The 124,381-nt window shown below is 47.1% G+C and overlaps 1 protein-coding gene and 1 long non-coding RNA gene across 2 annotated transcripts; one reads left to right on the forward strand and one right to left on the reverse strand.

The window, feature by feature from the left end:
* Positions 1-10,591: 10,591 nt before the first annotated feature.
* On the reverse strand, positions 10,592-26,663 carry LOC144141288 (uncharacterized). Its single transcript, XR_013316513.1, has 5 exons — positions 26,324-26,663; positions 25,089-25,206; positions 24,430-24,518; positions 22,818-22,876; positions 10,592-12,458 (listed from the first exon to the last, which is right to left on the reverse strand). It is a non-coding gene; the product is annotated as an uncharacterized LOC144141288 (long non-coding RNA).
* Positions 26,664-31,223: 4,560 nt separating this feature from the next.
* On the forward strand, positions 31,224-120,770 carry LOC144141289 (putative phospholipase B-like 2). Its single transcript, XM_077672866.1, has 12 exons — positions 31,224-31,330; positions 32,278-32,493; positions 38,229-38,475; positions 42,010-42,116; positions 44,360-44,571; positions 47,095-47,186; positions 49,640-49,800; positions 80,432-80,527; positions 93,102-93,173; positions 94,298-94,450; positions 117,904-118,066; positions 120,542-120,770. Exons 2-12 carry the CDS (start codon positions 32,309-32,311, stop codon positions 120,704-120,706), a joined length of 1,653 nt encoding a protein of 550 aa, XP_077528992.1. The 5' UTR covers positions 31,224-31,330; positions 32,278-32,308; the 3' UTR covers positions 120,707-120,770.
* The last annotated feature ends 3,611 nt before the right edge of the window (positions 120,771-124,381 follow it).

The raw sequence follows: 124,381 nt of genomic DNA on the forward strand, positions 1-124,381 counted from the left end.
TCTCGAAAACAGCCTTAATCAAATCATACACATGATCAGGCGAGTTGCCACCAAGAAGCAAGGCCTAAAGAAACCTTTCGATGATTCCAAGCTTTTGTCCTCTCGAGAGTCACTTACGTCAACCCCCTGTCTTCTTCCCGACAAGGAGGACTTAGCGATGCTTTATATAATTATTAGAAGGCGGTCGGGCAGGCGATTGGTCTTCTTATGAGTGCGTCCACCCAGAGGCTGCTTAGCACGGGGCTCCACAACATAGTGGAAGAGCTGATAGAAGGTGTCGCGAAATTCATGTCCCTCCTTGACGGGTTTTCTTGCCGCTCGCCATTTCTTGCCGTTCGTCGAGAGGAGCCGTACCGCAAAGCGAAGGAATGTTCTCGCCGCCATTGTCGCACCCGGGTCGGCTGGCCATGTGTTTCGGGGAGAGAGGTGGGCGAGAGTGCCGCGGCCTACTGAAGGCTGCGCCCCGGGAATTCTCGGAAGACGCGCGGCCCGGTGGACTGTGTGCGTGGTGCAGCGCGGGGTTTCCGGGGAGAATGGGCTGAGAACTGGTGGTGGCCGGACGTACGGCCGGGACGCGGCGTCGTACTTGAGGGCTGTGCTGGGGAGGCCGAGCGACGACGGCGGTGAACTTCGGGCCCCCGAAGATTCCTCAAGGAGGCGACAGTGCGCGGCCGGAGTTCACCCAAATTGCGTCGCTGATCAGCGGTGCCCCACCACAGACGACCGACAGCCTCCGTCACCCCGGCGAGACCATCAGCCGGACCGCAGCTAAGATGTTCTCCCCTTCTCCATCTTTCTTCGGACTCTTCCTATTCATCTTCTGTGTTGTATTTCCCTAAGCGGACTGCACGGGCTTATCCGCCTCCTTCAGTGCACCACGCCGTATGTGTTTCTAGCGGGCCTATTGTTAGTAGTTGGGGAAGCCTCCAACCCCGCCTATTGTACACTCTACTGTCCCTTTCATTCACTGTCGCCTCCTCCTCGGGCTCGTAACGGCGTGTACCTTTTCTTTCATTGTGATTAATGTACTTCGTGTCGGTGTCTTGGCAGCTCTGACCCCAACGGGGTGTCAACTGCAGTGTGTATTAACTCGTAAACCCTCCTGTCTGTCTGTTTCGAATTTCCTGTGAATGTGAAGTAAATGTCCGTTGTTTTGAAACTGTTTTCTTGTGCCCCGTCTCGTGCCTCACGCCAGCGGCCAATCAGGCGTGGACCTATCGCCGGTTAGCAGGTCCGAACCACATTCTCGAATTCACACGTAAGGGGGAGTTGTTTGTCGGTCCTCCCGTCCGAGACATCGGCCACTAAATTATTACCTCGCTCAATTCTGTGACAGAAGGCCATCTTTCTAACCAGAAGATCCGACTCAGAACTGCGGTGGGTAACCGCATGCTTCCCGAGATTGGCTGGGCAGCCCAGAATGTCACTCTGCTTGACGTACTCCCAGACTCTTCTTGGCGACTAAAACTAAAGATGCTCCCTTTGCTTAGAAATATGAGCCCCTCACATGACGAGGGTCACCGAAAAGCACGGGCTCAAGAGCTAAACACCACCCTGGGTGGGGATCATGCTGTTATCTACACAGACGCCTCCAAACATCGAGGGCAGCAATACACCATCATCGTGGCTACCTCCAGAACCAACCTCCTTGCGTGTACGTCGCTTAGGACCCAAGAAGTGACGGCAGCAGAAGATGCGGCCATCACGTTGGCTCTCACACAACCAGGGGTTCGGAGAATAGTCACCGTTTCCTAGCAAGCCTACTGGAATTACCAGTCGGTTTGCGTGTCCTGCCCTGCACTGCTCGTGCTAAAAAAACACTCCCCAAATGGTTCCTTTCAGCTCATATGGACACCCCCTCACGCTTCAATGGAGCGCAACGAATACGCCCACCCAACAAACCTGCGCTTTTACCTCCCGTGCTATGGAGCTGTACGAGGACAGTCACCCTCTTGTCACGTTCAGGGAGGTAACCCAGCATTATCGCCTTCTGAGACAGACCATACCTTCGCCTTACCCTGACCTTTCCTGAGGACAACACCCTACCCTACGGCTCATACAATCCGGTCTCATTCCCACAGCCTACGCGTCTGTACTTTATGAATCCGAATCGCTACGACGGTGAATGTTAATTTTGCTCAGAAGTAGGAACACTCCGCCTCGTAATCGTGGTGTGCGACTTTAGCCCTGAGCACCCTCCTCTCTTTCCGTCAACTACCCAACAAGAACAATGGGAGATGCTGCTGTCCAGGCTCTCTCTACCTACCCAGCTTCAGCGGGTGGACAGAACACAGGCCGCGCGGACTGCTTATGGGCCCCACAGAAGAAGGAATCACTCCCCTGGGCTGCACTCTGGGCCGTTCAGAAATCTGAACAAAAATATTTCTCCCTCCTTCATTTCCTCCTCCTTCTCTTTCTCCTCCTCCGTCTCTGCCGCAAATCTCGTCGGCTCTGTCCGCGGCGCAGAGACGGAGAAGTCAAATCGTCTAACACTGGGTTGGATCTTACTTTAATTTTGTAAAAAAAAGGTTTCCACTCTTGTGCTACACCAACACAACTCAATTCCACCCACCGTTCATACATCATGCATTGATTTAACCTTACTAAGAATATCTCTTTGAAGTAATAAATGGTGGGTTTAAGTGCGTTTCACTTCTCTGTCGTTTTACTATTTGTAGAGCGATGTGAGTGAATTTAAGTGACGTAGCATGGGTAATCGTTGCGGGTGCCGTTTACAGCTTTGCTTTCCAACCACATTCACGGGGTGGATTGGCGCGCTTTTTTTTCCCGTAATGCCAAGTTGATCGCTGAAATAGATAGGACGCATCGGCGATGAGCTGGTGACCACGTCGCAAAATAATCGGGAGCGTCGAGTTCATTTTGCTTCTGTCAGCACGGGATCATATGGGACCCGCGCAGCTTTGTACTACCCGGAAGTACTGCCCGGAAGCCGCTTGCGCAGCGCCCCCTGGGCAGCGCAGGAGGCCTATCGGCTTCGCTGTCGGGGCGTCGCCCCGTGCAACAAATTTTTGCCGGGCTTCTGGCACAACAGCACACCCGCCGCCAGACAATGCGTTAGGAAGACGCGCTACCTTCGCTTTGCTCGGATGACCGGCGTGCTCGTTCGCCACTCTCATCCTGGTTCACCTCCAGTGCTCCCGGAAAAGGGCGGCTCCATCACGCTCGTTTCCACGAACAGTTACCACCTGCCAGGTATGGATCACAGCTACACCGTCGTGCTGCCCAGGTGTCTCGAACAATTTCGCCTGGCTCTTCCGATCTCATTTCTCGGCACCGGTCGCTCATCGTTCTCAGCTTGCTAGGAACTGACCGACAACAGGCAACACCCCGCGCAAGCAAGCACCCCCTGTCCTCTGTCAGGACAGCAGACTCCCAGACATAATAATCTCACCTATCTAAGTGTCTATCTCGAATTCGACCATCTACACCAAGGGCCCATTCGGGAAGCAAGTTTCCTAAAATTAGAACTCCAACTATGCTTTCACCGTAACACACGACATCGTTGAATATTTGAAATCACCCGGTTCGCAAATAATCAACTGAGGCAACAAATGAGGGCAATAATTTTGCGCCCATATATATGCTAAGCTAAAACCTGTTCACGAAGAGGGGTGGACGAAGGTAGCATTGCATAGTACGCACAGCTTAGTGCATCTGCATAAGCGTAAAAGTTTCCTTTCTTGTAATCAACTACAGGATTGTGCTTCTTGAGTATCATACTCCACCTAAGCAAACGACCGCTTTTAAGTGACATCTTATTTAGCCAGGTTAGTGAACAACGATCAGTTTGCACAACAAACAGACGGCTACGTACCATGCCAACATCTGCACTGCCCAAACGACGCAGCGACATTCCTTTTCGGATGTACTGTATACGCCTCTTCTCTCCAAGTTAGCTTGCCGCTTAAGTACAAAAATGGTCGTTCCCGGCCGTTCTCATTCTCTTGGCATAGTGCAGTTCCCATGCCACGATCGCTCGAATCGCACTGAATCACAAAGCCCATCGAAAAGTCAGGAGCAATGAGAACTGGCTCATCGCTCAGGGCTTGTCCCATTGTTTGAAGTTCGCCCTCCTTCTTTGCGTCCCATTCCACCTTTACTGGCTCCGTCTTTCTGAGAGTGTCAGGTAAAGAAATAGCCAGTGTGTAGTAATCTCTGACATAATGCTGGTTATATTTAGTCGCACCTAAATAAGCCGTTATCTCAGAATTAGTGGTTGCTCGGCGATAGTTCACGATGATTTTCGACGGCCGGCCTTGCGCCCGCTTCTTTGAGCCTGCTCGCCACGACTCTGTGCTCTAGATGCTCCTACCATAGACGAGATCGTAGACGTAAGCGATCGCGTACTATACAGGCCACGAAACACATGATTCATTATTTTCGAGAGTCAATATGGCGCGTTTTTGAGACCTAAGCTCAACATGGCGGCTCGGATTGTTCCTTACGGGGAAACAAACGCGGCGTTAGAGCAAGCCCTTTGCCCCCGACTTGACTCGTCGTTGGAACGCGTTCTCTTTCCACAGCCATATACAAGCTTCGCAGGGCTGACGCCTGTAATCTCGTGCGGGGCCACCTTCAAGGCCAACACAGCTGCCGGCAATCGTGCCTCCCAACCGCGTTTTTGCTCAAAGCACAGAGCTATCAACTTTCGCACCGGCTGCCGGCGTTCTCCTGGGTTACAATGCGGATGAAAGTGCCCCACCGTGATTTCGTGCCAGCGACTGGGGACAACGAAGAGGTCACCTCGCATGATGCGACCGGCTGATTTTCCGCGCCGATGGGGATGACGTAACCCGCTTCGGGCGTGGGCGGCTCGTCTAAGTTATTGCCAGAGCTTTCGGTCCGCTCGCCGCTCGGCCTTCGTGGCTCGAGTGTCTTTCGTGTCCCGCTCACCGGTTTCCCACAACATCGCCAGAGTTTGTGCCCGCAACCGAAGGAACACCTTCCCTTTCCGGGGCCCCTGCGACTTCGCCTGGATAGCCTCACAGTTCACACTCCGCGCGAAACCTGGTTATTTCTTGAACCATGCGTGCTCCGGTCGGAAGCCACCTCTAAGACCTGCGCCGATTGTGAGCATTCTGCAGAGACTGCTAAACCCGATGCCGCCACATGAACCCAATCAGTGGACTCGTACGGCCCTCTATCGGAATTCTCAGTTAATACGTTACCTCGTGCGTGGCCTCCGCGATCGGCTACCGGCGGCGCGCCGTTGTTCCGGCCGTTCCAATCGCCCGGAGAGAGCGTAATTGCGAAGAGGCTGTTTCGCCGTTTTCCGCCGCACCGCGGCACGCTTAGCCTAAGGTCGTTTTCCCTGGCGCAGGCGGGTGCTGAGGACGAAAACTCGGCCTTCGCACCCTGTGTGCGACGTTTAATAAAAAAGTTTCCGCACACCAATGCAGGTGAAAGGTAGAAGTAGTTACTGGTGCCATTAGGGTAGTTACTGGTGCTTTGAATTTTAAATGCAGAGCATTTCAGTAACTCACGATGTCACCCGCGTTGGCGTCCGTAGTCCGCGTCCGCATTGCTCCCCCTACACTATATAAAAACATAATACTTGCCGGCGCCAGGTTTCGATTCTACGACTCTGCGGGCTACGCAAGGTGCACGGTACTCTACCAACTGAGCCACAAAGCCGACACAGAACGGAAGGTTACGAACGTGCCTTATATCCTTGACTCATTCAACCGTCGGCCAGAGGTGCGCCCTCTCCCCCGCGTCCTCCTCGCCTTCTCTCCGCTCGCAACGCCCTCTCTCGCCGCAATCGGTTCGGGCGCACAACAGGTGGGGACCTGCGCAACACCCTCTCTCGCCGTGTTAGGTTCGCGCGCAAGAACAGGTGGGGCGCTCGCATCGCGCTCTCTCGCCGCGGTCGGTTCGCGCTTAAACCACATATGTCGTTCGCGCGCGCTGCGGTCGCTAACATCTGTGGCGTGATCGTGACGTCAGCATCACGCGTCCGCGTGGTGGTGATTTCGGCGCTATAACACTCTCTCGCGAGGGGCATTGGATTGGATTCGATTGGATTGGCTTGGATTGGCTTGGATTTGGATTGGATTGGATTAAAGTGGATTGTGTTGGATTGTGTTGCGTCATAGCCGCGCCACGTTGCGTCATAGCAGCTCCACGTTGCGTCATAGCCGCGGCAGGGGGTTCACGGCACGTTTCACCATCGACTTCATCGACAATGTCTACGCTGGAAGACAACAATTACAACAACAACCAATACGTAATCCATACGACTTGCAGGCGCGCCCCCCCGCAGAAATGCTCTGCATTTGATCGTGCCCCTCGCGAGGGGGATGTTTTTTTTTGACGTAGACTATGCCCGGGGTGATGCATAGGTGAATCCATTGCACAGCAGTATTTCTTTTGTAGTTACGCATGGTTCCAAAACACAACACGTTTTCCGGTTTTGTTTCAAAAATCATGTTGTTTGGAACGCACGGAACGCATATTCCGTGCGTTCCAAGCAAGAAACAAATTATGGGAATTCAACCGACCGAAATCCAACACGAAAATACCCCCTATGTCGTTTCCTTTGCTCTTCTTTAAACGCGCTGTCTTTGACAGATAAAGTAGATGACCTGGCAACACTACTTGAAACGTTTGGCGTAACTTCTACCGCGATACTGTTAGCAGAGACGTCGTATACTTCAGCATCTGAAGTGTATACTGTCCAAATGGCTATCGGTATTTCTTCCGTAATAGGCAGGGTACACGTGCTGGTGCCGTTTATTGGCATGCATGCTTGCATATACAACCGTACAGAGAGACTTCCAGTCTACCATAAATGAACGTGGTCTAAGTAATGTAATAAAAATCTTTACCCCAGTTAGTATAGTTCTCCACTTGATGTGTTTGTTCACTAATATCCCGAACAACTTACTTACAGCCGATGTTGTGCATACAGATATTAGTGATCAGCTGAACTGCTCACCGAAAAAAATAATGCCCTTAATATGTCATGACAACAAATTAGCAAATCTAGAAATTCAGAAACAGTCATTCGAAAAAATACATATTTAGAGTCGATAGCGACATGAAAGACATCGCGGAATATCTTGACTTTTTCACTCACGGCAAATAATTTGATAGCGTGATTGCAGTAGGTACTTGAAACCCCTAAGCATATTAAATAAAACGCAAAAATATGATTGATTCGTACCCGTGGAAACCTAACAGATTATTTGACTATCGCAGTCGCCTGCTTTTAAACAATACACGAGAGCTTATCGGTATTACGCTGTTTTCGTGCGCGCACTCACGCACGCACGCACAACACACACACACACACACACACACACACAACGGATACCCATAGCGTTCGAAACAACTTAAAAGGCAAAAAAAGCATATTTTCGCGCAGCGATATCGCGCGAAAATGATGTAGCAGCGAAAAAAGAATTCAGCACGCTGGCATTCACTCTGCCCGAGATGACATAACCCTTCTCGGCATTCGCCTTCCAAGCAAACGACCACTAAAGCTGCGTGCAAAGACAATCGTGAGTGTTAAACAACGTACGTTAAACAACTTTGTACTTGTAGGATCGAGTCAAAATACATAGACTATATATTCAAGTTTTCTATCCCAAAGACGCGACAACGAAGGCTGATTTACAACTCATTGCGCAGGCAGCGTCGGCCAGACGAGCCTCGCTTCAACCTTAGGCTAACGGCGCCGCCTCGCGGCGTGTGTCGGAGTTAGCGAAATTACACCGCTTCCCTTGCTTCCGCGCCGAATGGGACGGCCGGAGCAACGGCGCGCCGCCGGCAGCAAATCGCGGAGGCCACGCCTCGTGTAGATACCCCTTTGCCCACCGAGATGGCGGTACTGTCTCTGGTAGGCGCCATTCGCTACGAGCTCACTGGATTTCTCTTCCGGTAGCGCTTCGACCTTGAACTCGTTTTCGCGCAACAGCTAATCGGAGACCGCTGCCAGCGTACCAGGCCTCTCAAGCTTGGACGTTCCCTGGATTCCCTATAGACGGCGTAAAAATCGACGCCCCATGTGACCAACCTACAGCGCAGTTTTCGACCATCGAGTCCACCAGACGGCGCAAGCGAAAGGTTACCTTTGGTATAGAATACAAAACATTCATTCCGTGACTCAAAGAGCCCACACAGTTCGCTTACAATGTGTTAATTAAAAATATTATCACCAAGTTCCGCATCAAACATCCGTCGTGCAAAAATGTACGCAACGTTTTACGAACAGCCGACTGGTGCACCACCTCGTTTCTGAATTCGCAACCACAAAGTCGCCAATTCAAATTGAAACCGCTGCGACGGCCCACCGTTTCTATGTGCCCGGAGCACTGGTTTCGTGACTGTTATTGCTGTTATGTGCTTTTTCGTCCATCAGTTGTTAATTGATTGATTGTAGGGTTTAACGCGCCGACGCAACGCAGGCGATGAGGCGCGCCGTAGTGGAGGGCTCCGGATTAATTTTGACCACCTGGGGATTTTTATCGTGCGCCGAAATCTCGTACACACGGGCGTTTTTGCTTTTCGCCTCCATCGAAAAGCGGCCGCCGCGGCCGGGAATCGAACCCGCGACCTTGTGCCCATCAGTTGTTAAGAGGACTGCCTAAACATGGGAGTTGAGTGCTTGTGGAGTGACAAATGTGGGAAATTCCGCATCGCAAGACAGCTGTCGAGGCCAGAATATTTGATTCTTCCAACAGAAGGTGAGTGTTATACACTCCGCTACAAAGACGGTGCAAACGAAACCGTTGTCGCCATCAATACCTCATTTGTGCCCTTCGTTCGAAATCTTAGCGCAAGTGAACGAGTTGTTATGGCAAAAAAATGTTGTCACGAAAGCGACGTACAATTGCAGTGATCGAAATGAAATGATGTCCTGGCCTCTGTAAACTTGCGAATGTCAATAAACGATTGGTTCTCACTTGCTGCTGACTGTGGCCTGTGCCAGTCGAGGCCATCTGGTCACCTGGCGTAACATCACTTCACTAGCGCGGCGCAAGTAAACACGCGGCCAGCGTGCCAGCCAGGAACCAGCAGGAGCATCCAGGGCCGGACTCGACGCTCCTTTCGCGCGCGGGAGGAGAGTCGAGTCCGGCCGTGGAGCAGCGAGAGGCCGGCCGCCGTGCTAGGGCAGCCATGTTATTAAGGAGCTCAAACGGCCTGTGCAAAAAGCATCCACCATGTTTACAAAGCCGTGTTTACAGCGCCATCAAGCGGGCGTCCTCGGTAGTTCACGACGCCGCCACTACGCTTTTTCTGGCACTACAGGCAAAGCTAGACCAGAGCCTTCTATTTACAAGAGTTCGGTCAGGGGGAGGAGCCTGTCATGCTGTGACGTAACGATTACGAAGTACATCACGAAAAATTGTTGTCCCACCGCCATATTTACGCACAACGTCATTAAAAATCGTTGGTTCCGCCATATTTACGCCGCGCCCATAGAGAAAGCATGGGAGTCGCCGGCCGAAGGCCTCAGGGGAGGGTTCCGCGGTGGAGGGCAGCGTAAACATGGCGGCGCCCGGGTGTGTGAGGAAGCTCGATCGGTCATGTAAGAAAACAAGGCAGCGGAAAGCTATTTTCACGCCGATAATCAGTCCCTGTCGTTAATAGTCAACGCTTAGGCTACTGGCGTATGCGTGCAGAGTGTTACCGGCCACTGTAAATGGTATTTAGTTTTAGGGCGAGCTCATTATCGGTCGAAGTGTTCCGTAGGCTTAATTTACGCGTCGACAGACTGGGGCTGCCGTTGAAAATGTTTTGTCGGCTGTCTTGGAGCAGGTTATTAAATTGGGGAGTTGCGAAGAAAAAAATCATAAAATCATTTGCATGTGGACATGGGCATGTCGAAGTAACAGCATGTATCGGCGCGACCGGCTTTGAAAATCGGGCGACCGCACCAGCTTTGCGGCGGTCAGCTGTTACTGCAAGAAAGGCGCCTGGTTTGTGCCAAAGAAGTTGCTGTTACTCGGTAACGTAGCGGTGTTGTTCAGCATTTTTCCCCAGCGTTTAACAAGTGCTCAGGGTCACGTAGCTTATTTAGCCCCTCATAAGGCTTGTTCAACGCGCACGGAACATTTGGGCTGTGTTGATAATGATCGCAACAACACTTAACGAAGTTTGTCGCTTAACCTGTCGATTTTCTCGTCGTGAAATTGCATGCCCAAGCGTCCGTTCACTTGTTAGATAAGGAATGAATAGTTTGAGGAACAGGTTTTCATGCTACCTTTTGTTATAAACCGTGACCCAGTAAAAGCGCCTTGTCAAATAGGCGAACTTGAATACCAAGTTTTTACGTTTGGCGAGCCTTGATCGTCGCCGGCGGCACGCATGCATGTGCACGAATATTTTGACCGTTTATGACTAATAGCGGGGTTAATTTTTTTTCCCTTTTCATATTCAGTTTTGGAAGTTGTGGATATTGTTTTGCATGCATTAAAATGTTGTGCAAGCTGATTGAAGAGCGTTCTTGTTTTTTTTTATCTTCACGGAAATAAATAGAAGTTACTGTACCAGTGCTTTATTTCGAGATATAACCACACTACAGCCTGTATATCTCCGTAAGTGCAGTGAAATATTGCATTACTCACCCTACAAAAATAGTTCCCTTTCTGAATTGTCTGAAAATAATTCAGACGTTCCACCTTGGTTTTACAGACTAAATGGGGAAGGCTGTATTCATCAGTCTTGCAAGGGTAACAGAAGAGCTTAAACATTCTCTACACAAAGCACAACCGTTCAAAAATTGTCAAGTTATACTCCCCTGAACTGGAGCTCACCAAAATTTTTCTGTCAGTCGTGTGCTTCTTCAGTGATTGCGTAGGTGTTAGGTCATGCATTTTTTGATATGCCACCTCTCACAATGTGCAACATGCTTGCAGATGTATCACTAGACAGCATGACATTTAATAAAGCAATTGTCTGAAAAAAGCCTCATAAGAAATCTTTTGAGGTGTTTTATAGTCCTTACCGCAGCATACATGTATCTGCTTTTGAAGTAAGTGTCGCCTATGGTGAAGCCAGTTTGTTGTTCAAAAGGCCTCGTTATAGTGGTGGTATACTGTAAATAAATTAATTTGGCTGTCAGCTTGTAATAACAGCTTTCAATGAAAAACATGCCTTGCAATGGTGACCGTAAAGATGTTTCAATTCAAACTTTAACCGAGGAAGTCAATTTTTATTCAAGTAGATTTTGAATTAAAAGGTAAATTTACTTTTTTGAAGCAGGGAAGCAACCGTAAACAATGATGACACACTGTTTTCATTGGCATAGTCTACCTAAATTTCCCAGCGGTAATTCACTTATCACTAACTTTAGACATTACTTTTTTTGTAAACAGAGTACATATGTCATAAGTTATTTCCCTTTTCCCTGACTACTCTTCTCACATGGATTAGCAATGTCAGCCACAGATACAGAGAAACTTTATCAGTCACAGGATAGCAGAAACAGATCAGAGGCCTAAGTCGAGGCAGCCGCTGAAAGCTTTCATGGTGTGGGTTGCCAGTTCCAGTTGTTGTTTGAGATTTGCCGCAACAGCCAGCCACTCGTGTATTTGTGTGGTTGTGTAGTCTTGTCCAATATCAATGGTCCATGAAAAACAATGTTTATGACAAAAAATGGTTCATTCAAATTGGCAACTTTTGCTGAGCAGTATGGAATAAAGCCAGAACAGAACACAAAAACGCCTTTAGGGGCACTATGTACTGCAGACAGAGTTACATTGAATTTTCATAACCTCCCTACTGAGCAGGTGCATGTCAGAAAGGCAGTGGAAACAGTTGACTGCTTTTGATGCACAATATGAGCAGCACACAAACTTTTCTCGAGAGAGGGGAGCAGTATCATTTACAACATTTTAAAGTGCAGTCAAACAAAAGTCAATCTCCCTGAGATCTTGAACACGCAAGAAACAGTTATTCTTGTTTAAAAAACGTGTTAAAGACGTGTGTTAAACAACTTTGCTTTCCTTACAAGTTGAGTTGAGGGCTTCTTTATTTTTTAATTATACACAAATGCTGGGAAGTCATAAGTAAGGCACGACCAGACCAGGCAAGAATTGTGTAAGCTGTTTTGCAGATGTTACCAGCCTTCTTGTTGGGAGGCGGGCAAAATCTTGGGGAATTAATCACAACGGCCTCTGCACAAAGTTAATCAATTCATTGTAACAGCTTGAGACTTGTGCCGTTGTAGGACATCAAATAGGCCACAGTGATTTTACATTTCTTTTTTCAGTTTCAACAAAGGCTGCAGTGTACACAAACTTCTTTTCAGTCTGTACCGTCCTAGATTCTCATGCAATGTCAAATGACACCGTTTCTGAGGACAAGTTCATGCCGTAGCTTGCAGCTCCTATGTCTGTGTGAGGGCCACATTGCATCTAGGCCAACTGCACGGGAGGGTTGCAAAATCCCTGCGACACATTTTCTGACATCTTGCCCACTGAAGGAATAGCCTGGAAAGAAAAACAAAAAGAAACCTGTAATTGCTCAGTTTATTGCACATTATAGTACAGCTGCTTCTTAGTATGGTAACTTTTAGCTCACCACTTTGCCTAATCAAATTAAGAGGTCCCATCCAGAAACTCTGCGTTGTAGTTTGCCAATAGTTATTCTATTTTCCGCTTAGCTCGACCACCTTTTAGTGGTCCTACAGGAGTGTAATTGATGAGCGTCGAGTGTACGTGTTGCAGACTGAACATGTTCAAGTTTATCGGCTTTTCCATCAATCTTTATAAGCATTTGGACTGTCACACCATGCTTGTAAGGAATGAGGGCGTATTTCTGTTTTCTCTTGTCTTCTTTCTGTTGCCGTACACGGATACCCTCCTTACATCCTTTCAGAATGTCACGCGCACAACTGTTATCAAGAGATGCTCGGGAACCGGGCTTAGGTCAGTTAAGTCCAGGCTTTCTGCCGTGTTGCGGGGACAAGATTTCCTGGGGCTGTTTAGAATACACAAGTTAGCGACACCCCGCTTTACAATCTTCGAGTGTCCAGACGAGAAAGGAAGTAACGGTTGGCATGCTCGAGGCTCGTACTGCCAACACGGACAGCCATCATAGAATCGTTGTTTTAGGTCTATGAATTTTATTGTCTTGTCCGGGAGAAGTTCACGGGTTAAACTGAGCGGCTGCAAATGCTGAGGGAAAGCACTGAGTGTGGCAGAACAACTTGGTTGATAGGCAACAGCACCTCTAAACACAAGGTAGTCGTGCACAAAGCGAACAAACGTAACTTTGTTCTAGCTTTGCTGTAGCGGTTCAAATAGCCTGTTAGTCTGTCAAAACCTCCGAAGAATACCTCTATGAGAACTGGAGCCACACAGGACCCAATGCACATTTTGCTTGCTGGCAGATAAATGCTGTCACACGAATCCATGAAAGTTGACTTTAAATAAAGTGAAAACAGTTCGATAAACCCCTCCACTGTCAAACCAACAAAATTTTGAAACTTGAGCATCCCATAAATGTCGATGTTCTATAAACTCCAACAGTCGCCCATAAGGTAAGCTGTAATACAAGTCTTTAATGTCGACCAAAAACACTGTGAACGTCTGCTCGTGGCTGTCCTTAAAGAACGTGGCCAGCTCCTCTGATCCCTTAATTGTAAACAGGCCATTCAAATTGACCATTACTAGCTTCTTTCGAAGAAGCTGGTGAGGTTGTAAATCTACAAACTATCCTAAGCTTGTGCAACAAAGATATTCTGTACTGAGCAGTCACTCGCACAGACGGCGACTGTGTGTGCAAGCTGCCTGAACACTCTGGAACACAAGCGGCTTCCCCAAGAGCCAGAAACAATAATTGGCCGCAGCATTTATTGACACCCAGTAATAACGGTTATAGAAAATGCATCACACACATACAGCTACATAAGTGCTAGGCTGAATGGCGATAAGGATGTGCAGGTAAACATGGAAACAAAGCAGCTCTTTTTGCACATTTGTACGACGCCTGCATTACACAGAGGTGTAATATTTATGCAATATTTGGCAAATGTGAACGCACTAACAACTGGAAAGACGAAATCGCAATGTTTGGAACCTGTAATGTTGCCCGAACGAAGTTTCTCGCTTTTTTCATCGCAGCAAGTGAAACAAATACCACGACTTAGAAAGAGGCGTAACCATACCGCTAGATGTGGAAATGAACCCCACAGCAAGGTGTACGAAAAAGTAGTAGTTTGTTGGCTGGCTCTCAGACGAGGGCATATACCTATGTAGAAGATCGGCAAAGAAGCTGCCTACCGAATAGTCTAACTGCATGCGGGATCCCTTTCTTTTCTTTGGCAATGTGTTAATAAACACCTTCTGTTGAATGGTGCAGCTGATGGTTGCTGGGTTCTTGTCTTTTCACAAAAGTTGTTGCTGAAAACTTGGGAATGACGTGACAAATCATCTCCTCAAAGCCACTGAAGAAGCAGCCTTTGCAATTGAACCAAAGCCTGGTGCTACTACAATATGTCCAGTTCAGACCCAATGCTTTCCAGCTGCCAACAAGCTTTAGGCTGTCCGAACCTGAATGCACTGGTGTGCCATGCCATTCGTGAATGAACTCAGTTGATCCCATGCCCAAGCCCTCACAAGAATGGATTGACACAAGCGCTAGCAGGCCACCCTTTGAGTCGGTGTACCCACAATGAACTTTGGAAACTCAACAAACAGACTGAAGAACTTGCATATGATTACAACTCTGAGCTCGAGTGGAAAGCTGTGGAAGCATGGCATGTTTTCATATGTGTGGCCACAGCTAAACTCTCATGTCGGAGCGAAGAAAATCAATACCCACAAATGGCAAAAGCCCCGATAAATAATGCAAGGTCACTGAGTGCACAAGGAACGTTCGATGGAGCGATTCAAGGCTAGCGCTCCTTTTGGAATGAGTATGAAGACACCTAACTACAGCACACAGCAGTCAACTATTGACAAGTTCAAATAACTTACCAAATACCTTGTTGGGAAGGCACACGACAAGATCAGCAGCCTTTCCCTTTCTGACAGCAACTACCAAATAGCGGACAATCTACTGGAGGAACACTGTAGAAGGAAGGACCTTGCGATTAACCACAACTCACTTCCTACAGCTGCAGACTGTTGATTCAGCTAAGAGACATTTGCTGCGACGTCTCTAGGACCAAGTGGTTAAAAACGTTAGTAAGTACAGTGCTTGCTCAGTGGATATCAAGAAGCGGCTACCTCACTACTGTGAGCAGAAGCTGATGCAGCTCAGTCCACTGACACATTTTCGGTGCTCCTGGACCTCTTTTTAAAAAGAAGTCCAGAGGCACGGAAGCAGTAGAAGTCCGTAGCAGTGAAGAGGCTTTGAAACCGTATTGGGTGAGTTTACTCGCCAGAAAAAGCCCTTACATGCACTTACCACCATTTCCAGAAATAACAAAGCTGCCAGTTCTGCAATGCAAAAAACCAACCTTTACTAGGTGTGACAAAATTTAACCCTCGAGCAAAATTACCTACTCGAATGAAGCAGCCGTTGCTGCAAGAAACTTCACTGCGCCAAGGACTATCGAAAAGCATGATTCCTGAGTTGGCAAATCTGTCACTGCCGACACTAAAAAATTCTTGTGTGACCTTAAAGATACCAGTTGTTTGGCAACAGACACCCAGGAGCAGTTAGTCTGTCACAAAAGGAGTCCAAGTGAACAGCACTCTGACACGGGGTGCGGACAGTTTATCGAACAGCGTTTTATCGAATGCCGTTTCATCGAAGTCGTTTTATCGAACGCCGTTTTATTGACGGGCGTTCTATCGAAGCCGTTTTATCGAAAATGTTTTTCTCACCTTCTCATTTGAGCCTTCTGCTGTATATTATTTTCGTTTCCTCTATGCTACTTAATTCAAAAAGATTGTCTCCACAGCGGTTTCCTATTATTTACCAAAATTTGTAGTATTTAAAGTAGACGCATTTTATTTCTTACATGCCTTTAATGCTTTGGGGATGTGCAAGGGATTCTCTCCGTCAATTTCTTATTCGGTTCATTGGGCAGGCGGATCTTTTATAACGACTCTCCGTCTCTGTATATTCCCCCATCTGATCCACAGCATACACGCCATTGTAGCGTATACGCTATAATGCCCTGATATGCGTCTCAGTTTTTCATAGTCCGGATTTGTATCGCCACATCATTACTTTCCCCGCGTGTGTTTATGTAACTCATTTCTTGGCACTTGAGCAACCCCGTCGTGTTGGCTCAATAAGGCGGTGTTAATGACTCTACGCTGTGGTGCTAAGCCCAAGGTCATGGGTTGTATACCGGCCGCGGTGGGCGTTTTTTGGGTGAAGGCGAAAAGCGAAAACCCCTGTGTGTCAAGATTTTGGCGCGCATAAAAAATTTCTAAGTGGTCAAAATTAATCCGGAGCCTTCAACTATGGCGCGCCTAGTTGCTGAGGTCTTTCTTGGACGCGTTAAACCCCAAAATCAATCAAATCAGCGCTTGTGCGTCCAGTGTCAAAACTTTCAACTGGACTGCTAGTAAAAGCCTGCTCCGACATATGTGTTTCTAGCTCTTTTGATGAGTTCACATATGACGAGTTGGCTGTGACGGGTTCACTTGTGACGAGTTCTCCCAGACTCCACCACCTCTGTTGGGGCCTTACTTTCATTGTCGTCCCCCCCCCCTCCTTCCCGTGTTCCATTCATATAGCACTAATCTTTCAGAAGTTCTTGGCACGAGATTTCTCCAGATGCAGACAATGCGACCACATGGTCCACGTGGGAGTTACGTGCAAACCCCGTGACTAGAAAAATTGGGGGAGGACAAGAGTTTTTACCACGTAATGATGAACCATGGCGGAAGGATTATTTGGCAACACCAACCTAAATACACATCCAAAGTATATTGCTCACGCGGTTAGGTTTGTTATTACAGTATAGTGTTGAATTCTGTCATATAAACAAGAGGGACGTACATGCTTGAGTGCAATAAATGAAGACGCAAAAAAATTTAAAAATCTAATGAAACAAAGGTGATCGAAAACACGAGAGAGATGCTCCAACAAATATAAGCAGGTTTTTGTATGTAATGCACGACAGAGACAATGTAGATTGAAGCTAACTGCAGGTTAGGTTAATGCGATGGCTAGTTAAACAAAATAAACCCCGAAAATTACAATGAAAGCCGCCGAACCACACTTTCCATAAAACGGACGTAGGTGGTTAGATAAACGGCATTCGATGAAACGGCGTTCGATAAAACGGGCATTTGTTCGATAAACTGTCTGGGAACCCTCTGACACATGTGACGGATACCGTTTTGCTGCAAACAGCGACAGTTTGGGCAAGTGGTTCCGCTAGGCTGCAACTTCTTCATTGCCTTCTCGGCGGTAGTAGCCAGTGGACATTGGTCATGGACAGCATAGCGAAAAACCTTCATTGTAAAGTCATCGGAAAAGAGTGTCCGAAATTACAAACATAGGCAAAATGCCCTCTCGCAAGAAAACCCCAAGATGCATGGAGCTGCTTATTCCAAGCCAGCACAACAAGTTTGTCTTAGTCGAAGCCCTCGAGGTACCCTTGACATTCAGTGCAAATTCGTTCAGGGTTTTTACTTTTTACATGGGGGATCAGTGACCTTTACCTCGCCGATGATGCTGTCGCATCAGATGGCACCATAAAAACACTGATAGGAGTAGGGTACTGGAAAGTCGCAAGTGGCAAGACTCGAAGGCTTAAAAACGGGTTAATGGTAGTGAGACGTCTTTAGGGTGGATGCCACAAGGCCCATTAAAGAGCACCCAGGAAGACCTCATTGCAGTAGCTAAGGACGTACAATGGTGGACAAATGAAATGTGAACAAGCAAATGTGAACCAAAACATGCAAAACTGAAATACTGTTTGTGGACGGCCAATACGCCTCGAGCGCGGCCTGTAGGGGCGCCACTGAAATCCCCCTAGCGGCCCGCTTCGAAAGCAGGCGCGGGAGTCCCCAGCCCGTTCCTCACTGTCGCCGTAGCTTTTGGGGCTCGTTCAAGACAGCGATTTACCGTTTGTCCGCGTTCGAAATACCGAATAACGTGGAGCAGGCACTCTGTTTGGAAGCGTGGTATGTTCACGAGAGTATAAACGTTTATGAGGCGATCTTAGTGAGATCTATATGAGCGCCGGGCGTGTGTCACAGGCCGGCGTCCCGAAGCCAGAATTTGCATGCAGCTGATTGCAATTCCGCTGCCTTGAAATTTCGTGACTGTGTCTTCGTAAGCAGTGTTTCCTCCGATGGTCATGTAGCGGCCATACACACTATGATGTGAATCGACTTTGTGCACTTAGAAAATCTAGCGGAGCACTCATACCTGACAGCACGCAAGTTACGCCTGCCAATATCACATATCAGATATTGATCAGTACCATCAACAAGCCAATGCGGCATAAATTTCACAAACATTGTACCAAAGAAGTACGATGGATAATGCAAAATTACACTCCGGAGTCAGCACACGACGACAAATTTAATGCTGGGTCGTCTTGTCCCGAGGTGAGCGCTCGCAAATATTCATCTGTTACATTTATCCTCCACGAGAAGCGCGAAGATGGGCTTATAGAGTAATCCGCGTCCGTAACCAAACTCTTCTTCGAAACACCGTCATATGAGTCATGACACAGGGAGACTGCAGAATCTAGCATAAACCGAAATCAGAGACCCTTATCAGATACGACACTCTTCCAACGAGCCCGTGTGTACGAGATTTCGGCGCGCGTTAAGGCTCTAGGTGGTCAAAATTAATCCGGAGCCTCCACTACGGCGTGCCTTATCGTCTCCGTTGCGTCGGCGCGTTAAACCCTGCAATCAATCAACCAACTCTTCCAACGACACCTCGTATCGCTTGTGAACTGCCTACCCTGTATTCTTCAAAAAATGAGTCCGCCGAGTGATCAGCCGTTTTTCAAGGCGAAAAACAAACTAAAAGGGAACACGCAGCTTGTGTGTGTGATTACTGAAACGTTCATTCGTTGATTTCGCTCCGCATTTGTAAACAACGATAGTTGAGCGTCCTCCTCCTAATCCCCCCCCCCCCCCCCCATGTCTAGCGAAATATCAGTGCATTTCGTATCTAGTTGGTCTGGTGAATACTACCTTGCTCAAACAAACGTCTTTAGCATTTCAGAAGCTGCACTCGTTTTTTTTTTAATTCCCGTACGACTATTCTATTTATTCCTTTCTGCAGACCATTCATTTTCCCGTGGTTTCATTAACATATACCTTGGCTCTTACTATAAGGCATGAGTGGGCACATATCTGACTTAAGATTTTATTTTCTGTATTTAACATTTTCGCGTGGCTTATATTCCCATAAAAGGCACAAGTTTTTGTCAGCTATTGGGTTATCACGTCCCCGAAACATATTTTTCTACGACGTACATATTCGAAGCAAAGCCGCATTTGTTGTCTGCGCTGCAAAACGAACCAACCTCTTACAGTGCCAATATGGCAGAAATAATCATCACAGACAGCCAACAAGCCTGTAGAACCTTCTCCAGCGGTTTCATATCCCGACCTGCCCGAAAAATTCTACTCGAGCATCCTCCTCGACATCCCGTACGGATTATTTGGGCTCCAGCCCACTCCGCCGTGTCTGGCAACGAAGCTGCCCATCAGCATGCCCGAGAGTTGACCCACCGGGCAAGCCAGGAGTTCGGCGAGCAGTGGCAGGTCTCCCCTCTCTTGTCGTTCCACGAAGTCACTCAGCATTACCGTCTGGAACGAATGCTATATCCTCCTGCGCACAAAAGCCTCACCAAAGAACAAGAGCGCCACCTCCGAGGCATTCAGACAAACACATTTCCCCACCCAACTAGAGCCCACATTCTGGCCCCCACCCTGTACTCCTCGCAATGCCGCTTCTGCGAGGCTCCGGGCACCCTCTACCATATCATTTGGGGCTGTGATAAGAACCCCCACCTACCCCCCCCTGCCTTTCCCCTCCCCTGAGCACTGGGAGAGAGCACTGTCCAGCTCGGACCCTGACGACCAGCTTTGGCTGGTGCAGCGAGCCCAAGAAGCCGGACGGACTCAAGGGGTCCTGGAATGAGGACTCTTCCCCAGGGCTGACAGCTTCAGATACACGTTTATTCCTCCTCCTCCTCAGGTCTAAACGAGGCGACAATAACTAGAATTCACTTGTGCTGACGTGTTCGAAGGTGACAGCGGTGATATGCTGCTGCCGTCGCCGACGCCCGCAAGAGCGGCCAAGAAGCGCGCAGAACCGCCTCCCCGGGTAGCTCTTGTTGGCGTTAGAGCGCTCTACCAAGACGCAGCTGTTTTTTTAAGTGCCCTAAACGTGCAGTTAGCTTACAGACGTCACCATAACAAGTTGTTTAGAGCGCGGAAAGGCAAAGAGAAGCGAAAGAAAACCAAAACACTGCATGACCACATATCAGCCACGCAGCGCTAATCCCGCAAACGCCGCGGAGAAGCGGCGGCAGGCGGCGCAGCGATCGCGAATCTCGAGGCGTATACTGGGTCGCTGTTGCTATAACTGCAAAACCACGTTTCCCAACTTTGTTACCAGAATTAAGCCACGCCTCAAAAAAAAATTGGACTTGAATAGGAAGAAATTGCCCTACTGTGTGTACTGGTTCATATTTTCATGATCACTTGTTCATGACTATGTGAGGACTTGAAGAAAGGCGATGTACGGCTGGATGACATTACAGCAACGTTAGCACGCACATCTCAAGAACCGAAGCCTTATCCAAGGCAAAGAAGAAAAACGACTGTACACAAGGGCAATGTACGCAATGACAGCACCTCATCAAGCAACACAGTTTTGGCATAGCTTGAAAGACAAACGTGATTTGACGGTGGCCAAAGCAAAGAGCAGGAGCTGTCGAATGCTAAACAGAGATAGCTGTTCTGCACTGTAACAAGCTCAAGCAAACCAACCCCTTGTCAATGTTTCCAGCCCTCGACAGAGCTTCAGTTTTGGTATAGAGGTACATGAAGAGCACAAGGACACCCCGCCTATCAACGAGAAATCAGTTTAAGCGGCTCTCCTAACAACACACTCTCACAAGTGCCCTCCGCCACAGCAGCAACTACATGGAGAGGCCTCTTTGTGTGAAAAGCAGACAGGCTGTGCATCCGTGGGCACTGGTTCCCTTTTCCAAGCCTACAGAGAAACAGTGCACGCAACCCGTTGAATACAAAGACTGTCCCACTGCTTGACGACCAACTGTTATTTCGACGTCCTGCAAGAATTTTGATGAAGCGAGCAACATAAACTCATCACCTTTTGATTGGCCACTGGGCAACAAAAGCTGCTTTGTAGACAATGCTGTTCTTGAAGTAGGACACGCAGAAGCACTGTTGGAAAGTTCACCTAGGAAATTCGTACTCAACTGTTAAACATGTAGTTGAAGCCAAGGAGCGCAACAAAAACATAAGTGTCGCAAGCAGTGAGGATTCACAAAAGACGAACAGCGAAGGCACTGCAATAATGCAGGACCCTATTTCTATGGTTGTTAAGCCCAGGGATTTGCAGCTGCCTCTGAAGAAGTGGAACAAGCTGCACCTCTTGGAGAATAGGACCCTGGCCATGCGTAAGACGGGTCAGAAGAATCGAGGCAAACAAGTCTAAGTGAGCTGTCGAAGAATGCAAAGAAGGCATGGCTACTAAGGACGGCGAACTCAGGAAAGCAGAGAGCAGTGAAGAAGCCATTGCAGACAAAGTTTCAACCTTTCAGAGGCCTGAGTTAGCGAACATCTTGAGAAAGACAATGAAAGGAGTTTAGCAACAAGGAATATATTACACGTAGAGGGATATAAGGAATATATTACACGTAGAGTGATGCGACAATTTCACTAGTTCACAAATTGACCTACTTTGTTCTTGAGTCTTAGGACAGCACAACTTGAAATAGTGTAAATGCTGTCACAGGTGGGAGGACATTGGGAAAAGTAGTAGTTAGTTGGCTGCCCCTCGGACAAGGGCACATACGCGCACACAAGATTGGCCCAGATGCTACCCTGCAAATGGGCTGACTGCAAGAATGGTGTTCTACTTTTGCCTTTGGTTATGTGTTAATAAACGTCTTCTGTTCGATGGTGCACCCGAAAGGTGCTGGACTCTGGTCTTTTCGCTAAACAGGGTGTGAACAAATCACCGAGTCCCATGTGCATTTATTGGCTATGTTTGTTTGCCATGCCACGCCTTACTCTGGCAAAAGTGGGTGCATGGCAGCTCTGGAACTTGCACACACCAGAAACTAAAAAAGACCCACAAGTTCAAAGATCAAGATGCTATCATACCAAACTGAAAACCACTACTTCAACATCCCGTGGTAATTTCAGAATTGGTGGGGAGGGTGCCTGATGCTGAACGCCAGAAATAGACTGAGGTTTTACTTGCACTATAAATAAAACAACTAATTTCCCTTGGAGAAGTGCAGAATTCCCACATACGTAAGGGCTCCAGAAATTCACTTCCAGGTAATTTTACGAGCTGCCGGTGTTCCTGCATTCAACAAGAAACTTCCACAGCTCAGATGCCAAAGCACTATGCAGGAAGACGATATTGGAGTGGGTTTGGAATGCAGATTGTGTTCACTAGTAGTTATGGGCCGAAAGTCGTCTTCCACTCTACTATTTGTGCATGTCATTCTATTTTATCAGTTGATAGGTCTAAGGGACAGGCCTTAAAGTATTTACAACGCAATAATATCAGAAAGAAGGAATTAAAAGCAACAGTTCAATGTCGCATCACATCTTGCTTGAGGGAAAAAAGCAAGCTAATATTTATGCTCTCAGCTGTACTGCTATATTATTCACAAGGTGTAATAAGACATCGTAAAAGCATACCATTCTGGGTCTGGTGCAGGTTCCTGTACCTTGGGGTCTGGCCAAAGTAGTGCTGCACCCTGCAGCAGAGAATTTCTTAAGCACAAAGATTTGCAAGGAGTAGGCACAAAGTGCACGCACAGAATGCATTTACATATACTTGTTCACTGTTAAGCCCAGTTGGAGGTTACCATATTAACCAAGCTTCTTCACACTCCCCCTCCCAATTTGACAAACAAGAGGTTGTCTAAATCAACAGGGCTTTCGATTTGAAAATTCTGGGAACCTATACGGCTTTTCAGAACACAATTCAATCACTACTTGTGGTGTCTATGTATTATTTTTACTCAACCATTGCTAAATTTTGAAATCAAGCTTGCGAGATTATTAAAAAATTACTCTCACAAGGGTCCCAGGCTTTCAATGCCACCACCCCTCACTGCACAGCTTGCTGTTTTGTTTGCTTGTAATTGTTTATAAGATTAACCCAGCAACTAAAGTGCTTTAAGAAAATTTAATGAAAAAGACAATATCAGATAATAAAATACAAATAAACATTCAAGTTAACCTGAAAAGTAAAAAAATAATGCATTTTAGCCACCAGTGTTGCTTCCTAAGGGGCCTGTTGCAGTTCACGTAGAAAAAAAAGGAAGGAAGGTTCCTTATTGGTGCTGGTGCACAAGGCATTAGAAATTTTGTGATGTCAATAGTTTATTGGAATTTTCTTCATTCTCTTCGAATCGATTTTTCTTGTGGGCTCCGAGTCATCCAAAAAATGTGATTCCACCATACAGCGTGAGCTCTTTACAAGAAACATGAAAGGTGCAAGTTGAACTGTATGTATGAGGTGGTTAATTTTGCAATATTTTATTGTGTTACTGACACGACCTACTTTCAAATAAAAAAGACATACAGAGCTCTAATGGTAGTTTGGTTAGGTCATTCGAGCTAAGTCATTGGCAACATTCTACTGCCTGCCATTTTTTAATTTACTTGGGTACTTGTCCCAAAATCTGTGCCTGTGTGAACCCAGCCTGGTAGGTAATGTCCCACCACTCATTCACGCTCTGCACTCCAGACATTCCACAACCAATCCTCACCAGTGCAACCATCATGCTTGCTCTTTGCAGTCTATTTTAAGTGAGGATTGAATGGCATCACAGCCTCAGATGAGGACACTCCCCACTTCTGTGAGGATATGACTAGCATTCCTAATAAGGAACCTGGTACAGTTCACACAGTTTTTCATGTCAGTGAGCAGCATCATCCCACCTTTTTTTAATATTTCATCATTTTGCCACAGGGCGTCAAAAACACGGGGAACCTATCTTCACAACAATATCGGTTCTCATTTTAACCTTTACGCCAGCATGTATAAGGGTGAAAAAGTAGTTACTGCGCTCTTTCTAGTGGTAAGGCGCACAGGATGCCCTAGCACCAAAGGGTCACAGAAATGGCTGTGTGATGCTTCCATCACTGTGCAGCCCCACTGTTCAGCAGGATGGAACAACCTGACAACTGCCTACGCAAAGGCAAGTTCCGCATCTCTGTGCTTACTTCTTGCCCCATCCATTTAGGAGGTTACTCAGACATGGCACAATGCTTAGTGAGGTTCCATAGAAAGTGTGCATACCACATCTACGTTGGAGGAGGCTTGTCCGTGACTTGCGGCTTGTCCGTGACTTGCGGCTTGACCACAGGGGCGCTTGCAGGCGTGTGAGGCTGCGGCAGAGTAAAAAATGGCTTAGAGAATGTGCGGTTACAAACCAGCTTAAGACCATTTGAGACATTTTCTAAACCCACTCTCAAGACGGTTGCTTAAGACAGCCGCGCACTATCGGCTCCTTTACACTGCAAATTACTGTGGCTTATAAAAACAACATAGAAACTTTCTTTCTGTATATCAAGGTAGAGCTTGTGCGTGTGCTTAGAGCTAGCAAAGTGGTCATAATGGCTACAGCAAGCCTCAAAGCCTGGAAAAGAGCGATGCCTCAGAAACTCAAGTGGCACAGAAGATGAAGAAGGCAGAGGAGGGAGGTCAAAAGACAAAGAAAGGAACACGGGGAAAGGGAAGGAAACACGAAGTAGGAATAAAAGTCTTCAACAAGTAACGAAACATATGCATTCAAAGGACATCAGCACACAAGTGCCTCAATTAATTTGTTGCAACATGTCTGTTTGCCAATGGACAGATGAACCAAGCTAGTCACGCCGATGGGCTTTGTAGACAGCTCAAAATTCTGCTGGACTTGTGCAGACTCCTCAAAAATGTAATGACAACTTTGTGCTTACCATTACAGACATTCTAACCGTGAAAAAAGGTTGATGGTGCCCTTTTTGCGCTGGTACTTGACGCTAACCAAGGCCATAGGAATGTAGGCTGCAGTGGAGAGTCGGTTTGCTGATCAAACTGTAAGATAAAAAGGACATTAATAGCTTATGTCACCCAGTCTGCAACAGTGCATTTGCAGCAACCCAGAGGTCTGTACTACAGGCCATATCACTGCAAGCATAAAACAAAGCAAACAGCAATACAGACAAAACAAACACGATGGAGCATCCCACGAAACCGGTGGCACCGCTGTTAGTGAATTCAACTACAAACATTGTGGCCCCAACTGCTGGTTGCAACAAGGGCCTCTCAGTCTGGCCACAAGTCTCGATTTAGTTGTGACACCAAAAGCATGAGTATCCAACCTCATGAATGCTGCTGAGCCAAGGAACAGGTGAAACAAAACGTTGCAAGAGGGGCTCATTACTGTCTGAATTACATGTTTGGCTAGAAATGCATAGTTCAGATAGACGCATATTTATTTACGTCCACGTAAAGATGTTCGCGCTGTTTCGGGCTGTGTAATATTTGTTTCCTTGAGTTTGCGCCCGAATACTGCTCGAACACGTGCCTTAGTTTCCTTCAGCCGTCCGCAATGTGTTATGTATTGCTTATGCACAGGGAGCGGAGACAAGGCTTTTGCGATTGATCTGGAAAGCGTTGCTCGCGAGAGGCTTGAGGCAAGCAATTATCCCACACTTATCACACTTTTTAAAAGTCCAATAGGTCCACTGACATCCCCGAGAACTTTCTAGACATCTCCGTGAGCGCCCAGCGATACATGCATGCACGTAAAAAAAGGAGCCTCGACGGTTTCGACTACCGAGCGCCATTTCGTATTTCGGTTAGTGCGCTTTTAACTTTCGGCATGGTGCTTCCATAACGGCCAAGAAGCGCACAAATGTGCACCACAAAGTTTTTTGTTGTTTTAAATTTCGGTGACAGCGCGGTGGCGGTCCCCTAAGATTCATATCAACGGAATCTTACGAACGAGCCTGCTTGATTTGAATTGCGTCTTTGTTATTAACTCGCGAAAGGCGTATTTTACAACGTTCAGTTTGTTTCGACCCTAATTATGCGGTGCAAAGTTCGCATATTAACAATTCGACGTAGGCGCGCGTGGTTACCATGTCATACGTATCACCAAGCAGTGGAGAAACACGCAAGAAACATAATTTTCTAACTGCGCACTTACCTCGCATAGCTCCGCACGTTTCCAGGCGTCCAGTCGTTACGGTGATGCTCTGTAACCATCGCGCCGCTTCTCTGGGTCTTTTGAGAGCCTAAATAGGCGAGGTATCGTAAGCGCTGCGGTTGCTGCCCCAACACAGCAGCCACCGATCGCAAGTAAACACGGCGTCGTCGGAGTGGTCGCAGCTCGGCTGGCTTGGCGGTGGTTTGGCGTCTCCGAAGTACTACCCACTCGGCTCACTCTCCGCGCACTGCGAAACGCTGATAAATCCCCCACGCTGATAAGACGTACTGTATCTTTTGGCCGGCGTGTAGCAAGCCTCGTTGTCGGCGCCGTTGCCGGGGCCGGACGCGCGCGGGTGACGGTTCTGGCGGGTTTCTATGAGAGACGTCACGTTTTGTAAGCATGACGTCACCACTATTCGTGCTGAGCGTCCGCTCGCAGAAATGCATTGATGGCCGAACTCTTGTAGTATAGAAGGCTCTGAGCTAGACCTTCGCTTCTCTAAAATCCTCCCTGTTCAGTGAGCGTACTCTTCGTGTCGCCCAGCTGCGTCTGCTGCGTTTCTCCACCGAATGGTTGCACGCAACCCGCTTTAGCCGCTGGCGGGGTGACTACGCCACCACGAGAGTTTTCCGTCGTCTCGTAGTTCGGGCTACGCTGTTTGGCATATTGTCGTGTGTCTTTCGCTGGAGAAGAGTGAAGTTTCTGCTAAATGTTCCCTCTTGCGAACACGCCAGTGTCATACACTGGCCGCTACACGTGGACTGTGTGCGCGTTTCGAAATCTTTCTTTCCGCGCAGCCCCTCTTCCTCTGCGCCCTTCTCGTTTTTCTGGCTCGTGTCTCTGTCCAAGAGTGGGCATGGAGGCACGACAGGAATGACCAACAATTCACAACTCGTCTTCTTTGTGCAGATCCTAGGCCTCCTTGCGTGGTCGGTACGGTGCAATGCAACAAGCTTCAACGATGCGCCCAACCTGCCGACGGATGACCTGCTATTAGTGCCTACCTGCGTAGCACCGCTGTGCTATCTGAACACTACCGAGCCTGCGCACCTGTTCTCCATTTTCTGCCATGCAACCGTAGTTACATCGGCGATCCTTCCATCCCAATATTTGAAAGCTGGTTTCGCGTGCTCGCTCATCAGTGGGCATGGAGGCATGACTGGAATTGCCAACAATACACGTCTCGTCTTCTTTGCATAGGTTGGTCAACCATTTGTGATTATTCACTGTTTCAAGTCAGACAATCGGTTTATAGTCGCACTTCCATGCCCTAGAACGTAATTTGACCCTTTCGTGACCTGTTGTTGGTTAATGTGCGGTGACATTGAGAAAAATTCGGGACCTTGAGATGGAACCATGGCTGAAATCTTTAAACATCAAAAAGAAACAAACTAGCGTTCAATCCGCATTGAGGAGTACCACACGCACACGTCACAGTCTATCACTGAACTGAAAGATGCACAAGAATCCTTTTCACCTGAATATCTGATATTACCAAGCGATTACAAGCCCTTGAAAGTCAAACCCCCGCCCACGATACCTGGAAGCTTGACACAGACGAAACAGATCAAGCCCTACAGCGTATGGAAAAAGGAAACGCATGTGCATGGCGAAGTGAACCAAACACCAACGCTGGCCATGTGCGTCCCTTTCGTTATCCAGGCAATCCTGTTTGGTGGCGTCTTCTTCCAGCCAGCCTGTCACGTCGAGCCTGTCATCTTACCTACACCTGCCCTGTCACCAACTACAGCACTGCCCCACGAGCCAGAACGAAGACACGTGTTGTACTGTCAGCCTCCCGTCGACCACCCCGTGGCGTACTCTTCTGTGACGTCATCGTCGGCGCAGAGTATGAACAGCGGCCCGAAACGGTTCCACTTCAGATGGCGTGGAGAAGTGAACCAACCAGCAACGCTGACCATCTCCGTCCCTTTCGTTATCCAGGTTAGTAAAGAATGTAGCTCGGTACGATCACGTAATACGTTTCTTCTTGTTGTGCCATGCCCACACACTTGCATATGCATTATGTATGACTGTTTCCATGTCAGTAAACTCATTCTTTGCGGAGACGTTGAAACAAACCCCGGTCACGATGTAGAAGAAATGCTCGTCAAAGTGTTGGAGCAACAGGATGTAATCTTGAAAAATCTAATTTAGTTGAAGAGCGAACATGCGTCCTAAAAGAATTCTCTTACTTTTATATCCGGTAAAATTTCTGACCTAGAAAATCTTGTCACAGTAATGACCCAATCATCTAGCAAAATCGATCAGGTTGATTCAAATACAAACCAACAAAAATCTTCCGCAGCTGACACGTCAGGAAAGCTAGTCTATATCGCAGACCGTAGCCGCCGTTCCAATGTAGTCATATATGGCCTCGCGGAAAATGTAAATGAAACAGAAGAGGACTTAAAGAATGAGGTAGTGAACGAACTGTTTCACAAGAAACTTAAATTTAAGTGCACTTCAATAGGCCGCATACGTAGACTTGGACGAAAAGCTGGCAACCGTCCCGTAATGTTGTACCTCAAGGATTGCAATGAGAAGCAAGAAATACAAAAGAACGCGAAGAAGCTTAAAGGTTCCGATGTCTTCATTCAAAACGATTACTCTCGCTGCACGCTCCGTGGGTGTAAGCTGTTGTGGGACAGTGCCATGATAGATAAAGCGAATAGAAAGAAACTCTAAATCCTGCATGATAAGCTGCGGATCGATGACAACACGTATATGTGGGACGACATCAGTAACAGGCGAGTAAAGTTTCAAACTATCACTCCTCCTGATTTAGCAACTACATTGAAGCCCGCAGAGACATCTTGACCAAATACTTGCCTGCTCAATAAAACCTTGCGAGTTATTAATATCAACGCCCGAAGTATTCTTAACTAAACAATTGAACTTGAAAATAGACTGTTAACATACTGTTCCCACATCACCGTAGTAACGGAAACTTGGCTTTACGAAGGAATCGATGATACAGAAATTGTTCCTCAAAATTTTACAATATATAGGAGAGATAGGCCGACATGTGGAGGAGGCGTCACTGTCATTTTTAGCGTCAGCGTAACCCTTACCCCTTAACAACAAATAGAAGACCACGAAGGTTTATGTCTTAAAATAAACATCTTTGGAAATTCCTCCATTTTAGTTGCCGTTTACCGCCCTCCTTCTTCTGATGGCGATTTCCTGAGCAAATTTTACAACTTTTTTTGAAAAGCTGTCTTATAATTGCTGGGAATTTTAATCTACCGAAAATTAATTCGTCCAAATTAAGTTCCTCATCTTCAAGGGATGAGATTATCTTTGATATGATGTTAGCGTGTGATCTGGACCAAGCAGTGAGCGTACCAACACGCATACAGGAGCAGACAGCATCGATTCTTAACCCTCGAGGTGAACCCTGTCGGCCCTTGCGTCGTCATTTACCACACAACACACAATATCCTGTAGTGCCTTAAGAACAAAACGAAACCTGCTACTATTTTTGGTGAGGGATGTTCAGGGGTGCCTCTTACGGTCGACATTCCGATTGTTCAGTTTTCGCGGGGCTGGAATAAATGAAACAGAAGAAGCTGCAGTGGACACAGCATAAGACGACAGGGCGGGTAAGGAAACGGAAATTCCGGTTTGTCAAAATGTCTATAAATCTGTAAATACTTGGATTACCAGCTTTAAATTTTTCTGTAAGATCATGGTGTCATAGGTTTTAAGAAAAACAAAAAAATATGTTTTTACAAAATGAAAAACTGTAATTGCCCAATGAGCTAATAATTGCCGTGCCTGTAAATTAGTAAATACTGCCACTATTAGCATAACTTTTCATTTCTGCGCTGCTGAGGCCCAAAGCTGTACGAAAACACGAAGAAAAACAATTTCCGCTTGAAACGAAAAATTCAGGGCTGGACAGGTTTTAAATGCCCGTTAGCATCCAACTTATCCGTCCTAACGCAAGTAAAGGCCACATTACCATCTCCCGGTCATGCTGTTTGCCGGCGGCTTCTGTCTGGGGCCGTCAGTCGCGTAAACAAGATTCTGTGACGTCATAGCGAAATCGCTGGAAAGTGAGTTGGAAATCACCGCTGTCTAATGTGTTTTTTTTTTAATATCCGGTTGATTTGTTTGAAATGGGCGGTAAAATAGGCATTGTTGTTATCGGTACAAAACAGCCTTCTTAATAAACGGGATTTTTATGTTATCTTTATGGGTCCTTTAATTAGGGGGATCGTTCACACTTTTCTGAAGCACGAGCTCAGCAAGAATTTCCGCGAACACTCATGCTACACTTACACACGCATGCGTTCATTTTTTTTTTTCAAGAAATGCTCGTATAGCCTGCCCCAAACTATATTCACCATTCACGCATCGCGACCATGCACGAGGCTCTTTGTTTAGTCCCGAGCTCCTCAGGGGTTCCTGCACTCGTTCGAATTTGGTGCTTTGCGACACCATGAACCCGAGACGTCTGGTTTGGACCTACTCAAGATCTCAATTCACAGTGCGGGAAGGCTAAGCGGTGGCGGTACCTTTATTCACGCTTTTGGCATTTTATGCGTCATAAAAAAACTGCAGTGGTATACATTTACACTAACGGCACTGTTCTCTTCCGATAGCAATCAACTTGCTGCTAAACTTAAGTGCCCGTTTAAACTAACGCTATTATCAAACATTCTTCATCTATTAAATCAGGTGCTGTTCTACTTTTAGCTCATAAGAAATTCCCGCAATCGGCTCAGGACACCCAGATCTGCGCGGTGCATGTTTTCCCAAAACGAGGATACGATTACCCGATATTACTCTTCCACAGGACGCGGAACTTATCTGCAGGGAGGAATGTGTTGATAATCTATCTCCTCCGAGCGATATACGCTAACAATGGGAACAGATACAACATTCCATAATTGCGCTGCAGCCAGTAGAGAGAAAACTCGGTCCACTTTCATCGCTGAAGCTCTTCGATCAAACACCGCTGCTACCGCAGATAGATGCGCTCCCCGGTGTACGGAGGTAAGTTGTCGCACGACGTAGCTGCTGCTGGAAATGTTGCATGCATTATACCGCACCGTGCGATTCGCTGAAGGGGGTATGAAAATGACCACTTTTTCGGGACATTGTCCCATCAATGCTTCCACAGAGGCTTATTCAAAGACGCTTGAAACACCAGCGCAGTTTTTGCGGTTCATTTTTATGGCACTTATTCATTTGAGGTAGTGCGTAATTGTCTGCGCAGATGAGTTTCTCAAGGTACAAATGACCATTTGTAGCAGTGCTCTCTTTTGATCGTAAAACTAAGCTCTTTCGAATGCGTTCAATCTAGTTCGTAAGATGAAAAAGGCTTTAGAAGCATTCCATTAACTTCATGTAGAAAGAAGGCCGAAGCAGGCCAAGCGTTCAAAAAACGAATATAATAAGTGCATGTTTTGAGCACTATTATCCTGTTTTACCTGCACATTTTAAGAGTAATAATTTACTCCCAGCTTTTGTACACAAGATCCAGAAATTTTTAAACGGGACGTTGCCGCACACATGCTCCCAAGAAAGAAAGTGACCAAAAATAAACTTTATTCAAACAGTCGCTCATATTTTTTGGGTTCCAAAAACAGTGAAGATGTAAGTGTCGCATTCTCGAGCTTGGAGGCACTCTTACGTAGTCTGCGAATGATTGCTCGAGCCGCGTGTTATTTAAGCGAGTTTGTGTTTGGTCGGTCTGCATGCGGAGTCAGGTGAACCTACTGTCATGCAGTGTGTTGAACCGTACCAAAGGGCGCCACGAGAAACGAAGCTTCTGCCAAACTCGACTCACAATCGCAAGCTAGGCGCGACAGATAGACAGCATTGTCTTTTTCAATAGAGGCTCATATTCCTGTCTCATCGTTCTTTGACACACTTTTTCTTGTCGAACCTCAAGAAAACTGAACCTCAACAAAACTGGGTTTGTTGGATATGCCACGCAGGAATGTGCACGGATAGCAGCTCGGGGACCAGATGAACTTGCTCGTCCAGTTGGGTCTATGTGCGGCCTTGGCGACGGTCGTGTTGGCAGCCGGCATAACACGAACCGTGGTGGTGTCATGGGACGCCAGACGAAACATGCTACGAGCTCACAACGACACAGCCGCCAAGGACATCATTGCTGTGTGCGTTCTACAGGACGCCCGCATGGACTTTGGGTGAGTTAACTGTTATTTATCGGATAGTGAACGACAGCAGTGGTGAGCCTCACTAGCCGTACGGTCACCTTGCGCAATTGCAAACAGGTTCAACAGCTCGATTCTGGAGCTTGAATGCAAGCTTGGGTCACGTGGTTTAAAATTTAAAAAAAATGCTGTAATGTTCAAAATTCAAACATACGTTCATTTCTATTTTAAAGGGACGCTACAACAGATTTTTGTTTCAAAATTTTAAATCAAAGCCAACCAACACACCCAGTTCTTCGAATAGGAAGTCGCAAAGTACCTCAGCCAAAAATTACTGCTCTGTGCCCATAAGATGTCTTACAAACTTGCTGAGAAGATTTTTCTCTGTTTCCCTGTCTTGTCGTTCTTCTACTGCAAGAATTACGTCATTACAGTGGTGTAGCGACTATTGGCCGGCTTCCCTTCAATTGAAGCAAGCAACGCGTTCACTGGCCACTTTCAAAAGAAAGCCACAAGGGCGAAACACAAACGGAAGGCGTATCAGCTTCGATGAGCAAATCATGCAGTGCCGCTCTGTGCTGGTGACAAGTATATTTTTCGCAGTGCTTCCAGACACCAAGGAAAGAGTGAAAGCGTTTATCTGAAATGTTGCAGAGTCCCTTAAGGAACTGCATGGCAAAGTAAAGTGGATGGTACAGTGCAAAAGACGAACGGGCACCAGAATGAGATTACATGCTCCATTTAAAAGTTGGGTGAGTTGGTGATGCATTCCGGGAATGACCACGAAAAAGCGACGACACATAAAAAAAACGCAAGACGGCGCCCTGCCATGTGTTCTGTTCAAAACAATTCGTCGCTTTTCGCGCTTATTCGCAGAATTGGCTGCCCCATTGATTGCGCCCTCATGCTAGCCAAACTGCGCCTTGCCTTTCTTTTTCTCTTCTTTTCTCAAAATATCTTCGTACCTACCCATAAAATCGAGTTCTGTGGTTACCATTATGCTGTGTGGAGGCATGAGTCATTGTTTTGTTTTTTGTGCACTGTACCAAGATGGTAATAAAGAAAAAGAAAATAGTTGTCATTCCAGACTATATAGTTTCAAATTCTTAAATGCGATGTGTACGTGTGCGTGGGATCTTGCGCGAAGTGGTGGATGTTTTTAGGATTTTAAGGGTTAGGTTTTCCTCGGAGTATTTGAGTAGTGTATCGCGGAAACGTTTGTACAAAGATATGATTGATGTGTGTCTGCCTGTTCCGGTTTATCGTCAGTTATATGCAGTGGGTTCAGGAAAAGATGTTCTAAAAAGAGTGAAACGAATGCCAGTACGTTCATCTGTTAAATCTTTCTTCTTTAAACTTCATAGCGGCACGCTTCCGGTAAAACCCTGGCTGCAGGAAAAAGGACTATATGTACACCCATGGACACTTACTGTAGATTACGCCAAAAGCTGGAAACAATTCAGAACATCTTTCTGGACTGTTGGAATGCGGTGTTTCACTGGGACATCCTCCAACGAACTCTGAAAAAAGACTTACCATTAACGCCTTATGGCATTCGCTTTTTTCCCGTAAACAATGATGGAGGCGTGCCCTATGATATGTTCATGGCACTTAGTCTGCATTCTATGTGGAAAACTCGCATGGCGGTTCAAAATGCTGAAGAGGATGCTCGCACAGTGCGAGAGTACTTCATTGAAAGCGTTGCTTATATATGAGAAGTTTATCGAGTCATGCCGGAAGAGCCTGATTGGTTACCCATTCTGGATGTTCTAGCGCAGTTTAAGATGTTTTAAGCCACTCCCTTCAGCCGATTGGTGGCTGGAGCTAGTAATTTGTGTACTGAACAGTGCGTGTTGTGTTGTCGCCAAGCAGGCAATAAAGAAAAAAAAGAATCGAGTCACAGACAGACAGACAGACAGACAGACAGACAGACATACAGACAGACCGAAATGTCTGGGTTTAAGTAGCCCAAGAAATACTATCGTCTTTAAAAACCGCAATTATCCAGCATAGACCTCAGATTCGTCCAGCAATTCCAGTAGCTCTACCCGAATGACGTTTCAGTTACGTTCGGGGATTTTAACGCTCACCATGTGGCCTGGAGTTATGAGAAGACCAGTGCTCTGTGCAAGCGCATCATGGCAGACGCGACGGCATGCGGCCTGACATTGCTCAACCCACCGCAGAGGTACACTCGATAAGGCAACACAAAAAGCAAGCTGACACGACACCTATTCTCTCATGGGTGTCGCATCTAAAGCTGGCGCTGTGGAAAATCTACAAGGACACGTTAGGAAGTGACCACCTGCCGATAATAAATCTCAGCACTGGCTAACCACGTCCACATCGAGCTAGCGCTGGGTCCCACGTCAAGACGGCGTACATTTCGCACTGAGACAAGTATCGGTGCATTTTAATGGAACAGCCACGAGCCGCCTGAATTCCAAATCTCACCGACCAGTTGCGCATGGCTTACGAATATTCTACCAAGAAATTGCGCGCCCCTCCAGATCACCCAGAGCAGACAGACACTTGGTGGCGCTGTGGAACCGCCGTTTGCGAATGTTTGGTCATTATAAAAAGTGTGGTCGGGCGCCATATCTCAAGAAAGATTTCCTCGAGGTGCAGAAGAAAGTCGAGTCACACTAAAGCACTAGCCACCGAGCGTTGAATGGATGTGTGCGAGACCATTAATGGGCGCACACACACACTTCCAAAGTCACGGCTTTTATGCGATCCCTCCTAGGAGAGCACAAAACAATTAACGGTGCTGCACGGGTCGCACTTCCCATAGGTTTCAGCCTACACGAGCTCGCCAAAGAGACTGCCACCACATTTTTGCCTCAGACGACTCACCTTTCTGCAATTACCTACAAATGGAACGGTATGTCTGCCGATGAGGAGGCTACAGCGTACCTTTCATAATGACTGAAATGAACCACGCCCTGGAACAAGCGAACACTACCAGCACGCCAGGGCCGGACAAAGTATGCGTTGCCCACTTGCGAAACCTGCCGGAAAGCCACAAGCCAGCACTTCATGATGAAATAAACCACATCTAGGACAGTGGCGAGCTACCTAAAACATGTAAAATCTCAATAGTAAAACCCATCCCGATGCTACGCCAGTCGCCTCTTTCTCCGTCCAACCATCGACCAATCCCCTTGACATCGTGCGTGTGTAAAATTATGGACAGCATGGTAATACACAATTAATATGGTATGTGGGGAGTACCAGCTGTTGCCACCAACGCACTATGGCTTCGTATCTGGACTGTCTACTCAAGACATGCTACTTCGTCTTCGAGAAGACGTGCTTTACAAGTACCCAACCAGCCTCGTGCCGTGGTCGGTATTGATATTAGGACGGCTTTTGATTCAATTCCGCAAGACACTGTTCTGACCAAGACCCGAGAGCTCCATATATGCGGGAAGTTTTATAACTTCATCGCAGCCTTCTCGCTTGACCGCACCTATCATGTACACATAGGCCAGGCGACCAGTGCTATACATCACACCAACGTCGGAGTGCCTCAAGGATCAGTTATTGCGCCTACCCTCTTCAACAATGCCATGCACGGGCTTCAGTGGAGTCGGAAGCGGTAGCCGACTATGTCACCACGCCGACTATGTCAGATGCCGACTATGTCACCATTTGGTCGCCCCAGGGTTTCATAGGTGCCCAAGAGGCCATGCTCCAACAGGCGCTGGACATCATACACGATTACACATGCCGTGTTGGCCTCCCTTTTGCCCCAGATGAGGCCGCATTCGTGGTCATTCACGGGGGCAGGCGTTCAACGGCGAAACAAGCGGAGAAGGAAGCATGCAGATGGCGGATTGCAAGCCAAGAGATTTCAAGAAAACTGTCCATCAGAATTCTGGGCATGTATCTAGACGAGAATTGTACCGCCTCTACCTGGTTCCATGAAACTAAAGACGTCTGTTAAATTCGCGCATCGTACTTATTTATTTATTACCTCCCAGCAGCTAGTTGTTGTTCGTTTCGTATAGTGTTTACTTTCGTGGTGTTTGCTTTTACGCTGACCGAGCTGACTTTAGAGCGACGGGCGTAAGGAGAAACCGTGGAAGCTCGTTTGTTATTCGCCGCACTTTTGTGTTCACCCGACGCGCGGGCACGGAGACGACGCCTAAAACGCGTCGGTCACTCCATGATAGCTGAAAGGGATGTAGCGTTCAAGGGGGAATTTCGTTGCGTTCGTTTGAGAAGCTGGCGGAGGATGACCATTGACATTTTAACGACCCCGATTACCGCCACGAGAACCCTGAACCGGACAGGAGCTCGAGGTCGGTCAACGAGTGAAGTCTTGGCTCAAACATAGGAAAAGGTCATCAGACGTTCTGTCTGTGATAGTTGCACTGCTCAAAGTTACTGGGCAAAATTTGCAGTTCGTCACACGTCTAAACCTGGCGACTCCGCGGCTAGGATGCGTCAATAGGTAGGCGACCAGGCTTTGGTAGGCGCTCCACGTGTCTAGAAAGGACAGAAATTTTGGCTGCGCGGAGCACAACAGAGCCGATTCCCGTCGTTAGGTCTGCTTTTAGTGGAAGGTTTCGTTTCTGTTCTGTTAAAGACCTTTGAGTTTCTGTATGAGAGTTAGAGAGGTGAGTCACGCGGCTATTTTAGACGTACCTAGCTTTGTTTGTCACGGTGGCCAAACAGTGGCCTAGTGTGGGCTAATCAACGAGCCATCCTCCCTCTCATGTTGTGACGTCTATTTTGGGGGAGGATTTTGTTGGTAAAACTGACGAGTTTGATATTTTCGAGGAAAAGACAAAATAGAGTCAGGAGAGGACCTTTTGTATGCAATCATGAGCCGTCAGTGCTGTAAATACGTAATGCAAATAAAGGATGCATATTCTACATTTTGAGTTTTCTCGGAGTAACCCGTCGTCAGCTATCTGTCTTCGGCCAACGAGCCAGCAATCGTCGTTTCATCGGATCATCTCTTCGAGCATCCACGTCGGCAACCAATCCACTCGGAATTGAGAAAGTGCATCGACTATCACGTGCGCGTTTACTCACTCTCCGCGCTATCTCGTATCCCTTCCGTAGTCGCTACGGCTTGCCCGTCTCTGGAGAATTGGTTGCACGAATCTTTAAAAAACAAAAAAATAACAAAAGCATAGGCAAAATTATGGGAAAGTGCGAACCATACAGTAACGCCCTGAGTTTCCAAAAAAAATGCAGAATTCGCTACAGTTTCATTTGTAATCGAGGCCAACACGGCATGTGTAATCGTGTATGATGTCCAGCGCCTGTTGGAGCATGGCCTCTTGGGCACCTATGAAACCCCGGGAAGTTATAATTTTGAAACCCCGCCAAAACAGGCAAAATGTATAAACATATTGAAAATGGTGAACTGTGTAACGCCCTGAATTTCCACAATAACGTAGATTTCGCGAACACTCCACCTTTACGTTATAGTAGCGTAAATGGCGATAACTGGCCGGACCGGATTTACGAAAACGATAAAATCTGGCTATAAAGACCTCACACTCAAGGCAAGTGGTATAACAATGCTACGCATTAGCGGACAATTCTCTGAAATTTCGAAGAATTTCTTATATACTGCGGATCCTATCAGGATTATTTCTAGGAATAATGTAAGTGTCACACGGTTTCCACTACAGCCTACACTTTAACAGTAATATACTTCTCATAGTTCATTACGATATCCAAAACAGAACAGAGAGCAGAAGAGCCCCACCGCTTTCGCCCTTGTGATCAGTTCTCTTTTGCTCCAGGTGGGCGTCCGTGTACGTGAAGACCGACTCCCGCTACAGAGATTCGGAACAGGCGTACGCGGCAGGTTTCGCAGAGGGCGCTGCCACGAGCAGCATGACGGACGAGCAGTTCGCCAACGTCTACGCACACTACTGCGACCCGGACCCGGCCTTCTGCGAGAGGCTCTTCGCCTTCTACCGCGCCAACCTGCGCTCCATGTTCGACAATGCCGTACGGTACAGCGACCACGACCCCTTCTGGCATCAGGCGAGTGGAACAACTCACTCATTTGATGGTCAGTTATTCTTCACCCTATACAGTTTGAATGTCTGTGAGTATTCTGTTGAGCAAGCAGGAATCTCGGCCAACGTGAACTGTTTAAAATCACGACCGCAAATTTCCTATAGGTGGTATTCATTGAAGCGTTTACCCGTCAATTTCGTCACTTGCCCACACTGGAAACGTATTCCGACATGGCCTAAGCTCCCCCGACCTGGCGTCGCTTGTGCCACTCCGCCGGCACGCCGAACAAAAAAAAAAGAGCGCCGTGCGTCGCCTGCTCCGTTTTAAACCGATTCTCAACGCTGTTGTCCACAGAGATGTTATTAATCGCGTTCTTACATTTGACTCCCGGCATTACTTTGCGTTCTGTGGGGTAGAGTTTGGAACATCCAGCACAAGTCATATGCTTAGCATGGACAAGTACCGCCATCGCGGGGAACCAGAGGCAACCAGTAACAGCGCACTCGCATGATTACCGCATGCGTGCCTCACCAATGAATACAAGCTATAGTTTTTCAATCCACGGGCCATGAACGTTCTTGAGTCACAAAAGATAGCTTCTGGTAACGGGCACAGCTTCACCTCCGCTACAAAAGACACCTTCTTGACCTGAAAACGCTACAAATATTAAACACTTTGAGACCTTTCACTACAGTGACGTAATATAAGCCAGCACTCAAAACATAGGTATTAGTGTGGTACTGCGCATGAGCATTTAGGTGGTGCCAACAAACGGAACCAGATGCCCGACTACCATCGTCCAGTCTTGTTACTGCTTGGTAGCTGCCCTCGGCGGCCGCGAAACGCACAAACAAGATTCTGTGAGGAGTTGGAGACCTCAGGGTAGCTGGGAAGTGGCAACAGCTCAGGCTCTTTCAACAGCGGAGCGGTTGTAGCTGGCCGTACTGTGGGGCGTGTAACGTGTTAAAAATGCAAAAAAAAATGTCGCGCGCTTGTGAGCGCGTGCCTCGTAGCGAAAGCCCAATCTCTCCAGCTCGCGCAGAGGACGTGGCAAAAAAAACTGCGGAAACCCTGAGGAGCGCCTCCATTTGCATAGTAACTGACAACGCCAGATCTGGAGAAACACTTGCTCCACGGAACCTCGACGCGACTCCAGGAACACCGCACATGCGTCGTGCATGCACGCAAATGTAACGCTTGGCATGACGAACATGACGATACCGACGCATGTGTCGGTGACTACTACTAGCACAGGCGGCTAGCGATGACAGAACATGTAAACAAACAAGTTGCAACTTGTACAGATGCGTTGTGATGTGTACTTCAGTGCTCACGTAGAAAGAAATTCTGCATATTGGCTATGGCTCACGCCTTCCGCGACCAAATGCAAGCTTCGCCAGTTCCTTTTGAAATATAATAGGTGTCATTGTTCTCTGGACGAAGCAGTCGCTTTAATGTACCAAACGTACTTTGTCTAGCCCCTTTAAGCATTTCTATGCAGATGCACACCCGGCGTGGGAACCAGCCATCACGACTGTAACGATTGTGTGTCATAAGTTTGCTGCATACATTCCGATAATAAAAATGTCTGTCCACCAGTCTACCTGTGCAAGGAAGTGAAGCGAACTTTAAAGAAAGTTTGTGTGTAGCGCTCTGTGGTAATACATGGGATCGCGGAGAGCTCTCTAATAATAGACGATCATGCCTTCGTACAATGATATAAAACTGATTCTTTTGCAGCTAAAAATGTCTTACCGACAATGCATTGAAATATTCAAGCCAAGCTGACTTGAGATAGACTCGATGTATAGCTTCAAGTAAAAAAGCGCTAAAGACTACAACAGAAAATGGTAACAACGAGACAAATGCACTATAAACAACTGGTTTTGTTAGTTTTTAGTAGCGCATCTGTCCAATCCTTCTTTGATTTTTCTGTTGTGTCGTTTAAAACTTTTTTTCTAGAAGAAATATGCACCAACAAGCCTAAATGCATATTTTATCTATGTATAGCGTAATGGCAGACGCAATTACCTGATAGCTTTTACTTGGAAATTTCTGAAATTTTATTTCTTTCCTTGTTTTACTTTTCAGGTCCTATCTCTGTTGGCAGCTCAAAAGCATTTCCTTTTGTTTCAACGATCATTCGATGTACAGTGGAACCCCATAATACGACTTTCATGGGACCGCCAGAAAGCGTCGTATGACCGGGGTGTCGTACGACCGGTGTGCGGCTAAATAACGGCCAATTAGACGGTCTCGCGCGACAGGTGGGCTAAGAACCTATTTACACTACATTTTTAATACGTTCTTGCGTGATTTGTGCACCATCAGCTGTAATCCCAACTTAAAAAAAGCAATGCCCATACTGTGACCTCCCTCCCCTCCATAGCGTCGACTAGTCCGCCAGCCAAGCTCCGCGCCCGGCGCTCTTTATAGACCGGCAGGCCCGCACCTTGCGGGCGCTAGATAAGGCCTACGTGGTCGATCAAATTCAGGGGGGAAGAGTGAGTGTGAAACTGCCAAGGCCATTCGAAACGAACGATAGTACAAGGAGGAGCTGAAAAAAGCGTCATTGCATACATGGTGGAGACTACCTTTCAATGGTCCCGTGCCGTCGCTATTGGGTCAAAGAGCTCAACACAGATGTTTTTGTTTCCCACTAGAGCCAGTATCTCGAAAAAAAACAGGCTTGTTCAAACTGATCGAGTAAACCGTCTGGCGGCGAAAATTTTACCTTGGTCTTACCTAAGTCATTTACCTTGGTGACTTACAGCGGCGGCCAGCGAGCGAACCAGAATGGCGGTGCAAATGGGTACGTGTCTCCACCTTTGCTGCAGACACCCGTGAATTGAGTCATTCTACCAAAGGAAGCTCCGGAGTAACAACACGGCTTTGAAAGATATTGATAAGCAGAGGGCTGAGATATAGGGAGATAGCCTTATGGAAGGAAGGAACTTCGATGGAGCGGGCGTAGAGAGCGGCTGTTCGGTCATCGCTGTGGGGTTGCGTCGTATGTGTTTTCGCGTTCGTTAGCGTCTCGACGAGAGCTTCGAATTCATGGTCCACCTGCCACCTGAACGTCGACATCTTGCTGTTGGCGCGCTAACGCACTGCTGCTGCGTGGGGCCATCGCAGAATATTTCCAGCCAACGCCTGCTTGCTAGCGTCTGTTCAGCAAGTGGTCCGACCCACCAGCAGACCTATGCACACTAAGCGACGACAAACGGGGATTAAGAATAAGGAACGTCAGGACTAGGTGCCGAAGCGGAGAAAAACATCATAAAAACACCGGTTTATCCGTGCCAGCGTCCGTCGTATGAAGCGGACCGCGTACATCCGAGCGCCATATCATCGGTGTTTTTATAGCATTGTTTCTAAGGCGAGTTTCCCAGGATCACGGTGATCCGTCATAAGAAGCGGGTCGTCGTAAATCCGGGGGACGTATTTGTGGGGTTCCACTGTATAATCTTCTGAAACCTCTTGCATATATTGCTAACTGCTTCCGTGAACATTCTTAAACCATACACACAAGACACACAAATGACTCCTAATTCGCAGGTAGAATTGGCTCTGCTTCAAATATCCGGGATGCAGCGTGGCCTCAGTCGAGCAACCACCATCCCGTACGAGCCTTACAAGCTTCCTCCAGACATTGAACGACTGATGTGAGTACGCACTTGTGTGGATATCCTTTTTTCGAATGCGGAGGCAGGTTCATATTTTGGGTGTGGTGTAAAACGTTTACTGGAGCGGGGTCAGTATCTCAGAAACCGTAATTATGTGGCAGGTAATTTTCCAATGATAGAAACTCTAACAATGACCAACAGCCACCAGAGTACTGACACGAGGAACTGTCGTGTAAACGTTTTTTTATAAGTTGTTGCTGAAAATGAAATCCTTTTTTAAGCGTTGCAGGCGTAAACCATGGTTTAGCAACCTTTTTGTCATCCATATGTTTTTACCTATGTGATCTCTTTTGCCTCTTTTTTGGCGTTACGGAGGTGAAGGCAATTATTAGGCTATAAGCAGAACAGCCAGCGCGGTATGCATACTACTTCCGCCATTAACAGTGCTATGAATGGTTCTGGTGTTGGGTGTTGGAATAGGGAGAAAAAATAACCTTGATAGATAAGCCGCGTCAACTGCGGTAATATTGTGGGAAAGCTCGTTTCTGGGATCAAAGTTGCAATTTCTGTGCTACAAGTTAGGCACTACTTGGTTCTTGTTTCCCCTATTGCGAATCAAATGTTGTCAACTCTCAATGTCTCTGAAGTGTGAGCTTTTACCGTGGCATACATGCGTTCCAATGAACTTGTGAGTGACATATTTTTGTTTATTAGTGTCATCCGTTTGGCCTAATTGCTGATTTTTCAGAACGGTGATCAGTGGTGAGTGTGTTGAGGAATAGGAGACCTAACGGCAAACGTTTAACATCCCAATCTCCTTGCTCAAAATGTCTCCAGCTCCAAGCGCAAATTACGTAAAACGCGCAAGGACCAGTCGCATTAACGAGCGACAGTTGCTTCGCCGCCCGAGCCCTCGGGCGCGGCACGGGTAGGCCAGCCGTATCTGGTCTAACTTCTCGGGGGCGCAGCCGGCCCCCTACAGTAGCCTTACCGGCACCACGGGGCGCGATACTAGGACGCTCGTGTTATCTAGTGGAATACAAAATTTCCACCGGGGAAATCGGCAAGAAGGCATCAAGAGTATCCCCCATAAAACCGGAAGGAGAGGCAATGCAGCTTCGCTTTAGAACACATGTTATGGCTGGTCCCGACCGAAGCCTATGCATGCATGACACAAGCAGACGAGGGATGTGCTAACAATGCCAAAGTAACTGGCCGGGAACACATGACCTTACTGGTCATGCTGGGACACGCCAGTAAGCGGACCATCCACATGAGCACGTCGGCATTTTCCTTTTCGCCATAAAATGCCCATTGGAAAATGTACCATGTAAAATGTACTTGAAAAATTATCCTCATTATATCTCCATCGGTAAAGCGGTCTCTACAGGTTGCATCAGATTCAGGTGGCTGCCTTCGAAGGCTTTCTGCTGCCAGAGTCACAAGCCTTCATGACTGCATAAACGCTATGACACCTTTGTGGGTACCGTGTAAAAGTGCGATATTGTCACATGGTCAAGGACAACGCGGGGTTGTTGAGGGAATAGTCGTTATTGCAGGGAACTTAGGCCTTGCGAAGAACTTAAGCAATATGCAATGTCGCGAAGCAGTCAACCAAGTGACTTGGAGAAGACGAACGTCGGCGAAACGAAGCCCGCGGCGAATCTTCTTCACGCATTTTTCTTCGGTTCTTTCGTTGCTAGAAATAATGGTTTCTATCGAGGAAATTTTAGACTAGATAGGAATAGTCTGGGAAAGCGACCACAATGCAAAACCCTTTTCCGATCAAGACAAGGTTAGTGGTGCGGTGCAAACAAGGAATGAACACACGCTTCTAGGACACAATATGAGCTTAGGGGACGCGGTAAAGTTCCAGTAACAAAGCATAAATAGACGAGTCACAGGCATGGTTTTCAGCAATACGAGGTCTTCTAGCGTGTAAGCAATCTGGTTGATAGATTGCAAGCTTCAATACGTCGAAGCTTCACCTGGGTTACGATGCACACCGCAGTGGAGGGCTCCGGATTAATTTTGACCACCTGGACACCTTCAACGTGGCCTAAATGTAGCCAGAGGGGCGTTTTCGCTTTTGGTCGCCATTAGAAAACTAAACACAGTGACCGGGAATCGAACCCGCGTTCTTGGTCTCAGCAGCACAACGGCTCAGCCACTGGGCCACCGCGGGGGGTCCTTGGAACAATCTGTCATTTCTGACTGAATTTTCCGGGGACCGTACTTCCACTGCAGTCAGAATTATAACTTCATTGTGCTTTTCCATGCAGACTGCTCAACCTGTACAAAGACATCGGAGACCTGGAGTGGGCGTTCAAGAAGCGTGGACCCAAGGCGCCCCGGGACCTCGGAGTGGCTTTCTTCAAGATGGGCCGGGACAACAGCGAGGCGTTCGCGTCACACGCGACCTGGGGCCACTACGGCACCATGAACAAGCTTCTCAAAAAGTACGAGTTCCATTACGGCTTGCTGCCCGGATCTGGTGAGTCTCTTTGTAGTTGTGCTAATGAATGCGAAATGCTTAAGCAACAACGTGGACTTGCTTGCTCCTCTGCCTGAAGGTCTTGGTTGTACACGGTCGGTTTAAGTTAATGCGTACAGTTCCGTGATCGAGTCCTGGTAAGTGCTATTAAGCAACTGTTTGACGAAACAGGACTAGCTCATTTCGAATACGAACTCCTTGTTCTGTAAAGGTGCCCGCCACCTTGGTAATTTTCGCGCCTGTAGAAAAATCAAGGTAGCCACAACAGGATCCAGGTGAGGAGATTGTGATGCCAGCATTAGCGGTTTCTTACTAGCGTTACACTATGAATCGTCGGTCGAGTAGACGTCGAGGAAACCCGACGCTCTAGCAGAGGCTACTCAAGGTTTACCATGATTTTCACACTGATAAACTCCGTAGGGAAATCAGGCGCTAATGTTCATGCGAGCAGCCCTTCAAGGAGTGGGGCGCCATGTAGGGTGTAAGTACGTTATATCGTTACTTGGCACAGCTCGCCGATGAGCTCAAATATTTTGTATAGACGCGAAGAAAATAACAATAATAAGTGTAAGAGATCATAACAGATGATTTAAAGTTGTTTTATTGATAAAAAAGTGTAGATTGAAAATATTGATTTCTTAGGGATTTTTGTGGCTTTCCGCAAGACGAAGGAGCAAGAACATTTCAGCCCCTTTTGCGGATTTTGGATTCCAAAGCGGAAACAATCCACCTCGCTAGCCAGGCCAGGAGACGGGGAAGGTTGCCAGGCGCTATGCTGCGGCCACTACAGCATGGGATTACAGCTAGATTTCTTCAATATATACCACTTGCGAAATTCCGCTTCAGAATCCAGGTGGCGCTTGCCCTCCTGCCACGTTGAACTTGAGGGTGATGATGATGATTGCTATTGGTTTCCCCTTTGCAGCGGGGTGATGACGTGACATTTTACTGATATAATGATTCCTATTCGTTTCCCCTTTGAAGCGGAGAGGGGCAGGTGTACTGGGGCGCCCCTAGCCGACGAAAATTGAACTTTGCTAAACTATCACTCAAACAGAAACTTTCTGTAAAACAACGCTTGCTTTTTAAACAAGAAGACATACATAAAGAAAAATTTGCTTTCGTTTTTACTGTTCTTCTTTTTATGACTTACAGCAGCAGCCACGCACACATGAGTAATAGTTCAACTTTTCTTCGCTAGAAGACAGGCTAGTCAACTTGCCCCGTGCATGGCCCATCCAGGGGGGAGGAGCAACCGAAGACTGGCTTGTGATACGTGGGGCCTATGGAGAGTTTCCCGACTGACACATATCGAGTAACTCTGATTACAGCCGTTCAGTCTCATACTAATGTAAACTAGAGGGAAATCCTGCGCTGCAATGGCGGACCAACGTGGGCGCCGCCATTGCAACGAGCGACGTTCCTGGCCTAATTGGCTTGGCTAGCCACAAGGCCTCTTTTTTTCCTCGAAGCCTAAATCAATGAAAAAGGTAACATTTTTTGTTCATCGTATCGACGCTTGTAAATATTCTCTGACATATAAATCTTTTTAAACCTTCCATTTTACAATAACAAAACAAATATGAACAATTTTTGACAGTAATATAGTGGCTTTGTTGCAGCCAGGGCCAACTTTAAAGCCTGTTTTTGAATCATGCCAAGGACAAGTGGAACGTGCCTGCTTCGTACATGACCTAACGCTCGCTGAAGCGCGGCTCCCCTAGACACTGGTGCCAGATTTCCCTCTGGTATATATGAGTGTAAACTTCTATGAATGCAGCGACAGATATTATGTTAGTATAAGCCTGTGCGTCCCAAACTGGTCTGTTGCAAAGTGCGTTACAAAATAGCGGTGTGATACCACGTAGGGTTAAGTGCCCGCTTGATCCACTCGCTACTCCACGGAGACCAATGGTCGATTCGAAAACGGTGTCTCGTTTTTGCAGCGTTTGGAGTGTTCTTTGTCCAGGGGTAGGGTTTTGGGGACATGACTTCTTGACAGCGTCCGCAAAGAGCGTACCTATGAATATAGCAAGAGGAGCAAGTCACGGCCAGCGTTCACTACGGCTGTACACGAGCTGTCACGGTTTCAGTCGCCATAATAAACGGGCTAGTAATCGCAGGGTCAACAGTGAAGGATTACTTTAGTGACGCGGAAAAAAACGAGAGCGTTAAACTGTGAAAAAGAAAAACTGCACATACGACGAGGACACAAGAGAAGACGACTAGACAAACATGGCGCAAACTCAACTGATTTTTATTTGAGTGAAGAAACACAATATGAACGAAAATGCGTTCTACGCATGTGCGACATTATAAGGCGCAAAATATAGGGGGAAAAATGAAGCAATGAAGGACAAAAACCGAATTCATTCTCCTGATCACGTGCCAAAACTGAATTATTTCAAGCGTCTCAAATTTTGAGAAGGATATTACAATAAAGCGTTAATTTTACAGATGTCCCCTGCAGTGTCGTTTAACTATAGGGAGAACGATGCATATATGTTATTTTGTTGCACCCAGGACATCCCGTGTGGTCAACTGTGGTCACATTCTCAGGCTACCCTGGAAGCATCTCCTCGGGTGACGACTTCTACCTCACGGCCACGAACTTGGTGCGTTATGCGATTGTTGGTAATGTCGGGCACTTTCATCGTGTTTGGTGGCCGACAATGCAGTGTTCAACAGGCACATTTTGCGCGATTATGTATGTGCCGAAACGCTCAAACTACAGGGTTTTAACGCTTAGAAGCACTGGGCTATGAGGCGGGCCGTAGAGAATGCCGAAGACATTCCACCGGAAATTAGGTCGAAGCTACAAATTGCTCTCCTGCCAAGAAATATGACCCCTCAGCACCATGAAGGCAGAAGAACAGTCAGGGCACAAACCCTTGAACTTCCCACTGCGCCACAAAGCCGACACAGATTGAAAGGCTACGAACGTGCCTTATATCCTTGACTCATTCAAACTACGTCAAGATGCTGCTGATACAACGCATTCACTACAACCAACTCCCCAAACACTAAACGTTAACGCAATACACCCACCCCCTATGCGATGCATTTACTCGAGTCCCAGTCGCGGAGAGATGCTTTAAATTTTTTTTTACAATAACAGGAAACGCGTAACAGCCCCTGTTACACACATTTCTTAGGGCAGTAATCGGAAAAACTGAAAGTGCGCGCAATCCTGATAAACATTTTCGCATAAGTTCATGAAAAAATTGTGAGTTTTTATGGAGCAGTTTCTTGCGCAAATAAGAATATCTTGCGGTTGCTACATGTAGCCACCGGGAAAAGCCAGCGCTACAATCTGTTACGATCACTTGGTCCAGAAGAAATGAGTTAGAAAAAAAGGAAGGTGCACAATTTGACATTAATCTTATTTTCGTGACAAAAATTTGGCAATTCTGCTTTTGTTTCAGCATTTGGGTTCCGTAATTAGTTCTCCAAGCGCCATGCTTACAAAGTTTATTAGTTCGATTGCGACACTGCCTAATATTTTGCGGTAAGGGACGAAGTGATGTATTTTTATTACGTTATGTGTCAGGAAGAGCTTGGTGGGAGTGTAGGCACAAGAGTTGTTAGATGTATTTCTTAAGTGTCTTGCTTTGCAGGGCATGAATCACATGTACATTTAGGCTATGGGATTCCGTCTCATAGGGTAGCAACAGTTAATATGCGAGTAAAATAACACGTTATATCAAATGATTTTCACTCCTGTGGGCAGCATGGTTTCGAAAATTAAGGTTAATCAAAATATTCTCCATTATTTTGACTTAATATTGTTGATTCGTGTTGTCAAATAGCGTAGACGTAAGTAAAGGACGATTTATTGCAAATCTCGTATAGACAGATCCGCATTAAACATGGAGATGCTCGTTTGCACAGCCCTACTAACGTGAGGCCGAACGTTCGGAACCCCATACAAGCCACGGCCTTCGCATCTGCTTCGTCACCGTGCCGTTGCTGATTACAGAGGCCGGTTGCATAAAGCGCGCGAGACACGTGGACGCCTGGTTCATGCGATTCGCATGCCACTGATAGTTACAATGGTCGCCACTACCAGTCATAGGCGTGAATGTGAGACACATTACCTAAAGTGCGCGTGCGATGCGTCGTCGGCGTTGTCCTGCCCACTGTTTCCATTCTATGGTGGCCTCCCGGTCTAGGCGCGTTCCGGCCGATTGAGAGATGTGCAAGAGAAATCCGAGAAAGAAAATAAAACATTTAACAACTTGATGTGAAAATGAACAGTGCTATTCCGTTATACATTGCATTTTTATATGATCAGTAGAGCGGTGTGGGAACATATTTTAGCAACCATCATTCCGCTCGTCCATGCTGTAGGTACCGCTGGAAACATGTGTCTACGAGGCGGAGAGCGAACAGGTCGGCGGCGGCCATGGGGGAGCACAACACAAAATGCCTGCGATTGCCACTGGCTCCTCCGTGGGGCTTTGAAAGAAACTTTCTCAGCTATAACACCTACGGGCTCTCATTGGCTGTGACGGCACCACGATCGCAACGATGGCACGACTGCATCTGTATTTCCAGTCGCGCGTCGTGAGCCTCTCTGACCAGCGAACGGCGCCAAAACCAGTCCTAACAATCACTCGTAACGATCAGACGCATGCGAATCACATGCACCAATCGTCCATGTGTCTCGCGCTTAAACCTTTTAAAAATTGTCTTGCCGCTGCACCCGCCCTCTGACTGAACCCCTGACTTGGCTAATAAAGCAACATCTGTGGTTTTGGAAGCTTCAAAATGACATTTTTATTCGTTGACATCTTGAATGTCCTACTTAAAAGTGACTGTGCTCTTTAAATGAATTCGTAAAGACGCGGTACCTTTTGTCAACATTTATTGTCCAATGGCCGCGGTACTACTATTAAAAATAGGAATCAATTACAAGTCATGGTGTTTGTGTTAATGAATAAAGGTTCAATGTGGCTGGATTTCTGCCAGTGTACGAGAAAGTAGCATTTCATCGCTTATATTTTATCGCTGGCTAATAAGGGTAAAGTTAGCAGGAATATGTGTTGCCACCTACACGCACCTGCAGGCTATTCTGGGCACCGGCGTTCGCAACCAGAACGACAACCTGTGGAGCAGACTGAGTCCCGATAACACCGTGCCGTCTCCCTTCCGCAGCCTTGCGGCGTGCCGACTCGCCAGGACGGCTCACGAGTGGCTTCAGATATACTCCAAGAGCAGCAGCGGCACGTGAGTCGAAAACTCACGTTTTTTTTAACGACGATGCTCAGTTATAAGAGAAATCAACAAGAAGATAATGTCGCCGACCAGAGTTTCTCAGTCCTTGTGGATACTACGGCAGTGACTCTCTACTACCCACACCTGAGTTCGGAAACCAATCATACGCTGTGGCTCAAACTCTCCCCACGGAGCTACAGCTGAGAACGGAATACCGGCTATGGTGTCCTCGGTACGGTACACTCAAAACCATAAAATGCTTTGCGGACACTTCTTCAAAAGCATCCTGCATTGCACAACGGCTGTAAATCGGCAAAAACAAATCTCGACGAAGACGCACTGGCTTCGCTTGCGGGTCCCGGGAATTGTGAGTCGTGTTGGCCCGTGGTTTAAGCTATAGTGGTGGGGTCTTTGAATTTAAAAAAGTTGGCGAGTAGACACGAGAACCTACTGATAGAAAATAACCTTCCGGTAACCCCTGCGACGTTGACGTGGGGGGATCCAATACAAACTGCCCTTGGTGTACTGATGTAGAAAACCGTGCTAGTAGGTAAAGGTTCATCTTCACAGCACAAGAATAGACGGTACAAAGGAAAAAGGAAGACAAAAAACGCGCTGAATTCAACTAAACTTTTATCCAAGGAACACAAACATATAACAATTGTGCTCGAAAAAATTTAATGATACAAAAAATAACGAGTCAAACCTGATAAAAGCATTTCCGCATGCGCGCGGTATCGTTATCGCGTTATCGCTCCTTCTTTGTCCCTTCTCGACGCCGAAGTTTCGTATCTAGAGGAGTGTGGTATGAGAGACCATGTGCCAGAGCATGGTCTTTTGTCGGGCTTGATTTGTTATTTTTTGTATCTATATTAACATGAAAGTGTTTTATTCTCGGATACACGAAGATTTCGCTGACGTCATATCCGGCACGGAAATGACGCCAGTACAACGAAGCAAGTGGCGTGCAAAGGGTGCACTCCTACATACACGGTCTTCTTGCGGGGAAGACACCTCTAGCTGTAACGAATATATTATACATTATAATATTGTTCATTTTCGTGTTTTATATTTTAAGGCAAAAGTGGTTTGTACCGCGATACCCCTAATATTTCACTAACGTCATGTCCGTCACGGAAAAGACGCCAGAAACCTTTGCCGAAGCGATCCGACAGCACGACGTGGCTCGCCAAGCACACCCACAAGACAGCCACCGACCAACAAATCATGCTCAGCTGCAGATTTCGCACATTTTTTTTTTTCGCTGGACTCTGTTTTTCAGTACAGAAAGCACGGCAGAGCAGTTGGACAGTGTTTTAACGGCTGCCAAGCACCCGCAGCAACTGGGGACACTGCGGCTCTCGACTGCGAGCGATGCACCTCCACGCCTCCACCACCCAACTATACACACACACCGATATCGACCAGATCTAGGGAAATCCCCGAGGTGGAGAAAGTTTCTGCGAAGGAAAGTTTGAAATTCACCTGAATGCAGGGGTACTGCTACAAAGGAAAGCTATTCAGCTTTCTCAGAAACTGCGCAGTTGAAGAAAAATCGAATCCTGACCAGGGCGAATTTTTCTTCAACTGCCAATATTCTGAGAAACATGTATAGCTTTCCTTTGTAGCTGTACGGCTGCATTTAGGTGGATCTCAAACTTTCCTTTGCGCGCGCACACACACACACACTGCTGGGACTGGGCCACCTCATCTCAGTCACCACAGTTGCAATGTTGTAAGGCTCAGTCCGCTATCCACACGGCGCAGACCAGAGCGACGAAGTTGCCGAGCCGACGGTGATTTCAAGCTGCATATATATACAATATATACAAAGGCAGCAAAAGCGTTACGTGGCTCGCACAAAGGCGATGGCACTTCTCAACTCAGTCCCTCTGATAATATGCCGCCGTATTACCCCTGCTTCCGGGCTGGTTTTATACCACCGGGGTTCCGTTGAAACCGCGAGCAGTTCGAATCCCTGCAATCAGGACTATCACTGGCCGCAGTTTGCATTCGGCTAATTGAGTCAAAGCGGTTGCGTCAGCCGAGCTGCCCGGACACGGAAAGGCAAGGCGACGCAGCGGCGCCGTCCCCAGGCGGCACTCGCTGCGTGTCCGCCACGGCCCGCTGGTCCCAGGCATGATTCAACCCAACCGTCGCGGAGAGGAAAGGAGACCAGGCTCGGCGGCACTATTTAAACCCAAGTTGGGGCACGTGTGCGGTGGGCCGTTTTACCCAGGCGCGAATCGGCCCCGCCGTCGGCGCGTAGCCAGACGCAGGGAATTTGTGCCGGGTGCTGTGGCACAGCAACACACTCACCCACACTAAAATGAGTGGTTGAAGTGAGACACGTGTTGGTTTTGCCCGGGCTTCTAATGGAAATGTATGTATGTATTTATTTATTGATTTATTTATTTATTTGTATTCAGTTAATTTGTTTTTTTTTTATTTAAAACACACTGCAAGCCCGTTGAAGGGCCCAAGCAGGAGGGGCTTCACCTAAGCTAACCTAACCTAACCTAACCTAACCGGCGGCAGAGCGCCCTCTGCTGCTGCAGGGCTCGGGGCGCAGCGTAATGACTCAACTTCGGTGGCTGAAAACGGCTCTCCGAGTTGAGGCTTGGCCCGGAGAAACGAAACCTGCAGCAGAGATCTCCTCTTCCCCTTCTCTGAGACTCAACGAGCGCCACTACCCAAGGCCCCTCACGAACTCGGAAATAGCATCGTGTATGGCTGTACTATGTTCGTTCCGTGTGCAGAGAAGCACTGCCACAGCGGCGCAGGCGTTACGGCTGTTGTATATAAAATCCGCCCTCTCGCGTCGGATTGTTCGCATTCGTTTTGCAGCAGCGAATCCACGCCGTCACTCTGCCCGAATCCTACGTCTGTAACCTCTGTAACCTCCTCTGTAACCTCTCCCGTAAGGGTATTGTTTCTGTAATGCGTCGGCTCTTCTTTCGCCATGCAGTAAACATCTTAGGTTGCCTTCGGCGTCTTGTCTTCTTCAACAGGCAGCAACCTTTGCTGGCCGCAGTTTATCCCGATACTAGACCACGGATGACGGAGGCGGCGTAGCCCGGTTTGGGAACACCTTTGCGAATGTAACAGAACGTGCAGTGACACACTAATAAAATGCTGTTAGTGCTGGGCTATATTACATCATTCCTCCCGATAACAAGTGAATGTAGCACGAAATTTCATCTTTCTTGAATTTTTCTCGGTTAAAAAATTGGCTCCAACCCACGCTGTGAAGGTGGTTGGAAAGAAACGCTGTATACCACACCCACAACAATTGTCAATGCGACGTCATTGAATTCACACACGTGATTCTACGAAGAACGAAACCATCGATCCCGGCAGCCGTTACCTGGGATTCCAGGTGGCGGTGTCTCGAACGAAGCAGCGTCCGCAACCGCCTGGCTAGTGCGGTGGACGCCGCCGCTCTAGCCCGGCAGTGCGTAAGCAGCAAGAAATCGCAGGGGAGCGTCATTCAAAGGGTGAGGAGTAGGGCGGCACGCGTGGCGACTGCGACATCTCTCTCATTGACTTTTCCTCACTCTTGTTTCATTTGTCGCCTCCAAAAAGCGCCTTCCCCCCCTCCAGCCGCTGAATCAAAACCAGCGTCTGTCTCCCCGTCTCCATGTGTGGGCGTAGTTTAGTCGCTAAGACGACGGTCTCTCTGTCCGCTTCTCTTCGGGCCCAGGTTCGATTACAGGCGGTGGCAGTAGATTTTTTAGCAGAGTTGGGAGTTTCTTGTGGCGCGCGCAACGACGAAACCGTTGCTGGTGAGGTAGAAAGCTTTCCTTTAAAATTGGCGCGGCATGCAATAGTGGTGCAATGCTGGAGAAACAGCAGAGCTGGGGGTCGCCAAGCTTCTCCCCACACCGACAGCGGATTCGAGGGGAGAGGGATCAAGCGGATCCTAGCAGTGCAAAGCCATTTTGGACGCCACTCTAAAGCAAAGATCATTAAAGCATGTCTAGTGTTTTGTCCAGTAGGAAACGTCGTAATCCCTTTCGGCGTCGTCTTACGACCGCACAGCCGCGTAGGGCAAATCCTCTTGTAGCGCGTCCTCGCCACAGTAGACCTTCACTTCCTCATCAGCTGGTCCGGTGGCCGTCTCGATGTGTGGATTATGAAGTTTGTGCTTGACAAATTTCTCCTCATCGAGTCGGCACGGCGGGGCCGTCATGCGGCGGTCGCTACACGAGGACGACGACGACAGCTTCTCATGTGGCGTAAGTCCACGCTCAAGCCTGGATGAAGACGGGCGGTCACCGCGAGGCAAGCGCTTACGCGAGCTCGGGGTATTATGTCTCCGTCGGGTGGGTTCGTGTAGGGTTAAACAGCTCTGCTGTTAAAAACTTCTTCCGCTGCTGGTATGGAGCTGAGTTATTAAAATCTAGCAGTTTCGATTTGAACAAAGTTGTATTTCCTCTTCATGACCCCCTTAAAGGGGCCTTGCAGTACTTACCATTGAATACTCGGAATGTATTTTGGGGTAAAGTTTATTATCCCAGAAATCTCCTTCCGGAGTAATGATGAAAACCCGTTCACTATCACAGAAACGGCGCGCAATAAGAAATGGCGCATAAATGTTCCCTCTCAACTCAACCGCAAACAACGCGACGAAAGGCTGCGCTCTCTCCCGGAGAGGGGGGTAACTCGCGGCGTTCTCTTTGGCAACCTTCCATATATCACAGGCCTGGGAGTTTTATCCTTTTCTCCGCAACGTGGAGAGTCTATTTCTGGTCTGGGGTCACACAAAACAGGCATGGCTACCTGCTGGCAAGCGCACACTCAGGCTATTAGGGCGTTTTCCAAGCAATATGTGTTTGTTTTTGACTGGTCTCTTTACAAGTGGAGTATTCAGTTCGTCACTCAAACTCAGTGCGCACTCAAAACGTAAAAAAAAGCCAAAACGTTGCGGGCAGGCTTAGCCATAGAAGAGGTTGGCGCACAGCGCCGCCGATGGTGGATCGTCGCAGAAAATGCGAGAAATAAGCCGCGAACACCACCAGCGACAGCAACTAAGACAGCCATGGCCTCAATGACGTCGTTTAGGCCATGCCCGGAAAGCGTAATGAGGAACTTTAAAGGAGCGCGGCTGGTTTTTGCGCGTATTTCACGGCGATTTGCGCGCTCACCGCTTAACGTGCACGTGTAATATTAGGCTCAGGTGTTCCTGGCAGTGTAATCTAATCGTCGCGCAGGTTTGCTTCCACTTCTCAAAGAGTGTTGCACGGTCCCTTTAATACGTCGAACCGCTTAGGCAAAGTATGCCCTACCATATGACAGTGGCAGCTTCCACACGATTCCTTCAATGTAGCCCGTTGGAGGTCTACACAGTACAAAGCTGCAGTAGTTCGCTTTCTTACAATGTGGCCACTTGTACACTTTATCAGAAAGGACGTCCAAAGCCGAGATCGGAACTTGCTAGAGGAAGCTTTCTATGACTCTGACGAGCGCAGTCAAATGGTGCGCATGACTTGTCAAAATAAACGCTGTAATGAAGCATCGCCTGTGTTCCTATAGGTCTCTGTCTTGTACAACATTTAATGCACCATATGTTGCAGTCAAGGAGGCCGCGACGCGTTAAGGTGATGCAGCAGGCTACAACTGCAGTGGACAACTTGTGTGTAAACCATCGCACGGATGTCAGCAAAATGGAAAGTTGATGTCTCAACTGTGTCAATGAGTTCATAATATCGAATTATCAGCGAAAATATTCTCTACACAGACGCATGTCTGTAAAGCGGAGGCCACGTTTTTGTGTACCTTGGGCATGCAGTAACTCCGTATATTAAAAGTGAACCACCCGAAAAGCCTCTCAACAAAAGCCTGCTCTTTACTTCGTAGTACTCAGCGTACAGTTCAGTCGTGGGCTTCCAACGAGCATAAATGCCAGCACGCTGTAACCGGGAGGTTCAGCATTGTCACATGGGGCTGCTGGAGCCGTTTCCAGCGGCTGCTGCGCTGCTGTGCACCGGATGGTCGCCTGGCGCTATGTCACCCGCAGTGGTTTCAGTGGCCACACCTCGCCAGAGCGTCGTTTTCGGGCCGAGATTGCGCTGGGCATTTTCGCCTTCTCCTTCGATGTCGTGATCTGTAAGAGAGTAAGCAAGCATGAGCTGGATGAAAAAAGGAAGGGGAGATGCTGCCGGCAGCCGGAACATTATCTGTTAGGGATGCCAGGGGATGCTTTGCCGGTACTGTCTCCTGATTGATTGTACAGGCCGACTTCATTGGGACTGGTACTTTTGCCTGTGAGGATAGCACAGTCGCTCGTAATCCCGCCTGTTTCGGTTTTCCTATTTTATTTCTAATAACACCTTCTCTGGGACTCTGCCGCATTGTCATTGAAACACCGTAGGCGTCCACCTCCCCGTGCCACGTCCTTTCAAGCATGGATAATGCCTTCTAGTGAAGTGAAGTGAAGTGCACATTACCAACCCTGTGGGCCCACCGATATGGTAAAAAATGACCTAAATCAAGTAGTTCATGTGCGGGGTCGGCACGCGTAATGATTGAACCCCATCCCGTTCGTCCCCTTGTCCTCACGAGGCGTTTGACCTCTTCCTCTAAATAAATTCATTCATCCATCCTCTCTGGTCTTTGTGCTTTTCTTCGTCATATTCATGGTGTTTTTTATTCAGAAACTCGGCACTAGGTAATAGGGATTCACTCTATTCTGTGGCGGTGGTACGTCTCTATTGTTCATTCGAGACCTGCATTTATGGATTTGGTTGGGTTCCGTTGTGTTGGGTTAAACTAGGTTAGGTTAGCTTTGGTTAGGCTAGCTGTTGGCCTGAAATGGACATGAATAATGTATGCACAAAACTCAATGCAGCAGCCGGGGAGGTAATGTAACACCGACTGCCGGTAGAAAAAAAGTGTCGGTAGGATGGTAACATGGCCGCGACCAGCAGATGCTGGCGCCATGGCGGCAACATTTATTGCAGCCTACTTTTTCGGCTGCCGGATCAGTAGAAAATTCCTTTGAGAAATCAACGAAGGTCTTTAAATATATGCTTTCCCATTCTTATCTGCAGTTCCCTGTATGAAACTCAATGCAACTGTATGAAAACACCTACCCCCGTTTTACCGGAACTGTGGTTTTGCCGCTTTCAGTGTGATTTTCAGTGTTTGCTTGTATTTATGCAACAATTGCACTAAGCTAATCTAGAGATAGTTTCATTCGATATTGTCTCTGCCGTGGAATACATGCAAGAACGTGCCTTTAAAGGCTGACACGTCTTTCCGCCATTTCGTTGCTTTCGAGCAGCACTTTATTTTATTAATAATGTTTTTTTTATTGTTAGGTCCATTGATCGCTCTCAAGCACACTTGTTCATATATTTTATATTACAAAGATATCCGCTATAGTCGTAGCCCCAACCCAGTGCCCAAATTAGAGGTGTATCGGTGTATTTATGTTGGTATTGCAAATATATCCCTTGCGAGACTGTTAACCATCACGAGATCCGGAGTCCTGCCTCCACCAGTGTATAGTCACCTGGTCTAGTCACGTGGTTTGCATGCATGGTGTAGTCATGTGGTCTGCACGTGGTCTGCACGCGATTCCTACCCTGACCATAGGGTCGCCTTATCTGCATCTGGGAGAAATATCCTGCGAAGGATTTTGAAACGATTAGTGCTGTATGAATGGCACCTGGCAAGGGGGGAGCTGAAAATGATGCCCAGACAAAGGTAGTAAGACCACGAGCTCTTACTGTGTCCTGCAGCCACTTCACCGCCACCCCGAGCGGCCCAAAGCAAATACTGCGCGACCAAAGTTAGCCTTTCAGCAGAACACGTTATTCAAAGGGCGCTATTGTGCGCTACATCTGAAACCATAAATTTCGCTCTTCAGCATCAGAAACGTGTAGAAATGGCAAAATCAGTAAAACCAAATCAGTGAAACAACATCAGTTGGTGGATAGCAGGTCACAAGAACAAGAGGGAAACCAGCCATCTCTGGAAGCACAGCTCTGACACAGGCGTTGGCCAGCGACAGCACCATTATTAAGATTTCAATGGAAAAAAACGGTCGCCATCCCACCCTGCGAAAGTAGGTGTCCATCAAAACTGTTGTAAATCACAACAAATGGTAATAGAGGAGGGTACGAAATGTTTCTCGTCGTATCGGCGGACGTTTCGCTTGGGCTCGTCTAGTGGCACTAGATTAGGTTACAGAGTATCTGCACTCTTTCTCCTATTGTTCCCTGCCATATGTTTACACTGCGAGGATCCATGTGTGGCGCCTTTTTGTTGTTTATGCGTTTCGGTCGGTGACCTCTGGTAGGCTTAGCTTGTCGTCCCTGCTCGGCAGCTCCACGTGACTGACGTCGTTCAGAGTGCGATTCAAAGATAACGCATGTAACAGCAATTTGGCAGCAGAAGCGTGTCCAAGGATGCTGTGTTGGTGCCCCTTCGATAGTATTGTTAACAAACGAACGGTCGGAGTCAACCGTGAAGCAGTAGATGCGGCAAACTCGCGGCACTTGTTAGCGACCCGCCGCGTGGTTCAGTGGCTAAGGCGTTGCGCTGCTGAGCACGAGGTCGCGGGTTCGATTCCCTGCCGCAGTGGCCGCTTTTCAGACCCATGTGTACGAGATTGCGGCGCACGTTAAAGATCCCCACATGGTCGAAACTAATCCGGAGCCCTCTACTAGGGCGCGCCTCATCGTCTGCGTTGCGTGGGCGCGTTAAACCCTACAATCAATCAATCAGCACTTAGTAACGACAAAATGGCCGCCGTTGCTGGCTTACGTGCTCTCAGTAATGGCGGTACTCTAGTACCTCATCTACCGTCACTGCCTGCCTAGCATAACGCATGCGCTCTGCTTCTTGGGCAAGCACTGCTATTTTAGTAACACTAGTCCTGCCTAGCCTTCATATATTATTCTGGAAACAATCTTTGGCTCAAACATATGGTGGGGGGCCCAATTGATACAGGCACGTTATCATTCTTAATGTGGATTGGGTGCTTGTTTTTTGGTTTCCTCTAACGAATTCTAAGCTCTGTGCTGTTGCCTGATTAAGCTGACGCATGCGCTCGGTGTCGCAGACCTTGGCGCTTTATTGTTTCTGCCCACGAAGATTGTTTTTGCCCACGGCGATGAGGCTGTTGGAAGTAGAGGGGTACAGCTCTGCTCTAAAAAGAGAAGGTGTCTTTAGCAAATAAAAATAATAAAAATATTAGGCATGGAAACCTATGAGCACAAAACACGTGACATGCTGAGGTGGGAAGAACGGGAGAGAGATGAAAACGAAGCAACCTGCAGTAGTGTGACTAAACTTGTTTCCGACTTTTTTCTCGTTTGTTATAAGCAAGGCAATGATAACAGTGGGACAAGGCTTGGTACGTTTACTTGGAGGAAACTAAACAAGGCCCACCAAAATTTGCAACTGGAAAGACCGCGCAAAACATTTTCAATAAAACGACGTTCGATAAAAAGGAATTTTTAAAACTGCTTAGATAAAAAAGGGGTTCGATGAAACAAGGTTCGCTTAACGGTCTCGACCCCCGTCTCTCCAAGGGAAGGCAGAAGAGCCTTGAGCCTGCAAGCACTGGGATGGATGTCCCAATCAGTGACCTGTCCCTCCCTTGCAAATGTCCTTACAATACCCCAATAGAATCTCAGTTACGAACCCCAACGAAGCTGTAATATCCTGTTTACCCGACCTGGCCGATTCTCTCATCGTCCTTGGAGAAGCAGCTAGTTCTAGTGCAGTACACCAAGAATGTACTCTAGCATTCAGTGGGGACGTGCTGTAGTCGAGTAATAGGAAAGGCTGTTGGTTCGAAATAAACGTTTTCCCTCTCTCTCCTCACCAGTCTCGCTGTCGAAGTTCGCTGCGACAGAAGAATCTTGGGCATGCAGGGCAACCACGGGGTGTTTCCATGGGAGGTAGACTTCGGGCGGTAATGGGGGCAATGTTGGCAGAGCCGTCGAAGACTCGGTAGTAGTGAGCGGAGGAGGACTTGGAGACTCGATGCCATCGTTCACCTGGGGACTTGGGGCAGTGGTATGATGGGCTGAAATAAGGAGAAAGGCGATAATATAAAGAGCCAGTAGAAGAGTACGAGGAATTTAAAGAAAGGCGGAGTCTATACTCTCGAGCAAGAATGCCAAACGAAGTTCCCGCTGTACCTTATTACCAAAGCCAAATGTTACTCCGTGCGGTGAAAGTAGTGTGTTACTGGGAATATTTTGAACATGGCACGAGATGCGTCCGTGATTTTGAGGGCTTAATCTGGTTATAAACGACATCAGCGACGAGCAATACACTACGTGATAAAAGGCAGGTGATGGCACGCATTCATAGCAATCTTTCAAAACGCGCACGCCCGTTGACATCTGGGTCCATCCGTGAGCCGGAATAATACCGAACATGAGCTATCGCCGTTCTTGAGTGTTTTCCGAGTGTAGAGTGCCGCCAGACGGTACTATAAGCACTCCACCAGGGCAACGTCCATCAGAGTTTTTTTAATGCCGCCTTTGCACTACTTCGCTCTCCGTACCCCAACGTAACGTAACTTCATATGTCGTAGCAAGCTACGTGAAGGGGCTCGGCTCGACTAAGGTCCCCTTTAACTAGAGAGTTCTATCATAGCGGCTAGCGTCTACTAAGGCTACGGCAGCGGTTGGGGGGCCCGTCTGGGCAGGTGCACATTCGTTCCACAGGGACGGCCGCCCGCCTCGCGGAGCCCGCGCATACGTTCGGGTAAGAGACGACCTCCTTGCCATTCCCGCGCGCGCATGTGCAGTCGTCTGTCGGTAACCTGCCGCTGTAGCGTTAGCGGACGCTAGCCGCGATGCTAATACTCTCAATCAATTGTTATGAGCAGCTTTTAGTGCTTCGTCAAGGCACTGTGAACGCGTGATACAAGTTTTGGGCACTTCGGTTAAGTTCTGCGTGTGGCGTTGAAGCCAGCTCCCTCCGCGCATGGAACAAGCTCCGTTAAGTGGGGCGTGGCTGCCGCCCGGGACCTTGTTGCCGATGGTTCACGTTTGCAGTAGCTTCACCATTGGGAACAAACTGGTTCTAGCCGTGGCAGCATCGAGCCTGTCTCAGGAATGGACGGGCGCCTGTTGAACCCCTGTTTTCCCCTTTCTCTGGCACAGCGTACACCGCTTCTATCGCGGGACCCGTGAAGGGTGTTTTGTGTGTATGTTGCCTCGTGCTGTGCGCAACACGCGAATCTCCTGCGGACCGTTGCGGCGTTTGGTTTCAACAAGCGCGCTTTCAACAAGCGCCCAGCAGTGCGCCTCGTGCTCCTATTGAGAGCGTTTCTCCTTGCCATGTTATAACCACGCCGGCGTCTAGCTTCGTGTATCATCGCTGTACCCAAGATATTTTTTGCTCTCGGCTATGCGTCGTTCGGAACACAGGCAACTTTCGAGCAAGCAGCTCGTCTAACACGCTACCATTGCATGACAGGTTGGTCAAGTGACCACTTGTATTCTCGGTTATGCATTCTAACCTAATACAACCTAACCAACAGAAAGCAATAAAAACAAGAGCCACAAACCAACTAAGACGCGGAAATTATAAAAATAAAAATGAAAGACTCAGATTTGTATCACCGGCTTTCGTGAGGAAGATAAGACAGTAACTCTAGGCCAAGGCGTTGTGCAAATGAGACAAGCGTGAGGTTTCAATCTCACCCGTGGTGACTGCCTTTATGATGGAGGCAAAAAGCAAAAACTCCCATTGGTTCGAGACTGCGGGGCATGTCAAAGCTTCCCAGCTGGTCAAAATTGATCGGGGGCCATTCACTACGGTGCATCAAGGTCCAGGTGTAGCATTGGTGCATTAAACTCCATAGTCATCCGCCTCTGCGCCACAACGACTGGCGCTGTTTGCCGGGACAGCCCAGTGATGTTCAGTACGGGGAAGTCTCCCTTTTTCGGAGTCTTTTCGGCTGTAATTTTGCCCCCCCCCCCCTTAAAAAAGGGAATGTTTAATAGATGCAAGCAATTTTAGGAGTCCTGGAGTAAAAAAAAACTATTGTCAGTAACCTGAATTCGTATCATTTATAAATTTGTTTTTCTTTAGAGAAGTTTCCTTAACAATTCGTCGGGTTTATGTTCAAATATCCGTAGTCGTGTTCCCTCAAGCCACGACCATCGGAGACCGCTTCTAATACAGTTCATTAAACAGTAGTGAGCATAGAGGGAAGAACACTCCATGAGGAAGAGATATTAACTCATTGAGCAACCTCGGCTCAAGGGCTGAAGCCTGTTCGCGTGTACTCCTGCGCACCTTAAAAATCCGGTGCGCCTTAGACAACAAGAGATAGCGCGAGAGTACCAGCGCTGAGCTACAATTCCTCGATTACCCAACCATGTCGTGTTATTTTTTCTTACAGGCAGTTTTTACATCCTTAGCACGGAAAGGACGCATGCTATTTGGTAAAAACCCTGGAATGCCTAGTCAAAGGCTGGTGAGCGGCAGATGTAGTGGAATTATTTCACACTCAAGCTCTCATTCTTTGAGTTGCGTGTGTGTCCAGAAGGCTAGGTTAAGTACACATAGGTGTCGCTAGCTTGCACCGAACCCCGAACAGATATCCAGGTTAAGCTCTGTCGGCTAGAGAAAGAGAAATTAGGGAATTTTGCATGAATTCTTGGGAAACCTGAGGGAAGAACTTGAGGCAATTTCTGAACTAAGAAATGGGAGAGAGCGAGAGAAAAAAACGCTTTTATTGAGCTTTTGTAGTTCAGAGGGCGGTTGTGGCCGCCGGCTTGTGCCGGGCCGCGACATCGGCAGCTCTGGTGACCAAGGATGTTTGTACCTCTAGGTCTGAGCTCCCTAGCGCCACCTCCGACTGCTCATCACAGGAAATTAGGGAAACGGATCTTTCGGGCACCCGCCGAAGATGTGGAGAATGGTGGCGAGAGCGCCACATGCAAGGCATTCTGGGGAAGGGTACAATGATGGGTGGATTCGGCGAAGTATAGCGGGATTAGGGATCGTGTTCGTCTGAAGGAGACGCCATTTGTGTTCTTCCGAATTACTAAGGTTGGCGTGAGCTGGGCGCTACCTACGGCGGCCGAGGCGGTAATGAGCAGTTATTTCTTTATACGTAAGGACTCTATCTCTGGCGGATCTGGCTCCGTGATAGGGTTCAAGGCTTGCCCCGGCTCGGATTGTTAGCCCTCGAGCCGTATTGTGGAAAGGCTCATTACCCGGGAGGCCAGCGTGCGCCGAAGTCTAGACAATCTGGACTGGGGAGTCGGGTGGGTGGCGTCAGAATTTTGGAGTTCTGTGGCGAAACATGGCCGTTGGCAAAATTTTGAATGGCCGCTTTGGAATCGGAAATTATTATCGCAGGGGTCGGCCTTTGGGAGAGGGCTAAAGCTATTGCCGCCTTTTCTGCCGTGGCGGGATGAGAAGTATTCAAGGTTAGGGAGTAGAGAAGGTGATTACAAGGTCGTTAATAACTGCAATGGCGAATGCGGCGCGGTGCCTGTATTCTGCAGCAACCACAAAGACCACGTCGGCTCGATCGGGGAGTTGTTTTTCCAGAGCACGTGCTCTCTGTTCCCTGCGGCTCGAGTGGTACATGGGATGCATGTTGCGGGGTAGTGGTTTAATGATAACCTTTGCATGGGTTTCAGAAGGCAGGGGAATTTTAGACTCAGGGCAGTCAGTATGACCTACACCTAGCAGCTTGAGAATATGGGTTACAGTGGGAGTTTTAGACAAACGGACGACCAGATTTAAAAGTTGGGCTTCGCTAAGCTCCGCTGCAGTATTGTGCACACCAAGGCCTCCGAATCTGGTAGTGGGCGTGTTAAGGGGGAGCTGGAGGGCAGATTTGTATGCCATTCGAATTATCCGATTACCCTTATCTAGTTCAGTGGCAGTCGGGTTCAGGTACTGCAGGGAGTACGTGATCCTGCTGATAACAAAAGCTTGGATCAGACGGATCCTCTCCTCTTCCTTGAGACCCCCGCAGCGGTTCAAGATTCGTCTCATGAGTCCTATAGTTTGAATAACATGTTCTAATTTTTTGATTAATTGTGTGTTAGTCCGATTATTTCGGATAAGCATCCCCAAGATTTTCAGGGTAGAGACCTCTGGAATGGGGTTGTTTTCTATATGAATGCTAATGTCGGGTGGTACCTTTGATCTCCCCTGTGGCCGTAGCAGAAGGAGTTACTAGGGCAGCAAGTGAGTCCCGCGTTGGCGGCTTCGTTTAACATTCTCTGAACGGCCTCCTGTAGGGTCTCCTCTATATATTTTTCGTTCAGTAGGAAACATCGCTGTGCCACCCCAGTGTTTAAAAATTTCCAGTGGCTTAGCTCCGCTATGCAGAATATACGTAGCGTAAGCGACGGTTCAGCAGTCCAATACAACCCATTCGAATCCAGTTAAGTCCTGTCCAATACAGTCCAGTCCAGTCACTGCTCCTCGCGCATGCGCAGAACGGCTCTCCAGGAGCCACGCGAAACGGCTATCAAGCAGCTCTGGCACAGCATCAGACTTGGCTGCTGCGCAACGGACGTGCACAGCTGGGCACGCGGCGGCGCCCGTGAGTTTGCCGCGGCTACCACATCCCTCCTCTGGAATGCACAGACCAGCGAATGTGCACACGCAGTTTTCTCACAACCGCGCTCCAATTGAATTGGATTGGAAATCGAATCCAATACAATGCAGTTTAATCCAATGCAGTCCAATGCTCGTCGCACTTCCACAGCACCACCCTTCAGGGTCCACGCAAAACGGCTCAACCTGGGTCAGTGTATCTTATGCTACAATATTCGAATGACGTCGGACGGCACTGCAGCCGTGGCTGCAAAGCGACACCAGATGTCTCTTTACACTCTAAGTCCCCCTACGACATTTTCACCATAATTTTCTGGAATGACCAATCGAAGTGGCTTAGTGTGCAAAGTCGGCGAATGTATTATTCGAGAATTCAAATTGAGTAAAAAAAGACGTCTGCGCTGGGACATTGTCCAATGCGAAACGTGACGACTTGCGTGCGGTACCTACGCACACGCGCATTTTTAAAATCAACTTATACGTTTGGTTTCGGCATTTGCCAAATTCGCACACTTCACCACTTCAGCTGGTCATTCTGGGGCGATGTGGTGAAGACGGCATAAGAGGGCTTACTTCTTAGAGTGAACACACTGAGCTGAAGAAAGCGGAGGACTCGAGGAATTTCGCTCACCGCTCGATTTCGTGGCTGCGTCATTTAGGATGGTAATTGGGTCAGTCGGTTGCTCGCTGGCGGTCCCGTTGGTGTCCGCATCGTCACTTACTCCGCTCAGCAGGAGGGCGGCCGCCAGTCCCAACGCGAACACGGCCAGGAAAACGAAGGCCACTATGATGGCTATGGTCGCATTACTGTTTCCTACATCCGCTGCCTTGCCCTCGAACGCGCTGGGGTACGCGGTTAACGGCTGGAGCACGTTGGCGGGCGGGGCTTCGACAACGACGTAACCCTGCGCAGCCGTTGCCTCAATCGCTTCTGGTGGTTGTAGCACAGCCGTTGGTTCCATTGCGTTTGGTGGTGGTGGTGGTTCCAGTGAAATGGCGCGTACCCACTTAGGGGGATTGGCCAGGAAATGGGCGCCTTACCGAAATAAATTAGGTAATTTTTGAAGGGAAAGAAAAAAATTTTAATTATTAGGATAGATTAGCAGTAGATGAGATTACAGAAATAAAGAAAAAAAGGTAAAAATGAACACCATTTAATGAAAATTGGAAGTAAGAAACACGAAGAAAGTGGTATAGACGAAGCAGTGAGCTTGGCGCGCATATTCTTGACAAGAAAATCCAGTTAAGCTAAATGCTGTCTAGCACGGCAGACGGCCTGATTGCAGGTTGAATGAGTGCAACGCACTGCAAAGATCCCCGTGGCATAATCCCAGTTCCTTCGCCCCGAATGACAAAATAACTGTAGCATACAGCGGGAGGTTTAGCCGGCTGCATGTACTTTCTAGGTATCTTCGTCTTATCGAGGAGAACCGTCGGCAGGAGAAGAAGAAATGGTCGATTGTTTCCGGTTCTTTGCAAAAGGCGCATAACGGCGACAGGGCCAGATTAGAGTGGTGCAAGTAATATTTTAAATTTGGCACGCGACAGCGAAAGCTAGTGAGGGTTACTTCACAAGCTCGCGACTGGCTTATGCTGCACTTCCATGAGTACCGGTGGTGCTCGAGCTCCGAGTCGTCGTAGGTAGAGTCAGGCAGACTTTGGAGTAAACACAGCCTTCTGAAGCGAGCCGAAGTAATGAGGGAAATGGGCGGCAGAACCTCCACTACTGGACCGCTTAAAGCCATTCCCGCCAGAGCATCCGCCGATTCGTTAAGCCAGATACCTGCATGTCCAGGTACCCAGACCAAGCGAAGTTCACGAAGGGAGGAAGGCGCTAAAGAAGCAAGGACTCGACGTAGGGGGGGTGAAGTTGAGGAAGTAAGGGCAGAACAAACAGAAAATGAATCCATGAGAATTATTGCCTGTCGTTTCCAGGAACCAAGCTTACGAAGGGCCAAGACTATTGCGAGAAATTCTGCGTGGAAAGATGTAGTAAAGTTAGGCAGCCGGAGGGAAAAGGCCCAATCTAGACCGGGAGAAAAAATACCTACGCCTGCCCTCTCCTCCCGGACAGAAGCATCGGTTGCAACAATGGCGTGGAATGGGAAACCGTTCAGATGATCCTGTAGGAGGCCTGTTAAAAGGTTCAGAGGGAGTAATTTCGCGTTAGAGGGAAAGATTTGATCAAAAGAAATGTCTAAGTGCGACACTCTGTCAGGTACTGGAGCCGACAAGAGGGCCACATTTAATGGGCCAAGCAGAGATTGAACAAAGACCGCCTGTGTGTGTTTGAACCGCGGCCATGAACTACCGAAGAACAATGAAGGCCATGTAACGAAGGCAGTTTGCGGCCTGGATATGGGTGATTTCATAACTCGTAAAAATGCATCTACGGCGAGGGCATGCATGCGTGAGACTAATTGAGGAATACGGGCTTCCATGTATAAAATTTTAATTGGTACATAACGGGGAAGACCCAGACATAAACGTAGAGCTTGTCTTTCGAGCATTATCAACGGGCGAAGTTTGTAGTGGGGACTCCCGGAGAATAGCGCACATCCAAATTCTAGAATTGGTCGGACGTACATTTTGTAAATCATTAGTAGGGTGTCACGACCCATGCCCAATCCTTTGTGACTTAGCCCTCTCAAGAATGACACGGCCCGAGCCCCTTTGGTAGTAATGTAATCTATGTGTGGACGCCAATTGAGGGTATATTCGTACAAAATACCCAGATATTTTAAGGAATTGACCTGAGGAATGTCCTGTTGCCGGCAACTAAGAGATATGAAGATTGGGCCGCTCACTGGAAATGGAAGCAGAGCACATTTGTTCACATTTAGGGTCAAGCGAAGGCCATCCAGCCAAGCCTCTAAGGCGCTTAAATACGACTGCATACGCCGATATAACGTGTGTATATCCCTGTCTGAAGTGAAAAAAGCAATATCATCCGCGTAAATATACACCTGAATGTCTGGATTTACCGGAACCGCGCTCATTAAAATATTGAACAGCACGGGAGAGAGAACGGAGCCCTGGGGAACACCTCGAGTTTGACTGTACATTGGAGACGACAGGCCCTGCTGTGAACAAAAGAATTTTCTATCCGACAAAAAAGTGCCAATCCACGAAACAATGTAGTCTGGAAAATGATAACGCTGGATTGTGTCAAAAAGAATTTGGTATTCAATGCTATCGTAAGCTTTAGCAATATCCAGGGTAACCAACACGCCCACTTATTTACGTTGGCGTGCCAGCTGAATGCGACTCTCCAAATCAATGTGGGCCGACCAAATTGAGCAGCCAGGCCTGAATCCTATCTGTTTAGGGTTCAAGACGTTCTCGCGTTCTAAAATGTTTTCAATTCGATGTAGCAAGACTCTTTCTACTAGTTTTACGAAATTCGATGTGAGGGCTATGGGTATGATATTATCTAACGCGTATCCAAGACCTTGTTTTTAAAGGAGGGGGACGATCTTTGCCAGCCGCCACTCAATTGGAACCCATGAGTGCTGTAAGGAATGGTTAACCACTTGTAGCAGTGAGTCGGGACACTCGTTGAACAAGTTTTAGCATATGGGCTGTAATACCATCCGGTCCAGGTGCCGCATCAGGGAGACGGCTCAGTCCCTCGCCAATCTCCTGAAGGGTCACCTCCTCAAAGTTGTCTTGACAGAGTCTCGTAAGGACTGGTGGTAATGCCGAAGTGAAACGTGCATGTAAGCCCTGCGCAATCTGGTTAATAAAATCCTGGATTTCATGTTGTGTTAGTAGTGGCCCACAAAAATGCCGCATACCCATTTGGTGGGACTGGCCAAGAAAATTTTGTTGGGGTTGTTAAACCCGATTAGGTGAGACGAAATAGGAAAGCAGAAGAAATAATGTAGTCAGTAGGTTCGAGAAAGAGAGATACAAAATAGGGATGAGAAAATAGTATAGTAGTCAACTTGATCAGAATATTTCTAGCACAGCAGACGAGCCGTCTCGGAAAAGAATGAGGGAATGTCGCGGCACATATCCCTATGCAGTATCCCAGCTTCTTTGTACCCCCAAAAGACAAACGCACCGGGGAGAGTCAATGGCAGTCCTGCGCCTCGGCGTTGACAGCATTCTTCGATGATTTTTGTTGTTGCTGCTCGCTTCGCGGTGCATACCCGTGTGAGAGATTTGGAGAGAGCCACAGCAGAGCAAATTATGGAGCAAGAGCCAATTGAGCCGAAGAGCCACGTCAAATGGGGGGGGCTATCGCCGCCGTCTATTGTGGGCGCGAGAAAGCAACTACCCTGCCGAGCTAGGTGGGGCTAAATTTCAAAATTCCTCCAGTGCCCCCTGTCGTGGGAGCAGACAATTCGAGTCAGGAGAACCGTATCTTTTCTGCCGTTCGTTGGCTCTTCCACTCAGTTACTGAGCCGAAGAGCCGAAGATCCGGGTCAAATGAGCCGGCTGTTTTGGGTGAGTTTCGCGCATTGTAATATCGTCGCGAGAAAGCAACTACGCTGGCGGGCAATTTTCCAAATTCCTCCAGCACCTGCTGTCGTGTGACCAGACAGTCCGAGTCAGGAGAGCTGCGGCCCTGTACTCGACTGCACAAATTCCCGGGAAATCTGGGAATTTTCCGGAAGTCTTTCCTGATTGGCTTTAATTTTGGTCACGTGCTTCAGGTTGACAAAGCGGTTGCGAGTGCTGTCGTCATTTTGACGTTTCATGACGTGCACTGTCAAAAGTTCTACAGCTTCCCTTATTTCTCCCTGACGGGAAGACACAGGAATTTCCCCGACCCGGTCGCATCTGAGAAGAGTATTCACCTCCTTCTCCGCAAACTTTACCTGTGCCAACTGCGGCGGCGATCACCCCGCAAGTTTCAGCGGGTGTCCGTTTCGCGTTAGCGCGCTACACAGTAGTAGGCGTTCATCGAAGAACCAAAATCCCCTCCACCGCCACAGCAGACGCCACCGGACAGGGACAGCTTCCCGGCCCTAATTGCACAAGCGTCTATAAAGGTGACGGAAAGCACAAAAAATGCGACCAGTGTTGAGCAACCAAAACGACGGGATCTCCCCACTACACCAGCTCCTCACGATGCACAGTCCCAGCCTCCTGCCGTGCAAAGCTGGCGTGGTCAATATGCCGAAGTCTTAAGGGAGCGTCGTGTCCATTCCAGAACAGCCAGGGTAGATGACTACTCCCACATGATGCGAGCTCTCTTCACCGCCCTCTGGTCCCACCTTACTTCTATGGCTCCAAGCTTCTGCAAAACCATCCTTGAGACCCTACTAAGCCTGGAGCATGTCATTTTGGGGTTTTCTGCGACACTTCTCCCACAGTTCAATGCCTCTCCGAAGTCAGCCCTTAATCAACATCATGCCCCCTAATTCAAGATGTTTTCCGGATTAAGTAAACCGCGCCACTATTTTACAATAGAATGCTACAGACCTAACACCCCGTTTGTCGGACTTTCGTCAGTTTGTGTTCATAAATAACTTCCCAATCATCGTTATTTGTGAGCCAAACGCAAATAAGGAAACGAAACTTTCTGGATATGAAACTTTTACCTCATTAACCTCTGGCGTGTCGAGCAAACTGCTGGTGTTCATCCGAAGACAGCTCACATATGTTCTACACTCTGTTCAACCACATGACAGTAACCAGTATATATGCCTCACGGTGAAAAAGAGGAGCTCATCGTTCACGCTAATAGCGGTTTATATATCTCCATCCGGGCGGTTTGATTACAGGAGACTATAAAAAATTATCCAAGACACCCCAGGACCATGAATTATATTGGGAGACTTCAACGCACACCATATGCTCTGGGGTAGCCAGAAGAATGATCTAAGAGGCCGAAGACTTGTCTCACTGGCGTGCCGACATGAGCTTTGTTTTGTAAATGACGGCAGCCCAACTTTTCTTTGTGGAGCAACATATTGCAGTTGTCTGGACTTGGCATTGGTCTCCAGAAGTCTGACTGACAGTGTTCAGTGGTTTACAGATATTGAAACCCATGGGAGCGATCATCTTCCGACATACTTGAAGATTGAGGGCCTTGATAGTTTGCTTCCAGGGAAAATTATCGAGCGGATAGACTGGAAAAGTTTCAAATCCCGCATGGAAGACTTCTGCAGCAAAGCACATTTCTCGAGCTTGGAAAACGCCATAACTAGCAATGCAGAAGACTCAACATGGTGTGTTCGGATACATTACAAACTTACGAAGTTCAACGAAGCTTTAGAACTCCTAAGAGCTATTCGCCGTCGTGCGGAACGGAGATACCGGCGCACAAAGTCTATTCATGACCTTCGGGAGGCCAGACGTAGAAAAAATAAAATTCAACGCCGTATAGCCCAAGCGCAAGTCATTCTGCGAAAAATTAGATCCTCGAAAGCCTTTGTCTCAGATCTGGTACACTGTAAGGGGTCTACGAAGCACGACGCAGCAACGACGCCCGTTTAGTGCCTTGGCGCTTCATCAGCAACGCCTGGAAGTGGAGGTTGCGGAGGACTTTTGCCGCAGAATCGCCCAGGGCCCATCTTTGCCGAGCCAAGACTATATATGCGTTACTCCAACATCATGGGACTCCCGCATGGACCTGCTGTTTTCAATGTAAGAGCTAGACACTGCACTATCGCTGTGTCGGCGTACATTTTTCCAGGGCCAGATGGTGTCACATACGCCGCCCTGTGCCACCTAGGTCACGAAGCCTGTCACACCCTTCTTTGTCGTATAAACCAGTCTTGGCAAGATGGCACGGTCCCTGAAAAGTGGAAATCTAACCGTCTGGTGCCAATCCTGAAAACAGGCAAGTCTCCGCTGGACCTCGCGTCGTATCGCCCTATAGCCCTAGCAAGTTGCATAGGCAAGTTAATGGAAAGAATGGTTTCGCTCCGTCTGGAGTGGTATCTTGAGCACCACAATATTTACCCAAACGCTATGGCTGGATTCCGGCGAGGCCGTTCTTCCATCGACAATGTTATTGACCTTGTGACATCGGTGCAGCACGAGAAATCGCTCAAACGTCTATCTGCAGCGCTGTTTCTCGATAAATAAAGGGGCTTACGACAACGTACTACATGACGCCGTTTTAAATAGCCTGGAGGATGCGGGAGTGGGTGGCCGAACGTACAGATGGATTCAAAGCTTTCTATCTGGACGATCATTTTTTGTTGACACCACCGATCGCACAACCTCCCAACACTACGTTTTCCGGGGGGTCCCACAAGGCAGTGTTCTTAGCCCGACATTGTTCAATCTCAAGTTGATCAGGCTTCAAAAACCCATACCAACCACTGTACATCTCTCCATGTATGCTGATGATATTTGCACATGGGCATCAGGAGTTTCACTTCCTCAGGTTCGGGCACGCCTTCAAAAAGCCGCGACCCACACATGCGCATTCTTACGTTTACAAGGACTTGAAACAGCACCAGATAAGTGTGCAGTGGGGGCATTTACTCGTAAAACAATGTCGCAGTATGGCATCTATTTAAATGGACACCCCATTTCTTACGTGAAGAGTCACCGCTTTCTTGGAATCGTGGTCGATCGGGACTTATCATGGACAGCACAAATCTCATCTCTGAAAAAAAGGCTTACTGGAATTATCGAACTTTTCAAATTTCTGGCTGGAAAGACTTGGGTCGTTTCCATTCGCTCAATTCTACATCTTTACAATGCACTATTTCTCGGTGTTCTACGTTACAGCCTGCCCGTTCTGTCCAATACAAGCAAAACCAACTTGCGTGCAATTCAGGCGATGCAAGCCCGAAGTCTCCGAACGTGTCTTGGTCTACCGCGTGGCGCCTCTACAGTGGGAACCATATGCACCGCAAGAGACCATCCGATAACGACCTACGTGGCAGTGGATGCACTCCGGGCTCACATTAGGCATCTCGCTCGGCTGCCTCATCACCACCTTGCATCCTTGCCGTCAACTAGACCACATGCATCCTTTTCTAAGATAGTCGCCGCTCACTGCGAGAGCCTCCCCTCAGAATACACACCTGCGGCACGACCATCATCGCCCCTTTGGTGCCTCTCGAAGCCAGAAGTGCACCTAACCATCCCTGGAATAACCAAGAAATCGGATGCTCCAACACAAGGTCTCCAACAGCTCTCTATGCACCTTTTACATGAAGCCTACAGAGACCGGATTCATGTATACACCGATGGCTCGGTAACGAACTCCAGTTCTGCGGGACCTGTAATTGTGCCGGCCAGATCGGTAGACATTCAATTCAAGCTGTCCAACTTAACAACCTCAACTGCATCCGAACTCACAGCTATTCGCGAGGCTCTTCTGTACCCAAAGCAAGAATTACCACAAAAATGGGCTCTTCTTTGCCTCTCCAGGCCAGCTCTCCAGAGTCTGCACTCTGATCTTCGCCGCTGCCTGTACGAACAGCTTGTGGCCGAGATTCGTCAAGCGTATGACTTCCTAACAAGGCATGGGCACAATATTATTTTTGAATGGCTCCCTAGCCACTGCGGCATTTATGGGAATGAATGTGCAGACAAAGCGGCTCATCATGCCCATGAAAGTGCCCAATTGGCCGACATCCCGTTGTCGCGCCATGATGCAGCAAGGTCACTGCGCTCCATTGCCCACGGAATAACGCTGACCGTTTGGAATACGCCGCAGTTTTAAAACCCGCGCCTGTACTTGCTCGACCCTGACCGGCAGCGCCACTTACCCACTAACATGCCACGTTCACATGCCACCCTACTGTGCCGACTGTAGATTGGAGGTATTTTCACTCAAGCTTACTCATTCACTATCGGCATGACTGACAGCCCTCAATGTGACTTGTGCACCACGGACGAGACAATAGAACACCTCTTGTGTCACTATGTCCGGTTTGCAACGCAGAGACTGCACCTGTCAACCGCTTTCCGGAAACTCGACAACCAGCCAATAACTGCGCAAACTGTTCTGTGTTACAGACGTAGCTCATCACAGTCCGAAAAGACCACAAAAGCACTACTTCGGTTCTTAAAAGACACAGGCCTGTCTGAACGATGGCAGAGACACTGTGCACCAGTGTTCATTTGTTATTTGGTTAGTTTACCGTTTTAGTTTAGGATTTATTAGCGCCTATTGTTTTGTTTTTGTAGTTATCTTTAATTTTTCTTTTCTTGTTCCTCAAGCTCTATTCCTGTCTTTTCAATACTCTTTCTTTCTCTTTAAATCCCTCCTTCCCCATTTCCTATGTGTAGGGTAGCCAACCAGACTGTAACCTGGTTAACCTCCCTGCCTTTCATACACTGTATTATCCTATCCTATCTTGGCCAGCAATGAAAAACTAGACTAACTACACCGGACATGACAACGTAAGACTGTCTTTGCTATTCAACAACAATATTGCTTGCATACACGTCCTCTCTGTGATTGGCTGAAAAGGTGTGATGTAATTTAAACAGTTGGAAGGACCGACACGTCACGCTTTGGCCACTTCAGCCTGCGTAATAGTGACGTAATGTTACGTAACAGCTTGAAAATGGCGGCTCGGTTTTGGATCAACGTTACTCGATCGCCTTGTGGTGTGGATGCAAATTTTGACCTGCAGAAATGCGTTTCTCCAGAGCACGAACGTCATTCACGTGCTCTCCAAACTAATATATTCCCCCATCCTATCCGGCCTCACCTTTTCGGCCGACAGAACTCCCCGCTTTGCCGATTTAGCAGAGAATCCGGAACGCGACACCATATGGTCGGAGGATGTGACCAATCCCCACTGATTCCTCCCAACCTGCACCTTTCCACTGTCGAGCTTTGGGAGAGCGCCTTGGCGAGCACCAGCCTGGACGACCAGCTTCGGCTGGCTCAAAGGGCTGTCGATGCTGCCCGCGCTCAAGGCATCCTGGACTGAGGACGCCTTCTTCAAGCTTCAGCACAATCCCCCCCTGTTGATTTAAATAAACGTTTATTCTCTCTCTCTCTCCTGCCAGCCTCAGCTATTGTCTCAATTTTTATAGTACATGCCAAGTGTTTTTATATCTTCATGCACAATATTAGATACCTTTGGTGTGATCTTTAAAAGTGAAGCGTCACATTACACTGCATGTCGTCACAGTTATACGTGCATCACGTCACTGATTGCTTACTTTGTGGTTACGCAAAAAAGATGGGGAATTTCCCGGGAATTTGTGCAGTCTAGATTAGGGCCCCTGGATCTTTTGACCCATTCTTCGGATTTTCTGAACCGCTATTTTTGAGAGCCGCTCTTCGTGGAGGGGATCTTCTGATGCTCCGTTTGGGAACAGCGGTTGAGAGACCGCGGCGGCGACGGCGGTGAATGATAAATAAAGAGGCCGCAATGGCAGCACTGAACGAACTGCGTCTCCATTCTCAAAGTAATAGGAATATAAACTCATGTAAACATGATTCACCACAGTTACATTTGTGCGTTCAGTACAGCCCGAGTGAGGACCGAGCTGCTTCTTCTGAGCAACTCAGTTCAGCGACGATTCGCGGCCTCCGGCGGTTCTTTGGCGGAGCGGCTCTCCAAAGAACCGCCGCTCAATGGCTGCTCGCTCGATCGCAACATGGTGGTGAACATGGCTCTCGACGAATCGTGTCGGCACGTTCCGGTAGAGTTAGTAGAGGCGTATCGGCCGACCTAACAGGGTCTTGTGTGCAACTTGCGCGTCATCTATTGTCGGTGCCAAAAAGCGGACCCGTCTAGATTCGAATAAACTGAACAAACTGTTGTTCACAAACCACAGTTTGCATTTGACGTATTAAAATTAGTGTCTTGTATCGTGTTTTCTAGAGTCATTTTTTATGGCGTCACAGCTCAGTAGTAGACAGCACGTTTGTGAGAAATTTGACAGAAAATTTACATTTCGGCTGAAATTGATCTTAAAATACCGCAAAGACACAAAACATTTGTAATGAACATTTAACCAATTTTTTTTGTACAGATACACCGGATGTTGACACAAAAGAAATGTATCAATAACAATTCCGTAATAATTGAGATTATGCATGCTTAACACAGGCTACAGACCTATATTGACCGCTGAACCGTTCAAATGAACCGGTTCACTTCAGTGAACTGAGTCGTTGTAAGCTGCTCACTGAAGTGAGCCGTTTTTCTCTTCTCTGCCGACGAGAAGTGCCTCTTGACGGGTTTTTATAGACCCGGAAGGCCGTTGCGGCACTGATATGTTTGCATCGCTCCAGTCAGAACTCTTGCTGACCGAAATTTAATTCCAACAAATGAAGGCGAAGCGTTTGCGTCATCCGGGCCTCCACGATGGGGAAAGGGAGGGCGACGCCGTCGCCGACTCCGCGATGCCCGACCAGGAAAGCAGCGCCATGTCGGTTGCCGGTCGTTCACGCGATGCATGATTCGGTCGAGCCGCCGCGACCCAAAAGGGAGAAGCGACTCTGCAGCGGTGCATGTGTGCACCTGTTGGCCGGGTGCGGTTCGGTCTGGTTTGGACGAGGCTTGACTCGGCTCGCTGCCGGCGCGTCGCCCCGTACAAGGATTTTGGACCGGGCGCTCTGACACAACAGTACTGGCAAGATGTCAGCGTCAGGATTTTTCACTTCGTACAATTAACACAAATAGTTCCCTTTTTCGCTAAAATATGCGTTCACGGTTTGCGCACCGCCATTCGGGAACGCCAGATGCTGTACAATCCTAAAAGCATAATCATATCATGTGGTACTCCGTATTCGTCAATTACACCGAGGAACCTGATTCCATGGGGTGTCACGGGATACTCCTTCTTCAGGACGTTCCAAAAGAAAATGGCACCGACACTCCATAAACACATGTTCTGTAGTTTCAGGTTTTTGACAGAGGACGCACAAGTTGTTCCAAGGAACAAAAAGGCCTCGCTCTTCCATCCATGTTTTCACAGGCAGTGTGTTCGCGTGCAATTAAAAAAAAGAAGGTTTTCACAGAGGCTGGGATTGCCATAGCTTTTGGCCTGGACCTAACATACGTCCTCGACCTCCAGAGTACACTGCCCGGTGCAAAGGTAAAGGAAAGAGAATTTCTTTAAGATTTTTATTCAGACCCTTCCTAGATACATTTCAGAGATTCTCAAAGGAAAACCGCACAGAAAGGAATCTAACTGCGTCAACTACTTCTTTCAAATAGCTGCTGAGCACGATATCGCTGGTTTGATTACCGACCCCGGCGGCCGATTTTCTGATGGACGCTAAAAGCAAAGCTATGTACGAGATTTTTCGCACGTTAAAAATCCCCAGGTGGTCAAAATTATTCCAGAGCCCTCGACTACGGCGCGCCTCATCGCCTGCGTTGCGTCATTGCGTTCAACCCTACAATAAATCAATTAATTACTACTTTCAGATATCCTCTAATTATAGGCCATTAGTCGTTGAAGAAACGGTTAACTGTGGTAAAGTATTGGCAAGTGCCACTCGGAAAAAACTACGCAAAACAGGGAGAACATAAAACGATTTAAAATTTCTCTTAAGTATGTATGCCTTAGCCAAACCCTCCCAGCTTTACTCTTCGAAAAAGAGAATCGGGGCTTGTGCGTTCCCATATTGAATTCCAAATAAAAACAGCAAAAATACGATGCAACTTATTCACATGAACACGGGAACAGTGAATAGCTTGCATCACGAACAAGATTTTCGCCAGAAAGAACAAGTTGAAGACTGTGGCCCTTGCGAAGACGGACAAAGCACTACCCCCCACTTTGTGGCTTTCTCCCACAGGACGTGGGCTTCGCCTTGCCAGTACTGATTGCTGTACAGATAACTATCCATCGGTGCGGCCAGTTACCGGCCAGGCGTGGTGGTCCAGTTTACGCGCTCAAATACAGTCGGTGTTGATTCCTAGTTTCCGGGCCAAAAACGGGCACAATTCTGCCAATTGACTGAGCTTTTGGTGGCGTGACAAAATGGTTCTAGAAAAATACGAAAGAACAACGGGGAAGCAGGGCACCCTTGCCTCGCTGATGACAACACTGGAATGAACTCAGCCCCACTTTCGATATTTATCGGTTACGTGAAACAATCATGATACGACGCCACCTTAACGCCATTTAAACTGCCATCTGCTACATTTATCATTGGGCTCGGTCAGTACATGGAAGGGAAAGCCACACATGCACACGATACTCTTAAGAAAATTTTGGGAGTTATCTTTGGGCTGCACTGTTGCCAAGGAGCTTCCATTGATAGGCAGCAAATAAGTACTCAACAACATAAAATAAGAAAAACAGTGAATTAACCCATAATTCATTCCTAAGCACTGAAAAATCAATCCAGTGTTTCTTTGTGGGTCCTATTATATTAGTTGTTTTGATTGTTCATTGTAGTTTCACAGTTCATTTGTTCATGTAACATTTGCTTGTATAGTTCCTATTTTTTATGTGTCTTGAACGTTTCTCTGGCCGAGTGGCATGGGTTGCAACACTAGGGCTTTCTTCTCTTTTTTGACCTTTTTCTTCATCTTTGCTTTCTGAGATTTCTGTAACTTTTTTACTTTATTGTTTCTGTCATACATATGGTTTTTGTGTTGCCTCGTCTTAAATTAGGTGCTATTTTTGTTTTGTATGGTGTACAGCACCAAGATCCTCGGGTTGTTCTTTGGGCACCGAAAATAAAGGTTGATTGATTAATTGATTGATTGATTGATTGATTGATTGATTGATTGATTGATTGATTGATTGATTGATTGATTGATTGATTGATTGATTCATTCATTCATTCATTCATTCATTCATTCATTCATTCCTACATTCATTCATTCAATCATTCATTCATTGATTGATTGGTTGATTGATTGGTTTTAGAGGCGCTCCCTTTGTTTCAGGACGTCAGTTGTCACCAACCGACTTGCCTGTATTATTCTACTCATTTGCCCTACCCTTCACTAACCTAATGGATTAGCTCCCCTCCCCCCTCCCCGGTTTTAAAGTAGCCATGAAGACAAAACACGACTTTGGTCCATTCGAAAAATTGCCTCATTAGAATCATACTGACACCCCTTTTAACTAAACCTTCGCTCAACTAAGCCTAATTAGGAAAAACGGCAATGGCCTTGCGACTCACTAGGTCATTTAATGCAACAGAACTTATGATGTCATACCAGACACCTCTGTGATTGAGGGAGGCCAGCAAAACAATTGTAAGTTATGCAGGGCCTATAATCTTCATTCACAAGATATTTTTGCTTAAAAGTATATCATAGGCTCATTTTATAGAAGTATTAATGGCGCAGTAAGCATGGGAGCTACGAAAGTACGAGTGAACATTGAAGTACCAGAGCGTGCTGTTGTTGGTACTGTGTACACTTGGCTTGTCATCGCTGCACAGCAGTATGCGCATTCGGGTTGTCTAACACGACACAGGAAGATTCGCGTAAGCGACATTGTCTTACGTGACCCTGTTTGTCGAGTATACCCCATGTTTGACAACCCGGGTACTTTCTACCGCAATAAGAACAAGCCAGACGCAAACACGGTCAAAAACAAAACAAAGGCGGGCAAATGTCAGCCATGGTATGGTAGCGTTATCTAGGAGGACTGATGGTAAACAAGGCTCTATAGTTTGCTGGATGCCTAGTGTCGCGTTCGCGTTCACTTTAAGGCCTCCTTTCTTGGCGTAATCGCAGACGACCTCACGAAACACAGTGTTTGGTGGGAGAATCAAACTTTTAACAGAATTGATTAATTTCTTAGTGAACAAAATATTCTTCGCTGCCAGAGAAGCGCTGAGGGCAATATAAACACAGATCTTTCGAATAAAAAAAATTGTATTTTGTCTTCATGGCTCATTTAAACTTCCATCACTTCCCCCATTCCTGCCCTTGTGCACCTGCTTACCCCCCCCCCCTTCTGGTATAAATTCTAATTCGGCATTGTACTCTTCCAACGTCCCACTCTCTTCCTTACTTTTCTTCCACCACCACTCCAGCCGCCTCTTCGTGGCGTCTATGGCCCTGACGTTGAGGCTCCCCTCACATCGAATCCCAAAGCCTCCGTCGACGACGGTCCCCCCTTGGTCCCGCCGCGGTCGTATCTGTGTGCAGTCTGTGAAAATATGCTCTACCGTCTCCCAATCCCTGCCGCAGCATACACAAGTTTCCTCCTGCTGCCTATAGTTAGCCGTGTATGCCTGTGTTCTCAGACACCCCGCATGTGCTTCAACAAGGAATGCGCTGCCTGGCGTATTGCCATAGAACCTTCCTTCCTGATGTCTAGTTTTTCTGTTTTATAGGTCTCCAGGGTCTTTTTGTCTCTTCAATTCTCTGTACCCAATTAGTCGTCTCTGCTGCTTTTACCTGCTTTTCAACTGTTGTGCATACCCCACCTTCCCCTACCGAGTTTCCGTACCGCTTGGTCAGCTGTCTGGTACTCCGTCTCCACCACGTGTCCATGCTCGTCATATACAGCTACTTAAACACTCACGCGGCCCATTTTTCCTCCATGTCAGGCAGTCTCCCCTGAAATTTTTTTATGGGTTTGGTGGACTTCTATTGACTACTTTCTGCATCAGCGCCAGGCTGATATAAAAACTAGACCAGAGAGGGTGCCCCAGCCACTCTGGGGAATCACTGTTCCGCACTTGGCAGCTTTCACGTACAGTGGAACTGGTTTAATTTTTTCTAAATTGATTTTTACTGTAACATGTTCTCGTTAGTAATTCTACGCATTACTTCTGTAAATAAGGGTAGTGGGTATACCTTAAGCGTGACAAAGTACCGAAATTATTAACCTAGTAGGACAGAATAAGGAGGATTAGAGTCGGAGAACAATGTTGAATTTAAATGCACTAGTGAATGCTTTCAGATCTGCTCTTTTTAGTCACCCTCGGCACAGACGTCACACAGTTTACACTTTCCCTGAGCGCCGAAGTACCAACAAATCCTGTCAGCAAATAAAAACGTATTTATCTTGTTCCTAAACACTGCCCTGTATAAGACATGAGAAGTTCGGTGATTACTTTCAGTGAGCTGCATCATACGTGAATAAGATGTATCACGAAACCTTAGCCAGGTGGCAGTCATATTACAGGGATATTTATTTTTTAGCATAAAAGTAAGTGTAGTGAGCTTAATCACGGTCATTCTAACTTGTTGCCACGGTGTGTTTTCAGCGGCAACAGCCAGTGGACCGTGGTTGACTACAATTTGTTCAAGCCACGAATGAAGAGACTGCCTACAAATTTTGTGTGGTATCACGAAGAGCTGCCGTAAGTACACGTTTAGACCTAAGTATATATTACGTTGTGTCTCGCAAGATCATTCATCGTGTCGCAATGACCTTGAGCCACCAGAGCGTGCGCAAGCGGGGCAGGTGTGACTTCAAGCCACGAGATCTGCTGCGGAGAGGCTTCGCGCTGCACTCGCTCTGGGATCCGCCTCTGTGGTACCGCGCTACCAGGCCAGTGTTTAACGGCTGCTTTCCATGGTTGGCAAGCCGCTGCCGAAGCAGAAGTGTCACAGGCGTGACGTAGATTTCGTGACACACTGTGTGCACAGTTTTTGCGAAACCAACCAAACAGATCTTTCGCTCGCGAGCTAGGTTACAAGTGTTTTTGCTGCTCCATGGAAATGCGTCTGAGCCGAATACGCTTGCCCTTTTGAACAAATATCATCATGCGTGTTCTTTCATGATGCTACGTCCTTTCAGTGGACTTAATATTGCCACGGGACAGACGGACAATGCCCCATGGCGCCATATCCTTGCGTCGAACACGACGAGGAAGAATGCGTAAATGGATCGTTCATATAGTGTAAATAGTGTAAAAATAGTGTAAATATATCTTAAAATAGTGTAAATAGATCGACGTCGGCCACCCTCACCCGTTATTTTTTTCAAGAGCTTAGTTAAACCCTCATCCTTTCTTTTTCCGGAGCTCAGTTAAAATCCACTGGTCAATGGCGATACGTGCTGGAGACAATCATAGGCAAAAATTCGATGTTGGTTTGCTCGGCATAGCTGCGTTGCCGGTCTTGATTACTGTGTCTTCCAGGGGTGTTGCGAGAGTAGGTGGAGGATGGGAGGGTGTTTTGGTGCCAGAACACCCCCTGAACTTGTGCATACCAAAAAATTTATTTATTTATTTATTTAATACATACTGCGGACCCTAAGGGGTCCGAGCAGGAAGGGCACGTCACGCATACCATGAAAGTAATGCCGTAGATCATACGAAATTGACACTTTCTTTTACCCGCTACAATACACTTCGTTATGTAACAACAACGCGCTTCATTCTTACACCACAATACACTTCGCTATGCGTTGCAACAACACACTGGTTCCACAACACTGCATTACACTTTGTTCTACAACACAAGTAGTAACTTACGCCAAACAAAACAATACACTTCATTCTACATACGTTACAATAAATGAGGATCGCATAACTTGTTACAGTCCGGCACTGTTCGCGGAAAAACAGAATACATAAAGGCATCGGTTCTCGCAAGAAAATGGGGTTAGCAAATGGGGATGATGATCTCGTGTGTTTCTTGTTGATAGAAAAGATAAGTAAGGCGATGGATCGATGGCGAGTTTACCATTAAGTAATAATTGAAGGAAATCCAGCCGTTGTTCGCGTCTGCGGGATTCAAGGGTCTGAATCTCGTTTGCAGACATCAGCGCGGAAGGTGAATCCCATGGTAAGTATCTTGAATATATAAACCGAAAAGCTTTCCTTTGAACCCCCTCAAGTTTGTTAATGTTAAGCTTAGTGTAATGGTCCCATTCAATGCTGGCGTATTCCAGTTTCGGTCGTATAAAAGAATAATAACTAAGAAGCTTTTCATTGGCAGGACAGGTACGCAGTTTATGTCTTAGAAAACCAAGTTTCCGGAAGGCAGCTGAACATATGATGTCTACATGCAAGTTCCAAGACAAATTTCTTGTTATAGTTAGGCCCAAGTATTTGTAGCGTGTAACCTCTCTCAGAGTTGGAGACCCAAGGTGGTACATACTATTTAGTGGAACTTTCTTACGTGTCAAACGCATGCAGACACTCTTTTCTGCATTAAGGATCATTCCCCACTCATTGCACCACTGATGAATATTATGAAGGTTTGAATTAAATTCATTTTGATCATCTAAAGAGTTAATATCCTGGAACAAAACACAATCGTCTGCAAATAATCTAATTTCTACAGAAGAGGTCATGACATTTACAATATCATTTATGTATAAAAGAAAAAGCAATGGCTCCAGGACGCTTTCTTTGGGTACACCTGATGTGACCTGAAGAGACTGCGAACGGTGGTCATTAATAGCAGCAAACTGTTCACGCTTATTTAGATAGTCCGCAATCCAGTGTACAAGAATTTCGGGAAGGCCAATACCCTTAAGTTTCAAGATCAATTTGTCATGTGGAACCCTGTCGAATGCCTTACTGAAATCCAAAAATATTATCTCAGTTTGCCTATCGATATCGAGGTTAAGTGCAAATCAGTGAATTATTGTAACCAGTTGTGCCACTGTCGAATATCCCTTTCTAAAGCAGTGCTAAAAATCAGTCAGGATTGAATGTTGTGTCAAGAAATATCCAATTTGTGTAGCACTTATGTGTTCTATTAATTTCTAGCAAGGTGAAGTGAGGGGTATGGTCGATAATTTTGAGGCGACAAACAATCACCTTTCTTGAATACAGGACTTACGCGTGCGGCTTTCCAGTCACATGGCAGCTTTGATGACAACAATGAAACACGGAATATTTCATGCAGGAATTTAACGGCATGTTCGGCATATCTTCTTAGGAACACATTTGGGAGATTATCAGGTCCACACGACTTTTGGGAATTAAGATTCAAAACCATCGAAAAAACACCGGAATAAGACACTTCGCATAGGTCGTACACTTTACCGTTCGGAACATAAACACTAGAGCCAGAAAACACACTTTGAATATACGCATTAAAATGATCAGCAATCTTTTTTTTTTGGTCAGTTACAATCACGCTATCAATTGCCATTTCGGTCAGAGGATTCTTTCTCTCACCAATGTAGTTCCACAATTTAGTCGGGTCAGTTTTTATGAAGCTGGGCAGTCCTAAAATAGCGATCTCTGGATGAGCGTATATCCCGTGCAAGGCTGTCTTTGAGGACTGAGAGGGTACGAGACTGCACATGCTTCTGTCTTAATCGTTTTATCTTTCGTTTTAAGTGAATTATATCTCGGGTTATCCAAGGAGTTGTTTTGCGCACCTTTTTGTGTTTATTCGGTATCAAACGATTGATACAATGATGACAGATTTCTTTAAATTGATTCCACATTGTCTCGCCATCGCCCTCCTCAAAGACAGCAAAACACGACTCCTTGTATTATATTACAGATACGTCATCTGCTCGCGAGTAATCTTTACAGGTACGCACTGAAGATTTTTAGTACTTAAAAAATTGTTAAGCGGAAGAGAAACAACAACCGACTTATGATCGGACAGGCCCTGTTCTATTCAAACAGTGTGCAGCTCGAGTTCACGGCTTATAAATACTAAATCCAGAATCGAACTAGAGGATCCATACACACGAATTGGTTCCCTCACAACTTGCATCAGGTTATGGGTTAGCATGATGTTAAACACAATCTCAGTCTGTTTTTTGTATAATGGTCCTGTCGTATAACGTTCCTGGTCAACAGAAGGTAGGTTAAAATCACCTGCTAACAAAACATTGTTGTTGCAAAATTGAGACATATGTTCAGCTAACTTTTTCATGGATTCAAACATAGCCTCTGGGGGTCTGTAAAGTACGTACAAGATGAAAGTGTGGCTCCAACAAGACAGTCTAACGCATACACATTCTAAGTCGTCAATGTAACCAATTAATGAGGCCTGCAGTGTTTCTTTCACAAAGATGGCTATTCCACCTTCCCTTGTAGTTCTGTCTTTCCTAAAGACCTTACACGAGGGTGGAAATACATCATCACCAGCTATTTCGGGGAGCAACCATGTCTCACACACAACTATTACATGTGAATCGTATTGAAGTAAGGCAATTTCCATTAGTTCAGTTTTGTTACTGACGCTTCGAGCATTTATGTTAACCAAGCGAAGGCATTTTTGTTTAACGCCCTGTTGACCGGTAAGGAAAAGGTTACTTTTCTTTGAATTATTTTTTGAAGAAAGTGCGAGTTGTTTTCTTACGTTTGATTCAGTGATTAGGCATACCGTCGGGTCATCGGGCCGGTTTTGCTTCCGTCGTTTTTTTTTACCGGAATTCTTTCGCCTTTATCACTGTCCCAGACGTATACGCTTGGTTATCGATATACAGCCTTTCAAATGCCAAGTTTACTTTCTCATTGTTATCTCGGTTAGCTTTTCTTCTAACATCTCGTATCTCGTATGACATTGTTCGGGCGTCCAGCACAGTCTCTGTATCTTTTATTTTAACATGACAGTGTTTTATTCCCGGATACACCAAGATTTATTTCGGTGACGTCATATCCGTCACAGAACTGACGCCACTACAAAGAAGTAAGCGGCCTGTAAAGGATGCACCCCTGCACAAAGGGTATTCTTGCGGGGAAGCAACCCATAGTACTAAACAGTACGTATAGTTCGGGTTGCTCGTTTTTAGGTTTTATATTTTAACACGAAAGTGTTTTGTCCCGGTGCACACCAAGATCTCGCTGACGTCATATCCGTCACGAAAATGACGCCAGCACACCTTTGCCGAAGCGACCCGCCAGCAGGACGTCGCTCACCAAGCACACCCACAAGACAGCCACCGACCCGCATATCATGTTCAGTAGCAGATTTCGCTGCACAATTCACATTCGCGTTTCACCGATTCCTATGACAGAGGTATCAACCACAGTTTTTTATTATTTTCCCAGTGGCGTATAACCCCCCGCAAATATATTTTTGGCTACGCCACTGGTGTCTTTGATCGGGGCAATGCGGACTGAGTGGTTTCAAGCACTCAAATGACAAAGTATACTGGCGGGAGTTGGGGGGTAACATAACTCCTACGGTAAAAAATCGCAGATTTTCCTGGTGGGAGAGAAGCCGATGGCGTGAGCACAATCACGCTCCTGCAAAACTGGTGAAATGCACTTAGTGCAGTCGTAGCCAGGGCTGTTATTGCTACGCTATGATCGTTTTCGAAGTGCAATAGCCACGGAGCGTGCGTCATGTTCCTGTAGGCACCTACTGTGCGTTGTGACTACCTTGTTTTCTCGCTTTCTCCAACCTTGGAGCAGCGCGCCAAATCAGGCCAGAGTCCGAGCGTGGTAACGTGCGTTTCTTTTATTATTACTATTGGGCCATTTTGCCACAGGGGATCAGAAAAACGAAGATACTAAGTTTAAGACAAGATTTAGGTACGACACGGGAAGAAAGAGAAAAAAATGCGCGCCACTCCAATCCACCATGTGAAGGTCGTTTGAAAGCGCAGCTGTAAAAGACATCCACAACAATTACCCATGCGACATCACTTGAATTCACAGACGTGGCTCAACAAAAAGTGAAACCAGAGACAATAAAAGCACTGAACCACAGCCTGTATTATATCCAGGAGATATTCTTTGCTAAGGTTAAATCAATGTTTGATTCATGAACGCTGGTTGGTTGAGTTGTATTAGCGAAGCACATTATGGAAGCGCTTTTTTTAAATTATAAAGGAAGCTCGAACCAAGTATTAGACGATCTCACTTCTCCTTCGTGTCTGCCACCGCCGACGAAGGCGACGAAAGCGGCTGCAGAGGCGGGAGAGAAGTGAGATGCAATGCGTTGGTTTGAGCTTCCTTGAATTTTTATGTACTCTTAGAGCACGCGCAAGGCGCGCGCACGGCCGTTGCAATTGCCGTGCGCGGAACGCACAGCGGCGCGAGAGGTCGCGTGATGCTATCACATGGCATTCAGCTATGACACATGGGGTACACAGATGTTCTCGGTGAGTGCACAATCTGTCTCCCGCGTTCCCGCATGGGCTCGTAGCTGAATCAGTAAGACAACGGGCTTTTGCTCCCTTTCTCCATTCGTTCGAGGTTCGATTCCCGGCAGTGTGAGTACCTTCTTTTATTGGATTGCGGGAGTTTGCTCTTGATACCAACGGTCGCGACAGAACCGTTGGGTGAAGAGATAAAAAGCTTCGCTTAAAATGGCATCTCTCGGTTGACTTTCGAGAGGAAGATTGATTGATTGAGTTGATTATGAGAATTAATGTAAGGTCACTTCAGAGGCGATCAGGCCGGCCGAAGTAAACGACTCCGTATTAAATTCGACAACCTGGGGATTTTTAACGTGCTCCTAAATATCGAACGCAAGGGCGTTTTTACTTTTCACCTCGATGAGAAAAGCGGCCGCCACGGCTGAAAAACAAATCCGCGTCCTTGTGCTCAGCAGCACAACGCCTTAGCCTTTGAGCCACCGCGATGGGAACAACAGGAAGCTATACAGTCCAGTTTCGCAAATGAAGTACAACAGCATCTTATAAAGCGGTCTCTACGTCCACCGATGAATATCAGGAGGGCGGCCTAAGCGATGTCCTGTGGCCACCATGTGTCGAGCTAGGGCTGGTTGAAGCCCTGAGACGTCTCTAGGAAGTAATCTGATGCCACCTCTGAAACAGGGCAGGGCAGTATGGGCGGGTCGAAGACGTGACTATAGGGCTAGAAGTCAATATTCTCAATGTAGCTCACTTTTTCAACGTCGAAGCTATTCTTGGTCAAGGCTTTCATGGACCGAAATGTGGTACCGCTCTCGAAGCGATGTGGAGAGGCTATAGCCTAGCGAGGAAGACAGAAAGCGCCAAAGAACACATGCAGAGAGTTCAAATTTTACTTGAACGAGACGCTCATAGAAACAATTAGCCTTTATATGCAACACAATCTAAGTTTACAAAATGACGCTGACCTGCCCACACACGTAGTGCCTGAAGAGGCTAGTCTTGAAAATACTACTTCTGACTTGACTCACTACTTTTGCACATGTGGGACGCCAAACACAGAATGCAGAAGCGGCTCCGCACGCAGCGGCATAACCGCTCCTTGCTCAGAAGGCTCGCTAGACTCACCAAGGAAATCGAAAAGCACGCTCCCAAGATGCTCGCAAGACTCCCAAATCATGGCACACCATCCGCTGCCTATTAAACCTAGACGGAAGACGCGTTACTCAGCGTAATAACCTACTGAGTATTCTACACAAGCATCAAGGACATAAAACCGCATTACTGCAAAAGCTGCGGGATCTTTACATTCAGACTGCCCCCTCAGAACCAGCTAGGCCGTATGCCAGTAAACCCAACCTCGAGCTGGACAGATCCATCACAAAAGCAGAAGTGTATGAAGCCATCTCTCACCTCAACACGCGATCTGCAACAGGCCCTTGCGGTATTACCAATCGTGTAATCACAAACCTTGGTGACTCGTTCATACAGGCTCTTACCGCCTACATGAACGAGGAGTGGACACTGGAAACCTTCCCCCCGCGTGGAAAAGCGCCCTGATTAAGCTCATTCCCAGACCTGGAAAGGTTCTAAAGTTAGAAAACTTGAGGCCTATTTGACTGGCCTCTTGCCTCGGGAAGCTGATGCAGCACGTGGTTTTGACCCGTCTTAACCGCCACATGGACACACATCAGCTTTTGCCGCACACCATGGTTGGTTACCGGTCTTCCCTATCAACGCAAGACGTGATGTTACAACTTAAACATCAAATATTCGACAACCCGGGCGTGTCCCCACATGATTCTTGAGTCATAATGGGGCTTGATTTGAACAAAGCATTTGACTGTGTGGCCCACAGGGCCATCCTTCATAATCTCGGTGACTTAAATTTGGGCAACAAGGCGTACAACTACACCGCCAATTGTCTGTCCCGAAGGACCGCCCGAATAATGGTACGGGACCTCAAATCTGACCTTATAAGTCTGGGTAGCCGTTGCACCCCACAGGGGTCGGTCTTATCACCATTTTTATTTAATGTGGCCATGATTAAGTTACCTGCCCTACTACAACAAATCCCTGACGCGCGTCACAGCCTCTACGCTGATGATATAACAATCTGGACCACAGGATGCAGGGACGGAGACATTAAAGAAAGGCTACAAGAGCCTACCATGATTGTTGAAAAATACGTCTCCTCAGGCGGATTCGCGTGTTCGCCTCAGAAGTCAGAGATCCTCTCTCTTCAGACCCACCACAGCCGGTCGGAGGCTGAGAAATGATCCGGACCCACAGGTTCAGCTACAGGGAAGATGCATGCCTCCAATAAAGTGTATACGTATTCTCGGTCTGCGCATACAGGAAACGGGGACCGGTATGGTCACAATACAGGTCCTGCAAAACACTGCTACTCAAATTATCAGGCTAATTGCAAGAATAGCCAACAGACAACATGGGCTCAAAGAGGGCAAAATCCTACGTCTTGTGTGCATGCTTTTATTATAAGCAGAATTGCCTACGTCACTCCGTACCTCGAGCTCACTCGGACAGAGAAAGAAAACGTTGAGCGTATCATACCAAAGCCATCAAGTTGGCAGTGGGCATCCCAATCTCGGCCTCTAACGAACGACTGATGAATATGGGCATACACAACACCCTAGACGCACTCATCAAAGCCCAGCGCACAGCACAGTACATCGGACTAGCCGGAAGCGCCACCGAAATAGCCATCTTAGATCTTCTCCGCATCTCCTACGCAGACCAACACAGAACAAAAATTTTGCTTGGGGACCAGTTACGCGCGCATTTCAGTGTGGCCCCTTTACCAAAAAATATGCATTCGGAGCATCAGCAAGAGAGACCGCAGGCCCGAGCCACTGCATTTCACAAGCAGTACCACTCCAACTTAGAGGTCTGCTACGTTGACGCGGCGGACTACCCCAGACAACGAGCGGCAGTAACTGCTTTAGCAAACCAGCAGGGCAATACGGTCGCATCATGCTCCGTCACAGAGGCTAATTCCGAAATTGGGGAAGATGTAGCCATCGCTCTGGCCGTTCGAGGCACGTCTGCCACGACCATTATCCTCCAAGACCACACTACGAAATTATGCACGAGGAAGAATATGTAAAGCTGCAGCCAAGATAATTCAAAGCAAACCAATCCTGCCCTCACAACATATCCGTTTGATATGGACACCAGCACACTCGTATCTACACGGAAACAAGATGGCACACGAAGCGGCCCGAGGATTCAGCTACTAGGCCGACTTCGAAGACACCGTGCCGTCATTGACGGGGGGAGGGACAGGCTGGCTACATATCAAGAAATTACCCAGCAATATAGATTGCGCCGATGCACACTTCCAGCCGCTCATCGTACACTTAGCAGAAGCAATCGGTTGCATAGAGCAGGATACAATGGAACACATTATCACACCCCGCCCTGTGCCACCGCAAGTTTCCAGAAACATACACAGATAAGTGCAAGTGGTGCGGCGCCGCAGTCGCCACGCTCCAACACATAGTTTGGGCGTGTCCCAGTAAACCGGAGACACCCACACCAGGTGTACGCATTACGAGGCACGAGCAATGGGAGGCTTCGCTGCTTAGCTCCCTACCCAAACAGCAGTCGTCCAGCTGGCGGAAGACGCCGCCAGGATCCATCGGTTCCTGACCACCGTCTGAAGGGACGGGTACACTGCCCCTCCCAAGCAGTGACTCCGTCGTAACAGAGACAAATATAATAAAGTTTTTTTTCATCGTCATCATCAACAACACAATCTGGTGGCAATGTTTATATTGCAAATACTGTTTAGCAAAAATAAATCACAAGCATATTTGAGGCAATACATCAACACAAAAGCGATATTTGCATTAATCTTTGTCATAAGAATTCTTCGACGCTTGATTTTTGCTACAGCAAATTAGAAAATGCGAAGTTAAAAACAAAAAGCGCTCGCGGCTCCCCCTCGTGCTGATGACGCAAGCATGGCCGGACTCGACGATCCTCCCCACGCGCTTCCGGGAGGAGGAGAGTCGAGTCCGGCCGTGACGCAAGTTCAAAAGTAACAAAACGTTCCAGGAGATGGCGCGAGCAGTGGAACGCGGCAAAAATGAATTGGAGCGAACGGGAATCGATCTTCTGGCTCTGAGAGGTTCTATGAAGCTTAGCTGTGCTAGCAGGGAACGCCAGGCAGCTTCGCTGTCAACATTAGCGTTAGCGACGTTAAGTCAGTGAAGCTGGGCTAATCTCTTTAACGCTACTTCGAAAGCACACGTCGACGCTAAATGGGTGATGTCAGCACCAGGCCGAATATGGCTGCAACATGCATTGGCTTCTTCCTCTACACGCTGGAGTTTCATGTCGGCGGTGCAATCGGGCACCCCTTATTCTTGGTTCGAGCTTAAAAAAAAATCAAGGGTGAAGATCACCATGGCTTGCACAACTTTAAAGGAGCCATGAAGAGAAAATGCAAGTTGGTTTTATTCGAAAGATTTCGTGTTTTATAGTGCCCCCAGCGCTTGTCCGGATACAAACGATGCTTTATTCACTGAGAAATTAAACAATTTAGGTTAAAATTTTGATTTTCCCGCTAAATCGTTTGTCTTCGGGGTCTGCAATGACATTACAGGAACCGACCGCTCTGCAGCCTAGAGTACCTTCATTCACGCATCCGCCGTACAGGGTAGAGACGCGTATACGCTGGCGCCGCCATTTTGGGTTGCTCGCTCGCCGCCGAAGCAAGTCGTGTCAAAAACGCGCTAAAATTATCGCCGCAACGCGGTTTACTGAAGAAGTTTGAATCATATTGCCTGTTTCGCGTTGCTAGGTCGCGTGGGAAACGAAAAGAATAACGCGTTGAGCCCGTTGGCCCAATTGCGGCGGCACGGGAGCGTTCAAAGGTTGTCTCCACCCTGTACAGCGGTGTTGGTTTGTTCCCGCGTTTCTTTACGTTACCCGAACCTAGATGGCGCCACCATACCGTGGCAAGCGTTTGGTTTGTTTTTGCCCGCATTTAAACTTGGCTTGTTTTTGTTCTGGGAGAAAATATTCGTTCCCTGAAACAGTGCTCGCTCGACAAATGGGTTCACGTAAGACACCGTTGCTTGCGTCAATTGGCCAGTGTCGTCTGAGACAACCCCAAGCCCCGTAGTGCTGTGCAGCTAAACCAAGCATGCTGTGCGCAGTACGAACAGCAGAACGCATCAGTACTTCTATGTTTACATGTGCTTTCGTAACTTCCACTGTTTGTCCCATCATTCTTATTGCTTTGTAAAGAATGTGCCCTAAATTTAAGCGCAAATCCCTCTTTCGTCTAGTTTGTAAGCTCTACCTAATTTGCGTCTGCTTCTGCCAGCCTCCGCCAATCGCAGAGCTTAGCACATGTGACATCACAGGTTCTGTTGCGGGAAATGAGCTGGTGGGTCGCATGACCATTCCCGTTTTTCCTAATTATGTAGCTTATTTGAGCGATGTTTACGTTAAAAGTGGTGTCAGTATGATTCTAACGAGACAATCTTTTGAATGAACCAAACTTGTGTTTTCTCTTCATGGCTCCTTTAACCTTGCTTAGACCAACAGCGACCAGCATCATGTAATCACAGTATGCGCAGTGGGTTTGGGGAACAAATAAAACGCCCTAATTCGGTTGGATTAACTGCGCGTCTGCCTATACATAGAGCACTTGTTCCACGACAGCCGTCGGTGATTGGGTAAATATTCCGCGTAAGTTACGCGCGGCCAATATGAACGATTATCGGGTGAAACGTGTCCCGCGCAACGTTACTACCTTCGGAGTTCTTTACAGGCCGACAACGAAAACGATTTTTCCCCTACAGAACGAAAAAATACAGCGCGAAAACGACGACTAGAAGTCCAGAGAAAACACAGATGAGCGGTGTGGGTGTTTTTTAAGACCGCATGATCTACAAAAAGAGCAGATTAACCTGGTTTTTAAAGCGAAAGCTTTCGTAGTGGTACCAATCACATCCTGTCAAAGCACCAATTGCTCTTTCGAGAGACCAGATGATCGACCGAGAACCTCTGATAAGATCTCCAGACACTCGGCGCGTTCGTGAAACCAGGCTCCCATTGTGTCAAAACGGTTACTTGGAAACCGCGAAAAGGGAGCGATTCTAGATAAGACAACACGAGCATCGCTCAAGCGCGTGAATCATGGATGCCTTTAGATCGTTCGCAGATGTGTTCACTTAGTGCGGGAGAGAGAGAGAGAGATAACTGACTTTATTGTCGTCCCTTTTAAGAAAAAGTCACCGTGCAGAAAAGTCCGCTATCTTCGTCCCATCAGACGGCGGTCAGGAACCAGTGGTCCTAAGCCGCGTCCTCTGCCAGTTGGATGACAGCAGCTGGTATCTCGGGAAGAGAGGTGAGCAGTGCGGCCTCCCACTGCTCACTACTTCTTATGCATATTACTTTTCCAAAGGTCCGTGGTCTATTGGGGCATTGTCAGACCATATGTTGTAGTGTCGCTGCTGCAATGTTGCACCACTTGCATCTATCCGTGTACCTATCCGGATAGCTGCGGTGACACAAGGCGGGGTGAGGGAACGTATTTGCTTGCAACATGCGCCAAGCAACTGTTTGCCATGTTTAGCGCAGTGTGGGCAGCCGGAAATTTCAGTCGGCTGAGCCTATAGTGTTGAGTAATCTCTCGGTAAGTTGCCAGTCTCAAAATCGTCCCTAGGGTCGTTCTTTGTTTGCTATTTGGGTCTTTCAAGGTTTGGAGATCGGGAAGACGCACTTTTTAAGCGAACGTTGGATGCGCTTTTATCGAAGGTTCTGACGCAGTGGACATGTTAGAAAGCATTCGTGCTTCTCACAATTTTCTTTAGGAAGTGATGGCAATTTTCTTCCCTCGTAACTGTTTCAATACTTTATTCTCGTTTCAGAGGCTACTCTGTGTCCGCTGACATCACGACAATCGTCGAAAAGCAGGGCTACTGGGCAACCTACAACATTCCGTAAGTCGGCTCCCGCTCACCTGTCGTGTGATACACCTGTCACATGCTAAACCTAATGTCATTCAAAACGAAATACATTATATGTATATGGCGTTCGGCTAGGACATCCTGGTCGACATGGCGAAGAAAATGTGATTTGGTAAAGATAGCACTGACGATTATCATGGCTTTCCTACTTGCGCAGCTAACCTCTAATATTTCGAAGACCAAACAACTCACACTCCTTTAAAAAATAAAAAAATTACCAATACTCTTAGTGACATTAATAGATACAAAATGCAGAGACAAGTAAGCGAAAAATGTTATTCGGGTAACAGCAACATGGCGGAGCTTTGCGAAGTTGTTGGTTCCCTCCTTTTGATTGTAAAACTCAGGGTTAATGCTTAATGGTTATTTCTACTGACGCAGTGCTCTTAGGTTTATTATTAAACTTTTTTGTTTATTGACCTGCTACAGCTGTTGATGCTACTCGTTTGCTTATGAAGCCAATACGAATGTGTTCCCTGAACTCATTCACTCGCCAAACGCCATTCGCGTCGACTGTCATTCAGAATTCACTTGCAAAACCAAAGTAATGACATTGGCAGCTAATGCCATTCGCTGGGAAAGCTAATAAATATGCCGACCGGCAGGGTTATTACCTTGCCTTGATCACTTCAGGCCTGATCTCGTCCATGACGAAAAAGCCGACGCAGAGTTGATAAGAGGCGGTGTGCTTTTCGGCAAGAACTCCGAAAAAAAGAAACTGAAAGCTACCTTCATCAATAAAATAAAATCGATGCGTACAGCAAGTGATTACTTAAGGCCAGAAACTTGATGCCTTATTTACACCACCGAAGAAGATCTTAGGTTAGCCAAAGAGCCGAAGAACGAAGAATGATTTTCATCCTCTAAGTTCACATTTCTGTTAAGTTGACACGCATTTGTGCGGGCTGGTATTCAGGAAACATGGGCTATTTTCCTTCGTATCTACGAAAAATTTGATTACACCAATAATCTGCAGGTGATGAGCACTGCGATTTGAAAGTGCCATACTCCCTGAGAAAAAAAAATACTCTGTAGGGAATCGACCACGCTACTTTTGGAGGGAAAACAAGGCTTCTAAAAAAGTGCGGCACGCGCAGGTTCTTCCCGGCTATCTTCAACGCCAGTGGGATGGACGAGTTGGTGACCAGGTACGGCGCCTGGTTCAGCTACGAAAAATGCCCCCGAGCCCTCATGTTCAAAAGGGGCTACAAGGAACCCAACAACATGCAGCAAGTCCTCGCCCTGATCAGGTGGGCCATTAAGACAAGCTAAAATTTAGTTCGAAAAGAGTCAACGTAGTTCGAAAAGAGTCTAAAAGAGTCACCGAGATAACGAGTGTGCCAACATTTTTACAAGGGTAAGAAATACTGCAGTTGTTGAGGACAACAGGGGAAGTAGTGCCGAATCCCCAGCCGCTTTCCAGGCGTGTCTTAATGACGTCACAAAATTCTGGCTTTTGCCGTTGACAGTCGGTCACATACGTCACCACCAGGAAACATGACGCCGCAGTCGTTGAGTGGGACCATAGAGTTTCGTACATATATCATCATCATCATCATCAGCAGCAGCAGCAGCAGCAGCAGCCTTTTTACGCCCACTGCAGGGCAACCTCCAATTATCCCGATCGTGTGGTAACGCGACCAATTTATCTCCGCAAACTTTTTGATCTCATCTTCCCATCTAACTTTTTGCCGCCCCCTACCGCCCCCTGCCACGTTTGCCTTCTCTAGGGATTCCCTCTGTTCCCCTTAATGACCAACGGCTATCGTGCCTCCGCATTACATCCCCTACCCGCGCCCATTTCTTCTTCCTAATCTCTACTAATATGTCCTTAACATGCGTTCGTTCCCTGGCTTACTCCGCTACCTGCTTGTCTGTTAACGTTACACCCATCATCTTTCGTTTCATTGCTGGCTGGCTGAGTCCTTGCCAATTTAAGTTGAACCCTTTTACTGAGACTCCAAGTTTCTGCCCTGTAGATGATTACCTGTAAGACGCAGCTGTCATACACTTTCTTTTTCAGGGACAACGGTAGGCTGCCATTTATTAGCCGAGAATGTCTGCCGAATGCACTCCGCCCCATTCTTATCCTTCGAACTATCTCTGCCTCATGTTGGGATACGGGGTCACAACTTCCCCTAAGTAGATATATTCGCTTACCAGTCCCATTCCCTCGCTACCTGTCTGAAACCTCTGTGCTGTCCACGGGTTATTGATCATTATTTAGTTTTCTTCTTATTAATTTTCATGCCCATGGTTCCACTGTGCTTGTCCAGTGATATAAGCATGCTTTGCAATTCGTCCCCCGAGCTACTCAGCAAGGCAACGTCGTCAGCAAATCTGAGGTTACAGAGCTGCTCTCCATTGACCTTCACGTCCACCTCTTCTTCGTCCAATGTAGTGAATACCTCTTGAAGATATGCTTTGAATAACATTGCAGATTCTCTCCTTGCCTGATGCAATTCCTTATAGCTATTTTACTGCTCTCCTTATGGGGACGATGGTAGGTGTCGGCCAATTGTAGATATCCTCTAGTATTCTTACGTAATGCTCGTCTGCACCCTGATTCCGCAATGCCTGAATTACTGCTGAGGTTTCGACAGACTCAAATGCTTTCTAGAAATTTATGAAGCTATATATGAGTGTTGAGTATACTCCGCGCACTTCTGTAACAACTGATTGATCGTGTGAATATGGTTCATTGTTGAATAGCCTTTACGGAACCCTGCTTGTTCGTTCAGTTGACTGAAATATAAGGTGGGAGAAATTCTGTTTGCGAACCTTGGTAAGTACCTTGCAGACGAGTAACGGTAGGCTGATCGGCGTGTAACTTTTCAAGTCCTTCATGTTACCTGTCTTATGCGTCAAGATAATAGGATGATATTCGCGTTATTACAAGATTCCGGTACACGTGCGGTCACTAGGCATTGCGTATACATGTTTGCCAGTTTTTCTAGTGCAATTTGCCCGCCATCCTTCAACAGGTCTGCTGTTATCTGATCCTCACCAGGCGCTTTGCCCCCTTTCATTCCTTTCACAGCCTTCTTTGCTTCTTCTGTCGTTAATAGTGGGATGTCTATCGCCTCTAAACTACTTCCCCCTTTGATATAATCCTGGATGTCATGACTACTGTACAGATCTCTGTAGAACTTCTCTGCCACTGTAACAATTTTAACCCTATTTGTGATGGCATTTCCTTGCTTGTCTTTAAGTGCATACATCTAATTTCCCCCCCTCCCCACCTAGACGCCTTCACACGGCTTTCAAAATGTCTCCATTTTTTACAGCATGTTCGATCGTCTCCATATTACACTTTCGTATGTTAGCTGTCTTACGCTTGTTGAGTAAATTCGAAAGCTCGGCTGGTTCTATTCTGTCAGCTTGGGTGGCGATTGTCATCCTTTGCCGTTTTCTTATTAAATCTTTCGTCTTCTGATAAAGTTTACCAATATCCTGTCTTCCCATCGTACCTCCGAGTTCTACTGCACACTCCGTCATTATGCGCGTAAGATTGTCTCTGGCTTCCTGTGTCGTAAACTCTACTTCCTCGGTAAGAGCTGAGTATCGGTTGTGCAGCGCGATCGTGAATTATCGACTTTCCGTCTTACTGTTAGCTCATTGATCGACTTCTTTCGTACTAGCTTTTTACGGTGCCTCCTCAAATCTAGCCTGATTCGAGACCTTACCATACGGTGGTCACGACACCTCAGCCTTCCGAGCACCTCGACAGTCTGCACGACGCCAGAGTTATTCATAGTACGAAATCAATTTCATTTTTATGCTCCCCATTTGGGCCCTCCCATAACCACTTCGAGATCTCCCGTTTGCAGAAGGTATTTATGATTCGTCGATTATTCCCTTATTCAAAGTCGATATTTCTACAACCCAGACCATACTTCCAAACTGCCTTGTCTCCAGCCTGCTCCTTGCCTACTTTAGCATTGAAGTCTCCCATGAATACGGTATACTGTGTTTTACTTTGGCCATTGCCGATTCCACATCTTTATAGAAGCGTTCAACTAGCTGGTCTTCGTGGCTGGATGTAGGCCCGTAGCCCTGTACCACCTTGAAGTTGTACGTCTTATTAAGCCTAATTACAAGACCTGCTGCCCTTTCGTTAACGCTATAGTATTCGTCTATGTTCCCAGCTTTGCTTTTATTGACTAGAAATCTCACTCACAGTTCTCTTCTGTCCACTAGACCACGCTAACATAAGACGTGTCCATTTTTCAGCACCGTAACGGCTTCACCTGCCCTCCTAACCTCACTAAGCTCTATGACATCCCATTTAATACCCTCTAATTCCTCGCACAACACCTCTAGATTTGCTTCGCTAGATAAACTTCTCGCGTGAAACGTTGCAAGTTGCCAGGTTCAGATTCCAATAGCGTCCTTTCTGGCTCCAGGGATTCCTAGCACCCTCTGCTGTGTCACAGGTCTGACCGCCGCCTTGGTCAGTTGCTTCGCAGCCTCTGGAGTCTGAGGGCCATGGGTTAATTGGCGTCCCAGGCAGCACAGGACTGTTCGGCCTAAAACAGGCCGGTGTACTTTGGCCGGTGATTTTCTGTCCGGCCGTTTTCCGGCAGCCATGTTCGGCCCATGTCCAAATGTGGGCCTTTTGGCCGTATACGGCCGTACTCCCATGGCTGTCCAACGGCCAGTGTCCGTCGGTCAGTCGACCGGCTTACGGTCATGCGGCCAGGTTCCAGCCGTAGGGCTCCGGCCATTCTAAAGCCACCCGTGTACGGCCGAAGAACGGCAGCCGGAGGACAGCCGAGATGCAGTCGTCGGACTCCAGCCGGACTACAGCTACGGGAAATACGGCCGTGCTACGGGCATTGGAGAGAGAGAGAAGAAACTTTAAGAGTCGTTCGTTGCGAACTCCACACTGGACGGAGGTGGTTCCCTGTTCACGGGAATCCATATGCTGCTCTCGCCGCCTGGCCCCTGGTGACCAGTAGTAGCTGATCCTCCAGGGCGGGGCTGGTCAGCAAGATCCTCCATCTCTCGTTAAAGGGTAGAGTGGGGTTGGTGGGGCGAGACTCGGGTAAGGGGGGCGGGTGCTCCGGGCTAAACCTACACTCTCCTATCATGTGCTGGAGAGTGCCTAGTTTTTTACAGATTGGGCAAGCTTCTTCGAATTGGTTTGGGAACATGCGGTTGAGTAGACGGGGGTGCGGGAAGGACTCTGCCTGGATTTGCCGGTATATAGTTTGCTGCTCCTTGGTGAGTGCTGCGTGGGGTGCTGGTAGCGTCCTCCTGTCGTGCCTGTAATAAGTGGTTATTTCCCTGTAGGTAAGCAATGGTTGGTTGTTTGCCTCTGCTGTGGACGTGGCCCGGTAAGTCAGTGCTCGGGCCTGCTGGTGGGCAAACTCGTTACCCTCCACCGCAGAATGGGCCGGTACCCACACTAGTTCTACGCTTTCCTTTGGAGGTTTTTTCTCCTTGAGCACTCCGAGGGCCAACCGGGACACCCAGCCGCACTGGAAGCTTCTGTAGGCTTGCTGGGAATCCGTGACCACCTTGGTCTTGTCCGGTAGAGTAAGGGCCAGAGCAATCGCCAGCTCCTCTGCCTCTTCAGTGCTCTGAACTACAGCGGATGCACACGTCAGCAGCTCTTTCGTGGTTGTCACCGTTGCTGTTGACCGGTTCGTACCGTCATTCATGGAGGCGTCCGTGAAGATAGCCCCTTCTTCTTTTGCCAGAAGCCTGTTGAGAGCACGAGCTCTTGCCTCCCGCCTGGCGCCATGGTACGCTGGGTTCATGTTCTTGGGGATGGGCTTGGATTTGATGGCTTCCAGCCATTCATCTGGCAGCTGGTCTCTGTCCTCAGATAGCGTCGCCTTCCAGCCGATTTTCTGCAAGATGCGTCTGCCCGCTTTTGTTTGGCTCAGCCTTTGTTTCTGATTGGCGAGATGGGCCTCAATGAGCTCGTCGACCGAGTTATGCAAGCCCATTTCCAAGAGTCTGCATGTAGACGCGCTCATAGGAACTCCAATAGCTTGCTTGACGGCTTTGCGGATGATGACGTCCAGCACCTGCGTGTTCGCTTTGTTCAGGAGGAGGTAAGGTGCTACATATGTTATTCTGGTTACCACAAAGGCTTGGACGAGCCTAAGTGTGTCCCTCTCCTTGAGACCTCGGTTTCTTGACGCCACCCGTCGGAGCATATGAAGGATTTGTTCCGACGTGCGCTTTAGTTTCGCAACGGGTATAGATGCCCTGTTGTCGGCCTGGATGACTAATCCGAGAATTTTTGTGCTGGGGCGTGGGAGGATGTCTTCGCCCTCTAGGCTGACTTTTATGTCCTCTTTTTGTTTCTTAGGCGCCCTTGGCCGGATGATCACCAGTGCTGATTTAGATGGGGAGCATCTAAGGCCACACCCTTTGGCGAATTTGTCCACAACATCTGCGGCTGCCTGCAGTGTGTCTTGGATCCATCCTAAAGAGCCTGCTTTCGTCGTCCAGAGCGAGATATCATCGGCATATAGCGCATGCCCCAATCCTTCGATCGCTCCGAGCGCCTTTGGCAGGCCCAGGAGCGCCATGTTGAACAAAAGGGGTGACAAGACGGATCCCTGGGGGGTCCCCTGGCTACCCAGTTTCACAGGAGGGGATACCTCTTCCCCCACTTTGATTCTCGCCTGGCGGTCAGTCAAGAAGTCCCGTACATAATTGTAAACCCGTTCTCCGCATCCGGTGCCCTGGAGGTTCGATAGGACGCTGGCGTGAGAGACGTTATCAAATGCGCCCTTGAGGTCAAGCGCCAAAATGGCTCTGGGCGAATGTCTCGTGGCCTGCTTCATGACCTCCTCTTTTATTTGTAGCAACACGTCCTGCGTTCCGAGGCGCTTTCGGAATCCAAACATGGTATCCGGCATCTGATCGGTGTTTTCTAGATGCTTTTGCAGCCTATTTAGCACCATCCGCTCCATCACTTTACCCACACTAGACGTGAGGGAAATGGGCCTTAGATTGTCAATGTGCGGGGACTTTCCGGGCTTCGGTATGAACCTGATCTCTGCCTCCTTCCATCGCCTCGGTAGGTTGCCGCTCACCCAGGCTTCGTTCATGTGCCTCAAGAGATCCTTCCTTGCTCTGTCGCTCAAGTTTTTAAGCAGCCTATACGTGATGGTATCTGGACCCGGGGCACTATTCTGGCGGCTCTCGGCAATTGACACCTTAAGCTCAAAGTCGGTGAACGGTTTGTCCAGCGTCTCGTTGGGTGCTCCCCGATAAGATCCTGGCCGCTGTACACTCCTGTCCGTCTTGAGGTATTTGTCGCTAAGATCCCCAAAGAGCCTCTTTACATCGCCATTATAATTGTTCAACGTTCTCGTCATATTTCTGTTTGTCTCACCCTTGCTTGTCACTGGATCTATAAGGTGTCTAAGGAGCTGCCACGTCTTGCGAGCCGATAGAGTTCCCTGAAGTTCGTCGCACAGGCTGAGCCAGCTTTCCCTGGATAGCTCCGCAGCGTATTCCGCAGCCTGTTTGTTGATTTCTTGGATTTTCTTGCGGAGCTTTCTATTGTGTCGCTGCCGTTTCCAGCGTTTGGTCAGACTACGCCGAGCTTGCCAGAGATGTGCCAGTTTTGCGTCGATACGTGGGGTTTGGTTTGTGGTTGCAATTCTCTCGGTGTGTTTTTCTACCAAGGTGATTTGTTCCTCTTCCCAGTGCTCGTAGCGCTTGCTCTCCGTCGTTGTCTCTTCTACCCCCTCCTCCTGTTCCTTCCTAAGGTTGTCCCAGTTCGTTATTCGTGCTATTCCGAACTTCGCCCTGAAGGCGGGGCCCCTTACTGTGATCTTCAGGATGTCGTGGTCGGACCCCAAGTTCACTCCTGTGTTTTGCCACGAAGCGTCCAGGATACCTGCCAAGAGCTACAGGTCAAGCGTGGTATCTCTGGCAGAGCTAGTACCCATTCGTGTTGGAGTGCCTGGTTCATTGAGCAAGGCCAAATTGTGCTGATCGATGAGGCTAGCTAGTTGCCTACCTTTTTTCGAGCAGAATTTGTACCCCCACGTAGTATGCGCCGCATTGAAATCGCCAAGTACGAGCAAAGGTCTATAGCCGGCTTTGTCCATGGCATCCTGAATTGTCCCCGCTAAGTCAAGGTCCTTCTTGGAAGGTCTGCAGTACATATTCAGTATAAAAACGTTGTGTACACTTCCTATACCTCGGCGGTGGATTTCAATCAAGGTGTGCTCGCACCCTCTTTCTGTTGTTAGATGTTGTGTGGCCGCTATTGTGTTCCGCACCAGCACTGCTGTCCCTCTTTCCGTCAGATCGACGTACGTTACGAAGCCCGGGAGTTTGGGTTTCTTGTTTGTTTCCTGCATGACCAAGATGTCTGGCTTGCTGTCGAGTGAGTCCACATATTGTTGTAGCTCACCTGCCTTGCCTCTAAAGCCACGGCAATTCCACTGGAGAATTGTCGGGGTCTCAGTTGGCTTTTTAGTAGGACGCCCCATCTTGATTTGGGGTGAGGCTACTGGTTGTGTGACCACCCTCAGATCCCGTCTTGGCATACGGTACCCCCTTCCTTGTCTTTTGCGTCAGTAGAAGCTGATTAACGTTGGCTTCAAGCCTGTCTATCCTAGATATCTTTGAGGTCATTTGCGTCACCAGTTGTGATACCTTGTTTGCGAGCTGCCCAATGGTGCTGTTCATTTCTTGCATGGGATGCACCCACTCTGGTTCGTCCTTTGTGGCTGACATTGGTGACTTTTGGTGTTCCGGCTGCTCTGGCTGGATGTCCCGTTTGGGTACCTTTCTCCTTGCGTTGGTGTCCGTCCGTTGGCTACAGCTCTCAGTCTCGCTTTTATTTAATATCGATCGATACATTTCACTTAGATTTTCTATTTGTGCAGTTAGTTTAGCAATCTGCTCATTTTGTTTGGCTACCAATGACTTCAATTGTTCGCACTCTTTACATTGATTCTGAGGCTCTTGCAATAATGGGGGAAATTGGTTGTCATATATGATGGAGGATCTGTCTGACCAGCCCACCTGTTTTAGGTTGCTCCTAGCTGGTGTCTTGTTCCTGGACCTTGAGCTGGACCTCGACTGCTGTCTGCTGCCGTCACCGGCACGTGTTGAACCGGTGTTGGAGGTACTCCTCTCCTTTCGTCGTGGAGTCGCCGATCGGTCCCTTCGACTTTGGCTCGAAGACCGGTCCCGCCTCGACAGCCGCTGCTGCTCCACCGACGCTTTCTGTTGCAGGCCTTGTTGCGACTTCACCTGATGTTGACCTTGCGCCTGTCGTCGCTGCTGCTGATCTCTCCGGCGAATAACGTACGGAGTGACGAAGCGCCTCGAACATCCTTTGGCGCCCGTAACGTGAGCGCCTTCGCACAGGGAGCACTTTGCCACGCAGGTGTGGTCAGGACCTGGGTCGCGCGTACCGCACTCGTGGCAGGCGCGTGTTCCTGGGCGTGGGCAGGCCGTGTTACGGTGGCCCACCTCGTAGCACACACTGCACACTGGTACTGTTTTCTTGTGAAGTGTGCACCGGTGTGCCGTTCCGTAGAGGTAGACGCAGCGGGGAACTTCTGACCCTGCAAACGTCAGGATCACAGTAGTTGACTTTTCCCCCATCCGCCTTGCTGCGTACAACTCGAAGCCGTCCTGCTCGATGTTTTCAATGATTTCTTGAATTGTGAATTCTTCTGGAACTCCTTGAATGACACCCTTGACTGAGTCATCGGGCGCAAGCCCGTATATCTCCACAGAATGTTTTTCATCCTTGATTTTGATGTCAGTTACACCGATTAATTTCTCGCCAATCTGAACAGACGGCGTGCTTATCGTTGCAGTATTCTGGGCTTGGTCGATCTGCAGGTGTATGTTTGCTTCACGCCAGGTTGTGTTGGTGGCGTGAAGGAGAGCCAGGGTCAGCTGTGAGGGTAAGATCTGCTGCAAGTTGAGCCCACCGCGGGGTCTCAGGACTAGCTTGCAATGGTCCCTTGGTAGAGGCTTGAACCAATTCCTGGCTTGACGAAGTGTAGGTCTGGACTGCCGCCCCGGTGGCGAAGGCGATGGTGCTTGCTTGGTTTGGTTATCGGTTAGACGTAGCTGTCTTTGGTCCCGGCGTCGTTGCGCTCTTGATATCACCTCACTCCAACTCTTCACCGACCCTGTCTTCCCCTTTTCGGACAAATTCTGGCTCTCTACCAAACTCTCATCGTCTTGATGCATGCAGTTATCTTCTTCCTCGTCCGATTCACGGGCTTCTATGACGGCCGCATCACCATCGGCGCCAGGCACGAGCTGTTGTTCCATTTCCGTACTAGCAGCTGGCCTACGACGCTAGCGATAGGCCTAGCCCGCCCTCTCGGAAAAAGTGTCCTAATAGCGCCAAAAACGCGCTCACCGGTGAAATGTCGATGTCTTCGGGTGCCGCTCACTGATCTCAGTCCGATGACAGCAACAAGTTCTCATCAAACTCGATTTGGCCGGAACTTCGAGTATTCAACACAGAGCTCATAGAAAGACGGTGCTGCTACCGGCCCGTCTTGGCTTGGCTTCATTGGAGTTCAGCCACAGTACGTTAACTGTACTGAGGCCGGTCACTGCATGTCGCGCAAGCAGATGACTCATTCCCGCAGTGCAGAAGCAGCACAAACCCAGCATTTTGGGTCCAATGCAGCCACATCAAAGTGAGCTCGCGCGAAACCACCAGCCGTCAAGCTTTCAGCGCAGCCTTGCTTAATTACCAGCCTCAGTTGGCAGCAAAATTCATTTATTAAACAGTGCTCACAAATTGTCGTTCCTTTAATTGCTGTGCCTCTTTTACTGCCGAACACAGAAAATATTCAGTTCTTTGTAGAGCTTGAATAGATGTATTGTCCAGGTCCTGATATCCTCTGTGGGGCGGCTTACCTGTAATAAACGGTGAAAGAGGAGGGGGGGGGGGGGCGGCGGAGGGAGCATACTTTAGTGGGTGGAATTTCAGAGAGATAAATTGCGCCGCTTTTAACCAATTTTTTTAAGGCAATATTCCGGAACACTTTCATGCTATGACTACATAAACTATTTTTATAACAGTTGCTTGACCAATTTTGATGTATATAAAACCATCGTGAATGCCTTTACGAAGCGTTTTGGTTCTCAATAAAACACTCAGGAGCATTTAATATAACTCCTTCACAAAAAGTATGTCCAGTTTTTGCCAATTTTTCTTGCAAAGACATTTTCTACTCGATCAACTTTTCTGATGACCTTGCTCAGGGCTGACCCTAAGAAGGAGCGAACAGGTACTTTCATTTTCAATCTATTTTAATGTTGTTTTCATGAGTATATGTCCACACCACGTAATATTCCAAAAGAACTTAATTTTCTTCTAATATCATTCTACGTTCAAAAAATTCTAGACGCGTTGCGAATGACGCCCTGCTTCAGGTGGCTGCAGTTGTATCCCTCTATGTTCACGCAAGGAAAAGCGTAAAATTAGAGTTACATAATTTGTTTCAAACCAATAACATAGCAATGGTAGCATGCATACAGGAAACCTTGCATACTGCAACGAATAGGGCAATAAATATTTTATTGGTCAAGGTTGAATGCGTAGGGTTCTCAACCCGTCGGAGGCAAACTTGCGCCTCTGGAAGTTTATTTATTTATTTATTTATTTATTTATTTATTTATTTATTTATTTATTTTTTATTTATTTATTTATTCATTCATTGATTTATTCATTGTTTTATTTATTTATTTATTTATTTGATGCCTGCTTGCCTTGGATGCATTACAGAAGGGAGATACATAACACTAAGCATTAAATATGAGACAAAATAACAAAATATTTCTACTAAGCGCGCTGAAAATCGTCAATACAAACAGTTAATGCAATCATACGTGGAAGATAATTACACTGCAGTATTGATGTAAAATAAAATGAATCGCGCAAGGCGTCACCTTTAAAGGAAAGTTAATAATTTGCTTTAAGCTAGCGGTCCCACTTTACGATATGTAGAAATGCGCTTGGACATACTTCCCTTCTACTCCAGTTTTTGAATGATATATATTACGAAAAAAGTTCAACCTGTGGTTTCGTCTGTGATGTTTCACGTCCTCCCATTTCAGTTTACTTTTACTTTCTCTCATGCTAAGTTGCGTGCCAATTACCTAATACGAATCGCACTGACATATTCTGTATGTTTTCGAGCGTATCAACCAGCTCTTTGGTGTAGGGATCCACGAAAACACATGCGTACTCCAAGATTGAGCCACATGAATGAAATACGGTTGTTCTTTTCAGTTAGATGGATGTTCACTGACATTTCGTCTCAGAAAGCCAAAAACATATGCAGCCGCAACTTTTATGGTGTGAACCTGCCTATTTAACCTCTAACCACTCCCTAAATAAACTCCTAGGTATTTATATTCCTCGGCCGTTGTCACAGCAGCATAATTTACGGTATACGTATTCAATTGGAATGAAGGTTTTCTTGTAAAGGTTAACACACTGTTTAACATTCAAAAACTTTTATGAATCAGCACACCAGGATGTTATTAAATTCGAATAAAGCTGCAGGTATACGGAATCACGTTCATTCGCTATAGTCCGGTAAACTACACAGTACTTTTGGACAAAGCTATAGGGCCAATAGTAATAACAATGCAAAAACCGATTCATTCAGTTCATAGGATAAAATTTACTACGCAGAAGATGATATGGAACACCATCATTTGCTTTTTTGCAGTCCAAGAATATACAGTCAACCACTTTAAGCTTATCTATTGCAAGAGCCAAATCGTGCGTGAACTCAACAATCTGCGTTGAGCAAGAAAATCCTGACAAAATCCGTGTTTGCTAGGATGCTGGCGATTATGTTTAACCAAATGAGTCATATCCCAAGAGTAGCTAAGCTCACCTTGAAACATCAGAACTAAATTAACAGCTAGGCTTCGTCAGTGACAAGGCTCTGTTGTTATCGCAAATTTAAAATAATTTTTTTTTCTAAATAGGCAGTCGTAAAATCCCATGAAGTAACATAGTGCAGGGCATGAAGTTGATCCTACCAATGCACGAGCGAGTCTCTTCTACGTTTATCACCAACAACATAGTGCAACACTGCTTGTCGCAGTTTAATTGTAAGCAGAATAACTTGCGCTTTTGCTCGCACTTGCCTTTCTTTGGTGGGGAGTCCTTGACATGGTGGAGGTTTAGCTCCTGCGTGGTGGCCGCTTGCTCGACGCCCTTGAAGGCCAGTTATTTTGGTGAACCATCTCCATCTCGGATCGGACATCTCTGCCGGGTCGATTTCTCCAATGCTCTCCATTTCTTGAGGGGGCGAATAGCCTCGAGCTGATGCGTCGACGAAGCCGGCGGCAGAGGCGTGGTAGCGGCGATGACTGGCGAGGCTTAGCTCACCCGTCGGTGTGGCACAGTCTTCTTGTGGCAATAAATGACATTTCGATGGCCTAAAAGGTTCCCTGCTAATGTCCAGTGAGTCCTTGCACCTTGCCCGTTCACCGAGAACACTCATTACTGTTTGACAAACGATGTTCGTTCATTTAAAACGTAGAAACACGGAGCGGATGAAAAACGCGTCCATGCCGTTCGGCTCCCTAACGGCTTTTTCTCTCCCCAGGAAAAAACCGGTCGGTCTCCTTCCAAACACGTCTGTGCATGAATTCTCGGCGCCCAGGCAAGTGCCGTTGTTCGGCTGTATGCCGTTTGCCGAAAAAATGACGTATAACCAGATACCTTACGTAGGCCGGTCTCCTCTTGAACACCGGTTGCCAAATATTCTGGGGCCATTCGCTTGCCGTAATTCGGCCGAGGACAGCTAACCGAATGAAAAACGTATATTCTGGGGCCGTACGTCGGCCGGTATCCTTCATAACACTGGTTGCCAGGAGAGAACGAATATTCTACCGCCGGACGCGCGGTTCAGCGTTGAAACAACGAATGCACGGCAGCCGCACTCCGGCCGGTCTCCTTTCGAACACCAACTGCCGCAAGAATACGCATATTCTGTGGCCGGTCGCTTGCCGTGCTTCGGCCGATTACCGCTTCCCGAAGAAAAAACGGATGCCCTAAGGCCGTACTTCGGCCGTTCTCTTTCTCAACATCGGCAGCCGTAAGAGAACTGAATATCTGGCAGCCGATTAGCTGCCGTTATGCGGCCGGACACGGGCGGACGGAAAAATACCGAAGCGCTGGTTGCCGAATGTTGGCCGTTCAACGCATGATCAGTGGCTGCCAGAACCTGAATGCTGGCCGGACATGCCAGAAAGCGGCCATCGACGGGCCGGTCTTGGGCCACACTTTCTGTGCCGCCTGGGGTATTCATGGTAGGTTGTGACCGTTACTACACCGGGGTGGCCAATCATGCTCCGGTGAGGGAGTGCGTTACCGGCAATGGTCGCCGGGGTCAGGCCGCACTTCGAGCCTCCTTCTGCAATTCCATCAACACGCGGATTTTTTTTAATCCAGTGGGAATTGTACGGCACCGGGATTCGAACCACGGTCCTTCTGCACGGGATCCGTACAAAAGGACCGTGGTTTTTTCCACTAATATATAGCGGAGGTTAATCTGCTGCCAATTTCTAGGCAGGCCGCGCTTCAGTGAGTGTTCCATCATGTACCGGGTAGCGGAGTTGCCCTTGCACTTCGCATGGCTTATAAACAGGCTCAAAAGTTGGCTCTGGCTGCGAAAAACCGAAAGTATGACTGTAGAAGGTTAATCAAATTTGTTTTAGTTGTTACAAAACTGAAGCTCTATAAGATTTATTCGTCAGGGATTATTTCGAAGCTGCATGCAAATCGTACAGAAAAAAATAAACTTGATGATTTTCTGTTGGGTTGGCTTGGAAAAAAAAGACGACATTTGGCTATATCGAAACTAAGTACGCCGGGAACGTCGCTAGCTTCAATGGCAGCGCCTACGTCGGCCCGCAATTGCCGCCCCATATTTCCTTCTACTACATATTAGTATGAACTCTATGCGCACGGCCTCTAGTTCTGTTTGATGGTATCATCTGAATGCTCAGTTGAATGCTGACGTGCACTGATAATCACATCTCTTCTACTGGCTCAAATTGCGTCACGCCTGTTCGAGTTACTTCACTAAAAGCACGAAATTTGAAGGTTTTCAACACTTACTGAGCTTTTGGTTAACGAAGTCTTTCGTAGTTGTAGTGAAGCTGAGGGAGTTATGAAAGGCTAGTTCTTTTAAATTAACGAAAGTTGTAGTTTGTATTCATGATCTCTTTAAGCGAAGCTAAGGACGTAACGTCAAACTTTCGCGGACATAAAAATGGTTGCCACAACCGTGAAAACACGTTCCCAGTGTTTTACCCCACTCATAAGCTGAATGCTTGCTTTCTCCACGTGAAAATAAAATCCTCCGATTAAATACATACCACCGAATAAAATAAATAAATACCACCTCCGATAAAATAAATACCACCGAATAAAGAGCCACAGTTGGACTCGCTTTTTAGTAGAGGGCGTCTGAGACACTGAAGTATTTTAAATGGGTAACTTTCACAAACATCTCCTTTGAGCCGCCTTGTAGGAATTTTGTGACACCTGCGGCGAGTGGAGCGGGATTGCGAAGAACGTGCTCTCATGTCTTTCAGCCTTTCTTTGGTGATATCAAATCAACTTACCAGTACTCGTCCTAATCACGATCTTCACTTTCCATCGTCTTCGTTGTGATAAGTCTACTGCAACCGAAAGAATCTAAAGTACGAAACAACTTTAGTGTTTCGTGTTTATTGGTACCTCCCCTTGCTGATCTCGCTGAACTTGTCATAGCGCTCTTTGTTGTCGAGGCTTGTAGCGCCATCAACATTATGGCACAAAAAACTGCCGTTGAAATATATAAAGCATAGAAACCCCTAAGGAACAGATGCGCTGAAAGAAGTACGCTCAATTAAATGATCTCATCAATGGCTCCACAAAACTGCAAATTCGTTACATATTTTTTGCAGCACACAATTTTGCAACTTTTACTGCAGTGTAAGTGAACTATCACATATGCGCAATGCCCGTACACAGCAGTACACAAAAAAAGTGTCCTTCAAGGGGCCATGAAGGCAAAGTGCAAGTTTGTTTTGCTCGAAGGATTTCGTTCTTTATAGTGGCCCCAGCGCTTGTTCGAAAGCAAATGACGCTTTATTCACTGCGAAATTAATCAATTTAAGCAAAAATTTTTATTCTTGCGCCAAAATGTGTATTTGAACGACGTTGTAATGGCATCACAAAGTCTTTTAGCTAAACTTGATGTGGAGCGGAAACTTGCTCACTGTAAGTCAGCCTAGATGGCGCCACCACACCGCGGCAAGCCGTTTTCTGCCTTTGGTTTGTTTGTGACCGTATTTATACCTGGCTTGTTTTTGTTCATGGAGGAAATAATCGTTTCGTGAAACGTGGTGCTCATAGACAAATATGGTCGCGGAAGTTCCGTCGCTTGCGTCAAACGGCCAAGTGTCGCCTGAGACAACCCCAAAGCCCCGCAGTGCTGTGCATATAAACGAAGCATAGTGCGCGCAGTACCAACAGCGGTATGCATCGGTACTTCTATGCTTACGTGGGCGTTCGTAACTTTCACAGTTTTTCCCACCATTCTTACTGATATAAAAGAATGTGCCTTAAATTTAAGCGCAAATAGATCTTTCTTCAAGCTTATAACACTGCCCAATTTCCGTTTGCTTTTACCGGCCTCCGCCAATCCCACAGCTGGCTGGTATGGCATTGTAGGGTCTGTTGCGGGAATAGTGGGTCGCATGGCAATTTTAGGTGTGGAGTATCTTAGCACCGCACAATGTCCGTCCGCGTCCGTGCGGAAAGCATTTACAATAACAAAAATGCACACAGGCCCCGGCACCGCCAAGATTCAAGCCTTTGGGCGGTAGCCCAAACATAGTTAGCGTCAGTTGTCTTACACATTGGGCTACTACCGTGAGTAACTATCCAAGAGTCAAATGGCTTACTGCCTCGCCTGTAACTGTGCTGAGTACCTTAGGTCATCCCAATGTCCGTCCGCGTCCATCAGTGCGCACACCAGAATCAAGCGAAAATAAAGAGAAATTCGATTTCAGCCGTGAGTTGCACTTTCATTTAGGGATAATCAAGGTTCAACTCACGGCTCAAATCGACTAACGGTCGGAGTGCAAATCGGATGTCACTCGGGAAGCAACATGGATGTGATTTCGAGACCCCTTACTTCGCACCCTCGCCATCATCCACGGAGTAAAGATGCTGCACTTTTTTCATAAAATATACAGCTTTGTTAGCGAAGTTTAGGTTAAAAGTGGTGTGTGCCTGATTTTAACGAGGCAATCTTTTGAATTAACCAAACATACATTTTGTCTTCATGGCCCCTTCAAGCTTCGCGAAAACTTTTTGCAGCGGTTGAACGCAGTACACCGTATTTGTCGAGCCAAGAGCGTGCAGTTAACGCACACACAATATCACCGCATGGCAAACCTTCAGCGGACCGTCGTGGCTGTTTCGCCTGGCTTTCCAGCTGCCAAAACTCGGCATTAGCTCAGCGAGCACGCCCACGTGCGCTCACGGTCCGGCTACCGTTGTCGTTCCTTCGGGCTGCCTGCACTTAAGCGGAGCGCACCTGGCCTTGAATGAGCTAACCTCCATTTTGCTTCTCCAGAGAAATAAACCGCTTGTGATTGGCTATGGCGGGATCTCGTGCGTCATTTGTGGGAGTGGGGGAATTCCAGCCGCCCATTGCAGGTGGAGAAGGGAAGGGAGAGGGGGTTGAGGGATTTTTGGCGAACGGTGCCAACAGAAGCACCGATGACGACATGAGTCAACCAATACAAACTTTTTCTTGAAAATAACAAAAGAAACCGACAGCTATGCACAGAGGACGCGAAACGCAAATCGTTGGGACAGCTAAGTACAGTCATTATGTACTTCGAACGTCCACTAGAGCTATGATCAATATGCACTGCCTGCCAATATTACCGCATGCACGCCGACCGACCTGCATGCGGGTACCTTATCACAGAACGCAGATGGAAAATCACCATCAACAAAAGTTGACGCCAGCACGACTACCCAAGATAGCATCAATACTTCACGTGCGGCAATCCATCCAAAGCCGTACTCTGCTGCACATATTTGTACTTCCCCGTAATGATCTATGTTCTAGTTTATAATGTTCTAGTCTAGTCTAGTCTATGTTCTAGTCTAGTGCTTTCTAAGGCGGTAGGATCGCAACAAGTGTTGAAAACTACGGGTTACTTTCAGCGGCTACGCGGGCACGCTTTCTCTACCGTGGGTTCAATTGAACCGACATAACTTTACTGTTTGTTGTCACCAGTGCCAATTAAACAAAAAACACGTTGAATAGATCGCAACAGTGTTTTTGCATGACATACAAGACGACTGCCTCAATGTCTCAAAGAACGCGGTGTTTTAAGTCAAAGTCGTCTAAAAGAATGAAAAACAAAGATCTTTGAGCCGGTGATGAAAGGTAGAAACATCTCAGATTCCCTCAACTAAAGACCATCACTAACACGCATCATAGTTTCGGGTTGTTCAAAGTCCTGAAGGCACGTCTCAGCAGTTAGAAGGAGTTTACGCATGCACAACTTCTAATACCGTTACGTTCTGTTAGAACTGGAACCGGCGAAACTTTCATATTCTCATTATTTACAATCAATTCAAATTCACATCATTGGGTTTAACGCGCCAAAGCTACAACGGGATCTGGAGTGGGCTGCCTTAGAGGGCTACGGAATAATTTCTGCCACCTGGGTATCTTTATACTGCGCTGAAATCACAGTGCCCGGGATTTTTCGCTTTCGCCTCCATCAGAAACCCTGTCGTGCTGCCAGGATCGAAGACAGGACATTTGCAATTTCAAATTTTCAAAAGCGCAAGTCCAACAGAACTAGTCAGCCTTTGAAAACGTGGTGTCCACCTCAGTTAATACCGTATTTAGTCGCGTAATGATCTCACTTCTTTTTCGAAAAATTTGATGTGAATTTAGGGGTCCCGTTATTACGCGAGGTAAATTTTTGCAAACACTCTTTGAGCCCAGAAAACGCAAGCAAGTTGTGGGTAAAAATTGTTCCGATAGTTCTCATGAACATAATAAAACTAATAAATAAAAATATAATAAAAACTCCGCACACCGCCGCCAGCCGCTCTCCAAAGCGACGCAAGATGCGTGTTTTGAAGAATTACCAAACATGCCCGTACGAGTTTCCTGCGAGGTGGCAACACTTCAACTGTAGTGCCTAGAATATACTACACATTCTAGGCACTATAGTTCAACCAATAAGTGGCTTCCAGTGTTACAGTGCCGAATATCAAAACAGACATGGCAGCCGACTCAGCAACCTGAGTGTGTTTTTTTATTTGTATTGTCAGTGTATTATCCGCATTTAGTGAGAGTTTCTTCCTCATCAACATTGAACGCGTGCTTACCGATACCGCTAATATCGGAAAGTCTGCCGCAATAACGTACCCACGTCCTCTTCGAAAGAGGAGATCACGGAGGTAAACACGACTATCATCAGCTAGACTTTGCACACATACGACATATTTCTGCGGCTAGTCCAGGGTGCGTTCATTTGTGCGAACTAAAAAAATCGAACTTCAAGTATGTACTTACGCGGTGCCATCATTACATGAGTGCGGTCATTATGCGAGCAAATGTGGTAAATGAAGACCGTTGTGATTGCGCTTTGTAATTATCAGCAAATTTTTCGATGAAGTGGCAGGTCAAAAAAGTATAGTTTTTAACGCACAATGGGGCATCAAATTTCGGCCCCAAGATCACAATCCCAAAGAATTCCCTCCTCTGCACCACACGGAATTACAGATTTCGTTAAGGATATGAGCATAAGCTAACCCGGCCTTGCTAGGTGTAACATCTTAGGGCTGAATTACATCAGCGGCTGCGCAGTTTCTATGTTTCTATTTGTCATATCTACTGTATTTTTTGTTTTCAAATAAGACTCTGCAACAACACACTGAGGTTATCCACGCGTAATGTTGGCCAATAGTTAATTCAGGATACTTGCATAATCCCTCAAGGAATGTTGCCTTGCTTGCTTGCTTGCTTCCTTCCTTCTCCCTTACTGAATTACTCCCTTACTACCTTCCTTCTGTACCTTACCGTGCTCCCTTATCTGGCTTAACCACCCAGACGGGTCATTTTTAAAGTTCCTGCGTTTGAAGGCTTACTTGCGAAGTTTTAACTATCGTTTGCTTCCAAATTTTCAACTGTCAACTGTCGTTTCCGCTCCAAAGTAGTAAACACGCGTCTGGAGTAAATGTTCAATTTATGCTCATCAGGAACCGAGCGAAAACCTAGTTGCCATTGTGCAAAACATCGGTGTAGCTGCCGGTGAAACAGTGTCGCCAAATGACATAGACGTCTGTCGCAGAGTTCCATCCAAGAACCCCGGCAATGCAAACAGGGTCGTTCAATTTTAGCGCCGTGAAAAGCGAGGCAAGTTTCTCGAAAAGGCACGTAAGAAGCGTCTAAGAAATAAAACTCCTCAAGTAGGATCGGATGAGCCTATATACATAAATGAACACCTATGCCCAGGAATGAAACGGTTGCTTAGAATAGCGAATGCACGCAAACGTGAAAACGAGTAGAAATTTTTGTGTGTAAAAAACGGTAGTATCTTTGCCCGAAAAGCAGGAAAGTCGCCAGTAGTTGACATAATCGTCGAAAGCGATATCAACAAGACGTGCGCGGACAACCCTGCGCATATCGCTGCACATAGAGCCCAGAAGTCGCCCGTACTTCCTAGCGCCAGTGAACGCGATAGCCAAAGTGACGGTGCACATACTCCCCCGTAGGTTCATCTGTCCATATACCGAAAGCACTGCAGTTGCCTTCTCATGAGCACCGATTACATTCTGCCAGAAAACATTGTTTCAACCACTGGAGACATCAAAATAAATACATGCCTCAAGCTTTTTCATCTAAACGCCCGATCACTCAGAACAAAACAAGATCATGTCTTAGCACTGTATGATGCACGCAACGTAGAATTTTATGTTGTAATGTACACCGAGACTTGGTATACCGAAGACTCAGACCATTACATACTGCCCGGTTACAGCCATTTTTATATGAATCGTATATGCAACCGTGGAAGCGGTGTATCAATTCAAACAACATTCACCGGCTTTGAAATAGTCTCTGAATAGAGCCAAATCAAAGATAATTATGAAATCTTTTGCATAAACTACGGCAAAGAACTATTTGCTCTTATCTACCGCCTGCCAACTCGATGTATTGCTGCTTTTTTCCGTTTCATTGATTGCTTATTTTGGTATGCAAATGACAAGGGTTGCCTGCTAGTTCTTCGAGGAGACTTTAATATCGATGTATCGAAAAATTCCGGTACAAAGAATGACTTTTGGGCAATCCTTGGGTGCAATGGGTTCTAATACGTCATCACACTACCAACACGTGTCACCAGCTCAACGTGTTCACTTCTTGAAATGTTCATCACAAATTCTTCAAGGGATCGCAACATATCTCGGGTCATGAGCTCCGGCATACCTGACCACAAGCCAATATTCCTTTTTGTCGATAAGCACGGCGCTAGCCAAGGTGCGCGGCCTAACAAAGCCCCATACCGCGTAATATCACCAAACACAACTAAACCTTCAGAAACAATATTGAGGGAGTAAACTGGGCTGAGATCTTCGCCATACAGGATGCAAATTTGTCTTATGATGCGTTTGTAGATCTTTTCAAAGCACTGTATTTTGAATCTTGCCCACTGAGAGAATGTCAACAAATAAAAAAAGCGCGACCACATTGGATCAGTCGGCATATTGTAAAAGAAGTAAAACTAATGAACAAACTTCACCACGCATTTTTCAAATCCCCAGAGCCGCCAGCATGGACTGAATTTAAAATTTTTCGAAATATGCCTAACAAGCAGACAGAGAAGGCAAAGAAAGATTACTATTATGGCATCTTTGACAGCGACTGCCTTCACAGAAGTGATGTAGTGTGGAAAAAGTTCAACGAGGTTATCAACCGGAAACCCCGAGCTACTCGCCTGGAAGAAATTGTAGCTGATGGTAAACTCCTAACTGGAGTAGAGCTATCGCACAAGTTTAACAAGTATTTTCCCGGACTTGGTGGCAACGGTGAGGTAAATAACACATAAATTTTGCATAATATTCCTGAAACTGAAAATGCAATATTTTACGGCCAAAAGATATTTCAGAAGTTGTTGTCGCTTTCCAGTCTTAAAAATAGTCGATGCAAAGATGCTGATGCTCTTGAAATCAGACTAATAAAAGATATGCTTGACATCGTAGCTGCCCTACTGACCCATATTTTCAACCTTGCCTTGCAAACTAGCACTTTCCCCAGAAATATGCAATTGGCTAGAGTAATGCTAACTTACAAAGGTTGCAAGGGTTAAGGCTTGGGCGAGTTGGTACATGAATATAAAAGGGGAACAGCGCAAACTCAGACAAGACACAAGAAGAAGGAGGTGACAAACACGAGCGCTCGTGTTTGTCACCTCCTTCTTCTTGTGTCTTGTCTGAGTTTGCGCTGTTCCCCTCTTACAAAGGGAGTGATGAAAACAAAATAGGCAACTACAGACCAATATCTATATTACCAGTATTTGCTAAGGGTTTGGAAAAGATAATAAATGTGAGAATCAAAGCTTTACACAAAAGTACAATCTGATCACAGACTGTCAGTACGGTTTTAGGGCAAGTCGCTTGACGGAATCTGCCTTGACAGCCCGGAAGGAAGCAAGTTTGGTAAACATGGAAAATAAGCTAATTACCTTAGGCATATACTTAGATTTTAGCAAAGCGTTTGATAGCGTTAATAATGAGCTCTTACTCGCTAAAGTGGGACGGTACGGTTTTCGGGGGACTCCTATGGCACCGGTGTGGTCAAACCTAAGCTCTCGAAATCAGTTTGTAGAAATAAATGAATATAAATCTCCCACTGCTCAAACAACTGCTGGGGTGCCACAAGGTAGTATTCTCGGACTGGTGCTTTTTATTTTATATAAATGACATTTATATAAATGGAATTTGTATAAATGACATTTATATAAATGACATTGTACGTATAGACACCATTATTAGGTTCATTATCTACGCTGATGACTGCACTGTACTGGTCCGTGAAAGAATTTGCCAGAAATTTGCCCAATGCAAATCGCATTTGTTACCAGCTTGAAATTTGGTCCCAACTAAACGGTCTATCACTGAATGAATCAAAAACTAAGTGCATTCGTTTTCGTTCTTGAGGTATATTTCTTTGAATTTACCGAAAAGCGTTACCTTGGGACCCTTACAATAGATATCGAAAATCTATAAAGATACTTGTTATATTCTCCGAAAGCATGAGTTGGAATGACCATAATAATTCTATTTGCTCAAAAGAACGGATGGTTGCCGGTGTCATTAGATGATCTCCCAAGTAACATCAATATACTTTTGTACAACTCCATCCTGCGCCACCACCTCAGTTATTGCGCATAAGTATGAGCAAACACCACTTCTCAGAACTTACAGAAACTAGTACTAATACAACAAAAAAGGCCGTTCGGGCTATAGATAATGTCTCGTACTTAGAGCACACTCAGCCACTTTTTCAAAAGCAAGAATTGCTGCGTGCAGGTAACGTATAAAATTATCAGCTACTGCGCAGCTACAAGAAAGCATCGCTAAGAAAACAAAGCTCTTTTTTTGACCGAAGCTGCCGTGACAATTACTCATAACCTTTATTCTTATCGATACCGGTCCCCATGGCAAGTTCCATTTCACGTACTGACTACGGGGGCCGACAAATTAAGACCACCTTGTTTATTGTACTTAACAAGTTTGACCATGAACAAATCAACATTTTATTGTTAAACAATGAAGGCATTTTAAATCTATTTTAGATGATAAAATGCGATTTCACTGCTGGGAACACGAATGGTTTTCTTTTCCTGAAGTTATAAAACTCGCAATACTTGTATGGTGAATGTACGCGATCGTAATCCTTTTTTTGTACTCTTTTGCCTGTTGCAGTTCATGCATAAGTATGTTTTAGTACAGTACACTGTATGTACTCCTGTCGTGCCACCAAACTGATGTTATCGTATTTTAACATTTTATATTCCTCTGACACATAAAAAATTATTTTTCAGAGGGTTTGTTTACATATACCTTCTTAGCGCACACGCCGTTCATTGCTGTACGGGGAAAAGGCCCTGTCAAGCTGCTTCCTGCAGCTTTTTTCCTTGCCCCTTCGATGTACCTTTTTTTACTTGTATGTAACTGTGAGTAAAACGAACTTTGATTTGATTTGATTTTGATTCGATTATGCTGCCCGTTTTCAATGAATGCCTTGCAATTTATGGCGCCCACTGCTGACACAGCACGGTCGCAAATTGTTTTTTTTTATATGAGAAAAACTCCTATCCCATCAGGCTCTAGTAAAAGCTATCTAAAACGAAAAGTAAGTGTAGTAGTAACAAACAGAACAAAACGACAACAGCAACCGTGGGGCCAAGAATAAACCTAAGTCCAGCAAAACCGCACTACGCGTGTATAGCCTGCTCATCCCAAATATAAAATACATAACGTATCATTGGCACAACCATGAAGAATGTTCTTACCTGTTTGATCATTCAGCCATTACAAAGTGTATAAGGTTTTCTAATGTTCTGAAAGGCACCTGCCGTGAGTGATGCAAAAACATTATCACGCCTGCCATTGCAGATTCAACAACTTCGAGCATGACCCCTTGGCTGTGTGTCCTGACTGCGATCCAAAGTACAATGCTGAAAACGCCTTGTCAGCACGGAGTGACCTCAATCCTCCAACGGGCAAATATCCCTTTCTGGAAATGGAACACCGGCCGCACGGTGGAACCGACGCCAAGGTAAGTGCGTTGCAGTGTCCTCTCCTAAAAATCATTTAAAGAGGTGCGACAGAGATCAGACAGGTAATAAAGACGATAGTCTTTCTTTGGTTACGTAAACGCAAGAATTTTGGTTTGCCTGTCTGTGTGTCCCTCGAGTCTACCGCCCACCAAATGGAAAAGAATTCTTGAACGAGCTTTTTGCATAGGCAAAACATTTCCGTACTACTCAATCAGGCAGCTCTGCTTATGCTTGTCAACATTATTGAGCAAAAATAAAAGATTAGGAATCCTTCAGGCAAAATAGCAATGCATAAGTGATAGCTGCAGTGTTATTTTGAATAAATACACTGCTACATTACTATTGAGATAGCAAAAAAAGAAACATGCCTTGAAAAGATGTTTTGACGCAAGAATACCAGAAGCTTTTATGGGGGTACCTTGGGGCGGAATTACAAAAAGTCTTACAGAATGAAAAGGTTAAAGATAAAGGCGCACAAGTAGTGGCCCTCGGCAAAATTGAATTCGCGTGAGCAAACCTTCACTGCGTTTATCGCGGGAGAAGCGAAGCTGGAGGGGAAAAGCGTAAGAGGTTAGAGGGAAAGAGGAGTGACGCGTTTACGTGGCAGTGGTGGGAGACCACGGTCGTCTTTTGATGACATCTTCGACGAAGCAAGCAGAACCGCGGCCACTTTTTAGCCTTGTCACCGACATGGCATGTTCGTAAGTAGGAAGGGAGGCTACGTGACACATACGCCGAAGGAGTAGGCCATCGGAGAATAGCTGGTGTGTATAAAGGCCCTACCAGGAGCACATGGACCGAAATAAAAGCCCTGTGCCAAGGAGAAAGGCTCACTGGAAAAGCTAGTACAAGCGCACGCTGCGAACCAACCTAAAACCGATTTTTTTCTATTAAAGGCAGCTGGCAGTTTGATGTGGCTGATGTCTATGCACGTTTATTGGCAGTGCGCAACGCCTAACCGATCCGATCAAGGGACTTCTAAGTTGAATAGAGTGTGGAAGGATTGAAGTTTGAATGAATGCCTTCGATCATCCCGAGAGGTACACATGCATATGTTCTCGTGACAATGGCGCCTTTGGAAACACACTCAGAATATACGTTGCCAAATTACTTTTGTTGGTAATTTCAAGAAAGAGAAGTGAGTGAAAGAAATGAAGAGAGCAGCAGACGCCGTCGCCTTTCTCTTCATATCGCTCCATAAATAGCCTTCAACGAGGTGGTGGGGGTGCACTAATGAGAGGAGCACCGGTCAGGTTGCACAATGACGTCATGGGGGGGCCTGTAGCCTAAGGTTGATGTATGAATTTTTAAACGCTTCGCATGTGGTTCGGCAGAAAGATAGAGAGGAACTTCTTTATTTCTGGCAATTATGATTATGCTGAAGGGATGGCAGCGGCCTAATGGCCTGGCAAGCTGCGAGGGTCCTTGCAGTTGGAGTTTTCTGAGCCACCAGGCGCAAATCGTACTGGGTGCCGGAAAACTCCCGGTGGAAAAGAGAGAGACATGAACCATTTATTTGAAATGAAAGGTCTTGATTTTACTAGTGTAGGCTCCCTCCTTCCAGGGCCCCTGTTTCCTCTGCCCCAGTCTTGGCCCTAAAGATCAGATACTTCTGAACCCCAGGATTAGAGCTGGTGAGAACTACCTCCCATACCTCATATAACTCAGTGTTGGTGTTTACTGAGGGCCATATAATACGACAATCCCAGGATGCATAGACTAGCGTGGCTAGTTCATCATACCTATTACATGCGTTTGACAATTTCTCAGGGAACATCTTCGATAGTCTGAGGATGTTGTGAAAGGTGTTCGTCTGTATTTGTCTGACAGGCTGATGCTCTGCAGCTGTTAAGCTTTTATCTGGTGGAGCAAAGAGAGCTCTGGCTTTTCTTTGAATGTTGTGCCTCTCACCGAAGGTATTGGGGATTATTGGATTATGGGACGTGGTTATTGGATCTTTTGACTCTTTGGATCTCTTGACCATAAGCGCTGAAACAGGACACGCTTTATTGACACCGCCGCCACGAGCGTCATCCCGTTTGAATCCCAATCATCCCATGGCCTGAATCCACTGCCATACGTCATCAATGAACTTTTACTTCTTTCTTCGTGCTATAGTAATGTGGAATACATTGCCGGATGATATCGCCTCATGTAGCAATCGAAAAACATTGCGTGAAAAGCAAACCGTCCGATTGCTACGCTACCAGTACTTCGGTGATTAAACTCTGTTTAAATGTGTGTAACGGTGTTCCCTCCGAAGAGTTTTGTTTTACCTCTGTAATCTTGCAATTATTTTTGCTTTCCTTTTTCGTTACATTTGTCTGTTTTTTTTTTTTTTTCATAAGCTGTATACTTCGGCCGAGAACCCCCCGTTATGTAATGCCCTCGGGCCTTTGAGGAAGAAATAAATAAAATAAAATGAAACACCCTACGGACAACGTTTTGAAGATATCTGCTCTCAACTGGCGCAGGTGGTGAACTCCACCATGATGTCCAGGCATTACATCTGGACCCAGTGCGGCCCCACCTGGTACGACGGCGAGTTCTTCGTCTGGAGCCTGTCCCCGTTCTCGGCTGTGCCACATGCGGGGCAGCCCGACGCCTGGAGTTTCCTGCCTTTCCTTCAGGACTGGTAGCAGCCTAGTCATCGCCGGTTGAACGCTACGCCTTTCGCCTTGGGGGAATAAAGATGAAGACTGAATCCGCTTTTTTGTCCTCCTGCCTGTATAAAAACACTAATTAGATTAAAGGGACTCTCCAACGCTTCCGATGAACGATCTAACTCGTTCCTTTCCGCCTGAAAGCACTGCGAAGGCTATAGTTAGTGCCAGCCCGGAGCGGCACTGCGCAGCTTGCTCGACTGAGCGAATCCGTCTCCTGTTTTTGCTTTGCTTCTGTGGCTCTCTTTTTAAAGCGGCCATCGAATACGCGCATTGCGGCAACTGACGGAACACCGGCCAATAGTACCTACACCGCGGTAATGACGTAATTCCAGTGGTCGGGGAACGCCAACACCGGGAAAGAGAGAAAAATCTCTTGAGCAGGTTTCTAAGTTACCTGATGCGCATAAAAGGAAGGAAGGAAGTAAACTTCGTTTTCCTAAGCACTCTTAGTCCAAGGAGCCATCTTGGGAAGCTGTGGCCATGGCTTCTTCCGCTCTGGACGTCAGCAGGAGCTGTGTCGCAGCGCTGGGGCCAGCCAGACTGGCCTCCCAGGATGCCAGAGTTTTATTCGGGATGCGGGTCAACAGCAGCACTGTTTGGTCGAGGTAATTTTCGACACCAAAGTTTAAGTACTAGATGTGTTGGTTGATTATCTTCGGCAAGCATTTAAGATTAAGAAAAACTTGAAAAAAAGTGTTCTAAGGTCCCTTTGACGGCGTCAGTCATTCCTTCAGAACACTGATCAGGACATGCTCTTGTGGGATTGTCGTGACAAACGAACGTGATTTCGGGCTATTTGCCTAATTACAAAAATCTGCGGCTTCCACCAAAGCTGATCTCAATTACATAATAAACGTTGGTTTCGAATTAGACGTTCACCAGTTTTTGTTGTTAAATAACGGGCAGACCTAGCCTTGAAAGGTCTGCTGGCAATTATTTGTTTTACCCTCTCAGCACCTTTTTACAGCTGTGAGCAGGAAATCACCAATAATCACAAAGACGCCTGTCTTTAAAGGAGCCATACAGGGAAAATACAAGTTCGTTTAATTTGAAAGCACTAGGACTCAGTATCTCACTCAGCTCCATTAGAGCCACAAAAGGTGTTTTTTTAACAAAAAAAAAGCAAGAAGTATTTAAGAACTTTCAAATTTTGCGCCACAGTGACGTGTTATGAGCAAGAATGACGTCATACGGGCCAACAATAAAATATAATTTTTAGTGCGTTAACTGCATGTTAGCATTCAAGTGATGCGGTCAAATGGAACTAGAGGCCCCATTACGGACGTCCAGTCATGTGTCGTCGCGACAGGTCAGTTAGGCGGCCGCCAATTGCACAAACAAGGTTCCGTGACGTCATAGAAAAGTTGCGGGAAATTGCCTAGGGGGTCGCCATGGCTTCACACGTTTTCTTTAATATCTCCATTATTTGTTCGAAGATTGCGATGATATTGGTATCATTGTTATCGGGACTAAGCAGTATTTCTAATAAACCCAACTTGTATTTTGTCTTCATGGCTCCTTTAAAGAACTGTAGAACCAGGCGCAAAATACCTTTCATTGCAATGTCGCGTCCGTTGGAGAATATGCCGTCTTCCAAAGCGACATGCGCGGTGGTTCGCATTCCAATTTCTTTTACGAAAAGTAACCACTCTGTCGCATGCTCTTAAAAGGCTTCACTTTTCAAGCTTGAATACCGAAAGCAAATCTATGATGGGGTAGCTTTCAGGAAGTGATGAAATTATTCAGAATTAGGAAAACCATGAAGTTTACTTATCAATTGGCGGTGAGCGCGAACACAGGCGGCGCTGCGAAGCGCGCCTCCGTGACGTAAGCTTTGGGATTCGCGCATTTGTCGTCTGCTTCACTCAGGATCGCTGTCCCTGCTGTTTCTTTGCGCTCAATCAACGTCTGATGCTTGCCCGCACCATAATTGGTGTGTGGGTAACTTTTTATCATAATAATAGGCTTAAAATCGCATACACTAGCCCATGGTGTCAATCGAAGTATAGCTTTGGATACCGCTACGGGAGAAACATTGCCGGCGCAACCCCATTCCTTGCGAACCCGGTCCTGTGCGAGAGCGAAGAGTCGGAGCTAGGCGTCAGCTTCTCATGAAAGCATTCGAACAAAAGGAACAGTCAGCTGCTAATAACCGCCAACAGCGAAAATGGAAGACCAAAACAAATTCTAGGCCTTCAGGGCTGTCGGCTTTGGCAGAAGGCATCACGATTCCCGGTAATCATATGTAAGGTAAAACAGTTTTTGCAACCTTGCCGAACGCTCGAACGCGTTTTGTCACATCACTTTACGTTGTCAAGGCATGAAAGTTTCCCGTCATGCACTATAGACTGCACTATAGACTGTAGGTTGAGTTCCAAATAACCCAGTGTGTATAAACGCGCGTGCTGATTCTATACCAGGCATCTAACCAGTATGGAGGTTTATTGAGCAAAATGAGTCACGTCTTCGTTAAATTTATAGTAACACATACATCTTTGTTAGGACCTGGAGGGATATTTCGGAACATTTTGCACAGCCATATCTTCCTGATATTCGGATATGCGTTATAGGAAAACTGCACTCAAGAGGAGGAGGATTAGAAGGGGAGGGGGGGAAAACTTTGTTTAACAATTAAATCGATCTGGTTAGTTGGCCGGATCCTCAGTCCAGGACAAGAGAGTAAAAGTAATTTTCTTCAAATCATGGAACGCCATCCCGAGTAGAATAGGATTTGTTCTTCGCGCCTGGAAGGGTTGAAAAGCAATAAAGAGCTACTTGGAATTCTTCTTCGGTTTCGAGTCTTGTAATATATGCAGGTATACTATTTATTACGTTAGTTAGCGAGTATATCATGCCTTCAACACCGTAATCATTTCATCATTGTTCGAGTTGAGAGTCAATTCATTATGATAACAATATAATTACGATAGAAATTCCAAGCACTAAAGCCGCCTTCGAGTACTGTGGACCACGTTGTTTAGGACGCGATTGCGGTGGCGTAGCGCAAACCTTCTCATTGTATTTGCATGTGAATAAACAAAGCACGCTGCGGATATGCACCTTCTTGCACGCAGCCGTAATGAAAGCCAATTTGTGAAGAAGGGAATGTATGCCATACAAAATGAAGGAAATATCCACACGACCTTTGTGAGGCTCCCAAACATCCCGAAACCCCTAATAAGAAGTGGGTGACGGCGCAGAAAAATTAATGCGTTGGGCAGAAAAAAAAAGCAAGAAACATTATTCCGATACAATACAACAACGAAAGAAACAGACGAAAGGCGCTTCATTTCCTGCTGTGCGATGAGCATGTAGAGGCCGCTGCTTGGTACGTAGTATTAGACTATTGAGTCTTCATAGGAGCATCTCAAAAATACTGCAGGGAAGCCTACGCATTTTGAATACTTATCGAGAAGCTCTGATCGCTGATCCTCGCGAATAAGATAGAAAGGACGAGTTACGCACGATCTTCTGACCGATGCTCTGAAGAAAGTTGTTCTCTATTTCTTCGTGTGTTGCAAACTTGTAGGGGATACAGCTTCAAATTATTCAGATGCGTCAGAAGCTGGCAAAATAACTGAGTCGCTAGAAATACGCTTTTTAACGCACTACAGCAACCAAGCGGGTGATTTCTAGCCCAGGCACTGT

This window comes from Haemaphysalis longicornis, unplaced genomic scaffold (genome assembly GCF_048455015.1).
Source record: "Haemaphysalis longicornis isolate Haplotype H1 unplaced genomic scaffold, Haemaphysalis longicornis Haplotype H1 scaffold_6, whole genome shotgun sequence".
NCBI classification, from domain to species: domain Eukaryota; kingdom Metazoa; phylum Arthropoda; class Arachnida; order Ixodida; family Ixodidae; genus Haemaphysalis; species Haemaphysalis longicornis.

Excerpts from the sequence above, each read along its gene's own strand:
- LOC144141289 (XM_077672866.1), top strand. The coding sequence starts at position 32,309 with ATGAACTTGCTCGTCCAGTTGGGTCTATGTGCGGCCTTGGCGACGGTC. Across the intron at positions 44,572-47,094 it reads CGGCTTGCTGCCCGGATCTG|GACATCCCGTGTGGTCAACT; the intron begins GTGAGTCTCTTT and ends TGTTGCACCCAG. Across the intron at positions 118,067-120,541 it reads ACGGTGGAACCGACGCCAAG|GTGGTGAACTCCACCATGAT; the intron begins GTAAGTGCGTTG and ends CAACTGGCGCAG.